At 38.9% G+C, this 125,280-nt stretch overlaps 1 protein-coding gene and 1 pseudogene across 2 annotated transcripts; one reads left to right on the forward strand and one right to left on the reverse strand.

Moving 5' to 3' along the window:
• Positions 1 to 18,256: 18,256 nt before the first annotated feature.
• Positions 18,257 to 106,160, reverse strand: Tbc1d30 (TBC1 domain family member 30). Of its 2 annotated transcripts, XM_027928524.2 has the most exons (13): positions 105,342 to 106,160; positions 101,013 to 101,177; positions 57,449 to 57,510; positions 56,161 to 56,226; positions 54,239 to 54,364; positions 52,128 to 52,313; positions 48,085 to 48,253; positions 46,084 to 46,252; positions 40,901 to 41,006; positions 33,436 to 33,548; positions 28,141 to 28,280; positions 25,315 to 25,521; positions 18,257 to 22,164 (listed from the first exon to the last, which is right to left on the reverse strand). In XM_027928524.2, exons 1-13 carry the CDS (start codon positions 105,814 to 105,816, stop codon positions 21,377 to 21,379), a joined length of 2,772 nt encoding a protein of 923 aa, XP_027784325.2. In that variant the 5' UTR covers positions 105,817 to 106,160; the 3' UTR covers positions 18,257 to 21,376. The 2 variants fall into 2 exon arrangements, with proteins under 2 accessions (XP_027784325.2, XP_027784335.2); XM_027928534.2 differs by lacking the exons at positions 101,013 to 101,177; positions 105,342 to 106,160 and adding an exon at positions 60,968 to 61,130.
• A 13,233-nt stretch (positions 106,161 to 119,393) lies between these two features.
• Positions 119,394 to 120,136, forward strand: LOC114086135 (keratinocyte-associated transmembrane protein 2 pseudogene; annotated as a pseudogene).
• The last annotated feature ends 5,144 nt before the right edge of the window (positions 120,137 to 125,280 follow it).

The following is a 125,280-nucleotide window of genomic DNA, read 5'->3' on the forward strand; positions in this document are numbered from 1 at the left end:
TGTAGACCTCTTCATAGGAGCTATTTGGTTTAGGCTTTATAATGTTTGCATTGGGTGCTGTTAATAGTGACCTTCTCCTTAAAGGTGAATTACTGGAAGCCTTTAGGAACACTATAAGTCTACCGGGTAGAAACTTACTACCTCAGATCCACACAGCTAGATGGAAAGACAATACGAACAACATAAAAAATAGGAAAAAAGTGCCCCTAACAAACCAAGATGCTCCAATAATAGAATCCACTGACAATACAGTAGAAGAAATGTCAGAGAAGGAGGTTAGAATGTACATAGTTAAACTGATCCATGACATAAAGGACGATGTAAGGAGTGAAATCAGAGATAAATTTCAAGAAGTGAAATATCACTTCAATAAAGAGATAGAGATTATGGAAAGAACTCAAGCAGAAATTCTTGAAATGAAGGAATCAATAAACCAAATTAAAAATTCAATGGAAAGTATCACCAACAGACCAGACCACTTAAGAAGACAGAACCTCAGGCAATGAAGACAAAATATATAATCTTGAAAATAAAGTTGACCACACAAAAAAGATGGTAAAAAACCATGAACAGAACATCCAAGGATTATGGGATAACATGAAAAGACCAAATTTAAGATTTATGAGGATAAATGAAGATGCGGAGATACAAACCAAAGGAATGCACAATCTTTTTAATGAAATTATATCAGAAAATTTCCCAAACCTGAAGAATGAAATGGAAAATTAAATATGAGAAGCTTGCAGGACCCCAAAAGTACAAAATTACAACAGACCCACACACCAAGTCACATTATAATGAAAATGCCTAGCATACAGAATAAAGATAGAATTTTAAAGGCCATAAGAGAAAAGCATCAGATTATATATAAGGGGAAAACAATTTGGACCTCAGCCAATTTCTCAACCCAGACCCTCAAAGCTAAGAGTTCCTGGAACAACATATACCAAGCTCTGAAAGAAAATGAATGTCAACAAGAATTATTATATCCAGCAAAATTAAGCTTCAGATTTGAAGATGAAATAAAAACCTTCCATGATTAAAACAAACAAACAAAAAAATGGTTAAAAGAATTCACAAACTGAAAGCCTGCACTACAGAACATTCTCAGCAAAATATTCCATGAGGAGAAGTGAAAACCAATAAAGGGAGGAATTACACTAAAGGAAAAGTCAACCAAAGGAAAAACCAAGTCAAGTAAAAAGCCAAAACCAAACCAAAATAATCAGGAATACAAACAATATTTCAATAATAACCCTGAATGTTAATGGCCTAAAACTCATCAATTAAAAGATATAAACTGGCAGATTGGATTAAAAGCAAAGACCCAACAATATTTTTCTTTTAAGAGACTCATCTCATGGGCAAAGACATCCACAGATTGAAGATGAAAGGATGGGAAAAAAACATCACTCATGTGGATCACATAAACAAGCAGGGGTTTCCATCCTCATATCAAATAAAATGGAATTTAAGCTAAAGTTAGTCAGAAGGGACAAATAAGGACATTTTATACTGCTTAAAGGAATTATACCTTGTTGATACAAGGTATAACAATCATAAATATTTATGCCCAAACAAAGCAGCATCTATGTACATTAAACAAATCCTTCTCAATTTCAAGAAGCAAATAGACCACAATACAATAATACGGGGTGACTTTAATGCAACTCTCTCACTTCAACATAGATCTTCCAAACAAAAAAAACTATAGAACTAAATAATACAATCAATAACTTAGATTTAATGGACATATATAGAATATTTCATCCATCAATGAGTGAATACACTTTCTTTTCAGCAGCACATAGATTCTTCTCCCAAATATACCATATATTATGCCACAAAGCAACTCTTTAGCAAATATGAAAAAATAGAGATATTACCCTGCATTCTATCAAATCATAATAGAATAAAATTAGAAATCATTGATAAAATAAAAGATAAAAACTACTCCAACACCTGCAGACTAAACAATACACTACATTCAGTAGATGGATAGCAGAAGAAATCAAGGATAAAATTAAAAAATACTCAGTTATAAATGAGAACACCAATACAACATATCAACATCTCTGGGACACTAGGATGGCAGTGCTAAAGGAAAGTTCATAGATTGAGCTCATGAATAAATCAATGAAAATCAATGAATAAATTACCTAACATTGCATCTCAAAGCCCTAGAAAAAGAACAAATCATCACCAAAAGCAGTAGAAGACAGGAAATAATTAAAATCAGAGCTGAAATCAATGACATTGAAATAAAAAAAATTCAAAAAATTGACAAAACAAAAAATTGGTTCTTTGAAAAAATAAATAAAATTGATAAATCCTTACCATGCTAATGAAGAGGAAGAGAAAACTCAAATTACTAAAATTCGTGATGAAAAAGGAAATATCACAACAGACACAACTGAAATACAGAAGAGAATTAGAAACTATTTTGAAAATTTATACTCCAATAAAATAGAAAATCTTGAAGATATCAACAAATTTCTAGAGACATATGACCTACCCAAACTTAATCAGGAGAATATACACAATTTAAACAGATCAATTTCAAGCAATGAAATAGAAGACGCCATCAAAAGCCTTCCAACCGAGAAAAGCCCAGGACCAGAAGAATTCTTAGCAGAGTTCTACGAGACCTTCAACGATCAATTACCACTAATGCTCCTCAAATTATTCTATGAAATAGAAAAGGAGGGAACCCTTCCAAACTCACTCTATGAGGCTAGCATCACCCTGATACCAAAAACAGACAAAGACACATCAAGAAAGAAAACTTCAGATCAATATCCCTGAAGAACACAGATGCAAAAAATCTCAGTAAAATTCTAGAAAATCATATACAAAAAAAATTTAAAAGACAGTGCACCACCATCAAGTGGAGTTCATCAGGAATGCAAGGTTGGTTCAACATATGGAAATCAATAAACGTAATTCATCAATAAACTTAAAGACAAGAATCATATGGACATCTTAGATCAGAAAAAGCATTTGGCAAAATACAGCACCCCTTCATGTTCAAAACACTAGAAAAACTAGGGGTGATAGGATTGTAAAACATTATAAAAGCTATCAATGCTAAACCCAAGACCAGCATCATTCTAAATGGAGAAAAATTTAAAAGATTCCCTCTAAGAACTGGGACAAGACAAGCATGCCTTCTTTCACCACTTCTATTAAATACAGTCCTGGAAACTCTAGCAAATTAAACAGATGAAAGAAATAAAAGGGATACAAATAGGAAAAGAAGAACTCAAACTATCACTATTTGCCAATGACATGATTCTATATATAGAAGATACAAAAAATCCACCAGAAAACTTCTAGAACCCATAAATGAATTCAGCAAAGTAGCAGGATATAAAATCAAAACCCATAAATTAAACAAGTCCATCAGTGATAAATCCACTGAAAGTGAAATTAGAAAAACTACCCCATCACAATAGCCTCAAAAAAAAAAAATACTTGAGCATAAATTTAACAAAAGAGGAGAAAGACCTCTACAATGAAAACCACAGAACATTAAAAAAAGAAATAGAAGACCTTGGAGGATGGAAAGATCTCACATGCTCTTGGATAGGCAGAATTAATATTCTCAAAATTGCCATAATTCCAAAAGTGCAATTTCTATTAAAATCTCAATGACATTCTTCACAGAAATAGAAAAGCAACCATGAAATTCATTTGGAAAAATAAAACGCCCAAAATAACCAAAAAGTGAAGCAGGAGGCATAACAATACCAGACCTTAAACTATATTACAGAGCCATTATAACAAAAATGGCATGGTATTGACACCAAAACAGATATGTAGACCAATTGTTCAGAATAGAAGACACAGAGACAAACCTACATAAACACGGTTATGTTATACTAGACAAAGTTGCCATAAACATTCATTGGAGAAAAGATAGCCTCTTCAACAAATGGTGCTGGGGAAACTGGAAATCCATATGTAACAAAATGAAATCAAACCTCTGTCTCTTACCCTACACAAAACTCAACTCAAAGTGGATCAAAGACTTAGGCACTAGAACAGAGACCCTGTATGTAATAGGAAAAAAAAAAAGTAGGCCCAATCTCCACCATGTTGGCTTAGGGACTGTCTTCCTTTACAAGTCTCCTAAAACATAAGAAGTAAAATCAAGAATCAATAAATGGGATGGATTCAAACTAAAAAGCTTCTCAACAAAGGAAACAATTGATAATGTGAAGAGAGAGCCTACAGAATGGGAGAAAAATCTTTACTTACACCTCAGATAGACAATAATCTCCAAATATATAAAGAACACAAAAAACTTAACACCAAAAAAACAAATAACCCAATCAATAAATGGGCTCAGGACCTGAACAGACACTTCTCAGAAGATGATATACAATCAATCAACAAATATATGAAAAAAGTGTTCAACATCTCTAGCAATTAGAGAAATGCAAATCAAAACTATTCTAAGATTTCATCTCACTCAGGTAAAATTTCATCACATCTCAGGTAAAAATGGCAATTATCAAGAATACAAGCAACAATAAATGTTGGCAAGGATGTGGGGAGAAAGGTATACGCATACATTGCTGCTGGGCTGCAAACTGGTGCAACCACTCTGGAAAGCAGTATGGAGATTCCTCAGAAAACTCAGAATGGAACCACCATTTGACCCAGCATTCAACTCCTCAGTTTATATCCAAAGGACTTAAAATCAACATACTACAGTGACACAGCTATATCAATATTCATAGCAGCTCAATTCACAATAGTTAAACTGTGAAACCATCCTAGATGCCCTTCAACAGATGAATGGAGAAAGAAAATGTGGTACATACACACAATGAAATATTACTCAGCCTTAAAGAAGAATGAAATTATGGCATTTTCAGGTAAATGAATGGAGCTGAAGTATATTATGCTAAGCAAAATAAGCCAATCCCCCAAAAAAACAAAGGCAGAATGTTTTCTCTGGTATGCATATGCTAATTCGAAATAAGAGGGGAAGGACTAGGGAAGAATAGAGGTACTTTGGATTAGGCAGAGGGAAGTGAAGAAAGGGGAGGGGGTGTGGGGTAAGGAAGAATAGTAGAATAAATCAGTCATTATTGCCCTATGTGCATGTATGACTACACAACCAGTGTAATTCCACGTCATGTACAACCAGAAGACTGAGATGTTCTACTCCATTTATGTATGATGTGTCAAAATGCATTCTATTTTCATATATAACTAATTAGAACAAATGTTTAAAAATAGAAAAAAACAACATTATTGAGAATTTTGAATAAACACAACCTACATTTTCTCTGAAAAGAAAAAAAAACTCAAATCCAAGTTAAGTTTCACTTATTTGGGGGTGTTTTCTTTGTTTGTTTTTGGTGTGGGGGTGCTTAACCACTGAGCCCTATCTCCAGCCCTTTTTTTATGTTTTATTTAGAGACAGGGTCTCACTCAGTTGCTTTAGGACCTCACTAAGTTGCTGAGGCTGGCTTTGAACTCATGATCCTCCTGCTTCAGCCTCCCAAGCCACTGGGATTATAGGCATGAATCACCACACTTGGCCTCACTTGTATTCTTCAACACAGTCAGATTCCATAAAAGTTGGTCAGGTCCTTCTCAAGTTCTCACAGAACAAACAGGCACGAGCACTCATGCTTCAGCAATCAGGATGATGTCAGCAGGTGCAAGTTCCAAATTTGCAACGGACACAACTCCCAAGGAAGCAAAAGGTAGACCACTGTCACACCCCCTTGCTAAGCCACATGTTTAACCGTGAAGTACTCAACACACACCAAGTGAGTGAATGGGTGAAAAAGGACCCAGGTTTATGGGGAAATTTTCCATTAAAAAAAAAGTATAGGATGGAAAAAAAAAAACTTTTGCTTGACACAGATCCTGAGAAAAGACTGGGAATTTAAATCTCCCTCAAACTTAAAAGTGAACAAGCATCATTATAATATGTGAAAGTTAATACAGTCTTATTGGTGGCAGCTTCCAGATAGAGGGCAATCATGTTTCTATGCTTGGCATGAATTAGACTTCACCTGGAATGTCAGGTTCAGTCCCAGGAGAGCCATAGTAAGAAACTGTTGGCAGTCCCAGTTGTGTCCAGAGGAGATCCTGATTGCTTAGCACAGGCCATGGCCCTAACGCTGTTCAATAAATAAGGACTGCAGTCCCCTGAATTGATATTGAGGAGTCTGGAAATCATGAGAAGTAACTAAGGGAAATTGAAGGGAGGCAGAAGGGAAGATTAATACAGAATGTGCTTTCAAACAGAGATAACCCACAGTAAAACGTCCCAACCACAGGAATCTCAGTACAGAGTGTTCTAGCAGGTGAATCTTCATCTATGAGGGATATTTCCAAAGAATTGCTTGCACTATATGGAAGATTAAAGTGAAGACTCTCAAGAGCTCTTCCAGCTCTGAGGTCTCAAACACAGATGTCAGGAGCTGTGGAGAGCACTCGGTGGCCAGCTCAGGACACTGCAGGGCTAGCCCATTCCTCTCCCCCATGTGTGCTCCTGTTCTCCATGCAGTTCTTCAAAGAAGATTGCTTTGGGGAGTCAGGCTGCAACTTACCTTTTGTGCACTCCACTCTGTGGAGTGTCTCGTTGTGACAGGGTGACCTGCATGGGACACCAGGTAGTGAGTATGCCCTGAACCATCCATACATGGGCTTTCCCTGACCATGCAAACATCGTGCTGCTTGTTTAAAGAAAGCCGGCTTTGAAGTCATTCCTTGAGAATTAGTGATCTTTGGTTGGGAACTTTGTACTTGAGTGCTTTTTAACCAAAATCCAAGTCCATATACTTTTAAAAATTTACCAGATGGGCATATGTGGGAAGAAACAACAATGGGACCTTTCCTGTTCCCTTCCTTAAACACCAGGAACACAAAATTTCCAGCCTATCACTAGGACTGCGGCATCTGGTGCCGTTCACGTGGGGCAACAGCGGCATCTAGTGGTGAAGTATATCAATCACACCTCTGCTCAGTTCAAGTGAGAAGGAAAAAAATAAAAGACCCAAGCTTTCTGACTCTTCTTTGTATGTCTTATCCAAACTTACGTATTGGGAAGTTGTCTGAAAATTTTTAAAGAAAATTAGTAGAACAGAGAATCATTAAAATGATATATGCAGAGCTCACTAAATACTTTAACCTAGAACATACACCTATGTATGTATTCACTCACTGATCATTCAAGGTGCAACCTGGTTTCCTTTCTTGAATGCAGGACCCACTACTGCTCTGTATTGCCTAAGCCATCATATATCATCTACAACGTTCACTTTTTATTTACTAAGTGAATGAGATCCTTAAAACACTCATGAAAGAAATTCTCCCTCCCCCACTGATTGTTAGGATTTTTCTCACTTACAGTTCTCTCTCACACTTTTTATTCAATAGCATTTTTTTAGTAACAGCTTTATCAAGTCTTTCCAAAGCTTTCATCTTAGCTTCTACAGAAGCTGCAACTTTCTCCTTGTGCTCATCCTTCATCTGTTCATGAAATAATAACTCATCAAATACTGTAGAATGAATAAGTGAAATGAAGAAATGGCTACCCAAGTAAAGCTTGCCTCCCTGTGTTCGACTTCTTCCTAAGCAGGAGCGGGGAGGGCAGGAACTTTTTAAGATCCATTTTAAAATTTCCATCTCCCATTCCATTCATACCCTTTCGCCTCTCACTTTCCTCCAGTACAATCCCCACCCAACCCAGCCCTTCACGTTCAGCACAGACATGAGTCTTCTGCTTCACTGGAGCTGTAGTTTTGTTTTTGTTTTTGTTTTTGTTTCATCCGTTTGTTTTTAAAATCCTCTCTAGTTTCAATAAAAGGACAGCTTACAGAACATCTTGGAGCTCTGGACCTCTGGATGGAGGTGACTTAGGGTCACAACTACTTACACACAAACCTTAGCGCTTTCAAATGAGCCCAGGACACACACATGTGCACACTATCACAGTTGCATTTTAGTAAAAAGCAGTAACTGGAGCAGCATCTGAAGGGCCCACAGAGTGGAATGGGAAGTCTGCGTAAGTAGCCTCCCACACAGGATGCCACCAGGGTGGTCAGGGCCCTTCCTCATCAGCCTCACCCCCTCTGGGTCCCTTCATTCTAATTCTACCACATTGCTCTAAAATGTTATCCAACCAGGGACTTGGTTCTTAATAACCATGGCCCTTCATCTCCTGGAGGGCCTTAAAAGAGGAGATACCAGTGTGGACCACAATATTTTAGGATCTAGTTGCCCAACTGGTGTCTACCACACCAGAGCCCTGCTATGGTCCCAATCCAACCTCCACTCAGATCGAGAGACCCCTTTCAGGGTCTGCGTGCAATACCTTCTCTACTGCCTGCCACTATGGCCTCATTTCATTAAATTACATTATTAAGGTGGCATGTGGGTACAGGCAGAGGAGCAGCTATCAAGGTCACTATCAGTAGGTGGCTACTGCTTTGGGAGCTGGAGCCACATTCCCCCACTTCAAGTCCACACTCGGCCACTCTCTTGCTCTAAGACATTGAGAAAGTTATGCATCCTCTCTAAGCTCCAGGCCCCTCGTCTATAACATCAAGACAGAATGCTAGCGTCCACTTCTAGCGTAGTTGTGAGAATTAGATGAGGTAATTTATATAAGGCCCTTAGCAAGTGCCCGTCAAGCAGAAGCACTCAGTAAATATCAACTTTATTTCACTATCTCAGAGAACAGCAGTTCTCAAACTTTCTAGTCTCTGAACTACATAGACTCTTAAAAATGATAAGGAGTTGAAGTTTATATGTGTTTTTTCTTTTTTTTTTTCTCTTTTCTCTTTTTTTTTTTTTTTTTTTTTTTTTTTGGTGGTGCTGGAGATTGAACCCAGGGCTTTGTGCATGCAAGGCAAGCACTCTACCAACTGAGCTATATTCCCAACCCATGTTTTATCTTTTGATAGTCACTATATTATAAATCAAATGAAAATATTTTCATTCTTGAAAAATAATAAATCCATTAACAGAAATAACTGCACTTTCCAAAATTTAAAAAAAAATGGTGAAAGAGTGGTGTCGCTTCAGGTTTTTTGAAGTGTCTTTCACGTCTGGTTTCATAGAAGAGAGCTAGTTTCTTCTACCTTCACTCTGTTGTGATATCACACATCATGTCACTTCTGGAAGATTCCTTGTACATTCATGAGGAAAAGAGAGTAGAAAAGGCGAACAACATCTTCATGTTTATGAAAATAGTTATGACCTCAGGAATCCATAAAAAGTGCGGTGTTGACACAAGGAGTCCCCAGACCACAATCAGGTGACTGGAGACGATATCAGCTGCAGGGACTTTCTGGTGTTAATCTCAACATGGTAGAATCACAAGCCCAAGTCAGCTCATTGTCAGAATCTGAGAGAATTTTTACAGACTAAGAGCCAGTGAAATTGGACGTAGAAACAGCTGTGACTCACGCCCTGATGAAATGAGGCAGGGAAACCCTTCAGCCCACCCTGGTGTGAACCCTTCGGTTCAGAAACTCAGACCTGGGCCTCATAGAAAGCCAGACCCTTACTGCTCTGTTGTGTGGATGATGCTTGGTGGTGACTACTAATTATTACTGGAATCCATCCATTTCTCTGGATCGATGTAAGCAATTTCTTTTACTATTTTGTTTTCAAGTTTTTTTTTAATTTTTTGGTAGAAAGCCAATTTGAGAAAAATAAAATGTTTGCTTGATGGAATTCCTTTTCTATGAATAATCTTTTTAGAAATCCAGTGGTTGTGACTTAAGTATTATTTGTTATTCTCATGTCATTCAAGATGTAGGGTTTTGTTTTTGTTTGGGCAAGCCTTTAAACATTTTTTATTGTTGAGCAAGAACCTCTTAAAGAGTTTTATTTATTCTTGGTTTAATGCCCTCTCAAGCTACTTACGCGTAATATATGAGGTCACGGTCAGTGTCTGCCAGTGAACTCAAAACCACATGCCAGGCAACCCAAGCAATTGTGCATTCTCCACACCGATGGCCCCTCTCCAAAGGGCTCCAGGGAGGATGCCCAGATGGTTTCCAAAGGCAAGGTGAGCTGGGGTTCTCTGGACTGACCACTTTCCTGTGATGCCTTGGCTGAAGTGCTGTTTCTTCTCTACAACGCTCTGCGCCACAGCTGCTCCCCCTCACCCACCCTCAACTAGTTCTAGAAACTTGAAGGAACTATGAGAAGAACAAACTAAGCCCAAAGTTACCAGAAAGAAGGAAATAACAAAGATTAGTGCATGGATAAACAAAACACAGGCAGGAGCCATAGGGAAAAAAATCAACAAAATTAAAAGAGATGGGGTTTTGAAACGATTAACAAAGTAGATAGATCCTTAGCTGGACTACGAAAAAGAGAGAATAAAAACTCAAATGAATAAAATCAGAAATGAAAGAGGTATCACTACTAATACCACACAAATGCAAAGGGCCATAAAGATTACTATGAACTATGACATGCTGACAGGTCAGATAGAGAAGAAATGGATCAATTCTGAGACACACAGAACATACCAAGGCTGAATCATGAATAAATAGAAAACCTGAATAGAGTAGTAATGAGTAAGAAAGTTGAATCAGCAGTACAAATTCTCCCACCAAAGAAAAGCCCAGGACCTGATGGCTTCACAGGTTAAAGTCTACCAAATATTTAAAGAAAAAACCGTAGTACCAATTCTTCTTAAATTCTTCCAAAAAATCAGAGGAAGAAATGCTTCCAAACTCACTCGATGAGACCAGCATTACCCTAGTACCAAAAGTCAGACAAGAACTTTACAAGAAAACTATAGACCAATATCCCCAATAACCATAGTTGAAAAAAATTCTCAACAAAATACTAGCAAACCAAATTCAATAGCATGTTACAATGTTCACTCAGCAGGATCAAGTGGGGATCTATCCCTGGGATACAAGGGTGTTTCAACATATGTAAATCAATAAATGTGAGACATCACGTTAACAGAATAAAAGACAAAAACCATATGATCATCTCATTAAATGTAGAGAAAGAATTTGACAAAATTCAACGTCCTTTCATGATTAAAACTTTTAAAAGTTCAGGTGTAGGGGCTGCGGTTGTAGCTCAGTGGTTAAGCACTTGCCTCGCATGCATGAGGCACTGGGTTTGATCCTCAGCACCACGTAAAAAATATATATATATTTTTTTTTTTATAAAAAAGCTTGGGTATAGAAGGAATGTAACTCAACACAATGAAAGTGTGGATGCCGAGCCTACAACTAGCAACATATTTTGACAGTAAGATCAGCAACAAGACACGATGCGTGCCTCTTCTATTCAGTATAGTGTTGTAAGTATTTACCACAACAAGAAATAAAAGGTATCCAGGGGCTGAGGTTGTGGCTCAGAGGTAGAGCACTCACCTAGCATGTGCGAGGCACCACATAAAAATAAAATAAAGATATTGTGTCCAGCTATAACTAAAAAGAAATATATATTTTTTTTTTAAAAGGCACTCAAACAGGAAATAGGAAACATCCAAACATCCAGTAAGGAAGAAGTGAAATTTGTTTACAACGACATAATGTTATATACACAGACAACTGTAAAAACTCCACCAAAAACAAGTTAAAACTAACAAATGAATAAAATTGCAGAATAAAAAATCAATACACAAAAATTAGTAGCATTTCTATATGCTAACAGTAAGCTATTGGGAAAATAAATGAAGGAAACAATATCATTTATAATCACATGAAAAAGTAAAATATTCAGGAAAGAGTTTATCTAAGGAGGTGAAGGATCTGTACATTGAAACTATATGGTATTGATGAAATAAGTTAAAGACAAATAAATAGAAAGAGGTTTTATATTCATGGATTGGAAGAATTCATATTACAAAAATGTTCATACTACAAAAAAAATGACCTACAGATTTAATGCGATCTATCAAAATTCAATGTCAATTTTCACAAAACTGGAAAAAAATGGTCTTAAAACAGAGATATCAACACTACCTGATTTCAAACTATATTACAAAGCTGTAGCAACTAAAACTACTGAGTACTAGCACAAAAATAGGCACATCTACCAATAAAACAGAATAAAGAATGAAAAGTGAATCTGTGCATTTATGGTCAATTAATTTTTGACAAAGATGCCAATAACGTACAATGGGAAAAGAATAGTCTCTTCATTAAAGAGTGTTGGGAACATCGAATAGCAGAAGAATGAAATTGAATTCTTATCTCACACCACGCACAAAAATCTACAAAACAAATTAAAGCTGGGCTCAGTAGCACACACTTGCAATCTCAGTGACTTGGGAGGCTGAGGCAGGAGGATTGGCAGTTAAAAGCCAGCCTCACCAACTTAATGAGACCCTAAGCAACTTAGTGAGACCCTGTCTTAAATTAAAAAAAAAAAAAGTTTTAAAGACTGGGGATGTGGCTCAGTGGTTGAGCACTCCTGGGTACCAAAAAAGAAGGAAAAAAAGACTTACATAAGGTGTGGAGCTCTGAGACTATCTACCAGAGGAACACATAAAGCTTGATGACATTGCTGTGGACAATGGCTTTTTGGATATGATCCCTAACACACAGGCAACAAAAGCAAAAGCAAACAAGTAGGGTTACATCAAACTGAAAAGCTTATGCACAGCAAAGAAAACCATCATCAGAGTAAGGACTGGGAAAAAAAATATTTGCAAGTCATATATTTGATAAGGGATTAATATCCAAAGTATATAAGAAACTCAGAGAACCCAATAACAAGAAAACAAATAACCCAATTAATAATATGCAAGGAAACTAAATACACATTTCTCAAGAATATAAATGGCCAACGTACATGTAAAGAGAAGTTCAGCATCACAAATCACTAGGAAAATGCAAATCAAAACCACTGAGACAGCATCTCACATCTGTTAGAATGACTATTATCAAAAAGATAAAAGTTGATGAGTGTTGGCAAGAGTGCAGAGAAAAGGGAACCCTTGCTGTTGGTGGAAACATAAATTAATGTAGTCATCATGGGGAAACTGTGTGGAGGTTTCTCAAAAAACTAAAAGTAGAACCATACCATAGGATCCAGCAATCCCACTTCTGGACATATATCCAAAGGATTTGTTATCAGTATGTCAGAGAGATGTACACTCCCATGCTTACTGCAGCTCTATTTATAATAGCAAGATACGGAACTGCTGGGAGCCATTAGCCAAGTAGGTATGACAATTTCCTTGCCAGCGTACCCCATGTTGCTTAGTGGAAGGACTCGTGGAAATAGGACATTTTGCAGTGACATTGCATGTATGTGACCTTGCCCAAGAACCAGGAGCTAAGATATTGTTTCCATGACAAAGTTGCTGAGGACATGGCTTCTATCTGAGCATGTAAATCTTTAAGGATATTTGTCACATTGCCAGAATTGTCAGGAATGTAAACACAACATTTAACTTTTAGGGTTACAGATGTCCTTTCCCTTAAGATATAGTTTAACAATTTAATGTCATCTGATCTTGCAAAATCCTTTTACTAGTATGACCTCTGTGTCTAATAGAGAAATCTTTAATTCTGTTACTTAGGGCTGGATAACCATACTAGCAAACATTAAGCCTACCTGTGTAGGTTAGAAATAAAGGCCTTAAACTAAAAACTACTCTGGCAGTTCCTTTTGATAGTTATCAGGCATTCCTGTCTGAGAATCTCTTTTGCAGCCTCCAGTTTACTTATTTTTGGAAGTTACATTTAACTATTATTATTATTATTTAAAATGCCCAGGGATAGATGCGTTTTGGCTTTGACTGTCTTTGCTAAGTGTTTAAGATGAAGCAAGTCAAACTGTTAACAGTCAGCTGAGTTTCCCTGGGAGTCCTCGGGGAACTTACAGCAGCTTCTCAGTTCCGCTAGTGCCATTTGCGCTAGGATGGGTCCAGGCCTTGCTTGACCATGTGGCTTCCCTTGGAAGCATCAGGGATGTCTCCCTTTTCTGATGACCCTCCTCTTCACAGCAAATGCACTGATTGGCTTTCTGTCCTCCACTGGTCTCATTAATCTCCCTGCTCAGGAGGTTATGTGGCCCAGAGTTGCAAAGCTCTTTGGAGAAGTCCCCTATTCCCTGGATTCAGACTGACTCAGAGGGCAAGAGCCAAATATTGGTTTTCTTAGCAACATGGGGTACGCTGGCAAGGAAATTGTCATACCTACTTGGCTAATGGCTCCCAGCACGGAACCATGCTCAGTGCCCAACACAAGAAGATGGATATGGAAAATGTGGTATATTTACACAATGGAATAGCATTTGGCCTTAAAAAAGGAAGAAAATTCTGTCATTTGTGATATGTGGATGTACGTGAAGGACATTAATGCTGAATGAAATGCGCCAGGTACAGAAAGACAAACTGCATGATTTCAATTATACAGTTATACATGATTTCAATCTATACAGTTAACTCCTGGAATAGGCTGGGAGTAGCAGAAGTGGGGAGATGTTGGTCCAAGAGTAACAAAGTTTCAGTTAGACAGGAGGAGTGAGTTTGAGATCTATTGCATGGCATGGTGGCTTTAGTTAATAATAACATATGTGCCATGGCTGGGGTTGTGGCTCAGTGGTAGAGCATTTGCCTAGCAGGTGTGAGGCACTGGTTTTGATCCTCAGTACCACATAATTAATAAATAAATAAATAAAGTTATTTAAAATAATAATAATATGTATTCCAAAATTTGTAAGATAGTAAGTTTCAAATATTCTCACCACAAAATAAGCATTCAAAGTGATGGATAGGTAGACTTGATTCAATCATTCTACATGTCATAATATTATACCCCATAAAATCATACAGTGATAATCATAATAATTTGTCAGCTTATAGTAAAAAAAATTTAAGATAGTATACTATAAAATAAAAGGCATAAACTTGAAAAGTTACTGGATCACTCCAGACCCTATGTTGTGGATCCCTAAACCCACAATGAAGCAGAGAGGACTTGGGGGGAAATCCTTGTTTATTGACAACACTTGGCAATGATTCCACTCAATTTAGGAACACTGTGAAAATATGAACGAGATGATGTGCAGATTGTTGGCTGAGAAAATTATAACTCAGGAATTATTTATATAACTATTAGATCATAATAGATCATAAGTGAAAATGTTCCTGCTCTTAGCAGAAGCACATTCTGCTCTCAAGGTCTGTCCTCATGCCCCATGTCATCTTTACTGTACCTATTTCTCTTCCTATATTTATACCCACTTTCAGGTCTTTTCCTTCCTGTTTCAAATCCGGTAAAATTTAGTATGTTTCCATGAAGAGCCCAGGAATGGAGTTTCTTTGCCCATGGGCTAGCCTATGGGTCAGTCACAAGGGCCAGGAGGACGGAGCATGCTGAGGGACTGAGCTCTGGCCCTGTGTTGCAGAGCCATCGACCTCACCAGAAGTATGTGCCCAGAGGTGGAGGAGGGCTGGCTCCCCAAGCAAAACCAGGGCATTGTTGCCAAAGGAAGGTAGAAGATTGTCAGCAGCAAAGACAGCAGATGTCCACAACCAGCAACATGAGACTGAGATTTTTCTCATGTGGACATTGAATGCCCCAGGTGTTAGATATCTTGCCCTAGGTCACACAGCTGGAAAGTAGCAGGGACTGGATTTGACCCCATTCATGTGTATGACAGGCAGAAGGAATGGGGGGTGTTTTGCAGGCCAACTACAGTCTGGAGGTGCTGTAAACAGATTGGTGAATACTCAGAGGCAAGAGGCAATGGGGGAACAGGGCATCCAGAGCGCCTCAAGGCATATGCCAAGTGCGATGGTTTGGATATTCAATTCCCCGAAGCCTGTGTACTAAAGTCTTGGTCCCCACTTGGACACGATTGGGAGTAGGTGGGAAATGCAAGAGGTGGGGCCCCATGGGAGATCTTTAAGTCCCTGGGACATAACCTCAAAAGGGATCATGGGACCCATCTTTTCTTTCCTCGCTCTCTTACACTTTCTGGCCAGCGAGGTAAGCGTGGTTTTACTCTGCCACAGTCTTCTCCCCTATGACACACTGCCTCACCAAGCACAAGAGCAACTGGGCCAGTTAATCATGGACTGAAACCTGTGAAACATGAACCAACATAAACCTTCTCTCTTTATAAGCTGATTGTTTCAGGCATTTGTTGTGATACCATGAAGCTGACTAGCACATCAGGCTGAAAAATAAAGGAAGAGCTCAGGCCCTGGTGTCACGTGGGTCCAGACTTTGCTATTTACCAGCTGATGACAGCAGAAAGGACTTAACTGGTCAGCTCACCGTCATCATCTGCCATACAGTGATCCATGCTTCATGGGACTCTTGGGCAATTAGCATACAGAAAGGAGCTGTGTGGTGCCTGGCACATCAAGCTCAGAAAAGGGTTGATACTGATGTTCTGAAATAGTAGGTCACAGAAGGCAACAAATGGGGAAGATCATGGGAAAATTATCCATGGGCTTGATTATGCTAAAGATGTTAGCTTTTATTCTTCAGAAAATGAGAATGGTGGAAGGATTTTCACTGGAGGGATGACTTCTTCAGTTATTATTTTCAAAGATCACTCTAGCAGCAATGTGAGAGCTAGCTCACATTTCTCTCTCTCTCACACACACACACACCAGGAAGAAGGAGCTTTAGAGACCAAATCAGCCAACATCTTGATCTTGAATTTCCCAACCTTAAGAACTGAGAAGGAAATGTCTGTTGTTTAAGCCACCCAGTCTAAGTGATTTTGTTACAGCAGCAGAGCTGAGACACTCAGCATCAGGAGATGGCCCACAGGGAAATGCATGGAAGCCAGTCCAACCAGTGCCCATTCAGTCCTCAGTACTGTGAGCACAGCCTGCCTTTGTGGAAGAACCACACACACACACGTCCTGAATCCAGCCACCATCCAGTGGGAACCCCCAACCCATGCATAGCTGTATCCCATTGGCTCTGGAACTCCCAATTTTGCTGACTTAAGTCAAATTCCTGGTGTTGATAATAAATTCTCATTTCAGTGGCCCACTCATTGCATGTCCATCCTGTGGAGAAACAATAATTCAGCCAACTATTTCTCCTATTCTCAGATGTTTACACTGTTTCCAAATTTCTAGTAATAAATGTACTACATCAACTGAACATTGGAACATTTGACAACAAAGTATTGATTATGTGAATTCTGGCAAGAACACATCACTGAAACTTGGTCATTTTTCTTGGGTTCAAGATACCAACTCTTAAACACTACTTCCTTCTCAAAAGATGAAATTAGAGTTCATTGACAAAATTCAACAGTTGTGGATTAAAAAAAAAACTTAACCAAAAAGATAATTTCCTAATGATGAAAAGTACCTATTAGACACTCCAGCAAAATCTTAAGGATACCCTTAAGGCACTTCAACACTGGAGTTTCTAGAAGGAAAACATTTTTAAAGGAAAGAAAAGAGGCATCTTCCAGGAAGTAAAGAGATCTATAAACTTAATATCCTTTATTTGCTTATTTTTGTTTTGTCTTGTTGTTGTTTCATGGTACTCGGGATCAAACCAGGGCCTCCTCACACATGCTAGACAAGCATTCTACCATTGAGCTACATCCCCTTCCCCAGTGCTTTTATTTATTTATTTATCTAATTATTTATTTATTTTGAGATGGGGACTTACCAAGCTTCCCAGGCTGAGCTTGAATTTGTGACCCTTCTGCCTTCACTTCCTATAAGTTCAACTTTTAAGGATGGTACTATGAAGATACATATATTTTTAAATGGACACGTTTTGGATCTCCAACATTCCCTTTCTATGAATGTAACAGGAAAACAAGTAAGGCTATGTACATAGATGCATTTATGAGGCTGCTCTCCCCAATGCCTCAACAATCAAAAAACCCGTTTGACAACAAAGTATTCATTGTGTGAATTCTGGCAAGAACACATCACTGAAAATGGTGCTGCAGAAAAGAATTTATTGGAAAAACAGCTAAAACTAGTATGTTCAACATACATTTTTTTTTGCAGATAATTGTGCACACACACGCACACACACGTACACTCACACACACTAGGATGTGTTAGAAATATCTATGCCAGAATATCGATGATTCCTTGTGCTTTGTGTCTTCTAAATCTTCTAAGAGATGTATTACTTTTCTGATTAGGAAAACTAACATACTTTAAACACTACCTCAAATGACTGCTGTAGACTGCAAAGAAAGTAGTTCAGAAACGTAAAGAGATTCTAATGGGAGACAGTAGCAGCTGCACACTTGGTCACAGCTCTCTATTCATTTAGACTCCTCAAGACCATGAAGTTCAATTGGATTCTTATTGTTCTATTTTATTAAAACAAAGGAAGAGGGTAGGTCTAAAGGATAATCTACATGTGTACATGTATATGTTCACGCACAAATACACACACACCCTGTTTAGTTACATTTGGGAACCAGCAATTCTGCCAAATTGGGAGTGGGTCATGGACACCCTGCAACCCAGTGATTGGACTGGGGGGACATAGAGCTCACTGGGCTGGTTCCCTGGTTCACGTGACCAAGTGGGAGCAGAGGAGGGAGTGACAAGAAGAGGAAAGGTCACCACAGTATTTCATGCATGCTCTCAGACAGAAAATGCAACAACCACCACACAATGAGAATTTTTATGCATATGTCTTTGTAATCAGTACAACTCTTCAGGACAAAAGAGACCAAAAAATTAAAAAAAAAAAAAAACAGGAATACAGGATTTTAAACAGTTACAGCCCATAGGTCGACATTACAAACTAGGTTTAGATCATCTGGAGGCTTTTTAAAGAGGACTGAGGTGCAGAATTGACTCCCAGAAAAGGTGCTGAGAGGGTAGACTTATCTAGAATAAAGGAACTGCTAATCATTAAGAACTTCTGGTGTTTGCATACAGTCCAATACGTGGGGAAGAGAGCAAGTCCGTACTGGTCTTGGTACATGCTGAGTGGTAGAGGCTACTGCACATTTCTTTATTTTCTAAAGTAGGCAAGACTCATAAGTTGGTGGATTCGCATCGTGATTACTTGATACCAGGCATGCACGTGTTATTGGTACAGAGTGCTTTAACAGGAAAACTGCTGGATTTAAAAAATTCTGACAAGGTCATTTTTACCTCAAAGGACTGTTACCCTTTCAGTTGCTCATTCATCCAACCAATAGTTATCCCAAACCATGTGCCAGCTTATCTGTCCTCTCTTCAGGAAGGCCAGCCCCAGAGTAGGTGAGAAGAGATCATGACAGGGCCAACACTAAGATAGCCAGTGGACAGCTCCACCTCACCACCCGTCGTCCCCAACCACGAGACAGCGATCTGACTCCTGAGAGGAAAGAACAATTCCCTGTTCAAGCTGAACAACCTTCAAGGGGAATGTGACCATTGTGAGGCATGTGGGACTGGGGGGAGGGGGAAGAGGTGGAATCATTCTTATCTGCAAAATTAACAGATGGGAGAAAATCATGCCATTTACTTAACTTTGTTAAATGCAGTGGGTCTCAATTCCTGGGGGTGGTAGGCAAAGTCAGCCCGACTCTCCGCCCACTCCCTTCCCAGGGAAACAGGCTGTGGGTGTAGCTGCTTGCTAAGAAGCTGCATGCAGATGGCACAGACTCAAGGCTCAAACTGCAATCACTTGTTAGTCATGCTTCCCATCTTCAGTTCCTTTGGGGGTAAAAATACCACAAAGGGGAAAAAAATGGCTTTTCTCATGGTATATGTCATTCTTGCATTTTCTGTTTTTAAAAGTCCACATAACCACACTCTATTTTATTATAAAAATCAGTACCTCTCCTAGTTAACAAAAAAAAAAAAAAAAAAAACCTTCTCTACAATTACAGTTTTGGCTTCAGAATTAGCAAACCAATTAGATCAAGTTCATATTCATGGCATCAACAATATTCCTGTAAGCACTGCCAAGGTCTTTCAGAGGTGAAGATAAAGATGTCAATCCATTCTTCCAATGCTGGTCAGGAGAAGGGGATTGAGGACTGATCCATTTGTTCAGCCAAAGGGCGGGGACATGAAGCATTTTAAAATGAACTACCTTTTCAGGGTAAAGAGGTCAGAGCTGGTTTTTTGAAACATCATCACAGGACTTGAACATCTAGAGAGAAGTCCTTGGAGCCTTGGAGTCAGGAGAGTGTGTGAATGGCTCCCCAGTCTTGGTTGGTTCAAGCTCTGTAGTCAGTGTATCTGTGCACAAAGAGCACTAAGCCCACCTACTGCACTGGCTAAGTTTCCACGTGGCTAAGTCACAAGAAATACCGAAGTATTTACCTCGAGTAAATTGAAGTGCTATATCACCTCTGTGTGGCTCAGAGTTCCCAACTGCATAGTGGAGACAAAAGGTGCTATCTCTGACCCACTGGGACCAGGGCAGGAGTGGAGTGGGTGAGAGAGAGCTAGAAAGCACTGGGTCCTTCTCCAGAGAAAGGCAGTGTTCAAGTAACAAAGTACTCCAATCAAAAAAAAAAAAAAAGCACAAAATTCAAGTAACAGAGTCGCAGGTGCTATGTTCTGGCTTTTGAGCAGAAGCTGTGTGCACCTGCCATGGAGAGCTGGTAGGTAAATGAGCTGCATGGCTGAGGACGCAGGAGAAGCTCCCTGCAGAGCCATCGAGTCTTCTGTACCACTGAGGACTCATGCTCTTCTGGAGAGGAGAAAATGAACCTGGGGTGGGGAAGCTGAGTGGAATTAGCAAGCAGTTCAGGGTGATTGATTAATGCATATTAACTTCTGTTCTCTGCATATGACCTTCAATTTGGTTATCAACCTAAATTTTAACAGATTAAAGGTTTTCTTCATTTTGGCAGTAGAAACAGAAAGGTTACCAATTTTTCTCCTATGCTTTAGCATAAGAATTCAAAAAACAATTTGGAGACAGGTACTGAGGGAAAATCCACACACACAAAACGTCCCCTCCACCACCCCCAATAGAGCAGGAAGAGGAAAATCAGGAAGTTTTTGCAAATGAGAAACTTATTTTCTTTTTACAGTTTTCTGTTCTAGCAAGCTGGTGTGTGCATGCTTGGGTAACACCCAGAGAACTGGAAGGTTTGGGGGTTTTTGTCCCAGGGATCCTGAAAGGCCCTCAGGACAGGACAAAAGAAGGCTTAACAGTCTAGATATAATCTTTTCTAAATAGCCCACACGGAAAAATTGGGAAAACTTCACACTTTAAAACCACAATATTAATTCTGTCATGAAAGTCCACTCCATCAGTTCTCCAGTGGAGAGAAAACATCCCTACTCCAGTTCCATCATAAAACTCTCCGTTCCCAGCTTTATGGGATGTTGTTGCTCATCTCTGAACCTCCTTATTCATCTTCACTGGCAAATGAAACCGGACGGGTGCAGCTGGAACCCTTACACAGCGCGCAGAGGCGAGTCCAGCACAGTGGCCAGGAGACATCATCGTTTTTTAGTGCCATTATTCCCGCCGCTGGATTTGCTGAAGCTCCTGCTCATCTGAGGAAAGTGCATGGTTGGGGTTCTTTCTGTTGGACCATATAATCCCAAATTCCTGGCAGTGGCTGATTTCCTCAGTGGCTTCACACTGGGGAAAGGGCTAAAGATGGGGGTTTTTGAGTGGCTGCCTTGGGGAGGTTTGCTGGTGGCTTTGATTTCTCCAGGGGCATCAGGTAGCTCTGGAACATGCAGTTGGCAGGGCGGGTGCACCTTGGGCTCAGTTTCAACAGCAGCATCCCTTTGGTTCAGTTCCAAGGCTTCTAACTTCACCTGAACCGCAGACACATCGACATCAGCGTCCCCGAACACGGGCTCTGGAGACTGTCCTTCAATTGTCCTACCGATGCCACCTTCAGAGCTGCTGCCTTCTTTTGCAGCGGGGGCTGCACACCTGGAGGAAAACTCCTCTGCTGCCCCCAGGCTGTTGGTCTTACAGCCCTCGTTCTGCTCCTCGATCAGCCCTATGGTGTCCCCACAGCCCTGGTGACTCTTGCTCCTCGGCATGTTCTTCTTGTGGACTCGGATGTGAGTTCGCCATGGAGAGTTGAGCTTTGTTTTAAGATCTTCATAGGGGACAGGAGACAGTTTGCCTCCTGCATGACCAGGGATGTGAATGACTGCATTCTTGGCAGCTCTGTTCGTCATTTTCATCTTCTTCCCTAAAAGAAGGTGGTTTATAACTGGAGAATTGTTTACCTGAGATGGGAGAATGCTGGTCACTGGTCCTTTGTCTGAAAGAAATGGTGAAAGGCTGTGTGAAAACACACTACAGAGAAACACCCCGACCTGAAGAGTGATCCCATGGAGGTCTTCCCCGCGCCCTTTCCAGAGCCATGTGACCGAGGGCAGCAGAAACTGAATTCAACCCTAGTGTCTGGGGTGCCCATTTCCCTCCTGTCAAAGAGGCAGATACTGGAGGGTGAGGATACAAAAAAAATAAATTAAAACTACAGGGACTTTGCCGAGACATCATTACTCATGACAGCCCAGACTCTCTAATGTCTTTTACAGACAGCTTTTGCTCTCAGTAACAACCTCAGAGGTCCTAGATCTGGAAAACCTGGGAAAAAACTTTTTTTAAATAATTCGACAAACATTATGACCATATGGATAATCAGTTGTCAGCTTCTGCGAGGTGGGAAGAGAATGCACAGCATAAATATGCTATTATGAAGTGAGAGAAATGCTAAGAAGGTAGCAAAACTGCAGTGGAATCACCAGCTGCCCAGGTGAAAAAGCACTGGGGGGGTTTGAGAATAAAACCTAAGGATAAAGAACCACTCCTGTGTCTTCAATGGACTTTGACAGCCAACTGCAAACTGGAAAGCACCAAGAGCTTTGTTCTCCTGGAGAGCACTGTGGATAGTGGCGGTACCTCCTCCAGAGGCTCTTATCAAGTTCCTTTTCTGATACAGTGTTAAACACAGAAGGCCCCAGGAAGGTGGTAACAGCCAGAAGTGGTATGGAGAAGGAGAAGGTCCCTCCATCTTTGGGTGGACATCCTTCCTCCTTGACATCCACGTCATCTGGCTCACTTCTCTCCACCAGTCTCTACTGTTGTCATCTACCTCCGGTCACACCTCAGTCTTTAATGAAAACTGACAACTATCTGTTCTTCATCTCATGTCCTACTTACCGCAACAGTTTTTTGTTTTTAACGTCTCTGTTTTTTTTTTTTTACTGTCTCTGTGACTGGCCCAACCATTACTTATTCTCATAGTTCCTCAACCTCTCCAATTCCATCCTAAAGCTTATTACCCAGCTCTGCCTTACATGAAAAAATATTTAACTCTAATATTCCTCTCTTTGACTCTTCTAGCTCTTAGGCCCTCAATCTAATTATACCCGGTACTGAGCCACAGAGACTTCCAGTTCCTGGATACCTCGGTCTTCTCATAATCGCTCATGTATCTTTGTCTCACTTGCACCCCACCCTGCTAGAAACCAGACTGATCTTTTGACCACTGCCTCACCGGTACCCCACAGTCCAGTGCTCCCTCTGCCTCTATCACACATCCTGGCAAAACTCCCACCCTCAATCCAAATTCCACATTCTCCTTCCTAAAAGAGAGCCCATCAAATTCATGACTTTCTATTTTGCTGGATCCTCAATGATACCAAACCATCTTTTTCTTTCCTTCTACCATTCCTTTCAATCCCAATCTTCATTACTTTCCTTAAGCTCCCCCTTACTCCCAACCCACAACTTATTCCAGCAAATAACAAATAACTCCCAATTTCTCCATGAAAGCAAAACTCTGAAAAGGCATCAACTTCCTGTCCTCCATAACCCAGGAAGCTAGAACTGCAACCACCACTTTCCACTAAGTCTCAGAAGCTGAAGTCTTTTGCCTCCAGTTGAGGTTCATCACTCCTCCTGTGTGGTTAACCATATCATTTGTCATCTCCTCTAAAGCCTTGCTACTCAGAGTGTAAGCCCCACCCAGAAGCACCCACATCACCTAGGAGCTTGTTGGAAATGCCTAATCTCAGCCCCCCTCTAACCCTACTGAAACAGGAGATCCCCAAGTGGTTGATATGCACACTAAAGTTTCAGAACCAATGCTGTAGAATTTGGCATCTGAGCAAGAATCCTCCCTGCAGAAGAACCACATAAACCATGATCTAGAGCAGGTAACAGTAAGCTTTTCCTGTAAAGAACCAGATTGTAAATACTTTAGCCAAGGTAGTGTGAAAGCAGCCTCAACATGTAAGTCAATGAGTGTACTGGTGTTCTAATAAAATTTTATTCATAAATACAGGCCATAGGCAGGATATGGCCTGTAGACCTCAGTTTGCTGACTCCCTGACTAAAGCATAAGCCACTGAATCAAATTAACATCCAACAGCAATTGTTCACCATCCCACCCAAAGATCTGTACAGTGCCCTGAAAAAGGACTGCATGATGAATCAGAACACCTCGGCTCTAGCCCTGGCCTGACCGCTCATTACAGCTATAAACCCTGGACAACTGTTAAGGCTTCCTCAGAGATTTAAGAACAAATAAGAAAACAGGTGTTCCAGTGTTATAAAAATTAAAATGATGTCATTGATAGTTTCCTTCATGATTGCTTTCGTAATGCTTCAAGCACAGCCTCTTCCTCCTGATAACTGGAAGGTGAATTCAGTTTTTGTGCCAGATCAGTCACATGCTCACAAGCCACTTAAAAACATGTCAGATTTATATTGCAGTTAATTCTGGGCAGGCATCAATTTTCATTAGGATATTCACTTACAGTAAGAAAACCCATTCCCAAATCAGCATATATTAAACAATAAAGCAGATTGCTCACTGAGATTTGGAGAAATAAAAAAAAAAAAAAAAAAGATGAAGCCTGACAATCCTTGGAAAAGAGCATTTCCTTCTGCATTATAACTGTTCCATACATTCTCCAGACACTGCTAACTCATCTGGGAGGCACAGGCTTTTCAATGGATGTTTTTTTTCCATTTCCCCTGATGACAACATCTGCTATATTACTACCTAAATGACTAGTGTATAGTTTAATTTACTAGCACACCAATGACTAAATTCTATTTTCAAATGCATGAAATTCCTAAGATTCCTCAAGTCCAAGGATTGTGTGACTTTGCAACATTCTCATCATTTGTAAAACCCCTCTCCACAAGCCCACAGAGTAAAGATGTAGTACCATCAACGACTGCCTGCTTCTCGGGGCCTAAAAAGAACCCATGGTCTTTTTCTTCTTTAGAGCCTGATAAAATAAAATTTTAAGTGAGATGCTAAATATGCTATTGTGTCTTGTCAGCTGAGTTCACAGAAACTGAGCACCAGTTAGTAATTCCGAGGCCCTCCGAAGTTTATTTGTCCGTTACACAAGTTGAGATGGAACTGAAACTGACTCAAAGAATCCATTACCTGCCCTGATGTACACCTGGTGGACCTGCTGCTGCTGCTTCTTTTTGATCCGCGAGTATTGCCGCTTCAGGGCGCTGATGTCTGTGGTCATGCGTTCCATCATCATGCTGTTGAATGCCGCGTGGTATTCACTTCGACAGGAGTTGATGGCTCCTGGACTCAGCTCTGCAATGTTATTGGATTTCAGACTCTGCTCCTCATTTGGTTCTGCGCTCAGGGAAGACACACAAAGAGCCTGTCAGTGGAGGGGAACCAGGATTAAATGGGACTTAATTACACTAAAACTCAGTATAGTATTTCAGGAAACTGTAAACCTCAAAAAAATAACTAGAAGTTGTCCAGTCCTTATTTACTTATTAGCCTAAGTCGAAATGAGCTGTGTGGGTTCATTGATTTTGTTACCACTTTGTTCATTATACAGACATAAAACAATTGCTTCCAGATAAAAGTCAATGTTATTTTCTAAAATCCCCTTAGAAAGATATACCACCAGATGTCTAAAATCATTTGCAGATTTCCATACAACTGCAAGAGGATTTATAAGGGATTGACAGCTTCTAGAGTTTAGACATTCATTAAGAGTACATTTTCCTTAGATTAAAAATACACTGTACCTGCTAGAAATGAATGTTTTGTTCATTTAGCAAACACTTCCTGTCTACTATGCATGTTACATGTAATGTGGTTTCTGCTCCTGTGACATCTACAACTTGCAGAGCTGTCCCTTAAATAAAATTGTGATTATATCCAAATTGGTTTCTAGACATGGAATCAATATTTAAAACTAGTGCTCAAGTTTCTGACTGTGTTTCTGTAGTCTGGACCTGTGGCTCAGGCAATTACTGTAGTGAGAAAACACTCACAGACTGTGCAGGAGAGAGAGAAGCAGGCTTTCCTAACACAATATGCCAAACTGACCTGGGAACCACCTAAAATAAGACTGAGAGATTTCAACTATCTTAATATCTGCTGAGAATGTCTTTCAAATAAAAGCCGAACATCTCATAGATTCCCTTCTCTTCCCAAAAGAGAAGAAAATTAGAAGGGGAACTATTAATTTGAACAAAGTCAATAATAAAGACTAATGATAAAATTTAGGAGAAAATGATAGTGTCATCCTGGAGTACAAAATTGCACAGACAGAAAAACAGAACAAAGGCCCAGACTACAGAAACATAGTCAAAAACTTCAGCACTTACATTTAAGATAGTTCCATGTCTTGAAATAAAAAGCTGAAATTCAGGTAACAAGAAAGGGGGTGGAGGACATTACCGAAATCAAGAGGAATTTTGATGGATTCAAAAAGATGAAAGACAGCACCCACCATGGACATATACTCAAAGCAGTATGAATGCAGCCATTAGGAAGGTTCAAATGCAAAACAAGCTGCGGCTTGGGGAAAATACACAAAACTGTCACACCAAAACAGCAACAGCAGCCACCACCACCACCTTCTGAACAAGAACCAAAAAATGAAAGGTAAGCCCCATGATTTCAAGAAGGCAGTACAGTGGTGCACTCCTGTAATCCCAGCAGCTAGGGAAGCAGAGTTCAAAGCCAGCCTCAGCACATTAGCAAGGCCCTAAGCAACTCACTGAGACCCTGTCTCTAAATAAAATACAAAAAAGGGATAGGGATGAGGCTCACTGGTTAAGTGCCCCTGAGTTCAATCCCAGTACAAAAAAAGAAGGCAGTACAAAGTTAGCAGATGGCACAGAGACTGCAGAGGTGCCTCTGTCTCTGTTTTCAGCATCTCTCTATCCTCTGTGAACAGGGAAAATGGACTTCCAACCAGAAGAGGTAGAATAAATATCCTAAGGAGGAGCTGCCATCAAATGGGAAAGAACTTAGTGGGAAGACCACAACTACTTCCAAAGAGCTCATTCACTGCTAATGCCCAGACCACAGGAAGTCTGTTCTGTGCAGGAAGTAAACATGACATAGCATTGGATCCAGAGCACCACATTTTAAGAGGGACATTACCAAATTATAGGACAGTAGAGGTAAATTAAGAGAATACTAAAAGGCCTGCAATCATATCGTATTACAAATGCTTGAAGGAATTCTGAACTTGAGTCTTAAAGATAAGCTTTGGGGAATATGACAGCTGTCCTAAAAGATTTGAAGAGATGTCAAGATAGAAGGGGGGCAGACTTGTTCTGTTTTGTTACAGAGGGAAGAACTATTAGAACTGGTAGATGAAGCCTGACTCTTTGCATCTAGAAATCCTGAGCTAAGGAGAAGAATCTAGCAAAACATCTTATGAAATAAAGAGTTTCTCATAATTCAAGAAATTAAAGTAGAGGTTACCATAATGTTTTGGGGTTAAAGATTTAGTCCCATAGGGGAAGAGAAGCCAGTCTATGATGAATTTCAATTAAACTCAGATGGATGTATTAAGCACCTACTATATGCCAGGCTTTGTTCTAAAGATCTAAGCACACAAAGTTGAATCCGATTAATGGGAAGCAACAGTCATCATAAAAAAAAAAAAAAAAAAAAAGAGGTATGTTCTGTATGCAAAACACAATACAGAGAGATCGCATCAAATAATAAAGTGGATTTTGGTTTTGGTTTTTGCTCTTTTGTTGTTGTTGTTTTTGTGGCACTGGGGATTGAACTCAGGCCTACCTTGCACATACTAGGCAAGTGCTCTGCCACAAAGCTACATCCCCCAGCCCTGATTTTAAGTGTTTCTAATAAATATTTTTAATGTTAATAACCAGGTTCAGGGAATTACTGAGGCACATATAGGACCCAATGATAATTCCCCTTGTTACAGTGATCAACACATGTGATGATCTAATCAACAGCCAGCCTCTTTACCTTTCATCTGCTTTTGGTACTTCTGCAGTTCAGGTGCCAGGAGCCCACTGAAAGGTCCAAGACACCCTACGGCATCAACAATCGCATCTTCATCATCTGGGTCATTCTCCTCATCACTGTCTCTCACCTTACCATGTCGTCTTGGAAAACATACAAGAAGAAAAAGAAACAGTCCAAGAAAATAGTGGTATTTTTCAAAGAAGTAATACACTCACACTGTTTAAATGACATATTTACATAATTATATGAATTACAAACAGACTTTCCTTCCATCCCTGCCAACTTCTGCCCAGTCCTTGCCCCACTTAATTTACACAGGTGATCTTTGCTACCAGTTTCTTATGTAGTCTTCATTTACCTAGGTATAAATATGCAAAGATAACTACACAGTTTAATCTTTTTCCTCTTTTTGCAAAAATATTAGCATATTATACATATTCTTGTGTATCTTGTTCTTAATCATAGAAGAAATTTTTCCATATTGACATAAAAACATATTGTACATATACAGCTTATGTTATGGAATCAAGCTGCTAATGATACCTGATTGTTTCCAATATTATACTATAGTAAACAATTCTGCAATAAATAATATTACACATACTGTGTTTTGCATGTATGAAAATAAATATATGGAATAATCCATAAGATAGAAATACTGAGGCAAAGGATATATGCATCAGTGATTTGGGCAAATACTGACAAATTGTCACAAAACATAGTAATTAACCTCTCACAAGCAAAGTATAAGTGTGTCTATTTCCTATAGCCTTATCAACAGAGGACATTATCAAGCTTTTAAACTTTTGTCAGAACTTTTTTTTTAATTTTTTTTTCCATATTTTTATTGGTGCCTTATAGCTATACATGAGGGTGGGATTTGTTGTTTCATAATAATACATGCATGCAATATAATTTGGCCATCAGCATTCCCCAGTATTTCCCCTTTCCCTCACCTGGTCTCTTTCCTCTATTCTACTGAACTCCCTTAGATTTTCATGGGATACTCTCCCCTCAACCTTTCTTTTCCTTTTTCCTCTCTAGTTTCCACATATGAGAGAAAACATGCAACACCTTGACCCTCTGAATTTGGCTTATTTTGCTTAACATAATGTTCTCACATTTCATCCATTTTTCTGCAAATGACATAATTTCATTTTTCTTTATGACTGAACAAAACTTCATTTGTATAAAACCACATTTTCTTCATCCATTCATCTATTCATGGATACTTAGGCTGTTTCCAAAGTGTGGCTACTGTGAATTATGCTGCTATAAACACAGGTATGCATGGATCACTCTAGTTTAATGACTTTAATTATTTAGGCTAAATACTGAGGGAACAGTGGTTCCATTCTTAGTCTTTTGAGGAATTTTCATACCCACTTCCGTAGTGATTGTACTAACTGACAATCCCACCAACAGTGTAAAAGTGTTCCTTACTCTCCGTATCCTCTCTAGAATTTATTATTGTTTGTATTCTTAATGGCTGCCATTCTGACTGGAGTGAAATAAAATCTCCATGTAGTTCTGATTTGCATTTCCCTAACTGCCAATAATGTTGAACTTTTTTTTCACATATTTGTTGGCCATTTGTATTTCTTATTTTTTTTTATTTTTATATATTTCTTATGAGAGTTCTTCCTTAATGCATGCATGTTATTTTTTTAAGAGAGAGAGTGAGAGAGAGAGAATTTTTTAATATTTATTTTTTAGTATTTGGCGGACACAACATCTTTGTTTGTATGTGGTGCTGAGGATCGAACCCGGGCCGCACGCATGCCAGGCGAGTGCGCTACCGCTTGAGCCACATCCCCAGCCCTGTATTTCTTATTTTTGAGAAGTATCTTTGTATAGTTCATTTGCCCATTTGTTAACTGGGTTATTTGGTTTTAGTGTTTTTTGAGTTCTTTATATATTCTAGATATTAATCCTTTGTCAGAAGAGTAGCTAAAAAAGATTTTTTTACCATCCTGTAGGTTCTCTCTTCACATTCTTAATTGTTTCCTTTGCTGTGCAAAAGCTCTTTACTTTGATGCCATCCCACTTACTAACTTTTGGCATTATTTCCTGAGCTTAGGGGTCCTATTGCTTGTGCTATATAGTTTCTGGTCTAATTCCTAGGCCTTTGATCCATTTTGAGTTGATTTTTGTGCAGGGATTTAGTCTCATTTGCTTATGGATAACCAGTTTTCACAGCACCATTTATTAAAACAGCTATCTTTTCTCCAATGTATGTTTTGGGCACCTTTGTCCAGAATCAGATGACTGTATCTGTGTATGTCTGTCTCTGTCTCTTCTATTCTGTACCTGCTTTTATGTCAGTACCATGCAATATTTGTAACCATAGCTCTATAGTATAAGTTGAAGTCAGGTATCATGATGCCTTCAGCATTGCTTTTTTGGCTTAGAATTGCTTTGGCTATTCTGAGTCTTTTATTCTTCCAAAGGAATTTTAGGATTGTTATTTCTAGTTTTGTGAAGAATGTCATTGGTATTTTGATGGGGATTGCATTGAATCTGTATATTACCTTTAGTAGTACGGACATTTTAATAATATTAATTCTGCCTATCCATGAACATGGGAAGTCTTTCCATTTTCTTGTATCTTCTTCAATTTCTTTCTTCAACATTCTATAGTTTTCATTGTAGAGATCTTTCACCTTCTGGTTTAGATTTATGCCTAGGGTTTGCTTTTTTGTTTGTTTGTTTGTTTTTGTTTGAGACTATTGTAAATGAGATTGTTTTCCTGATTTGAGTTTCTGTCAATCTGACAGATAAAAAACAATTTAAATTTCTAGTTTTACACAGCATTTCTCATAAACTTATTGATGCTTTTTGCCTATTCCTGTCATTTCATCACTTTTCAATTGGGTGGACATTTTTTAAAATTGATTTCTAAATTTTTTTTTATATTTGAGATGTCAGTCCCATTTTGTGTATAAAACTATTTTTTTAAAAATCTTTTTGAGTTAGCTAATGAAGGTTTTGTTTTATTCTGTTTTGGTTTTGAGCATAAAGAAAATTATTTTTAAAGTGCTTAAATTTTTTACTTTGTTTGAGTGAGTTAATAAGGCTTTCTCAATTCCAAAGAAGTGGAGGAATTCTTCCACATTTTCTTCTGCTAATTATTTCATATTTTTTTCCATTTAACGCTTTCATCCATATGAAATTCATTCTGATATATGATACCCAATATGATTCTACCTTGCTTTCCAGATTTACCATTTACTAAATGGCAATATCTTTTAACCACTGGGTTTTGTTTTGTTTTTTGGTTCCTTTTAGATATATATCACAGTAGAGAGTATTTTGACATATTATATGGATACAAAGTATAATTCATTCTAATTAGGATCCCATTTTTGTGGTTGTACATGATGTGGAGTTTCACTGGTGGTGTATTCATATATGTTATGTCCGATTTAGTCTACTGTGTTTCCTATTCCCACCCCCTATCTCTTCCCTTTGCTTTTTTTTTTTTTTTTTTTTTTGACCATTCATATTTCTTCTGTGAAGTGTCTGTTCAGTTCCTTTGCTGGGATTGATTGGGTTGTTTGGGGGATTTTTTGTTTTGTTTTGTTTTTTGGTGTTAAGTTTTTTAAATTTTCTATATATCCTGGAGATGAATGCTCTGAAGCACAAGTGGCAAAGATTTTTCTCCAATTCTGTAGGCTCTCTCTTCATGTTCTTGATTGTTCCCTTTGCTGAGAAGAAGCTTTTTAGTTTGATACAATTCCATTTGTTAATTCTTGATTTTATTTCTTGCACTTTAGGAGTCTTGTTAAGGAAGGCAGTTTATAAGCCAACATGACAGAAAGTTGGGCCTACATTTTCTTCTAGTAGGCACAAGGTCTCTGGTGTAATGCCTAGATCACTGATCCACTTTGGGTTTTGTGCAATGTGAGAGATAGAGGTTAAGTTTCATTCTGACTACATATGGATTTCCAGTTTTCCCAGCACCATTTGTTGAAAAGGCTATCTTATCTCCCATGAATGTTTATGGCACCTTTGTCTAGTATGAGATAACTCTACTTATATGGGTTTGTCTTTGTGTCTTCTATTCTGTACCATCAGTCTATATGTCTGTTTTGGTGCCAATACCATGTTGTTTGTGTTACTGTAGCTCTGTAATATAATTTAAGGTCTGGTATTGTGGGCCTCTTATTTTTCCAAATGAATTTCATGATTACTTTTTTTATTTCCTTGAGGAATGTCATTAAAATTTTAATAGGAATTGCATTAAATCTGTATAATGCTTTTGGCTATTTTGACAATAATAATTCTGCCTATCCAAGACCATGAGAAGTCTCTCCGTCTTCTAAGGTCTTCTTCAATTTCTTTCTTTAGTCTTTTGTAGTTTTTGTTGTAGAGGTCTTTCACCTCTTTTTGTTAGATTGATTCCCAAGTTTTTGTTTGTTTGTTTGTTTGTTTTTGAGGCTATTATTAATGGGATACTTTTCCTAATTTCTCTTTCAGCAGATTCATCATTGGTGTATAAGAATACAATTGATTTATGGATCTTAATTTTATATGCTGCTACTTTGCTTAACTTATTTATGAGTTCTAGAAGTTTTCTGGTGGAGTCTTTTTGGTCTTGCAAATACAGAAGCATGTCATAAGAAAATAGGGTTAGTTTGAACTCTTCTTTCACTATTTGTATCCCTTTAATTTCTTTCTTTTGCCTAATTGCTCTGGCTACAGTTTCAAGGACTGTGTTGAAGAGAAATTCACCATTGATTTGATAGGCCAATTTTTCATATACTAGATTCTGTATATATATTTGTTAATTTCTTGTCTTTATGGTGTTTTTCAATATTTTTATTCTAATAGCAGAATGCATTTCAATTCATTGTACACAAATGGAGCACAATTTTTTCATTTTTCTGGTTGTATACAACATAAAGTCGCACCACATGTACAGTCGTACGCATACCTAGGGTAATGATAGTCATCTCATTCCACCATCTTTTCATTTCTCTTTATGGTATTTTAAATTAGCTCAGCTGCTTGTGCACACCAGTTCCATACTCTTAATTATGAGAATTAAAATATATTTTTAAATAAGGGGCTTGCTAAATATTCCTTCAGTGTATGTTCCAAACTTCTGTGGAAAGTACAGTTTTAGAAATCTCTCTTGAATTTAAATTAAAATCTTTAGGAAAGAGCCATTCCAATTTTTAAAATTAAATTACTTAAGACCAAATTACTTCGTACATATTTCCAGGTCTTAATAAATATTAATTTATAATAACAAATCGAGATGTTAAGTCTCGCATCATGAAAACAACTTACCCAGAAACTGAAGTGGGTTTAGCTGTGGCTGGGAAGGGTGTAATGTTGTAGGTGTACTTTTCCCTCAACTCTGCCAGTTGTGGAAAAGGGAACGGTGCCATAGAATAAACAGTCTGAAAAACAAAAGTGAAAAATGTCAAGTCTGAAACAGGGGCCTGATACAGCTATTATCAAGCCCAAAAAACACTAAAGTTTCATGAGATTGAGGATGAAGAGGAAGATAACTGCTCCTCACATGCCAAGTGGGAGAGATTATACTTCAATATCCCCTTTAAAAAAATAATACTGCAGACTGAGAATCTTTATTCAAAATCCAAAATGATCCAATATCTGAAACTTTTTGACCACCAACATGATGCCACGAGTAGAAAACTCCACACCTGACCTCATTGCAACAGGTCGCAGGCAGAATGCAGGTGTGCTAAAGATATTACATAAAATTACCTTCAGGCTATGCATACAAGGTATATGTGACATAAGTGAATACCATGCCAAGACTTGGGTCCCATCCCCAAGATTTTTCAAGATGCATATGCAAATATTCCCAAATTTGAATCATTTCTGATCCCAAGCACTTTGGAGAGGACTACCCAATCTGCATTGAAAAACACAGCAGTTGAGTCCTCAAATCCACCCAGCTGCAGCTGGGCACTCCAACTGGTGAACAGGGGTGGGCAAATGGAGGCAGTCTGGCTTCCTCCTGTCATTTGATAGATGGGGTAACTCAGAGAGCTATGGCTCCTGACACCTCTGTATCAAAGAACTCATCAATGTCCTTCATATGTAGGGCTTTTTTTTTTTCAGTGCTTTGATGATTTCTGTAGACATTAATGTTAACTTTCTAGATGCAGTTAAGTCTCGTGAATGATCTTGTGATTGACCGCAAGTTTTCTCCAAAGATACCACCTTTTCAAATGTCTGTGAATGAGTTCTAGGTGAAAATTGTTAGCTGTTATTTTTAAAGGGAAAAAGAAAAAAGAAAAAAATGACTAAGGCAGAGACAATCAAAACTATGAAAAAAATAAAAAGCATAGAGAAGCATCTACACTTCACCAGAATCTCAAAACTATGTATCATAACTTCAGCAAGAGTAGTCTTACTTGCCCTCTTATTTTTATTATTTTATTCCAAACATATTACTTCAATCCTTCAGGTTCTTATTCACCAGCTGTATCATCCCCAAAGCAAAGGGGACAGTAAAATACTATGACCCCAAATGATGCCCCCTTTCTGTTCCTAAAACCTCACCAAGCTAAAGGAACAACAAGAGCAAGTCTGAGCTGGAAAGTCCAGATACATATTATCTTTCTCTTATACACACTGGGAACTAGGGCAAGTTAGTGCAGTGTTATCTGGACAAAGCTACTTTCTTGCATGTACCCCAGGACAGTTGCTCTTAGGGATACTGGTCAGACAAACAAACTAAGCAAGAAAACTAAGTAAGTGATGACGTCACTGTTCCTACAGCCTAAAAAATAAAACCCCTCTTGAGGGGGGATGGGCACCATGGAATTGAGGGCACCATGGAAAGGATGTGTGTCACTTGTCCAGCCAACCACTGCAGGACAAAACGCCGCAAAGGCGAAGGAGCACTGCTTGGCAAAGCACCGTGAGAGACGGGAGTGCTGTCAACCTGTTGCCACTGAATTCTTCTTAGGAGACTGTTCTTGGTACAGTCACTGATCTCTTGTAAGCTTTCCCCAGTAAACCATATATCTCCCATGCTGTCTCTGGGCACTTTTTTCTGGGCTGTCTGCAATCTACTGCATTGCCTGGGCACAAACTGAGCTGTGGAAAAGACACCAGCAAATGTATATTATTCGTAGTTTCATTTTCCCAGGATGCAAATCAAATATCTTATGACACTTTTTTAGGAAAATATTTTGAAAGCGGTATTTTTCATTTCAGCAGGACTGCTTCTCCGAAGGCTGATGTGTTTGCTCACAGGTAGGGAAATGAGGGCTTCAAAGGGAGTTTAGTTGTGCTGCTGTTTCACTTTGTAGTTCTGTGCACTGCTGTGACAGGTCATTCTAACAGCCTCCACATCTGACTGCCCCTAACCTTTGTGGTATCCACTTACATTTTACCATAACAACCCAAGATCCCAAACAAGTAAGTGTTGGCTAAAATTCCTTCCCTTCAATTTTTTATGCTTACTGTACAAAGCTACACTTCAGGACCACAAAAGTCATCTCTAAGTTGTCTTTTTACATATGCTACATTTTTTATTGATTATATCCAAAAGGCTGAGAAGTGGCATAAATTTACTCAGTAAACTATGTCTCTCACTTCCAAAAAAGAAACAGAAGACACCTTGTGGCTTCCATTAGCCTGAAGTGTGAGATTACATCAGTTCCCAAATTTTTGGACTTCCTTTCCCTCGTCTGAAAAGAGAAGAGTATGAAACTCAGGACCAGGGTTACCTCCAAGAGGGGGTAGAAAGGTCAGGGAGAAATATTTGAGGGTATTCACCATGTTATTAATGTCTTATATCTTAAGCTGGGTGTTGGTTATGTAGGTTTTGTTATACAATTCTTAATACATTCTGTGCGCCTAAAATAATTCATATGATTTTATTAATAATGTGGTCAGAGTGAATGCCCATGTTCTTTGAGCTCACAAAAGTATCCAACAGCTACCCCTGTAGAACTCTCCCCTCCTTGCTCATGTGACCACATCTTAGCTCCATGCACCCCTTTGAGAGGAAGAAAAAGATGAGAAATTCTCTCCTTCGCACCCTAACTTTTGACCCAGAGAACAGTACCTCCTCTTGAACCTCAATAGGAGCAGCATGTGCCCAAATATACCGACCACCATATACCAAACATGCTTCCACAGTTGGGGCAAGAGCCAACCCTCAAAGGAGAATGGGAGTGGGGAAGGGGGACGGGAGGGAAAAGAAGGAGGGGGAAATGGAGGGTCATGAACTGAAATTGATTTCCACTCATGTATGAGTTTGTTGGGAAGAACCCAGCTACTATGTATAACTGTAAAGCTCTAATAATCATCATCAACCCGCCCCCTCGTTCATGTGATCTTCTGTCCTTAACAATTGAGAAACTTGTTTTAGGCATTTAAGAAAACCATAGCAATTGGAATCAACTTTAAAAGTTGAGATTATTAAATAATAAGAAGATGATTACTAAATGCTAGGAATTTCAAAATTCCTTACAAGTGAAATGTCTCGCTGAGGACAAAAAGTAGGGTGTCCAGTTAAAGATTTGCCTGTTTTATTTTTGCCAGTTTTGTAGCTGTGTTAGAAAATTCCCTTGTCCAGCCTTGGGAAGGAAGTTTGGAAGAGAGGAAAGGCAAATTCCTTCTACCTCTACTTCTCCCATCCTGCCCAGGGTGGATGGTCTCAGCTCACTACAGCTAGACACCTGGCCAAAAAGGAAACTGGCTCCACTGGGCATTCAGGTCTCTTCCATTAAAGGCTTTCCCTTCTCTATTGTTTACTTGTAGTTAGTTCTTTAAAGAAGTAATCAGTGTTCCTGAAACAAACTTGTTTATAGTTCTTCACGTACATTCACTCACTTACTCGAAGGGCTCATTGTGTCTGAGGCAGCTCTGTCCCATGAGCCTAAGTATCCCTGGCACAACCCTGCAGCACTCAGGGTACACAAAAACCTCTAAGCTTAAACCTGGGGCAGTGGCACATGCCTATAATCCCAGCAGCTTGGAAGGCTAAAACAGGAGGATCCCAAGTTCAAAGCCAGCCTTAGCAAAAGTGAGGCACTAAGCAACTCAGTGAGACCCTGTCTCTAAATAAAATACAAAATAGGGTTGGGGGTATGGCTCAGTGGTCAAGTGTCCCTGAATTCAATCCCTGGTACAAGAAAAAAAAAAAAAGAAAGAAAAGAAAAACCCTCTAGGCTTCCAACTTATAAATTGAAGATTTTATAACAGATTCCAAATCTCTTAGAGCCAAAATATGTATAGTAATAGAATGTTAGGGTTCAAAGGAATTTAAACATAATGTAATTCAACCTCCCACCCACACAGAAGCCTCTTCTAGCACATCTCCAACAGATGGCCTCAAAGGCGCTGCCTAAACACTCCCAGTGATGGGCACACACTATTCTGCAGGACAGACGGTTTTAATTCTTGACAGAACTAATTAATCAAACATTGTCTCTCTATTGAATAAGCATCCACATCCTTGGGATTTCTACCCAATCACTGACGGAAAAAAGCGAACAGTGTGGGTCCAAGAGCACGTCTTGCCTCATGTCACGTGAGAACTGCCTTCAGATAATAGAAAATCACTCACAAACACTTTGGGGTGAGGTTTCTCAAGCACCTACAACTCTTCTGATATTAGCATCTAACCAACATTTCTCTACATTGCCCTCAAGGAATTTACCAGAGATGTGGTGGAAAGTCCTACTGAGATTCAGATAAACTGCTTCATCGGCACTCCCCCAATTTCCCTACTTAACATTATCAATTTAAAAGAAAAAATATAAAAAAGGTTGGGGATATAGCTCCGTGGTAGAGTACTTGCCTGATATGTAAGAAGCCCAGCACCATTCCCCTGCCTCCCCACCCCCCCAAAAAAAAGTGGAAACCGCTAATTAAAGGAGTGATCTTCAGGGGATAACCCAGCATATTAGTTTATGTACAATATTTAGAACAGAAAGAAACAGGAAAGCCCAAAAGAGAAGAATCCTTTCATATCTTTGCATTCAACCCACATTTTTCATCTGGAGCAATTTCAAGTTTACTGGAAGATTTAGAGTCTATTGTAGCCAGATCACAATCATTGAATTTTTTTTTAAAGTAAATTCAGGAAAGAGTGGATTAGAATGGCATTCACCATTTCCACCCCACTCCTGACCCTTGTGCACTAGGTCCTCTTTCCTCCTCAGCCCCTGTGCACACTCTTCTCAGGGCACATAGGAGCCTATATGCCTCATAAGGATAGACCACACATCTTCTCCCCATATGTATCCCCAGCATGTGGTACAGTACCTGACATTTAGAGATGCTCAATAAATATTTGGAAAAGCTAATGCAGAGCCTAGAAAATGTGGCTGGGGCATTGATTTTACAAGACTACCAAGAAATACAGATGGCTTTAGAAAGTAGAACGATGAGGCAATCAAAGCAATAAGTATGGACAATTACTTAGGCAGCCAAGTGCTGATGACTGTATTGGAACAGAAGGAAAGAGAAAGGAGGGTTGTACCTGTGAGTTTTGTTTAGCCAAGTGAACACTGATTTAAAAAGAAAAAGCAGAGCCAGGTGAAGTAGGACATGCCTGTAATCCCAATGGCTCAGGAGGCTGAGACAGGAAGATCGTGAGTTCAAAGGCAGCCTCAGCAATTTAGAAAGGTGCTACGCAACTCAGTGAGACCCTGTTTCTAGATAAAATACAAAATAGGGCTGGGGATGTGGCTCAGGGTTTGAGTGCCCCTGAGTTCAATCCCCACCAAATAAATTCCCACCAAAATAAATTCTCTGTTCTATTTTTTTTTTAAATGAAGAGAAAAAAGAAAAAGTAGAAAACTAACCACAGACTCTCAATGAGCAGCTCTCGTAAAAGGCAAAGTGCTAAGCACAGTCCATGTCCTCAAAGAAATTACAATACAATTGAGGAAATGAGAGCCATCTTGAATCAAGGCAGAAGATGAAGAAAGCTTTCAAGAGGCACAAATAAAATACCCAGGGAGACGGGAGACGATTTTGTTGAAACTGAGAGAAGTTTCATAAAGGATGACGGCCTCTGAACTGAATTTTCTGCAGGAATCTTTATGAAGGCAGAAAAGCAAGACTGTGGAGAGAAGAAGGCTAAGGAGGTGTGTTTCCAGGCATTTCTTTGAGCATAGAAAACAGTTTGACTTGATGAGAATAGGACAAGGGTCAGAGAGGGAGGAAAAAGGAACTGTGGCTGAAAAGGAAGATCAACACCAAATAGCCAAGAGTCCTGGATGTTTAGCTGAGTGATTTCTGCTGCTCTAGAGGCAGTGAGAAGCTGTGGAAGTTCCACATGAGGGAGAAGGAATAATCCTTCAGAGTCCTACTTTAGACAGATGATGGTGTCTTCTTCCTTTTTTTTTTTTTTTTTTTCTTGGTACCAGAGCTATATCTCCAGCCCTTTTTTAAAAATATTTTATTTACAGACAGGGTCTCACTGAGTGGCTTTAGGACCTCACTAAGTTGCAGAGGCTGGCTTTGAACTCGCAATCCTCCTGCCTCAGCCTCCCAAGCCACCAGGGTTGCAGGCATATGCCAGTGTACTCGTCTGATTCTGTCATTTCTGTAGCATGTACAGAGTCTCATGTTTGGAAAATGCCAGTGATGGACCTGGGACAAAGAAGAGTGTTCAGTAAAAGGCACCATCCTTCAAGAGAGAATGAGCAATGAAATAACAGGCCAGGATGTGTGAGAAGAGTTGGAATCAGAGCATAAAATTAGGGCCAGACAGAACACTTCTTCCTTTAAGACAGACAGGAAGAAATAAAAGGGATGAGAGTACACAGGGACACTGAGGTAAAAGTAAGAATGCTCAAGGGAATTGTATCAAAGGGTCAGATAAATCAGATTGCTGCCTGCCAAGAGCAAGAGAGTCTGAGGAGCTGGGGGAGCCTTGGAGTGAGCCACAAAATGAACAAAGCCCCTCACCTATCTGCCTGAAATTGTCCTGAGTCTTGGTTTTGTAGCCTGTTGAGTGATCCTGGCACCTCAAAATGACCATGGGACCCCAACATAAAGGTGAAAGTTGAAGCTGAGAAAAAGGAGAAAAATCACAGAGAAGGAAGGAAGTCCCCAGGACAACCCTGGATACAGCCTCCCGTTTGTCAGTGGCAAGAGGAAGAAATAAGAAGAAAAGAAGTGATTGAAAGCACCGGAGGAGAATGAGGACAAAACTCTGTTGCAGACTCTAATGGAAGAAAGAGCACCAACACACCAGCTCTCTTTTCTACACTTGCTGTCAATTTCAGTGACTTGGTCAATGTGATCTTGAAAGACAGCAAAACATGAAGGAAAATATGCAAACCCTTTAAGTCTTTCATGCTGAAATTTATGATTCATGTATAATAAACTGGTTTTAGAAAGTAGAACAATGAAGGTGAAATGAATCAAAATGCCAATTAGAATAATCTTCTTTTGTATCCTAATACCTGCCCCCAAATAACAATTTTACCCCACAAATATCCCTTTAAGAAGGCTAAGAATTAGATTCAGAATAAAACACTATTTTCCCCCTGATTTATTTCTATTTTGCGCCTAATGTTTCTTAAGCGGCGCAGTTTGAAGGAAAGCCCTAACAAACAGCCATCATTCATTTCTTCCTTCCTCTTGTCACATAAATTCTTATCAAATTAGACACAGACTCTTAGTCAACTGAAAAAATTAGACTGACAGCTAGCCAAATATATTTCCCATAGACTGCTGCTCTGACACCGGTAGTTACTTTAGCTCTGGGTTCCTGCACCCAGGCTGGGCCCCGCTGCCCACTCACCTGCATGAGTTCATGGCTTTGCAGAAGGTCATTCTCCAGCATCTCCTGGGTGAGGCGCCCCATGGTGCCATAGAATTCATCTGCTGTTTCACAACATTCTATCTGCCTAGATGAAGAAAGAAGGGGAAAAGGACTTATTGAGGGCACTCATGCTGTGTAATGGGTATGTGCTGTAGATACAAGATGTGCTGCCTCTCACCATCAACCAAGTTAGCAATCAACAGAAATCAAAATCCTGGGACACAATGAATATGAAATAAAGATCAAAGGTACCAAAACCAAGTTGGTCCAGTGGTCTACACCCATCATACAGGCTACTCTGGGGCTGAGGCAGGAGGATGCTTGAACCCAGGAGTTCAAGACCAGCCTGGGCAACATAGTAAAACCTCATTTAAAAAAAATAGCAATCTAGAGGTACTTGTTCTGGTATGCACTCCCAAAATCCCAGCAACACAGCCCCACTGTGGCTCTTCATGGGTTCCATTTGACACATTCTATATATCAGAAGACCCAGCACTGATCAGAAATTATAACCACAGAATTAGGTACTAAAGAACAATTATCCCCTGCAGAGACTCTGTTGATCTTAATCTACAGTGATAGCATGAATAGGTGGAAACCAAACCACAGTAGAGCTAAAAGTCAAAAAATACACAAACGTCATTTGCATATTTCATCAGTCCACAAGAACTTTCTGAGCCCTTCTCAGGGAAGAATCTATTACCTGGTAACCTGTGAGATAGGTTGGACTTTCAACTTTCTTCTAAATTGGGGGGGGGGGGGGGGGTGAGTAATCCAGGACAAAGAACACAGGGTATTTCTGTTTTATCTATTATACTGTTCTTTGTACAGTTGGACAGTTCAATTTGCTCACCAACTGGGTGATGTTCATAGAATCATCCAAAAAAAAAAAAAAATGATGATGGAAAAACCTCAGGCTTCAGGGTATTGTGTGGGTTGTTTATGATTGTATAAGTATATAAATGAAGTAAACTACTAAAATATTATTAAAAAGATACAGCGTAGGATGTGGGCATAAATGAAAAGTGGTTAAGTTTACCCTTAGGGAGTGAAGAAGAGAAAAAGTGCTTTGAAAAATGCTCTCCAAGCTGACAAAGAAGAAAAAACATTCTAAAGACACCAATGCAGGAAACAGCAGGCCTATCTGGGGAACGGCAAGTAGCTCCACAAGACCAGGGGGCAAATGAACGCACAGCCAGAGGGAGCCAGTGAACGCTGAGGCTAGAAAGCAGCAGATATATGATCACAAAGGCCTCACCTGCCAGCTGAACCACTTCAGGACAATAGTGTTGAAAGGCTTTTATTAGGGAGTGAGGGGACAGCTGTGTCCTTGGGAAGGTCAGCCTGGAGGTGGCATGGCAAATGTGGTGCATGACTGGAGACCAGAGAAGACACACCACAATGGGCAATCAACAGAAATCAGTGAGGGAGTGTGCCAAGATGGTGAGCCAGAGAAGAAAAGACACAGCAAGAGATGCTAGTGCAGATGAACTGATGGTCTACAACTTACAGATTCCAAAAGCACCCCTCGGTGAGTGAAAGGAGGGAATCCCCAGCCGCAGAAGGTGGAAGGAGATGCCCCATGGATAGCCATACGTAAGGCACATATGTTGCTCAGGCACACATCAACTAGAGATTACCTTTTATGCTGTTTATGGTTTTTCCAATGAAACATTTGTGGAGTGGATTACAGGCACTAGAGTCAGAAAGATCCAGGGGTAAGTCTCAGCCCTGCTAATCATTAGCTGTGGGATAGTCTTCTCACTTGAAATGACAGGGAGGAATAACCCTACCTACTTCCCAGCATTATTGGGAGATCTAAATGAGCTGAATTTACCTAACATAATGACAGACACTGTCAGCACTTGATGATATGTGTTGGTTGCCTTCCCTTGCATGCTAAAAAGATTTTCAATTATGATAAGCAAAGATTATACCAGACTGATTTTATATATATATATATATATATATATATATATATACACACACACACACACACACATATATATATATATATATATATATATGCCACAAACTATCCATGGGCTGTGTGTGGACAGTTGCACACAGTAGCCTCCTGAGGGGATAAGTCTGGCATTGGGAACTCCCTCTGGCACCCACACCCATGCAGGTGAACTTCCCCCTGAAGCTCTGCCAAAGATTCCACACTGCACCTGAGATGGGTGTGACCTGCCAAGATGTCAATCACCCTGCTGACTGCGAGACATCATGAAGCAAGACTCCACCCTTGCAACCTTATCCCTTCCTTTGATGTACCCGCTTAAATAAACCACCAGAGCCATTTTCTCTTTGTCTAGTTCCAGAACCCATGTAGACTAGATCTATCCAGGGCTTCGCATTCTGTAAATATATCTGAGTATTTGTGCTTTGTTCCTGACTAATCATCTGAGAATGTAAGTTTTAGGGTGGCTTAGACTCCTCTGGTGGAGGAGAGATGGCAAGAGAACCCCTCAAAGAGATGCTGGCCATCATCACCCTGATATATATATATGATCATGAAGTTCAGGATATGATATATGTATATATACACATACATATATTGCAAACACTCATGAATATTAGCCACTTATTATCAGTAGACTTGCATAATTAAAAGCACAGATTCACATTAGATTGGATAGAGAGAAATGATGGGAGGGGAGGGGAGGAGTAGGGGGAATAGGAAGGGCAGCAGAATAGAATAGACATTATGATTGCTGTATGTATATAGGTGACTCTATGACCAGTGTGATTCTGCAATCTGTACAATCAGAAAAATGAGAAATTATACCCCAATGATTCAAATGTATGAATTGCCAAGATCATTGTAATGTCATGTGTAGCTAATAAAAAAATAAAATAAAATAAAAAAGCACAGATTCAGGTCCAGGATACTTGGGTTTAAAACCAGGACCTTCCATTTACGAAAAGGGGGACTTTAGGCAATTCACTGAATCCTGTGTCTCAATTCTCACATCTATAAAATGAAGATGATGACAATATATACCTCTACAGGATGATGGTGAAGAATGACTTAGTTAATGTATGTGGAGGACTTGGAACAGTGCCTGTCCATTTCAAACACTCAATGAATACTGGCTCTTACTTGCAGCTATTGTTATTCTGTAAGAGTGACACTGCTGAGATTACCATAGGAATAAATTCCCATCCTCCAGATAATGACTAGATGGGCATAAAGCCAGGACTTCCTCTTTTCTTCCTGCCCCATTATTAAGAAGTCACAAAGGTGAATATCACTGTCCCCCGATACAATAGAGAGCTTTACTATTTTAATACTACCAACCAGTCACCTAGTAACTGGACCGTCACACCCAGAAAAACTCAAAAAGCTTATAATATATAATGTTGATCAAACACATGTGACTACAGAATGAGTTAGATACTGGGAGAAAATGAAAATCAAACAGTACACTAAATCCCACACAGATGAACTGATTGGCCTACCTGAAAAGTAAAACAAAACACCACACTAAATCCATCAGATGGATTGTTTGGCCTACCTGAAAAGCAATGTTCAATAAAACAAAGGCAAAGGAGAGAGCTATGTCATATTTTAAAATACTTGTACACAATAATGATTTTTTTAAATCCCTGAATTGATAGTTAGTGGATCTTTTTGCGGGGGGAGGGGGATACCAGGGATTGAACTCAGGGGCACTCAACCACTGAGCCACATCCACAGCACTTTCTAGTATTTTATTTAGAGACAGGGTCTCACTGAGTTGCTTAGCGCCTCACTGTTCCTAAGACTGACTTAGAACTCACCATCCTCTTGCCTCAGCCTCCTGAACTGCTGGGGTTACAGGCATGCGCTACCACGCCTAGATGGTGAAACTTTTTTTGCAAAAAAAAAAAAAAAAAAGTGCTGGATGTCTCCCAGGAAACAAGTTATCATAAATAAAAAGGCGAGTTTAAAAAAGGTTTTGAAAAAAGACACTGCCAGTGGTTTATTAGTTTTTTGACATGTTGTCCATGCCATAGGTAATGTTATGGTTTGGATATCAGATGTTCCCCAAAAGCTCCTGTGTTGAGCAAGAGGTTAAACAATTAGATTATGAGAGCAGTGACCTATGAGTCCATTCTTATTTGAATGGATGGTAACTGTTGGTAGATGGTGTGTGGCTGGAAGAAGTGAGGTCACTGGGAGCCTGTGGGGATTACATCTTGCCCCCCTGACTCTTCCTTCATTCTCTCTACTTCTTGGCCACCATGAGCAAAGCAGTTTCCCTCTACGACACCCTCCACCATGATGTTCTGTCTCATCTTGGGCCCAGAGCAATGGAGTTGGCCAACCATGAACTGAATTTCTGAAATTGTGAGTCAAAATAAATTTTTCCCTAAGTTTTTCTTGTAAGCCAGTTTGGTCACAGTGACAAAAAGCTTACTAACACATGTACCCACTCAAGTCATTCATAGCTCTGGGAAAGAAACATTGAAAACTTCTCTGCTTCTTAAGTAAACTGTTAACAGTCTCATCCTAATGTGTCTTCCATTAACCAAAGGTTACAATGTTAATGTATTAGTCATAATATATTAGAGATAAGTGAAACTACCCTATCTTTTTCAGCCCTGCTACTACTAGTAAGGAATGTAAGTAAAATTTATTTGGTAATATGTTTTGGCGGGACCAGATTTAAACACATAAGCAATTTTTCATGAAAAGAAAGGAGTTCCAGAGAGTCTACTATTGACTATGTACCAAGCACCCTATTAGAATCTTCTACAGGTTATCTTATTTAATTTTATCATAGTTCTGAATGGCAAAACAAAATAAATAATAAAGATTCATAAATAATCCAAAGTATTATATAAGCCAATAAATCCACATGCTCCTCTCCAGATCTTCCACTTTCTCTTCCATCTGAGTTTCCCTCCTTCCTCCAAAAGAATGTCCAGAGGGATGCTGAGGAGAGACTCAGCCAGGACAGGTCCACTGAGGAGGAGGGGAGAATCCTCCTCTTCCCTCTGCCCCGAGCAATCAAGGAGCAGGCAGCTGAGATTTCAGGAGCCTAAAGCAATTCAAGAAAGTTCACAACTTTCTCTTCTCCTCACACTCACTATCAATGCTTCGCATTCAAAGCACAAAAATTGCTTGAGGCTCTCAACACCACAGAATGAAGTAGATGAGGGAAATCACTTACTCTCCCAATTTTGCCCAGATGGCCAGTGACACCCTTAGGATGATCTCCGAACCTTCAAAGAAGACTGAATCCCAGATCTTTAAAACTGTGTGATTAGGGAGACACGTGGCAAAGAGAGTCAGAAACCACTGCATCGTGAAGACATTCGTAAGTGGGGGCTCGTATCCACCTGAAACAAAACAAGCATGCTTAATTCCTTCAAAATTGATGATGTGCGAGATGGGCAAACACCCTCTCTCAGTCTTCCATGTCCACTCAACTAGGTTCTATTTCTTGACTTATTCCTTCATTCTACATCCTGGTTCTTTCTTCCTTTTATTCCTTCCATGCTTCTGGAGGAACGTAGGTGTTTTTAATGAAAACCTCAATCATGTGAGCTTCACACATTCTTTATGATGCTTCAGAAATCTTAACCTAAAACCTAACTATGGCTCTACCTGTTGTAGGGTGCTGGAAATTAAGAAGAAAGTTTCCTCACCAAAAACAAAACAAAAATAAAGGATTTTAGCCTCTCAAAAGCAAAAGGCATCAGATTTTCAGAATCTTATAAAGCACACTTTTACTCAAATGTGGCCAAAAAGAATGAACTTGTTTATTATAATTTATCTGTCTGCTTCTTAAATTATGTACACAATTTTCAGCAAGCTAGCTGGAAAATCCCAAAATATTTGGAGACTAAACAACATTAAATTTAAATACATTTTGAACTAAACTATATATAGTTTGAAAGAAAGACCTGGGGTTCCATCCATTTTGAAATTCTGAATTTACTAAAAACAGTACTTCCACTTCTTGTGATATCATAAGCATATATTTTATTGAAATATAACAACTCAGACATTTAGACTGACCTTCCCTCCCAGTTACAGTCAGTATGCACAATTACTCAAGTGTAAGCAAAAAAGAGATCTGTTTTCCTGCACCCATTTTCTTCCTCCTTACCTATGAACAAACATTTGCTCAAAGATTAGAACCAGAGGTTATTCCTCATTAGCCAAGTGCCACGAAAGGGAAAACATGTAGCTCAGTAAAACATGTCTGACTGTAGGACCGGCAAAACCAGTCTATGCAGAAGCATTGTGAAACTCACGCAAGTATACAGTTACGCTGTACACCAAATTAAATGCAAATAGACTAGGAGAAAAAACTTAGAGACACCCAGCTGTCACTAAAATATCACAGTGTATTTTAATCAAAGATTAGATCCTCAAAATCCTTTAATATGCTCCAAGACTTAAATGTGTGGGTCCGACTAACCCACAAATGCATGATCTACAACAGGAACCAGCAGCCAAGTCCAGGAAACAGCAAAACAAAACATTCTTTCCCATATCAGAGCACAGACAATGGGTGTAATTGCACCAACTTCAACCAGGTACTGCTGAGGGCTATTGAGGCCAGTAGATGGCAGCAGCTCTGAGAACTGCACTTTCATAGCCTCAATGGTTCTCCAAAGCCAGCTTGTGCTAAATGGTACCTGAAGCTCAGCTTTAAAGAACTCCGACAGGTTTGGTGCCAGTGTAGAGCACTTTAGACAATAAGACACATACACCATTCTTCATCTAGAGTACAATATATCCCGTTAGTTTCTGATCTGGTACCAAGGGGATGTTAGGCTCTCAACCTGTTTTCTACCCATGACTAACTAGAGGCTTAACACATGACCCTACATCTGTATTTTCAGTTTTGTTTTTTTTCTCTGGGAATCTATTTCATTGCACCAAACTCTTACAACAGAAATACCTGGAAGGGCTGGGGTTATAGCTCTGTGGTAGAGTGCTTGCCTAGCACGTGTGAGGCACTGGGTTCGATCCTCAGCACCACATATATAAAAATAAATAAATAAAACAAAGGTATTGTGTCTATTTTAAAAAAAATTAAAAATTAAAAACAAAGAGATACCCAGAAACCTGCATTTCCATTCAATGTTAGCTCATGTATAGAGTGGAATCTCACAAGCCAAATATTTTTAAAGGTTTAATAGCAATGAAACATCACAACCTCCACTTTCTTTGTTTGCAGTTCTCTGAAGAGTATCCAGGTGCTGAGATAATTCAGGGAGTTTCATTCTCAAGAGGTCTCTGAAGACAGCCATATCCACAGATAATGCCCGGAGATTATTGACAAAATAGCTTTCAGGAAGTACCTTATCAATCAGGTAAATCATAATCTAAAGAAAAAGATAAAGAATAATACAGCTTCATAACAACCAAAATCCTAACATGTCCAAAATTAAAAGAATATAATTCAAATAGATAAAATGCAATTAGCCAAAGCAAACTCTCCTTTAAATGTGTCAGTACCAATTTTTCAAGGCTCACTTACACCTGATGTAAGGAGAAGGCAGCACAATTATCTAAATAACTTAGACCCAAATTCTGCCGCCCTCTGAAATTCCTAGATGGGCCACCAGACCCCATAAGCAGCTGTGATCACACAACTCTCAGCTTCACTGAGGAATGAGAAAGCACAGGCTTCATCAGCCACCAGCAGGAGCCTCAGCATGGAATCCTGGATGAGTAGTTTACCACGTCAATACGAAACCCAAGAGATGGGCCTATCATAAAACACCCACGCTGAGGTGGCCCTGAGATTCACTTTCCAATTACCTGGGTTATTACAGCAACTGATGTTGGTTTTTGACTACTTTCTTCTCCCAGGAGAATGCAACCAAGTTTTGTTTGAACAAATGGGACTGTTTTAAACCCACATTTCTTTCATAAGATCATCACCTGATTTCTTCAAATTACAATCTTCATTCTTGAGTTTTATACTTGTAGTATCTTTTCTAAAGTGTTAAGAACCACTAGATCTAGTAACACAAAAACAAGTTCTGGGGGCTGGGATTGTGGCTCAGTGGTAGAGCGTTCACCTAGCACATGTGAGGCCCTGGGTTCAATCCTCAGCACCATATAAAAATAAATAAAATAAAGGTAGTGTGTCCAACTACAACTAAAAAATTAATATTAAAAAAAATGCACAAGTTCTGTCCTTCAATCCCTAGTCCTTTCCCTGTCTGCTTTTATAGTCCATAAGAGACCAGATCATTCCCAGAGCACCAGAAAAACAAAATTAAGAACAAAATCATAGCTGGCTCTGTATGCAGGCGGAAAAGTGCTGTCTCACATTTTTTATCTTCAGGATACCACAAAACTCTATTTTCAAAAAAAATAAAGTGATAGATAAAAATCGATCTACCTCTGATCAATAGAGATCTCCCTATCTATCTTCCAGCCCTGCCATGGGACCATTTTCCCCTTATTCCTGGCTTATACTTTCTAATTTTCGATTATGGTTTTGTATGATTCTTGAGAAAGCCCTCTGAGGTTTTTGATCCACAAGCCTAGGGAGACTTCTTACATCAGCACAGAATGTACCAGGTAAATGTATCATTGTCTGGGAAACAGGAGCTCGGCAAGACAAGGAGTACATTCAGTCCACATGGAGGAAGAGGTCCCAGATGGGAAAGAGCAGACTCCCAGCAGGGTAGAGCACCCCAGTAGGCACCTAGCACTCCATGGATCTGGAGAAAGGGGATTTATAGGAACAGAAAGGCAAATTTAAAGGTAATGGTCTGGGGGTTATTATCCTTTTCACCTAAGGAGAAGTTATATAGTACCAAGAAAAGCACTCAAGTCATTATTAAGAAATTATGATCCCATCAAAATTATGAGAATAAGAAAAGATATTTCTTCGATTATTCTAGTAATTCTTATAATAAAATTCTCAGTATAAAGTCATCTCAAAGTCTGGTGTTAAGACAAAAGAGACAGCTCACTACCAAATTTCAAAGACCAAATCATATATCTTAAAAAAATAAATAAATAAATGAGATAAGTAATGAAAGGGCTTCAAATTTTTGACAAATATTTAGAAACAAAATAATGACTGGGCTGGAGTTCTGGCTCAATGGTAGAGCGCTTGCCTCACATGTGTGAGACACTGGGTTCAATTCTCAGTACCACATATTAATTAATACAATAAAGTCCTTTGACAACTAAAAAACATTTTAAAAATCTAATAATAATTACTAACAAAAGACAGTTCTGGAAATCAGAAAAAAAGTTGTTCACCTTTTTTAATAAACTATGAATTTCCCTAATAATTTCAACTTGCTGATGCCAAAATGGCTGCTAAAAAAACACAGACACTGATATTTTTCTTGGCATCAGAAGTGCTTCTTCATCAACCCAACTTTCCTCTGCATATTAAATATCTAATCACAAGATCTACACATTCCTAAACAATGATGATATATGTCATCTCATTCCATGGGGCTTATTTTCTTGGGGACAGAAATAAAAATATTCAGTTTCTCTGCTTTGTCCAATCCATCTTTTTATGTGAATTTTAGTTTCTCTGGTACCACTGAGTCCTTTCATGAGTTGATTGGCAATGTATACTCCTTTTCCCAAACTTCTCCAGCTCTCTGACCTGAATCACTTATTCCAACTTTTTAACAGAACAATTTCCATTTCATAGCCATACAAATTATATCTGGAAAAAATACTAACAGTGATAGAATGAGTAAATAAAATTGTTTCTTAATTTAAAATGTCTTAAATTCACACATTTAATTTGTCACTGTCCACCACCCCACTTCCCCACCCCACCTATTTGATAAACAAGTCATTTCAAAGCTATTTCCTTAAATACATGAATGGAAAAAGTGAGCAGGTCAACACACACTTAGATCATGTCCGGCTGGGTTTATAATTAAGTCCACTGTGATGTGTATAAACCTAGGAGGAACATGTGCTTATTTTTCCATATCACACTAGTCAGTGATAGAGAATGTCACTGAGGTATTCACCACAGTCAAACACAAGAGTTGGTAGGGTTGGGAAGGTGTTTTGAATACAGAGAACAAGCCTCCATCTAATATATCACAAACACTACAATCAGCAGCTGCTTAAATGTTCAAATATGAATTGGCAACCCACATTGTCCTAAGCAATTAAGGCAGTGGCCATCCCCCACATTTGCAAGGCTTCATTTATTTCTCATAAAGACTATTTCTGGTGACACATGACTCACATTCAGACCCATAAACTTACATTGTTAGTGTTTTATCTCAAGTTGTTTTCAGAATTGTGTCTAACTAATAAAGGTCCTACACACCGAAGATTAAAAGGTAATGATATAATTCACTTCCATGACCTTTCTCCAAACACCTTCCATAGATACACTCAGCCCACCTCCTCTATATCTCACCCCAAATATGAAAGAGTAAAGGAACCAAATAAGTCTATCCAACCAGAATTAAAGATAACTGGCATGGTAGGCAGTTATAAAATGAACCCCAGTAACCTCCACCTCGTGGTAGTCTTCCCCTTGAGTATGAGCTAGACCTGGTGACTGCTTCATAGGAATAGAATATGGAAAAACAATGGATGTCACTTCTGATATTTGGCTACAAATCTATACCTTGAACTTCTCTGCCTCACTTGCTTTTATTCTCTTGCTCCCTCAAGGATGCCAGGAACCAAGTGGTGGGGTATAGGGGCTTACATGGCAAGGAAATAAAAGAGGCCACCAGTCAATAGCCAGAGACCCTCAGTTCAACAGCCTGTGAGGAATTAAGTCTTGCCAACAACCACATGAACAAACTTGATGAATGCTCCCCCCACCACCCGTCAAGCCTTCAAATAAGAACATAACCACCAACAGTTTAAATGCCACAATGATATGACCTTGAGTCAGCTAAGCTGTGCCCAGATTTCTGACTCAAAGAAACCATAAGGTAATACATGCTAGCTGTCTTAAGCAGCTAATTGTTACACAAACATGATAATTAACACAATTAATATTTAAGTTGCCTTTAACATATGATGCCTTATAAGTGAGACTAGAAAATAATCACCCTCACAGTCAGCAGCTACGTGAGTCACTTGACATGGCTTTAACCTGGAGAAAATGCTAACCTAGGTCATTACCAAAGTATGGAAAACACCTTGGAAAAGGGAGAGGCGTCAGGGAAGAGAATTATAGCTCCAGTTTTCTACTCTAAGAGAATTCCAGTCCCCTCCATCAATGACACTTACTTTCAATGCATCCCCTTCATTGCCTTCCATAACTTCCAGAATTAGCGCAGCCAGGATGTTAAAGCCTTGGCAGTACCCGACATTCTTGTTCCATCGGGCATAGGCCAGCAGCACCCGCTTCAGCACAACCCTGTCCTGCTCAGCCTCTTGGCCACAGTAAGAACTGCAGCCTGTACGGTGAAGATCCTAAAAAATAAAGGGAGCAATATTATTAAAATACCTGCTAATGCTCCCTCACAAGGAAAATACCTTTTGTTATTTGTCTCACCATTAAATAGATCAAAATATCAACATGGATTTTTAGCTTTTTTTAAATGTATATGTAACTTATACACATAGGCCAAAACATGTTTTTTAAGTTTTCTCTTTCAAATGTTTTCTAATATACTGTCTGTGCAAGGGGAAGATCAGTCAGGCAAATTTTCTACTTAGAGAGTTCCCAGAATTAACATAAAAAAATAACTCAATTAACAAAAATGACATTATAATTTCACATAAATTGATAGTTTATTTTTTAAATGGGCATCAGTCACATATATACACAGATACATAAATATGTGTGTAGATATATGTATATGTGTATACATATATATTTTAAAAATTTATAAATAAATGTATATGTATATAAAATATATATATATAAAAAAACAATAGCCAGGGCTGGGGTTGTAGCTCAGTGGTAGAGCACTTGCCTAGGATATGTGAGGCACTGGGTTCGGTTCTCAGCACCACATGCAAATAAATTAATTAAATAAAAGGTCCATCAACAACTAAAAAAATATTTTTAAAAAATAGCCATTTCAACACATTTATGATAGAGGCTCACAGTCCCTCCTAAAAATTATGGTATAATATTTAGCTACCAAAACACTAAATAATATTAGGGAGTAAATCAAAATAGAAAAAAAAATCTATATTATAGAAAGAAAAATCATTCTATCCAAAACATTTTTTAAATTTGTGTAAGGACAGAAACATTTGTTCTGCATTAATATGTAATGAGAGCAATATCTACAATTTAATTACCAAGCAGAGACTCTGATTTTCGGCAGCTGAAGTCATTTTATTGACATAGCATTTGCTTCATTGGGAAAAAGAACAGATCCCCTTAATAACATGTTTATTATAAAATGTGCACTCTCTTAGTTCACAAGCTAAACAGAAAGAAAATATTTCAAATATGAAATGTTTATCTCAGTGAAACATTCTGAAATTTCAAAGAGACAGTTGAAATGTGGATAATGCAAAGGTTTTTAATATGCAATGTGAAATGCCATAATTTTTTATCATTTGTCTGAAATAGATCAAGTTAGGTTAGAAAGTTGCTCACTTCAGTTAGTACTTCCTCCTTTAAAAAATATACTCAAATATGCCAAAACATTAGCTATCTTGTAGCAGCCAAAAATTAGATGAAACAACCATCCTTTTAAAATCCCAGCTTAGTATCACACTGTAATGCACTCATAAAAAAAATCAAAAAGCATGTGCTAGAGCCTTATATAAGAGGATTATTCTGGAATCGAGTGGAATCAGCATCCTGGTGCTTTGAGCACCAGGCTCTAATCAACTGCAATAACACAGGTAGGTGAACCACAGCTGCCTCTACAGCTTGCTTGAACCTGTAACCATCCGATTTAAGGTAGACCCATCAGTCAACTCTAACTATCTCTATAAATTAACAGTTAAGAAACTATCAAAGACCCTAATAAGAGCCAAATGATTCTACTATGAAACTTTAAGTTTCTCCAATCAGTGCCTTTTATGTAAAACTCAGTTTAGCAAAGCACTAACCTATGCTAGAGGGGAAAAACTAAAAAAGGAAATTCAATCTCCTATCATGTGATGAAGATAAACAAATTGAATATGAGTGGAAGCTCATTCATTCACAAGCATTTTCTTCTTACCAGCAACATTTAAATTGATGAAAATAAGGCATAGTTGAGTTTCCCCTTTAAAAAAAAAAAAAGCTATTAACTAATAAAACAAAGACGCAGAAAATACAAAGACATTGGACCAAAGGTAGAGACCATTTGATCCTCTATCTAGGAAACATTTGGCTCTTAGAGTCTTTTTTCTACATTAGAACTACAGGCCAAGTGCAGGGGCATTACCTTGACTATCTGAATTCCCATCGAATCATCATCAGGATTACTCCTTTCATTGAAAGTGAAACGCATGGTTTTATCCCAGTCAATGGCTATACTGTGCAAATAATGATCTGCCAAGGTCAACCAAACCTAAAATATTGCATAAATAAAAAAGGTTGCTAAAGTAGAATATGTAATTTCACTTTTGTTAGAAAATAGTTACTGCATCCGACAAGAAAATGGGAACCGTTCCTAATCCAGATAAAGCTTGTACGTCAAGATCTGTAAGAACCTCATCAAAATTTTTGCTGTACTGAATTGCGACCTTTGAATCCTTTCATTTTTTTCTTTCAATAACTATTTGTAAAGTTCCTACCATGTGTCAAGTAACAATCCAAGCATTAGAAAACAAGCCATGAGTTTTTTGGAATTTTATTTCAGTTTCATTAGATTCGCTGCATTTTCTTATAAACTTGCTTTACTTGGCTCTAAGTTACTTTCATGCTTGGGCAAAACCCACTTGGCCACTCATAGTGGTGGGGCCTTTTTTTCACCATGGAGGCCTCTGCCTTTAAATCATCCCTCCCACACACATAAAACTAACAGATGGGCTCCCATAATGAAGAACTTTTTTAAAAGAGTCATTGGATATTTTTACTCCTTTGTCTTACCCAGAAAATCTGCTTCTACAAAATGCATTTCATAATGCCATTTTAAATATTTATTCTAAGGAACTTTCAATGTTCAAATTCTAGGAGTATTAAAACTAGGTTTATAAATTAATATCCTAAGAACACATTTCAGGTTTTGGTATTTTAACTTGATTTTGCAGGAATAGCATTGATTAGTATTTCCAACCAGACTCATAAGCATCAGAATCATATGTCCAAATGCACACTTGATACCTTCAAGTTAGATATCTAATAGGCATCTCAACTTTAATAGATCCCAAACCAAACAGCTAATCTCCCACCAACCCAACTCTACATACAATCATAAAGTATTGCACCCCTGATCCTCCCATCTATATAAACAGTAACTCTCTACCTTTCCAGTCAGTCAGGCCAAAATCTTAAAGTCCTCCTGGACAAACCTTTCATACATTATATTCAGCCCACTTGGATTTCATATCAGCTGAGTATTCAAAATATATATCTAGAATTTGACCCTCCTCTCCATCTCCACTGCCCCAACCTAAATCATCTGTTGCCTGAATTACTGTGAGTCTCCAACTGATCTCCCTCCTTCTGCCCTTGGCTCTCATATTCTCAAGTTAGCCACCAGATCTGTCCCTTTGAAACATAATTCAGATTATGTTACTCCCCTACTCAAACTTCCCATTCCACACTGAGCAAAAAACCCAAGTCCAGCCAGAGTGTACCACCCTTCTGTTACCTCTAAGACTCTCTCCCCTATTGCTTCTCACTTCGTCCTCTGTGCTCCACCCCACCCCTCTGCTTTGGATTGTATCAGGTGAGATGCTCTCACCTGAGGGCGTTTGCATCGGCTCTTCCCTTAGCCTGGAGTGTTCTCCCTCAGGTAGCTACATTTCTGACTTCTTCACTCCCTCAGGGCTCTACTCATGCATTACTTTGCTATTTAAAATTCTACCTCCTTACCCCTATTCTCCCACACTCTCCTTATTTCTTTCTGTGTTTTATTTTTATCCACAGCACTTGTCACCATCTGACATACTTTATATTTTATTCATTGTAAGCTCCTCAGGACAAAAACTTCAGTCTGCTGTTGTTTTCACTGCTGCATCCCTAGCACCTAGAACAGTACATGATACAGAATGGATAATCAATAACTGCTTACTGCGTGCATAAATAATGAAGCAATAAGTATCAAATTACTAAATCTAGAATATACTTTTTGACATTCCAGAGGTTTTGAAGGACAGAATGACAGCCTTTCTGTATTTTAGCCTTGCAAATCCACCTTACCTTTCTTCTCCATTCCTTTGGTATCCCTGTTGATAGTCTGGCTACAGCCTTGAGAGCATCATACCACTAGGAACAAAGAAGAGCTATCAGGGAAGTAATAATACCAACCCGGATAAGCAATTTCAACCTTTTCTCCATCTTGACATACACAGAGTATGATACAATTAGTACAGCACACTAGGATAAATAAAGCTTCTTGCAGCTGGCAGTTATGGGTCTGGGGATAAGACTGCCCCAAAACCCACACCTCTGGTACTCTAAACACATCTCTGACCCATTTTCAGTAAACAAACAATTGGGAAACTCAAAAACCAAAACATGTGCCAGGCATAGTGGTGCATGCCTGTAATCCCAGCAGGAGGCTGAGGCAGGAGGACTGTGAGTTCAAAGCCAGCCTCACCAATTTACTGAGGCCTGAGGCCCTAAGCAACTCAGCGAGACCCTGTCTATAAACAAAATACTAAAAAAGGCTGGGGATGTGGGGATGTGGCTCTGTGGTTAATCACCCCTGGGTTCAATCCCTGGTAACAAAATATATGTTGTGAGATATATATATATACATATATATATATATATATATATACACACACACACACACACACACACACATACATACACACACACACACATACATACATATACATACACGCACACACATACATATATATGTACACACACACATATATACATATACACACACAAGTGTATATATCAAAACATGTACTATGAGTTCAGAATAATAAATATTTGGTTATTAAAACTTTTTCAGGGCTGGGGTTGTGGCTCAGCAGTAGAGCACTCGCCTAGCATGTGTGAGGCACTGGGTTCGATCCTCAGCAGCACATATAAATAAAATAAAGCTAAAAAAAATTAACAATTTTACCATTTATAGAAAGTGCAAAACTGGCCAGACATGATGGCACAGGCCTGTAATCCCACTGGCTCAGAAGACTGGAGCAGGAGGATCACAACTTCAAAGCCAGCCTCAGCAACTTAGCAAGACTCTGTCCCCAAATAAAATATAAAAAAGAGCTGGGATGTGGCTCAGTGGTTAAGTGCGCCTGTGTTCAATCCCCAGTGCCCCCCAAAAAAAGAAAATGCAAAAATTGTCATGTGTAGCTTCAAAAGTTATTTTACTTGAAACCGAGGGGTAAAAAAAAAAAAAAAACTCTGACATCTTCCTATGCATATCAAAGTATATGCTAATATTCAAACTTTGAGACTATATCTCAATGTGCCTTACTGGTACCACCAAACAAGAGTATATTCAAAGCAAAAATGAAGTTACCTGCTGAAAACCATTTTGACCTAAAGATGGCTCAAGAGTGAACTTCAATTTTGTATCAACTCCTAAAAGAAAAATACGTAAATCATTGTTATTCATGGAAACTATGACAAATTATATCAAAAATCTGAATAAACCTTGATTCTACTGAATAATTATTTAAATTTTTAAAACCAGGTATTTTTACTAAATTATAGCCAATTTTGTTAAAATAAAAAGCAAATGTATTCATTATTAAAACAGGAAGATACCATATGGCAATATAGAATAGAGCTTATCACCTGGGATGGTAGTTTCCACAGCTACCTGGAATAGTGCCAAAACAAAACAAAACCTGGCGCCACAGGACTAGAGTTACACACACCTCCATTCAACCTTGGTTCTCACACTCAAACCAACTGCTTCACCTGTATCAACCTCAATTCCTTTATCTTTAAAATTAAAACAATAATGTCTATCTCTGAGGACGGTTGTGATGGCTAACTGTAAATCTCCAGGTACAGTGTAATTAATATTAATGAAAGGTAGGAAGATAATTCTCTACTTAGAGTTTGTTTTTCCAGGATGCTTGAATGGACTAAGATTATTATGATAACTTTAGTGGAATAACCAAAGCTATAAAATAATATTATGGGGCTGTGGATGTAGTTCAGTGGTAGAGCGCTTACAAGGCATGGCCAAAGCCCTGGGTTCAATCCCCAGCACCGGAGCAAAGAAGAAGAAAAAAAATATACACATATATGTCATTGCCTTTCCTTTTGATCCATTATAACAATTCTGTTTGGAGATTTTTATGTTTTTTTAAATATTTATTTTTAGTTGTAGTTGGACACAATACCTTTGTTTTATTTATTTATTTTTAAGTGGTGCTAAGGCTCGAACCTAGGGCCTCACACATGCTTAGGCAAGTGCTCTAACGCTGAGCCACAACTCCAGACCAATGGAGATTTTTATATTTTTTAAATTCTGTCTTGATAGACTTATTCATTGAAGATAAAACATTATGTGTATTAAATTACAAACTACAAACTAAACACATAATTGAACTCTAATCCCAAATAATCAACAACTTTAGATAATCTTCTTTGATAGAAATTCCAAATATATGGAACAGAAGTAAATAAATTGGAAAGGGTATAAAGGTCTTCATTCAAAATTCTGTATTAGAATTATGTATTGTTATTAAAATGAAATTACGTGTTTAAATTCTATAAAAATAAAATCATATCTTAAAATACTATAAATCCTCTTTCTACAATTTCAAAATCAAGTACATGACCTTTTAAATCACTTTTTTAAAGACTTATTGTTTGTAATGCATTCCACTGTCACGTATAAATTTAAAAAATAATAATAAAGACATTGCTTTTAAGTCCAAGAAATACCAAACATCAATAACATTCAGTTTTATAAATTACAAAAATCAAATTATATTTTTGCCTACAAGTTATTGGTTGCAGGTTAGGCATGTTGAAAATCTACACATTTTCAATGCTGAGGGGTGGTATGAATAGGAACAATCTTCAGAATTTATAAAATATAGTAAGAGTAATAACAAAGTAGATTGGTCTTTTAAAGGACAAATCTTGGAGACAAGAATCAGGAAAGAGATGTATCTGATTTTCCCAAGTCCATGACAGGATGCAGATGTTCTTCTTGGAGCCCTGGAAGAGTGCTGTGGATACACGGTATTGGGACCTAGATTTCTTTTTCTTTTTTTTTTTTTTTTTTTCTTTCTTTTTTAATATTTAGCTTTTAGTTGGACACAATATCTTTTTTTTTTTTTTATGTGGTGCTGAGGATCGAACCCAGGGCCTCGCGTGTGCTAGGTGAGAGCTCTGCCCTGAGCCACAACCCCAGCCCTGGGACCTAGATTTCTAAAGTCAAGCTACGGTAGAAATATCAATGCCTTGATATTTCTCTTCAAAGCTTTGGGGTCAAAACCACACTCTGCCTGGATAGATGATTTTCTTCTTCGGAGAAAAATTAAGTACCCAACTGATTCTCATCTCTGTAAGATGATTTAAATGAAGTCCAAGAGTGCCTCTAGCTCCAAAGGCATTTTAATAAACAAAACTGTGTTGGGAGGGTGCTGTCCAGAAGCGGGGTGCTGAAGGGAGGAGTGTATAATCATTACGTTTGTTTTACTGCAATTAAGACCAATAAGTCAGTCCCAAGCTGACTTATTCCTGCTGCCCTAAAACTGCAGGATTTCTTAACGTGTTTGACCAAATATCCTCCTCCTCTGACTTTTCTGGAGCACCTGCTGGGCGTCATACAGATTGCCTTTCCAAGCTGAAACCCAGCAGGAGTTGGTTAGCCAAAACCACAACTATTTTCCCATAATCAAAAATGAGTCAGAGAATTTAGGTGGAATTGATCATCTGCCGCCTGCATACAAAAGCTTAAATCAGGTCATTTTCACCCCCTTTTCTTCTAACTGAATAAAGGAGGAAAGAAGGTTTAAGTTTCATCTGATAATCACAGCTGTTCAGGATTCAGAAATATAAAACACTTTTAACATGGGAAGGAGTTTTTTTTCCTTTTTAAAGAGAGGTAAAAGAAGATGACGAATAAATACTACAATTTCTGCAACTAGACACTTCCGTGGGGAGGAAAACAAAGAAACCACGAGGTTCGGAAGGCAGCAATGCTTTCCATCCTTTGGGACTTAGAGCCTGGGCTGAATCCCCCACAACTGGCTGATAACAGGTCCCAGCAGTCGCTGAGGGGCGGGCAGTGGAGATGACCAACACTCTTGGAGCCCAGCCCGGGCCACTCCAGGGAAAGGTGAGCGCCAAGCACCGTTGCGAGTACAGCTGGCTCCCTTTGCACTCAGCTGGCAGCGCCAGCCTCTTAAAACGCCCGGGAGGGACGCTGGGTGGTGGAGCTGACGCCGAGTTATGCAGCCTGGAGAAGCAGGGATGTGTAAACACAGGCTGTTGGCAGAAAGGGCCTATCCTACCACGGCCAGGCGTGCTCCCAAACCTTACCTACATCAAGGATCTCCTGTCTGCTCCCCACCAAGGCTCAAATTAGAGGGTTCATACAGGCTGACCCTGGGACTCATTACAGGCACACTCAGGAAAGCATATATTCGATTTTTGCTTCGCAGTCGCAGCCTTCCCCTCCGACCTCTGGTGTCAACCCTGTGCCTTTCTACACCCCACACACCTCTTTCAAGGTCTGGCTTCCTGCGAGCCCGGAGCACAATAGGTGGCGCAGCCTCTGATCGCGGGGGCAGCCTCCCGCACCTCCCCACCTCGCGCAGGAGGCCGGCTCACAGGCCGCGGGGTGGGGGTCAGCGGGCGGGAGCAGCCCATTCTTCGCGTCTCAGGAGGCACTGCTGGTGCCCAGGCCCTGGTCCACGCACTGTGCCCTCCCAGGCCGACCGAGCTCCGCCAGCACCAAGCCACAGCGCCTGGCCTAAGCGGAGTCCAGCGGAGGCTAGGGTGCAAGCCGCACCGGCTCCAGGGCGCCACGCTACTTTCCAGCGCCCCATCTGCAGCCCCGGGTCCTCACCCGGCTCCAGGGTGCAGAGCAGCCGGGGCGCGGTCCGCGAAATGCAGCTGCGCTTCTTGAGCACATTGCTCAGGATGGTGCCCACGCCACCGCCGCCACCACTCTGTCGCTTCAGGCATCTCCCCCCGCGTCTCAGGGAGCCGGTCAGCTTGTCCTGCCGCATCCAAGAGCACCCCGGGATCCAGCACCGCGGCTGTCCTCCTCGGTCCCCGCTGCCTCGTCGGGGTAGCGGCTTCAGGCGCAGAGCTCAGTGAGTCCAAGCTGACGAGGGTGCCTAGGAGCAGCAACCAGCCCTCCAGGGATCGAGAGGACCTGAGAGCACCTTGGGAGCCGCCGAGCATCGGGAGGCGCGGGCATCTGCAGTGCGGAGCCAGCACAGCTGAAGCAGGAAAGGGCTTGGGGCGGGGAGGGAGGGGGGGCGGGAGCCAGTGAGCGGGAGAAGAAGGCGGCGCTCCCGCCCCCAATCCCAGCATCGCTGTGCGCAGGCGGGGCAGCCCCCGCCCTGGAGCCGGTAGCCCGGGCGTCAGGGAATCCGGGACCGCAAGGAGACCAAAAACAGTTTTCCGCGCTTCTCCCAGGAGAGAGGATTGGAGAGGGCTCCAAAGGGAGCCAGCCTCAGGTGCAGAACACCAGCAAGCTGCCAGTGCCCACCTCATCTAAGCAACCTTGGAACCGAAGGTCAGTCCGCCACAGGACAAATCTGGCAGCGTGGCATTGAAGCTGACAGATGGTGAAGTACAATCTTCCCCCCAAATTGCGTTAAACTCTTTCCTGGCAGCTTAGAGAGGCATGGAAAATGTGGTTTTTAAAGGAAAAAAAAAACACACTTTTTTAAATGATTATTTCTCTTAGAAAAAAAAATGGACCTTTGGAAAAGTGTTCTCATTGAAGAGCAGTTTTTAAAAGAAGTGGTTCTTCATCTCTCCAGAGCTTCATTAGTTCTGAGCTAAGATTAACCATCCTTGCTGTTAAAAAGAAAAAAGCCATTCTTAAAACAATGGAATATTTACCACAAAAATGAATGAGGAAGAAAAGGGTGGGGTATAAAGATATTTGTATTTGCTATTCTTTGGAAACAGAAACACTAGTTCAATAAACCAAAAGTGAAATTTAAAAACTGGGAGGGGGTACAGTGTGAAGATTGGAATGAAAAGCTGAGCTTTCTTTGGATTTGCCTTATGTAGTTTTTTTCAATATTTTTTTAGTTGTTGATAGACCTGTATTTTATTTATATGCAGTGCTGAGAATCGAACCCAGTGCCTCACACATGCCAGGCAAGTGTGCTACTGCCTAGTCCCAGCCCCAGCCCTGCCTTATATAGTTTTGACTGTGGAATAACATTAACAATATTAATAAAATTTATAAAGAAGACTCTAAAGTCTCAAAAATGAATGAAAGCAAATGATCCTAACTAAACAGCCATTGATAGTATAAGAATACAGAAAAAATAATTGATTTAGAACATAATATGACTTTCATTGACAGTGGTATATATTCCAAGAGCAAATAGAGCTGAAAGAAAATATTAATTTCATTCAGGAGTATCATTATTATTATGAATAATATTGGTATTTTAAACTTATATACACTATAGAATAAAGCAAACAGATAATTACATTAGTGTCAAATAGAGCCAAGATTTTTCAGTGTGACAGAAAATTTAAGTATACAACAAAGAAACCAGTTTTCTTTAAAATACTACAACAATATTTAAATTGAAATCACTGGCATGAACTCATTTTTTCCTTTTCCAAAAATAAATATATCCACTGGATCGATTTAGAAGGTCAGACAATTCAGCAGCAATGAACATCCCAGCACCTAAATACCATTCCCCACTAAAAAGAACAAAGGCTCTTTTCAAGAGTGACTGATTCCATATCTGGACCAGAAAAAAAGCAGGAGAGCCTGAAACATCTTGATGAACTCAGAAAGGAAGGAAGTGCTCCCAGATTAACAGGGTCATGTCAAAAGGACGTAAGAACCACATAAATAAGCTCTGATTGACCAAAGATGAAATTATTTGACTATCAAAAACAATGGCTATGGGCTAGAGTTGTGGCTCAGTGGTACAGTGCTTGCCTGGCATGTGTGAGGCCCTGAGTTCAATCCTTAGCACCACATATAAATAAATAAAACAAAAGCTTCATGGACAACTTAAAAAAAAAAAAAGGATTATCAAAAAAAACAAAACAATAGCTACACATGGGAGGATTAGACAAACTCTAAATAGGGCAAAGGGAAGGGAGGGGCCATGAGGGTAGGAAAGACCCTGGAATGAGATGAACATCATTACCCTAAGTACATGTATAAAGACACGAATGGTGTAACTACTTTGTGTACAACCAGAGACATGAAAAATTGTGCTCTATATGTGGACTATGAATTGAAATGCCTTCTGCTGTCATGTATAACAAATTAGAGTAAATAAATAAGTAAACTTTTAAAAAAAAACAATGGCTACAATTGACTGGAAAAAGTTGAATATTTTTAAATGCTTTCATAATGTTATTCTAAACCAGCCATAAAAAGAAGTCATTCCTGTGACTCTGGCACACTTATGTTGTAATCAGTACATTTGAGACTTGTGCAGTGCCCCCAGAATTTGAGGACATTGTCAGAAATGGTACAACTCTAAAAATGAAATGTATAAAAACAAAATCTGTTAAAACAAAGTCACGTGCAAAAGCAAAACAGGCTGATAAGGGATGTGTGAGCTATTCAATTATAGCTGCCTGACTGAAATAAAGATGCCTTGAAAAAAAAAAAAAAAGCAGCATTCTGAAAACACATCACTTTAGAAGATAAAGTCACTTTTTAGCCTGGTCATTATTAACAGTTTGCTTAGATTTCCTGACCTTTTGCACCAAGCTCAGACACAGAGATCTATCAATCATCAGCTGGGTGCTTTTGCAGTTTGGGCACACATTCATTATCTTTTATCTTTCTGTTAACATTAATAAGATATCCACTGACTATTCCAGCCTATTTCAGCTATGCTGAGAACAGAGGCCCAATCTTTGCCTTTGTCTGGCCCGTGTTTTAGAGGCACCAATATGCCCTTGGGGCTAAAGATGGTGGTGAACACCCAAAAAGAAAGGAAGAGAACTTGCAGGAACAGGAAACACTAGGAGAACAAGCTAGTCAATGCATGTACCATCTTGTCTCCCAGAACTCTCCTCTGCTCAAAACTCAGAGGGGTTTGTGTTCTAACAAGAGGCTATTCACACTCAGTGACATGCACTGGGCTGGCAAGAGAGGCAGGCTTGCTATTCAAAAGGAGGAGCAATGGTCTCTGCTCCACCACACCATCTGCAGTGGGGAGGATATACAGGCTGTATGACACAAGCCACTCAGACCATCTCCAGCTCCCTTTGGCTCTGATGCTAGTCTCACCAAACAAACTTCTAATTATCACTTGGCTTCTCATATTGACGGATGCAGAGGAGAGAATGTACTTATCAGCTAACTGCAGTCACTACCCTTGAGTATGCTCAATGCTCAGTAAACTGAAGTAGTCAAATTTCAGAACTGCCAGAGTCAAAGTCTAGACCCTGGACTGACATATCAGCCTGATATGTCATGGCTGATGAAAAGACCTCTTTCTGAAATTCTTCTTCAGTTACTGTTCTTCCTGATGTTGACAGGAGCTTGTTTACTTTCAAAACGAACATTTTGTTTCCATCTTCTTTAGATTTATTACAAGGAAAAACTGACTCTGATCATTAGAAAAAGCTTTCCTGAAAACTTCCTACTTTAAAACTATATAGAATTTGAATCAGAAAATAAAATTCTACTATTATGGCAATAAGCAGCAAAGGAATTTAACAATATTATTTTGTTTACATTGGAGAGGAGAGCCAGGACTGCCAATTTTTGTAGCAAACAGATAATTAACCAAGAACTAAAATACAATACTCGAAAAGCAGCCATGGCACAAACCTAGTATTATATTTATTATGTGACTCACAGTTTCTTATTTCATGTCTGGGATATTGTTTTCCAAAAAGCAAAAGATGTCATCTGAAGTCAGCTTACAAAGGAAACAAGCTGGCATGGATGTGCCTGAGGCTTTCAGCTGCCAGGTCAACTCACCATCCCTCTTTACTCATCAAATGATCTTTACTAATCAAATAATAACAGTGAATTCATGCATGGGCAAATCATACCTTGGCACAGTCCAGAGCAGTTACGATTTAAGCTGGATTTGGGGAAAGGAAGGCCCAGTGTAAACTTTACACCAGATGAGAAACTATTCTTTGTATTGCTAAAGAAAATAAAGACATTGAGGAAAATGCCCAGTATGTCTCAGAGCCCAGTTCTCCTGGGACATCCTCAGAGATTCATTCTCCCAGGCTGAAACAGGGAATTATGAACCACTCAGCACTTCCTGCATCATCAAGCCTACGTGCTGGGAATGAGGCTTCCTTAAGAGCAAACTAGAGACAGGGGAAGAAGATTGAAAGAAAAGAACGCCCAACATAAGGAATAAATGCTATGTCTCAAAGGGCTTCTAGAGGGAATAAAGTCTGAGACTTTTCTGATTTCCTATTGCTACTATTTTTTTTTAACAGTAAAGCCTTAAAATAAAAAAGGCCTACGTGCTTATCTTCAGGGACTGAACAGAACTAGTGGTGGCAATTAGTAAGAGAAAAAGCCCTGGAAGCCTGCTGTGAGGAAAAAGAAAAACCACAGGGAGCCAGCCTGCTCTGGGGAAGCTGGCCTGGAGTTCATGTGCATGCTGCTGAGTTCCCTGGCAGCTGTTCATAAGCACAGAGTCTTTGAGGGTCAGAAGTTATCCTACTAGATCATCAGATCTAATGCTGTCTCCCTTGGGCATGAGATCGGCCCATTTTGCACTCACGCTAACTAATAAAGTAGGAGCCTGATGGCATAAAAGCTGCTATTCCCTTCTCCCCACAAAGTTTTAGGATGTATCAATAACTCCTGAGTAGTAAAAGTAACATATATCTCCTAGTACCTGCTGTAGTTTGGATTTTTGAATGCACCCATGTGATAAAGGCTTGGTCCCCAGTGTGGCACTATTGGGAAAGGTGCAACTTTTAAGAGATTGGGCCTACCACAAGTTTTTAGGTCACTGAGGGTATACCATTGAAGGGACAATGGGACACCCTGTCTCTTCCTCTTCACTCCCTGGCTCCTGATGGGGTGAGTGGTTTTGCTCCATCCACCACAGGCTCTTGCCATGATATGCAGCCTTACCACAGAGCCAAAGCAACAGCCAACTAGATCATGGACTAGAACCTCCAAAACTGAAAGCCAAAATAAATCTTTTCTAAGTTAATTATCTTTGGTATTTTTTAATAGTATCAAAAAGCTGACTAATATAGCGTCCGTGGTCAGTTCCAAAAGAAGTGAACATTCTCCTCAGACCTATGACAAAGTAAGACCTTAATTCAACTCATTATTCACAACAAAGACTATACACTATAAAGACCAGGGTGATGAGCATCAGAATAATTTTCCCCTCATAAAAGAGACACAGAGGGAGGGCAGTAAGTGGAAATTGAGGGGGGAAAATCTTTACAATTACCTGACACCATATTATGTACGTGGAACATTTCATTTTCTTTTTATATGATTTGTTCCTTTTAGTCATAAAAGCAACTTCTCTATTTAAATACAGGCATCCTTTAAGACAGTCAGGTGTGGCTTTTGTATTTTGTTAAATTCACAGAAAATGTTCTGTCAAACAAAGAACAGAAAAGCTTTGAAACTCCAACAACAAATCACACACCGCCTGGTTCTGCTCCCTCCCAGTATTCCTGTTTATGCTTTCTCAAGACCATATATTTTAACAAGATACTTTCAAAAACAAAACCACCTTCAGCATTCCCCTTAAGCACACTCAAATATTTTGGAAAAGCAAAGAAAAAGAAACCAGTTACATTTACAGAACATAAATTTTTAAATTAATTTATCTAATCATTTAATTCACAGGTGAGGTAGAAATTCCATTTCAGAGTGCTATGAGAGAAATATACTTAACACCTCTGAAGCCAGATCCATGTACTCTCAGACATAAAACTAATCAAAGATTTAAGAAAGCATCCTATTATTTTTCTTGGCCAATTATTTTCTGTGAAGTACTTTTTCTTGCCTCATGATTACTGAGAACAATTAAATACTAAGGCTGAGTATCTTAATCTGAAATCCTTAAGAGTGGAAGTGATGTGGACTTTAGATTTTTCAGATTTGGAATATTTACATCTGTAATGAGGTATGTTGGGAATAGGAGCCAAGTCCAAATATAAAATTCATTTGTGTTGAGAATACACCTTATACACAAAGCTAAAGGAAGTTTTATATGATAATTTTGGCATGCCTTAGTTTTGCCTGTGACCTATAACATGAGGTCATGTGGAATTATCACTTGTGACAGTGGCATATGGTTGCCCCAAATGTTTTGGATTTTGGAGCATTTCAGATTCTGGATTTTCAAATTAATCATGGTCAACCTATATTTGAGCTAGGTTTATACTGACCATAAATAGACATCTTTGTATTTCTTTCATTCATTCATTCATTCATAAAATAAACACTTATTAATCAACCATTGTGGCTAAGGCTCTGTGTAGGGACACATGAAAAATACAAGTGTAAACAGGCATGTTCTATCCCCAAGAGTTTACAGTTCCATGAGTGAGTAGCAATAAGGATAGCATGAAGGAATCCTTTAAAATACTATGTAAAGGCGGGAGCAGTGGCACACTCCTGTAATCCCAGTGGCTCTGGGGGCTGAGACAGGAAGATCTCGAGTTCGAAAACTTCAGCAAAAGCGAGGTGCTAAGCAACTCAGTGAGACCCTGTCTCTAAATAAAATACAAAATACGCTGAGGATGTGGCTCAGTGGTTGAGTGCCCCTGAGTTCAATCCCCAGAAGCACCCCGCATACACACACACACACACAAAAAAAAAAAAAAAAAAAAAACTTGAAAAGAGATCATTATTTCTACCTCTTAAGATGTGTATGTTCACATTGCTGGTGGGACTGCAAATTGGTGTAGCCAGTATGGAAAGTAATATAGAGATTCCTTGGAAAACTGGGAACGGAACCACCATTTGACCCAGCTATCCCACTCCTCAGTCTATACCCAAAGGACTTAAAAACAGCATTCTACAGGGACACAGCCACATCAATGTCTATAGCAGCACAATTCACAATAGCTAAACTGTGGAACTAACCTAAATGCCTATCAGTTGATGAATAGATAAAGAAAATGTGCTATATATAAAAGAGAATAAAATCATGACACCTGCAGGTAGATGGATGGAATTGAAGAATATATAGTATTGAGATAAATCATATTATTGCTAAGTGAAGTTAGCCAATCCCAAAATAACAAATGCCAAATGTTTTCTCTGATATAAGAATGCTGATTCTTAATTGGGTTGGAGGGAGAGCATAGGAGGATTAGACAATCTCTAGATAGAGCAAAGGGGCGGGAGAGGAAGGCAGTTGAAGGGAGGGGAGATGAGGGTAGGAAAGATGGTGGAATGAGATGGACATTGTTACCCTAAGTACATGTATGAAGACACAAATGATGTGACTCTAATTTGTGTACAACCAGAGATATGAAAAATTGTTCTCTATATGTATAATATGAATTGTAATGCATTCTGCTGTCATATATAACAAGTTAGAATAAAAAATACATAAAATACATGTTCAAATAGGGAAAGAAAATTTTTTTAAAAAGATTTGTATGTTCAAATGTTTTCCCAGAGCTTTGTTTCACTGAGCTATTATATATCATCTGAAAACATCTGAGGACAAAGCTCATTTGCTCTTCTTATTTTTGCACTCAATGATAAATCAGGAGTGAAACTGGGAGACTTAGACTCATTCCTTCAGAATATATAACCAGTGTTTAATCTGCTCATGATGAACTGTTGAGCTTGGACTTCCCAGCACTTTACACCAAGCCATTCTATGATTCCTTTGTCCCAGGGGAGGGATATGCAAGGAGAAGTTTCTCACACCAATCAGTGATGATTTATTTGGCTTAAAAATACATCCCTAGATAAAAAGGCTGATGCCTCTGAAAGTAATATACTTAAATTTGATAAGAGAGGAGTATCAGGAAGAGGAGAGAGATTGGCATCAATGATAGCATTGGCTTGGCAGGCCTGGAAGCCTTAGGTCTGCAAGTTGAGTCCACTCAGAAGAGATGGTGCAAATGTGTGGACTAATGTGGGAATGTGTGCAGGCACACGGTCACGGCACCTGCCAGCACCCTCCAGGAGGCAACGTGGCATGTCAGAAGAGTGCCCACATGGCAGACCAAGGTAGTGTCCCAACATCATTTCTTTACTGGCTCTATGTCTTTAGCCAAGTAACCTAATTTATGGGTTTCAATTTTCCCATCTTTAGAATGAACAATATTTGAGTTGTTGTGAGAATGAATTGCAAAATGAAAGTCAATAGTATAGCCCTGCACAAAGCAGGCCCCAAATACACTTAAACCTGGCTGTCCTTCTTTAATGGGTGTGCATTGTAACTGGAAAGGTCAGCAGCTAGCATGGCACTGTCAGCAGATCACCCAGAGGCCCGCTGAGGCAGGATCCAAGCCCTGCCCCCAGGGCAAGTCTAATTGGCCCAAAGCCCTACCGATAATGCCAGATCTCATCTTTTACTGTCTTAGCCGGTGCCCTCACTCTCTTGGTAGGAATCCTGAAATCAGCTTTGTTTTTGTTTTGTTGTTGCTGCTTTTTATGGTACTGAGGATTATGCCGAGGAGCCCTTTACCATGAGCCACATATCCCCAGTCCTTTTCAAAAATTTTTTTTTATTTTGAGACAGGGTCTCACTAAGTTGCTTAGGGCCTCACTAAATTTCTGAGAATGGCCTCTAACTTGCAATCCTCCTGCCTCAGCCTCCTGAGGCACTAGGATTATAGGTATATGGCCCCAACCCAGTTGGGATTAGCTCTATGTTTGCTCTAAAGGGCTAGCTTAGAACTGCTAAATGGGAGTTGTGAAGAGGCAGATGTCAGCACAATGTCAGAATGCTCTAACTGTACAGGAAACCCATGGCCTCAAGGAGATCTAATTGTCCTCTCCTGTGGAGTTCTTAGGCCCAGCAGGCAGAGGTGCTATGAAAGGACATTTAAAATGAGGGGAGGATGGACCATTCAGATCAGCAAAACAGCTTTCAACCCTAGGATTCTCTATGGTCAAATGAACAGATATGCAGAAAGTCCATTACTCTATTAGAATTCCTCAATCCAAAATAAACATTGGGCAGCTGCATGCTTAAAGAATACAGTTTGGGTGGTTATATTTTCAGGTAAACTGAAATTTAACTCAAAACATCCTTTCAGTATCATTCCTCATCATAAAATATAGATAAAAATTTATAAAATATTCTACCTACTTGACTTATTAAGAGTATTCCAAACTAATTGAATTTTTATGTTTGTTAGAAATTTACATTATCTCTAAGCCATTATTCTCATTGTAGAAGAGTCCAGGACAGGCATTAGAAGTTCAAGCAATTAAAGTGAGTCCAAGTCATTTTCTAAAATATAAAAGGTTTTTTTTTTAATGTGCATGACTGCTGGGTGCAGTGACACATGCTTGTAATCCCAGTGGCTCGGGAGGTTGAAGCAGGAGGATTGCAGGTTCAAAGCTAGGCTCAGCAACTTAGTAAAGCCCTAAGCAACTTAGCGAGACCTTGTCTCAAAACAAAAATGGCTAGGGGACGTGGCTCAGTGGCTAAGCACCCCAGATTCAATCCCTAATACACGTACACACAAAAAAAAGTGCATGACTATGTATGATGTATGAAACTAGAAGCTTTAAATTCGTTATTAATTGATCTTATTTTTTTAGACATTGATGGACCTTTTATTTTGTTCATTTATTTATTTGCAGTGCTGAGAATCAACCTGGTGCCTCACACATGCTAGGTAAGTGCTCTACCACTGAGCCACAACCCCAGCTCCTGATTTTCTTATTTCTGAATGATTACATTTGTTGTGTCTGTACCATAACATCAATTTAAACTTAGAAGTAGAAGTCACGATTCCTAGCAGAACTTCATTTTGAACCTGCCTCCATATATATAATTTTTCTGTTACTACTTCATCTAGAAATTCCAAAAAGCAGTTTAGAACTTTATTTCTTCAAATGAAGCTTGTTTTCAAGGAAGTTCAGAGAATCAGGAAGAAAAAATATTAGCCAAAAAGCTATAATAAACAGGATAACTCCCACAAATAAAGCCTAGACATGTTTAAGGCGAATTTGCATTGTCATTCAAAAGTCAATATGAAAACTTTAACTTAAAAGAAACATTTAATAAAAATGATATGTGTGTTTTGTTTCTATATTCTAAATATAAAGGCTAGCATAACAATCAGCTATGGTTAAATCACAGGGCAGTGAATGTAAGAAATTTTAAATCACACCAGGAACTACATAAAAAGGAATGTTGTTCTCCTGAGTTTCACAGGTGGCAGATACTTGGGGGTGAGACAGATTTATGGTATCAGTCAATATAGGCCACAGTGTTTCAAAGGGCTGCATATCTGGTGATCTATATTCATGTTTGTCTTTGCTGTTATAAAAATACAAGAATCTACCAGAGTAACCTGGGAAATGGTCATATTTATGTTCTCAACTTTGAAAGTCAACCTACAGTTTGGTTAATAGAGAAAAAATTCCTAAGGAAGCAGTAGCTCTTAGTAAATATACTTTCTACATTCTCCTCCTCTTCTAGAATCAGTACCAGTATGGCTACTGTGCTCATGTACTTAGTATAGCAGTGCTGGCACCTTTAATTACCACTGTCTTTAGTCCCCACTTACAGCAGAGTATCACTTAACGGTATGTCATTCTGGCCTAAGGCCAGCATCATCAGATATGCCAACACCTAGGGAGGGAATAGATTATGTCATTTAAAATATTACTTCTGGGGGGGCTGGGGTTGTGGCTCAGCAGTAGAATGCTCGCCTCACATGTGCAAGACCCTGGGTTCGATCCTCAGCACCACATACAAAAATAAACAAGTGAAATAAAGGTGTTGTGTCCAACTACAAAAATTTTTTAAAAATTACTTCTGAGTCTCTAAATTTTAAACCTTCCTGACACTTGAAAACTAACTACAGGTTGAGTATCCCTTATTCAAAATGGCAGGGGCTAAGAGTGTTTTGAACTGGGGAATTATTTTTTTCTAGATTTTGAAATATTTGCTTATATATAACAAGATATCTTGGGGGTAGAGTCCAAGTCTTAACATGAAGTTCACTTGTGTTTTGTATATACCTTATACAAATAGCCTTTTTATAGGCAATTATAATATTTTCAATAAATTTGTACCTGAAACAAAGTTTTATGGTGTGAAATTTTCCACTTGTGGTGCCATCATGCCAGTACTCAAAAAGTTTTAGACCAGAGATGCTCAACCCATACTACAGTATATTTTAGGGAAATGCAAAATAATTTTCTTCCATAGAGACTGATCCATAATACAAACTCAGGAAATGTTTTTTTAACTGTATCTATGGCACACAAAGAATATCAGACTCGGATCCTGCTGCTCTATTTTAAAATGGTACCTGCCACAACACCTGAATTCCATATGTTACACTTCCCACCACCACACCTGACTCACCCATGCCCTTGAATTATTTATCATATATATATATTACTTTTTCCTCTTAGTAAACCACAAACTTCTTTTAGTACAAGGACTAATTATTTTATTCATGGTTGCACCTGACCCCCACCCCTGCCTGCAGCTAGCATGAGGCTCTGGTAACATAGATGTTAAAAAGAAATAAAATCATAAATTCACACTTGGTACTTAGATGTTAAAAAGAAATAAAATCATAAATTCATCAAGTTAAGAAGAATGTCATGTTTTCCTACCCATTAAAAAGCCTTCTTATTCAACTATAAGAAAAATAAGCAGATGTGTTTACGAACAGTTATTTTGACTAACATTTGTGCAATGTACAAAAAATAATCCACAAACACTATTCTTAGTCTCCCTGACAAATTTCCAAAATATGCAATGCTCAGATATCACACACTGGCTCTAGACATCAGGTAAAAATGCTCCTGTAATTATAGATTTAAGGGCAGTCAGTTTAGGATAGTAGCTAAAAGCAGAGATTCTAAAACCAGTTGCCTGAGTTTGAAACCTGGCTCCACCATTCAGTAGTGATGTAAACCTGGGTATCTCAATTACCTCAGCTTCCTCATTCACAAAATGGGGCAATAAAGTACCTACTCCTTAAGGGTTACTCAAAGAAGCAAATGATAGAGGTAAAGCATTTACCATAGCACCTGGCATACAGTAAGCTCTCTATTTAAATATTTTCTCTACCATTAATATAGTAGTGTAAAAGCACATAAGAGTATTTTAAGACATTTTAATTTATATGAGAATATTGTCATAGATTACCAACAATGCCAACGAGGTCACTTGAGCTTCTTTGCTCTTTAATTATGTTAGCATCCAACGTGATCTACAGATTTAGTACAAAACCACTTGAGGAAGTCCATTAAAAAGAACACTCATATTTAAACTGAAAAATTGGTGACATTTTTCATTATCTTGATTTTTTTAAACTTGTTACTTTAGGAGAATTTGCTACAATGCATATAAGTCAATTCTTTCCTGCTCCTCAAAAAAATTAATAAAGCCCCAGTATTAACTAGCCAGTGGCCATTGGCTTTGTAAGATAACTGCAAGCAGGAAACCAATCCTGCATAGCAGAGTTTAAGACAGCAATATTCTTGTCAATCTTTCTATTCCTCCAATATTGTAGTTTTTCAAATAATGTTTGCAATATTTTGAATTTGATTCAACCATTTTATTTTTTGGAGTTCATCAAATACAGCCCATCATTTATTGTAAAGTTTTGGTCTTTGAATACATTTTCATTATTTGCAGCATAAATAAGTTTTATGGTATATTCTATATTCCTACATGTATTAATAGCAATTTCTCAAGTTAGGGGTTGCAAATATATCTTAGAAGGAGAAATACCTTGTCAAAAATTTGTGTTTATAAGTTTATCAACTTACCAGGACTATATTTCCTAATAGGGATACACAAAAAACAAGGATGGGATGAGTATAACTATAACCCATAATAACAGTTATGCCGAGCACAGTGGTGCATGCCTGTACTCCCTGGCTCTGGAGGCTGAGGCAGGAGAATCACAAGTTCAAAGGAAAAGTGAAATACTAAGCCACTCAGTGAAACTCTGTCTCTAAGTAAAAAACAAAATAGGGCTGGGGATGTGGCTCAGTGGGTCAAGTGCCCCTGAGTTCAATCCCTGGTACCAAAAATAAATAACGGTAATTACCGTGTAATGTAGTGTGGTTCAGGTACTGGTTGAGATACTTTAATTATCCTATCTTATTTAATGCAACAAAGTAGATATTATTTCCCAAGCAATGGGGAATAAAAGGAGCAGTATGCATATATTACTGTGGTAATTTTTTTTACTAGGCATAGACAAAAATGACTACAGGAAAAGACAGTCATACAAATACAAGTAGTTAATTCTGGATAGTTGGAATGTGGAAACTGGTTGTATTTTTCCTTGCACTCTTCTGATTTTCTTTTTTTTTTATTCTAGGAAATAATTTTAAAAGGAAGTTTTGATAAACGAATGAACAAATAAACTAAGAGGTTAAATAACTTTCCTAAGATCATAAGACTAATAAGTGAAGTTGGGATTTGAATTCAGGTGGATATCACTCTAAAGCCACTCTCTCTCCACTAAGTCAATTAAATATAATCAGATTTTTTTTTAATCTGAGCAGGTTCAAAACATTTGGAAGTTCTGAAAATATGTTTGTTCATAGCCCTGTGGATACCAATTAACGAGACACCCCTCATTTCTGCAGATGTTCATTATATCATTTACCAACTAATACAAATAAGGTACTGGTAGAAATAACAAGTGGCTTCAACATGGTTAGCCTCATGTTGCCAGTCAAACAAAATATCCCATAATACCTGAGCAAATTAGTGAAGGTCTTGGTAAGGATTACAAAAAACTAGCTGTCCCTTCTATGGCACCCTGGCAGAGTATGCAGACATAAATCAGGGCACACACCAGGCTTAGTGGACACTCAGTGAGCTCCTTTCCACATCAACCCACCCTAAAACTTATCCAGGAGAAAGTCTGGGCCATCTTAAAGTTTCCTGAGAAACTGCAGAAATGACTTGTCTCTAAAAATAATTTGCCAAATATGCAAAAGGAAACAGGAAGCTGGATCATTAGCTGAGAAAGCAACAAACCAAAGACCCTCTCCATAGAGAGAAGATGGGAAATGATACAGTCTCTGAGTATAATCAGTCCTGAATAATTTTTGTGCCACTGTAGTGTTCCCTCTTGTGCAGGGGAGCAGCTGTCGTAATCACTGTGTCTCAGAATTAAGACAGCTATTGAGATGATTCAAACCAAATTGCCCTGAGTCTTTTCAAGAGTGTTTAAAAATTCTATCACCATATTATACTCACTTAAAAAAAAAATCGTATGAACCATTTAGGATACTAAAGCTTTGACACAGTGAGTCAACACTTCAAATGTTCCCTTGCTATTTGTCCAACGCTTGCATTAAAAATCTGGTATCAGGGCTACAGTGCTAGCGCTTGCCTAGCACATATGAGGCACTGGGTTCAATCCTCAGCACCACATAAAAATAAATAAATAAAATAAAGGTATAAAAATATAATAACATTATTTTTAAAATCTGATGTAATCAAAAAATTAAAATTAAAAAGTTGTGTACAATTTGAAAATGAGCTTTAGTAAAGAGAAAAGTTTGGAACACCTCCACCATCCTGCCTGATCTCACCCAGATGAGCTGGAACTGCACAGAGGGATGCTATACACCCCATGTTTACGTATGGCTTACTCCTCCTCCACGGAGGGGAAATTAGGTCGAGCCAAGGATGTTGATTTACCTTCTAGGCTCTGAAGCTCTCTGACTTCTAAACACTATAGATGATTGAGCTATAAAATAGATTAGCAGGGCCTAAAGATTACCAGGGAATTCCCAAAGGAGAACAATATTGTCGATATTATCCTTGATTCAGTTCAGGGTTAACCACTGACTTTTTTTTTTTCATGCTATACTTCCCTCCTTCTTATCCTGAAACCTTCAGTAAATTGTGTCACATGCCTCATGTTGGGGGTACTCTGGAGAATGGTAGAGGAGAGAGAGGTCTGGAGTCAAATGGAAGAATGTGGAGAAAGTTGGAGCCACAGGAACAGAGAACACAAGAAGGAAGAAGTAGGATGGCCCGCCTCAGAACACAGGTGAAACAGATCCCTCGCCACAAATCCACCAAAACAGGCTGTTGGAAGTGGGGACTGTATTTTGCTGTTGTTTGTCTCTAGTATAAGAAGTCACTTTTCATTTCTTCAAGGCCTTGAGATGGAGGGATATGGAAGGAGAGGGTACAGAGACAGCAGTATGGGTGAAGGGTGAGGGCGGAGGCTTCATGCTGAACAGAGTACAGGAAGGTTGCTGTCAGATGATCCTCCTTCGCATGATAGGAATAGCTGGAAAAGTGGAGGATAAATTTCTGATGACCAGAAAGAAGAGGAGAAAGTGATGGAGATGAAGGAAGGGAACATATTCTACCAAGAATCCCAAACCCTATGAGGCTTAGGAACAAGTTGTTAGACTGGATCTGTAGCATTATTGATCCAAAGCCACTAACAAGGGGGAGGGCATGAGTCACAATTCAGAGGGAAGGAAGATAAAAAAATAAAAAAAAAAAAACCTAGTTAAAGAGAGAGAGAGAGAGAGATTGAGAATTTTTTAATATTTATTTTTTAGTTTTCGGCAGACAAAACATCTTTGTTTGTATGTGGTGCTGAGGATCGAACCCGGGCCGCACGCATGCCAGGCAAGCGCCCTACCGCTTGAGCCACATCCCCAGCCCAAGATAAACAGTTTTAAGTAAGAAAAACAAATCACAAGTTAAAATCTGGGGAAAATGGAACATGCCAGAAATGGATGGAGAAAAATGCTTCATGGCTGGGTTTGTGGCTCAGTGGTAGAGCATTTACCTAGCACATGTGAGGCACTAGGTTCCATTCTTAGCACCACGTGAAAATAAATAAAATAAAGGCACTGTGTCCATCTACAACTAAAATAATAATAATAATAATACTTCCAGATGGAGACTATGAAGAATTCAAGGGGTTAAGGGTGTATTTGTATAGCATTGGATGAATAGCACAAGGGTAGACTTGCCATATTGTAAAAATCAGAGTCACACCCATGTTCACAGAAGCATTATTCACAATAGCCAAAAGGTAGAAGCAAACCAATTTCCATAGACAGGGGAATGAACAAAATGTTGAATATACATTAATGAAATATTATTCCACCTTCAGAAAGAATTCAGCCTTAAAAATCCATGTTGTAGGATATTGTATTATGCTATAAAATGAATGAATCTTGAGGATATTTTATGAAAGAAAATAAGCCCATCACAAAAGAGCAAATACTGAATGGTGGTTGCCAGGGGCTGGAGAGATGGAGGCAGGGATGGGAAGTTACTGTTGAATGGGTAGACAGTTTCAGTTTTGCAAGATGAAGAGTTCTGGAGATGAATGGTGGTAGTGATTGCATAACATGATTATACTTAATGCCACTGAATCGCACACTTAAAATGCTTGTGATGATAAATCTTCTATTATGTATATTTACCACAATTAAAAATGAGATATCTTTTTTTTTTAAGTCAGAGGAAAAAGCAAATCAGCAATTGGTCGTGGGAAATTTTGAATGTCTCTCTTACAGCAGTATCTTCCAAGACACAGTTCATCTTGCAGCAGACATTTCTGAGCAACTTCCCTATACGCAAGCAACATGCTAGACTGTGAGTAAGACCAGTGAGGCACAATCCAATGAGGATGTGGACAAGAACAAAGTATAGCAACGTCATGTGGCCAGGGTGACCCTGAAAGTAGTAAGCACCCATTGCAGACTGTGTGGTCAAAAGCACTTTGCAGAACAGATGACATGTCAGCTGCATCCTCAAAATAGAAGTTACCATATAGAGGTAGTAAAGGAAAAAATAACAGGCAGAGGAAGTAGCATGAGGCACGAGAGAATGTGGTGAATTTTAAATACAGCACATAATTCATTCTGCTTGGAGCAGAGTGGGAAGGAGTGATCTAAAGAAGAGAGGAAGGTGGAGAGTCACTTCCAGGCAGCAACAATGAAAACTAGTTTTCTGGACGGTGATAAGCCAGATGGGAAAAGGATGCTTTAACTTTGATCCATGATTAATTTTGTAGAAAGAACACCATGAATGGCATATTAGGGAAAGAACAGGATATGAAGTTGAGGAAAAATCTAAGACCAATTACCCATGCAGCTAACAGCATCTTTTTAAAAAAACTTTTTTGGTAGAATACACATATGATCTTAACCAATTTTATACATACAGTTCAATCCTGTTAAGTCCATTCCCACTGTTGTGCAATCATGCCTTCTCATCTTGCAAAACTGAAGCTCTACACCCATTCCTCTCTCTTTCCCAGCCCCTGGCAACCACTGTTCTACTTTCTGCTTCTGGGAACTTCTCGTAAGTGGAAACATACAGTACTTACTTATTTCACTTAGTGTAATGTCCCCAAGGTTCATCTATTATGAAGCACATATCAGAATTTCCTTCCTCTTGTTATAGCTGAATGGCACTCCATTATGTACATGTATGGTTTTGCTTCTCCATTCATCTATCCACAGGCACTTGGGTTGCTTCCACCTTTTGGCTACTGTAAATAGAACTGCTATGAACGCGGGTGTATAAATACTCAGTGAGACCTGACTTTCAATACTTTTGGGTACACACATAAGTGGAATTGCTGGAGCACAGGTAACCCGATTTTAATTTGTTGAACCACAGATGATTTTCCATAGCAGTGGCACCATTTCACACTCCCATCCACAACACACAAGGGGTTTTTTTTTTTCCCCACATTCTCATTAACACCCTTTATTCAAACGCAGCCATCCTAACAGGTGTGAGGTAGTTGTAGACATCTTATTCAACTTTCTGAATCTTCAATTTCTACATCTGCAAAATGAGCAAGTTGGGTTGCATGATTCCTAAGGATCTCAAATTTCATTATTCTATGAATTGAGAGGAGAATTAGAGTCATTTACTGGGGAAACTGGGTTGGATCATTTCATCCTTCTGAGGCTTATATTTCCCATCTATACTCACCATCCTGACACAGACTCTGGATATGGTTTCAAGTAAAACACAAATTGAAAGTACAAGGAGCATTAACTGAATACAAAGTTAAAGAAAGCCACGAATGAAGAGGACATGGGTGTCACTAAGCACTGAAATGGCCAATACAGTGGAGTGACTTTTACATTTCACTGACCTTTACAGAGGCAAGATTGATCCTTAGCAACAACTACAACAGAGACAACTATTTGTTGCTTGCCTTTCACTCTTCTACAGGGATAAATTTTAACTAAAAAAAAAAAAAAAAAATTAATGGTCAGTGTTAGTGAGCTTTTCATTGCTGTGACCAAGATACCCAACAAAAACAACTTAGAAGAGGAAAAGTTTATTTTGGGGCTCACGGGTTCAGAGGTTCATTCCATGGTTGGTCAATCCCATTTCTCTGGGCCCAAGGTGAGGCAGAACATCATGGCAGAAGGGTGTGATGGAGGAAAGCAGCTCAACTCATGGCATCCAGAATTCCAGAATGCAGAAAGAAAGTAAGGAACCAGAAACAAAATATAAACCCCAGGGGTATGCCCCCTACTTCCACCAGTCACACCCCAAACCTACAGTTACCACCCAGTGCAGTAGTCCTTTCAAATTATTAATCCATCAAATGGACTAATCTGCTGATTAGGTTACAGCTCTCATAATTTGATCATTTCACCTCTGAACATTGCTACATTGTCTCCTTGGTTGGGGTGTACACCTCATATTCAAACCAAAACAGGCTGGGATGGCAGGCAGAAATGGTCATTCTCCCAGGAAATCAGTTACATTTTTCTAATGTAAGATTGATCTTCCCCACTTTCAAATATAGAGACTTTGGAAGAGGAAAAGTATCTTCTCAATGAGACACCCTGAAGAGGAGTCACCAGTAAATCCCTGGGGGAAATACTATTTTATATACAGGTGAATACCAACAAACAGGATGATTTACAGGGAAAAAAGAAAAAGAAAAAAGGATCATCAAAAACAGGAACAGAGCCAGAGCCAGGATGGCATGCACCTATCGGCCCAGCTACTTAGGAGGTTGAGACAGGAGGTTGCTTCTGCCCAGGAGTTTGAGGTTTGAGACCAATCTGGCCAAAATAGTCAGACCCTGCCTCAAATAAAAAGAAGGAAGGAAGGAGAACAAAAACAGGATCGGGACTTCTGATCTCACAGCCCAACAACATTCACAAATTTAGCTCCTCCTCTAAAAGGGATGACAGTTATTATCACATCTTTCCAAGAATAACAACAGAAATCTATTCATATGGAAACAAGTCAGACTGTTTAGCTCCCTAAAAGTCCTTGTCTTTCTGTCGGAGCGCTGGAGCCTTGTGGGCCTTGATGTGAAATCAGACATGAGAAGCTCTTTAATGTTCACTAAGAATCATAACCAACCAAACTCTTAAAGTCCACAAACCTCCCCACATTACAGGGCCTAGAGTTTGAATCCCTTATACATTTTGTGAGCGATCTAAGGAGAATTAGGACCAAAAAAACAAAAAAAAATGATAAGACAGAAACACCAATGCGGGCTAGGAGAAACCTGCCCCAACTGTATAAAGAAAACAACTAAATAAATTATGCACCCCTTTCCTATCATGTTTTAATTACACAACTGATTCTAGAATCTGTTTGATCTGATAAATCAGAAAACTGGTGGGGAGGGGAGAAGGAGACAGCCTGCCCTCTACTGGCCACCCTGGGTAGTGGCAGCAAGGTGTGAGAAGGACATCCTTGCCATCCTTTGAACTTGAAACCAACACACCCAACTACAGCAACTTTCATACTTGACCAAAACCTTATAGGAGAGATCTCAGGCCAAATGGCACACTTTGGTGCCTTAATGGCATGTCCTACAACATTCCTTTCTGTGAATGGTGTTGGGAATGCCATATTGGATGGAGCAAAAAAGCTCTAATAGACTAATAGGATGTGACACACAATTGTTAAAAATTATTCTTTTCCAATATGCAATATCAAAGTACATTTCTAAGCCAGGAGTGGTAACGCACGCCTGTAATCCCAGTGACTCCAGAGGCTGAGGCAGGATGATTGCAAATTCAGGGCCAGCCTCAGCAACTTAGCCAGGCCCTAAGGAACTTAGTGACACCCTGTCTCAAAATAAAAATAAAAAAGAGCTGGGATATGACTCACCACCCCTCGGTTCAATCCCTAGTGTATGTGTGTGTGTGGGTGTGTGGATGTGTGTGTAGGTGTATAAACAATCCCTAGTGTATATGTGTGTGTGTGTAGGTGTATAAACACCTACACACACACACACACACACACATATATTTCTATACAGAGTCCACTACAAACGTCAACTTGTTCATGCCATCACCAGAAAAAAAAATGTCATTATGTTATCATTCAATGGCATATAACCCATTAAAAGTAAAAATCATGGCAAAAATACCCAGAGGCTCAGAAAAACCCTCCTGCAGTTTGCAGGGGATCCAGAGTTAGATGCACATCTACCATTGAGTATGCAAAGTTTGCAAGGCTATAAGGAGATATTCTACAAAGACAATATATCTGGAATTGGCCTGTCTTTAATATTATTCTTATGTGCCTGGGACATACATTTTCTAAGTCTTTTAAGAATTTTTTTTTTTATTTTTTATTCTTTTTTTCTGTAGTAAGGATTGAACCCAGGGACACTTAACCACTGGGCCACATCTCCAGTCCTTTTTATTTTTTGAGACAGAGTCTCACTAAGTTGCTTAGGGCCTCACTAAATTGCTGAGATTGGCCTTGAACTTTCGATTCTCCTGACTTAGCCTCCCAAGTCACTGAGATTACAGGTATGCACCACCATGCCCAGATTTTAGGGTTTATTTCTACCTGAAATGCTATAACCTCATTTTCCCCATGCTTATGTAAAGATTATACTGATGTTATCATCAATAAATGTTTCCTGGATAATAGCCATACCTCAAATTGCATCTAGTCTATCTAGGAAAGTAGTTCATACATACTAGTGTCCTATGTTCCCTAGAAAGTTACACTAGATTAATTCTAGGGGGTTTCCTTTAGTTCCAAAATTCTAAGATAATTCCACAAAATTCTTACATGTTTACAAACTAGGATGTTCCAGTCTCAGCAGAGCCCTGGTGCTCCTTCCTAATCAAGCCCTTAGCCATTTATGAAAGTGGTGATTCCAAATATACACTGTTGATCTTAAGCTCTGTACCTACCTTGGCCTCTTACTTCCATGACCAAGTCACTTGCTTCACGTGTGCTTTCACATGCATACACACACACACACACACACACACACAGCATCTCTGATACAACATCTTCATTTATCCACCCACCCAACTAACCATCCACCTCCCACACATTCAATGAGCCCATCTGTAATGCTAAGCTTTGTAATAAATGCTAAGGATGAATGGCCTATTCTCTTTCCTAGAAGATCTATGTCTAATGCAGGGAGGAAGTAGAAGATGCATAAACTATTACTGGAGCTCTAATAGAAGAAAGTATAGCAAATGATAGACTCTAGAAGAAGAAAGTAATCAGTTCTAACCACCAAGGGGCAGATGGGAATCTAAACCAGGAAGCCTAATTTTCATCCCATCTCATTCCCAATGAACTTCAACATGACTACAATACCCTTGCTAGATAAGTCAAATGTAATGCAGCCTCTTTCCCAGTCACTTGAATGAAGCAAAAAGCCCACTATCATTGCTTTAAAAAGGCAAAAAAAAAAAAAGTCCTGTTCCCTTTCAGTCTTTGTCCTGTTTGACTTGTCTGTATAACTGTGTGTGTGTACACATGCATGTGTTCTTGAGAACTGTTCTAGAGAAGTTAAACCTGCATCTCCTTTAAACTCTACCTCTGGCCTCTGGCCTCACTCTTGACACTGCACTCTCTATTGGCTTTTTTACCTCCAGGGTTCTGTCTTCCACATTTTCCCCTAGCAGTCCCAGTGGTCTCTCCTGAGGGATCTCAGCTGCCCATATATACTGGTGCCTCCCACCACCCAGATCCTCCTCTTCCTACAATCCAATTGAATCAATTGGATTGAATCCTATTGAATCACCATCCTAAGTAGCCTGGTGCCTTTCCTCCATACCCATTACTCCCTTCCCCATCTACTCTATTGTTCTAGTGCACTGGCCTCCTCCTGATAGTCCACGTGTCCACTCACCCTCTCCAGCCTGTCCTCACTACCACCAAAATGACCTCTGAAACATGAAAATCCAATCCTGAGCTCTTATTGCTGCTACAGGCAGAATCTCAACTCTTTTCAATTTCTGCCACTTCCCTCTACCCTCCAGTTTTATACCCAGCAAGAGTAGATTACTAAGAGTAGAACCAACACCTGATGCTCACTCTGCCTTTGGGCTGCTTTCTCTGACTCGAATGATCCCTCCCTGTGCACATGACACATTTCCATCCTTCTTTTCAGTCCCCCTCAACATTCCCTCATGCCTCACAGACTTTGGTGTTTCCACCTTTGCTTCTCTGGCTTTTCATACACACAGGGCCTCCATCCATACAGAATATGGATCCCCTAAACATATTTACACGCCCCATTCCAAACTGAATCACATAAAGGAGAAGCAACTCCCTTGCATGTTATGGGAGAAAAGTAAGCGGTCCTTTCCCAAAGATCTAAAAATCATAAAATCCCTAATTACATGTTATTTGACATCTCCACTTTAAATAATCCCACCTGACCAATTTTATTTTAATGTGAGAAGCCCCAGTAACCTTCATAAATGACTTTTTAAAAGGCAAGTAGACAAATACTGATGGAAAACACAGCCTGAAAACCTCCCCAATAATTACAGTAAAGAATGTATCCAGGCAATGCCTTAAACATTGTATACACTTTAACTCAATTCTCACGATGACCCCAAGAAGTGAGTATCATCATCACCCCCTTTCATGAGAAACTGAAATACAGAGGGATAAGAAACTTGCATGAGATTGTACAGCTAGTCAGTGGCAGAGCTGGCTTCAAGCCCAGGTGAGATGGTTCCGGAGTCCCTTGTTCCTGACCAATGCAGCCTTCTTGTGTCCCATCAATTCTCCAAGGGCACACCCCCGGAAGCCCAGACTCCTCTCCCTGACTTCTCCCTTATTTCTCCATTCCTGCTCTTAGAGAAGGGACCTAATGCCAGCCTGGCAGATGTGGAAAATGGTCTATTGCCCAAAAAGTGGTCCCAAAGAAAGAGGACTGAATAGAAAAGAGGAACCATAAACACAAGAGCATTTTGGACTTTGATTCCATCTTTCTGCAGCTCGTCCACAGAACAACTCTCTTTGATAATTCAACAAACTTCTCACTTTTTTTTTTTCTCCTCAGTAGGAAGACCTTCAGGTAATCTAATGCTAAGTAGTTCTTGACTCTTGAGAATATAAAAATCATTTTTGACTTGCCTGAAATTCCCTTGCACCTCCTCCTAAGCATTTTTCCACAAATTTTATAAAAGTATATAGTTTTATCTTGAAACATTTAATGACTCATTGGCATTTCAGGCTCAAATAGTGTGTAGTTAAGACCCCTGTTTGTTAGCCAATCATATTGGAAATGTAGATCTGAAATATTTGAGTGTCAACACATACTTTGTGAAAAATGGGAGTTGTCCAAAAAAATCAATTTTAGGGCTGGGGGACATAGCTCAGTTGGTAGAGTGCTTGCTTCGCATGCCCAAGGCCCTAGGTTCAATCCCCATCACCACAAAAGAAAAAAAAAATCAATTTAAATTTTTACTGGACCACCATTACACCAAAAATCTTATTGCAAAATTTAGGTTTGCTTCCCTGCATCTTCATTTTTTCTGAAAGGTCACTAGAGATATAGCATATTTCACCTCAGCATCTAGCAGGTACCCAGTGTAGAACTTCTTTGAATTTATAACTAAGTACAGATATACATTTAACAATTCAAAGTACTTTCAATTCTGTCTTCAAAACATTCCTGAGATAAGTAGGACCAATATTATAGTCCATTTTTCAGGTAAACAGAGGCATGGAAAAATGGAATAGTAGTTGAATGTGTAGATAAGATTTTCGTGTTTGGTTTTAGAAGAAAGATAAATCGGCATGTTTTTATGCTGATCCAATGAACCAGTAGAGATGGAAAAACAGATAAAAGGTGAGAGAAAAGAAGCACAGAGATTCCTTAAATAGAAAAGAGAAGATGGATCTAATGTACCCAAGGGCTCTGAGCAATTCATCTTGAGTAACAGCAGGAACACTATCCACACAAAGGTAGGAACATGAGGCATTCATTTTGATTGCTTATATTTTTTCTGCTGAAATACAAAGTGAAATCATCAGTTATGAGGAGCAGGAATGGAATATAAAAAGGAAGAAGGGGAGTTTGAATGGGCTAGGGAAATACAATAGGATTTCTGGAAGCACCCTGGGTATCCATGATGAGGTTGGCAGTCTTGCATCAGAAGACAGCATCGTTGGCATACGATGTTTCTCCAGCCAGTCAGCTGTGTTGGTGCACACAGAATGAAGAGAGATTTGAATTTAATCAGGGCTGGAGTTTTGTCAGGGGTGAGTGACAAATATAGAGTGGGACAAATGAGTTAAGTTTTTATGCACATGAATCATGATAAAGACAACCATAAACTCTAAGCAAAGTTACCAGGGAACCAAGCAATGGCTTTTCATTGCTGATTACACATTAAGTCCAATGTGCTGTACAAGATGATAGAATAGGCGTAGAAGCCATCATCCCTATCTTCAGGGAGCTGTCAATATTAGGGAATAGCTCACTAATTCCCAAACTTTTCTGCACACTAGAATAGCCCAGGGAGTTTTAAAATCACCATGTTCAGATCATACTCCATGCCAACTAGATCTGAATATCTGGGAGTGGGAACCAGGCATTAGAATTTTTTAAAGATCCTCAAGTAACTCCAATAGGCAGCAAAGTTTAGGAACACTGGAACAGTCTATTTCTTTGCGAAGGAGAATGGTATTTGGAGATGTAAGTAAAATTGCTAAAATTAAGCATTCTGTGTCACATAGATTGTTATATTTTGCTATTGATTTACTATCTAGCATAGGAAAATTTCAGTTAATTGCTTTAGAAAATAAGAGTCCATTCTTTGGGGAAAAAAGATTTAAGCTAATCTTGCATTCATACTTAGGATAAAAGACACTTCAAACTGTGAGATATTTATCTTGCTATGTTTCTCATTACTATATTCCCAACACATGTACTCTCATGTCTGGTAAATTGTAAAATAATTTGTTGAATGAATAATGGTTTTGAAGCATATATCCTGAAAACACAGTTTAATGGAAGTACTTCCTTTTAAATATAAAATATGATAAAATATTCCACTTTTAGAAGTATTTTCATATAACTAAATGCAAAAATAATCACAGTACATGTTTATATATACATATATACACATATTTTATATATATACACACATTATATACATATATACACGCATTATATATACACACGCATTATATATATACACACACATTATATATACTCACACATTATAAATACACATATTTTATATATATACACATTTATATATACACATTATATATACACACACATATATATACACATACACACATTTTATATATATTTGTGTGTGTGTGTGTGTGTGTAAAGGTACTTCTAAAAAGGATTATTTCTTTCATATGAAGTCTATCCTAGTCTGTATTATTTTTTGGTTTATGGATTGTCTTTTCCTGCTGGGTGAGACACTATAAAGAACATAAACTTTGATACTGTTGTAAAAGCTTTAGGGAAAGAGAGTGCCCCCTGCTGGCTATAACTGAGCAAGGACACCAAGTCAGCGAGTCCTGGCTGAGTCCACCAACTAGCCTAGTGAGTTGCACCAACAGCCCTATTTACACACCTCACTGTGCTCAACCAAGGCTCTGTGGGGTGAACCAAAATTACTTTTTAAGTCCGTTCTACTTCTAACCTATCATGATGAGATTCATAAATATTCTTTTTTTCTAAAAATCAGTTCCCTTTTTAATGAGGTCAAAGAAATATCTACTCTTTGTTTCAAAACCTCAGGAATCTCTCAGGACTTAGAGGTTCAAAAGCAATTATGGCATTCTCAAATGTCACACAAATCTTCAGTATATATAATAAGTTAATTATAACAAAATGGAAAAAGAACTTAGCTATAAAACACTAAATAGTTGTTTTATTTTTTTAACTATTGCTAAAATATATTGTAAAAAAATTTAGTCAATTTTTTTCACCTAGTCATATTCTTATTAACTTATTTCAGGGTAGACCAAGCTGATAATTATGTGTTAAAAACATACCTAAGGTCTAGAGATGTAGCTCAGAGGCAGAGTACTTGCTTTAGCACACAAAAGGCTCTAGGTTTGATCACCAGAACACAAAACAGATTTCTAATTTAAAAAAAACTTATAATTGTTATCAGTATTAACAAGCTTGTGATAGAATTCACAGTTCTGCAGTCAAGTTCCAAACTGAGACAAATCTACTTTGATCTAAGTTCTGACTTATTTTTATCTATCAAAACAAATGAGCTTATAAAAACAGAAATTATACACATCTGGTTAGGACAGCAGAAGCAAGAGGGAGTGCATATAACTTTTGACTCCAGCAAAACCACACTAAAAATACAGTAAAAAGAGTTTTTTTAATTTTTTTTTAATCACAACCTGCAGGGACTAGAGGGAAAGGGAGCAGAGAGAACAGCAATGGATTTTTTTTCCCTACATATCTGACAGGTTTGAGGTTGGGTTTTTAAACTATTTCCAACTCTACCACTCTTAAAAGCAGTGTTTGGGTAAGAGACGTAGCTCAGTGGTATGGCACTGGCCAAGCATGCCTGAAGTCCTGGGCTTAATCTCTAGTATGCAAAAAAAAAAAAAAAAAAAACAAGGATCAATGAACTTTCTTTTTTTTTTTTCTTTTTTTTTTTTAATATTTATTTTTTAGTTTTTGGCGGACACAACATCTTTGTTTGTATGTGGTGCTGAGGATCGAACCCGGGCCGCATGCACGCCAGGCGAGCGCACTACCGTTTGAGCCACATCCCCAGCCCTCAATGAACTTTCTTGAAAGAGATCTTTTCACATATCCTCAATTTTTTTTTTTCCCAAGGAGAAATGTTTAGAAGCAGGATGGTTAAATCAGAGGATAAAGCAAAGCTGTAATTCAACCAGGTGAGCCCTCAACCAAAGCACTTTTTTTTCTTTTCTGTTTTTTGTCTGTTTGTTTATTTTGATACTGGAAATTGAACTCAGGGGCGCTTAACCACTGAGCCATATTCCCAGCCCTTTTTTATGTTTTATTTAGAGACAGGGTCTCACAGTTGCTTAAGGCCTTACTAAGTTGCTGAGGCTGGCTTTGAACTAGCAATCCTCCTGCCTCAGCCTCCTGAGCTGCTGGGATAGCAATGGATTTTTGAAGCCAGAAAAGCATACAGATAAGCAGAAATAGACTCAGCAGATCCTAGAGAACCACATCCCAAACTCACTGAAGAAAGCTGAGATCCAACCTAAGTTATGACACATGTTCCACAAAGACTCAATGACTGGCAGCCAGTTCTCCAGGAAATTTGATAAGAAGAATGGGGAGAAAGCTGTGGAGTAGTTGGATTCCCACTTCCTTTCTTCTACTTTCAAGGCAAGGCACCCACTCCTCTTCTACCACTGCAAAAGTTTCATTTCTGTATGGGTTTAAGGAGAGTCCTTGGATAAGCAGCTGAGGACGAGTACTCTGATACCATGAGCTAGATATTTTGGATTTCCTCCATGGATTCTGGTTCATAACTCCCACAGTCCTTATTATTTCCTAATGACTAGAACAATAAAGTTAAAGTACTTTGTCCCTGATTTCTTTGGGGGGTGGGGATTGAACACAGGGGCACTCAATCACTGAGCCACATCCCCAGCCCTATTTTGTATTTTATTTAGAGACAGGGTCTCACCGAGTTGCTTAGATCTCACTTTTGCTGAGGCTGGCTTTGAACTGGCAATCTTCCTGCCTCAACCTCCCAAGCAACTGGGATGATAGGCATGCACCGCCACGCCTGGCTTGTCCCTGGTCTCTAAAGCAGCTTCAGAACATCTTCGGAGTGATAAAGGTCAAAGAAAATCTTTTGCTATAGTGTTGAGGGACTTTGGGCCTCAGAAGCAGCTTCAGAAAGCAAAAATCTTTCTCTCTGACCTCCTGATCTTCTACCTGCGCCTTTTTGTCCCCAAGGCAGCCATAAAAACTGAAAATATTGTCTTCTCCCACGTTACTGTTTTGGAGCTGGCAATAAAAAAAAAAATTCTCTGACTTACCTTGTGTGACAGTAGATCATAAGACCCCCACTTGGAAAGGGGTCCTGCCCAGCTCCTGGGAGAAACACATGCTACACAGAGCCAAGAATCAGGCCTTGCTGGGTCTCCCCACTCAGTTATTGGCATTTGGTCATACCCCTTTTGTCCCACTGTATTTCTACATGGTTGTTCATGCTTATATATGCAACGGAGTCTCCACTAAAAAAAAGACCGAGAGCCTCAGGATAGTTGAACATATGCAGGTTCCTGGAGGCTGGCGTGTCTGCAGAGAACAGGAGCTCTGTGCCCCTCTCCACGGCTTGCCCTCTGCATCTCTTTATCTGTATCCTTCATAATATCCTTTATAATAAATTAGCAAAGAAAAGTGCCTCCCTTGGTTCTATGAGCTGTTCTACTAAATTAATTAAACACAAGGAGGGGTCTGTTGGAACCCCAATTGTAGCCAATTTGTCAACAGCACATGTAAAACAACCTGGGACTTGTGACTGGCATCTGAAAGCAGGAAGCAGTCTTGTGGACTGAGCTCTCAATCTGTTGGACCTGATACTACCTACTTGGAGACAGTGTCAAAACTGAATTGAATTAGAGGACATCCAGGTGTTGACCACTGCAGACTGACTGACTGCTTGTTGGTGGGAAGAAATCCCTGCACCTTTTGGGGTCACAGAAGTGATCTGTGTTGTGAGCATACAGTAGGAGAAACTAAGCTTGTTTTTCTCCTCTGTGTATGCAGTTCCTTACCTAAAACAGGGGACTTACTGACCATAGGCCTGCTGAATGCTAAATGCAGAGACTTACAGCTCTCTTCACTCCACTCAGTTCCCAGAATACCAGCAGCCACACTTTTGCCCACCATCCAGGAGGTCAGAACACTCTTTCTTCTCTGGGAAATCTGACCAGCCCCAGAAGGCGGGCCTGAAATACTCAACTAGGGGGTTCCATCCAGATATCCTTCAGTGGAACTCAAAGTCAATAATCCCTGCCAGGGAGCCCAGAGTTCAAGTCAGCTTTTTAGACTCCCACACTTCATATGAACACACAGCCAGGGATGACCAGACCTCTGAGAAAAGCTTCTAAATAAAATAGCAGTTTTGAAAGTTTCTTTCCTCCTTTATATTTTAGCTCCTCCAAAATGTTCTGTTCTTCTCTATTTTAGTCTCTATCACTATGCTTAGAATGATAATATATTGTACCTATGAAATAAGAATATGGTGCCACATTTTTTAAAAATTCAAATAACAATCCCCCCCCAAAAAAAAGTTTTCAATACAGGACTGAAAAATAAAGTTGAGGTAATAAGTTGACACAGTGAAGAAAAAAAGATGAAAAATAAGAACATTACAGAACTAATCCAGATGTGGTGACCACCAAATAGCAGAATCCCAGAAGGAGGAAAAAGAATAGAAGAAATGGTTCACAGAAAACTACCTGATTGAAAGAACCTGTCTAGGCTAGTGAAAATGACCTATATGAGTGCAAGTAGACCTATACCAACCAACAGGACTATGAACTCTGAGAACAAGAGAAGACTCCACAAGCTTTCAAGGGAAAAGTAAGCAGTCAAGTACAGTGGGTCAGGAATCGGAAAGGCTTCCAGCTTCCCAAGATCAACACTGGAAGTGAGAAGGCAATAAAGCAAGCCTAGAACCATCCATCAAAATGCAGCTATAATAAAGCCATTTTCATTCATGCATGGCCCCAAAAAATTTATGTCACATGGAATACAGGAAACGAGATCTGACACGGGGGTGAGGGTAGGGAGCTTCCACTGAAAGAGTGAGGGGGGAGCCCAGATGAAAGCTGTGTGCAGGACAGTGCAAACCAGTACAGCCTGGAGCAGTGTGGCTCAGGGGACAGTTGTGTGGAAGGGAGTCAACACAAGATGTTTCCTGCCATTGGATCATCTTCTAACTCACAGGCAGAATGCCCAGGGGAGCTGGTCCAATTCTCACCTGTACATGTTTATTTTACAATGTGCTAATGAAACCTGCTTTTCCCTCCATTCCCACAGAAGTACTTTGACCTGCTTCTAAGAGCAGGAGGAAGTGAGGCTGTGGTGAGCTTCGAATCAAAAATAAAAAGCAAGTCACACCCCAGCCCAGCTGATTATTCAGCAGCTGGTCCACATGACAGCCTGACAGATGTCACAGGACTTGTTTATAACCTTGCCATCTGACTTCCCCAGAAAGGACTCCTGTGAATTCTCAGGGGAAGTCAAGCCTAGACAGGGGCCCCAGCTTTACCTTCTGGAAGCTTTTATCTAAGACAGCAAGAACATTACCCTCTACACAACTAGACTTGGGCTTGCTACTCAATTTTTCAGAACCAAATGTTGCTTGGGAACATACAAAACAAGTGAGGAAAGTATAAAGAAAGCAAGGAAATGGTTAACACAAACGTGGGGGAGAGATTTCACCCAGGGAACAGCACGTAGGGGCTGACTCTTCATTGTGCGATAATATCCGTTACTCAAGCTTGATAAGTAAATATCACCATACACAGGCCTCTTTATTCTTCTTCTTTTTACTTTTTTTTTAAAACCAGGAATTTATCCCAGAAGTGCCCAATCACTGAGCCACATCCCCAGTTTTGTTTTCAGACAAGGTCTCACTAAGTTGCTGAAGCCATTTTGAACTTGAGATCCTCCTGCCTCAGCCTCCCGAGTTGCTGGGAGTACAGGCGAGCATGTGTGCCACCATGCCCAGCTATTTATTCTTTTTTCTTAAGTTTTTTTTTTTTTTAAATGGATGGACACTATCCCTTTATTTTGTTTATTTTTATGTAGTACTAAGGATTGAACCTAATGCCTCACATATACTGGGCAAGCACTCTGCCACTAAGCTACAATCCCAACACACGCCTATTTATTCTTTAAAATAAAATGCAGGGGCTGGGGTTGTGGCTTAGTGGTAGAGCGCCCGCCTACTGCATGCGAGGCGCTGGGTTTGATCCTCAGCACCACATAAAAATAAATAAATAAAATAAAGGTATTGTGTCCAACTACAACTAAAAAAAATAGTTTAAAAAATGCATATATTAGGGCTGGGGTTGTGGCTCAGTGGCACAGCACTTGCCTCACACATGTGAGGCACTGGGTTCAGTCCTTAAAAAAAATTTTAATGCATATATTAAATAATTTTCCTTATGATGATACATTCTATAATAAAAGATATTTTAAAGGAACAAAAAAAAATCTGTGTGTGTGTGTGCGCGTGCGCGCGCATGCTGGGAACTGAACACAGGACTTCATACACCTTCATACACTGAGCTACACCTCTAGCCCTCTTAATATTCTTAAGGGGGGGGTTGTGGCTCAGTGGTACAGTGCTCACCTATCTTGTGTGAGGCACTGGGTTCAATTCTCAGCACCACAAAAAAATAAAGGTCCATTGACAACTAAAAAAATGTTTTTAAAAATATTCTTGGGGCTGGGGATATGGCTTAAGTAGTAGCGTGCTCGCCTGGCATACATGAGGCACTGGGTTCAATCCTCAGCACCACATAAAAATAAAGATATTATGTCCACCTAAAGCTAAAAAATAAATATTTAAAAAATATATTCTTAAAAATCTTATGCCTACAAAGGTGAAAAGTTATATGAAATGGAAAATTCTACATAGTTTACCAAAGCTAATATAAGAAGAAATAGAAAATATAAATCACTCTATAATTATTTTAAAAGTTGCATTCATAGTTACAAATCTTTCTATAAAGAAAATTTCAGGTCCAAATGTGTTTACCAGTGAATTCAATCAAATATTTGTGAAAGAGATAATACCAGTCTTACACAATCTCTTCCAGAGAATATAAAGGCAAACTAACTTTTTCTTTCTCTCAAAATCTGATAAGAACATTACAAGAATGAGAATTATAAGTCAGTCTCATTCATGAACATACATAGATGCAAACATTATAACCAAAGAATTAGCAAACCAAACCCACCCAATTTATATATAAAGAATACATCAGGACCAGGTTAGGATTTTTCCAGAAATGAAAGATTTCTTTAACATTCAACAGAATTCATAAAATTCAACATGTCATTTCAATACAGTAGATAAAATGTGATGAAATTCAGCATCTTAGCAAATTGGACAAAATGATGTCCTTAATTTAATAAAAGAGTTATACAGAAAACTTTCACAAGCATTGTACTAATTGGTGAAATGAAAAGAAAGCTTTCCTTCTGAGGTTTAACACAAGGAGAAAATGTCTACCATATTATCATTATTGCTATTTGATATTCTACTGAAAGCCCCAGGCAGCGCACAAGGCAAAAAAAAAAAAAAAAAAAACGAAACGAGGGTCTGGGGTTGTAGCTCAGTGGTGGAGCACTTGCTTAGCACATGTGAGGCACTGGGTTTGATCCTCAGCACCACCTAAAAATAAGTAAATAAAATGAAGGTTTAAAAACCACAGTAGTCTCATAAGATAAAAATACAAATTAATTTACAGAAATATTATTGGAATCAACAAAAGAAAAAGACTACCAGATACCACCAAGTCAGTATACAGAAAACTATATTTGTACAAACCAGCAAAAGTAAAAAAGTGAATTTTTTAAGACTACAATTTAAAATAGTGTCAAGAAACATCAACTACTTAAGAATAAATTTAAAGACATATCTTTATAGACACTAGAAACAGAAAACTATAGAATACTAATAAAATAAAGTTTAAAATACTGTTGGAGGGATGTGTCATATTTATGGATTGAAAGATCCAACATTGTAAAGATGACAATTTTCCCCGAAGAGTCAAGAATAACCAAAACAGTCTTGAAGATGAACAAGGTGTAAAGACATATGTTTTCAGATATTAAGGCTATTATAAAATACAATATTGAAAATAAGTGTTTTATTGGCTCAGGGAAAAACAATTAAAAAAAAAAAAAAAGCAAAACAAGAACCCACAAGCAGATCCGTGCACATACAGAAACCTTTTTTTACACAAAAATGACATCACAGAGTCATGTTAAAAGATGTTATCTTCAATACACAAGGCTGGGTCCCTTAAATATCCAAATGGACACATATGAAATTGGACTCCTATGTCACATCACAGAAATAAAATTTACCAGTTCTAGGGGCAGTTAGATCTCTATTTGAAAACAAAATAGGAAAGCTTCTAAGCTGGGGGTGCAGGCTAGTGGTCAAGCACCTGCTTGGCATGCTTAAGGCTCTGGGTTCAATTCCCAGCACTGCAAAACATAAAATTAAATTAAAATAAAATAAAATAAAGCTTCTAGAGTTTGGGGTAAAATAAATAAATAAATAAATACAGATTTCTTAAACTTCATGAAAAATCCACCAGCTGTAAATGCAGGACTGGCTATACAATTTGTAAAGCCACTTGTTCAAAAAATTGAGAGTTTCAAGACAGCAACAGCAAAGCTTTAAACCAAGTACAAGTCAGTGCTGATGATGGGACTCCATGGAGTGCACATGGAATCTGCCCGTAAACAGCTAAGACTCATAAATGGAACAATACAGAAATTAAGAACTACTGCTCACTAAATGACACAGAGTGAAAAGGCAGGCCAAAAGAAGCTGGACAAGATATTTTCAACATATATTTGACAAAAACTCATATTCAGAATATATAAAGAACTCCAACAAATCCATAAAATTTTAAAAAAGCAGAAAATTCTAGAGAGAAACAGGCACCTCACAAAAAAAGGGTATTCAAATAGTCAATAAACCACATTAGTAATCAGAAAAAAGAAAATTACACAGTCACCGCACATGCAATAAAATAGTTAAAATCCAAAAGACCATTAATAGCAAACCACTCCAAATCCACATGCTCCTCTTTTTTTCTTCTATAGCACTTATCACTTTCTTATATACATAAACAAGGAGTTATTCATTGATTCCTAGTGAGCATGGGTCCAGGAAGGTTGAGGAAAGCGAATTATGAGACTTTCTGGACCTGTGGAAAAAGAAATCTGTTCTTCCAGGTAGGGCTGCTGAACTGGAGCAGCTGCCGGCCGTGCTGGCCTTGTGTAGCACCCAGGCAAGCACAGCTAAGAGATGAAGTCATGTCCTCCAAGATTCTGTTTGAACAGCTAGACCTGATTTAACAACACCCAAAAGCACATCCCTGGACTTATACTTAAGTATGCCAATCAATTTCCTTTTTTAACTTAAATCAATTTGAGTTGTTATTTCTGTACGCATGACTGAAAGAAAATTCTTCAGTATTTCAATGCTACACTGAAACGAAATGGTTGACTGAAAAACAGTGCATTAGCCATTAAAAATTATGTTTATGAATAATTTATACCAATAGCATCAGTTTATGATGTGTTACATGGAAAAGGTAGGACATAGAAATGTTATGTACTATCATGACTTTGGGAAAAGTGCATATTAAAAAAAAAACCCACTTGAATAAATATTCTAAAATATGAAGGGACTGTCTTTAGAAAATGATCTCTTTCCTCTTCTTTTTATATTTCTGTATATTTGAAAGTCTCCACAAGTATATTAAATTTAACACTTTTATTAAGATGTAATTCATTTACCATAAAATTAATCCTTTTTGACAATACATATATTGGTGATATTCACAAAGTAACCATCAACACTATCTAATTCCAGAAAAATTTCGTCACCCCAATGAGAAATCTAGCTGGGTTGTTAAGCTTACAGGTGTAAGCTTAACAACTCAAGGGGCTAAAGTAGGAGGATTCCAAGTTCCAGGCCAGCCTCAGCAAATTAGCAACTTAGGGAGGCTCTAAGCAATTTAGCAAGACCCTGTTTCAGAATAAAAAATAAAAATGGAAGGGGCTGTAGCTCAGTGGTAAAGCAACCCAGGGTTAAATCGCCAGTACCAAAAAGAAAAAGAAAAAAAAAAATCTATAACATTAGCAGTCACTCTCCATTCCACTCTGTTCCACCCTTTCCAACCCCTAGTAACCACTAATCTACTTTGTCTTACAGACTTGCCTACTCTGGTCATTTCAAATAGAATGTACAATATGTGGATTTATATGTCTGGCTTCTTTCACTTAGATTAAAAAAATGTTTTTAAGGTTTATCCATGTTGTGACATACATTAGTACTTTCTTTATATGGCTTAGAAATATTCCATTGAATAGATATTACCACATTTTACTTACTCATTATCCACTGATAGACATTTGGGTTATTTCCACTTTGGGCTCTTATGAATAATAATAATATAACATTTGTGTGCAAGTTTTTGTGGGAACATGTTTCTTCAATTCTCTTCAGTAGATATGTAGGAATAGATTTTTGGTTGAGTATATGAATTTTATAATTTAAAAATACACACACAGAAAACTGATTTTTAGTGGAAAATGTTGACTTTCTGTGCCATCAAACTCGGGGCTGCACAAATACCATTTCCTTCTACAAAGGACAAATTATTATATCAGAGAAGACAGGCAGAAGAAAAGCAAAACAAAGATGGCCCTACCTGACAAGGCATGAGCCTCTGCCAGGCATTTATAATAGATAGTGAAATTTAGGATGCCAGCAAAGATGCATTAATACAATGGGGTTGTAAACTGTGTAAAATTCCTGTATTTATTGGCAAAGCTAGAACAAAGACAATATTTCTATGTATTTTCACATTTTTTTCATGTTTTCTCTTCCCACGATTTTCAAGAGCCAGCTACATTTTATTTTTTGATTTAAAATACCATTTCACAAACTCAACCAGCATAAATTAAACATTTATTACACCAAGGCAGAAAATTGTAAAACAGTGCAATGCTAATAATTAATATGATCTCCATCTACTTTCAGGAAAAACAGGTTAAGCTAACCACATAAAAATCTTAACATCAAAATTGTTCAGTATAATCCATTTAAACAAGTAAAGATAAAGTACTTATTTCATATGCAAACTATGCTGAAGCAACACATTCTAACAAACCTGAACTCTTTATTGTGTCCTTTGCAAGTTACAAATTTCTTATAGTTCAGCAACATTCCAATAATATTATAGAGTTGATAGAGTTGTCTATCTAATTGCTAAGAAAAAACTAGAAAATTCTATATCACAGTTCATGGTTAGAAAGTGTGGACTTGTGAGACTTTTTTTTTCCTTTTTCTTTCTTTCCACATTACTTTTTTTTAATATTTATTTTTTAGTTGTAGTTGGACACAATACACTTATTTTATTTATCTGTATGTGGTGCTGAGGATTGAACCCAGGGCCTTGCACAAGCACTCTACCGCTGAGCCACAACCTCAGCCCCTTTCCACATTACTTTTGAGACTTTACCTTCAAATTCTTTCTCACTCCCTTATTAGCTATGTGACCTTAGGCAAATTACTTAAACTTTCTGAATCTCAGTGTCCTAATAAAATGTGCATAAAGATACATGCTTTTAGCTGGGTGCGGTAGCCCAGGCCTGTAATCCCCACAGCTCCAGAGGCTGAGACGGGAAGATCATGAGTTAAACGCCAGTCTCAACTCAGTGAGGCCCTGTCTCTAAATAAAATATAAAAAAGGGATGGGGATGTGGCTCAGTGGTTAAGTGCCCCTGTGTTCAATCCCTGGCACAAAAAGAAACAAACAAACAAGAAAAAAAACATGCTTTTGGAGTCTCAATAAGAAAAAAAAAAAAAAAGCAATAATTTGGCACAAAGCATGTATTCAATAAATAACAGCTGCTGTTGTTCTTTTAAATCTTATTTTAAATATTAAGTTGTTTATGCCAATAATTTTCCTTAGATGAATATAGGGGGAGAAATGTGCTCTTCTATAAGACAAATATTGATGTTGCTTTTTTTTTATGTCCACCCCAGTTTTAAAACAAAGAGATGCTAACTACCACGAGGCGTGGCATAAGAAACCATAAAGTCTAAGCAGTTATATCATTTGTGTTAGAAATAAAAATGATCTAGTCATTTTGATCATGATGCACATTTACTCCTGATTCTTGTTTCAAAATTATTATGTTCTCTTTGATGTATTAATGAGAAATAACCCATTATGTAGCATTCTATGGTAGGGGGAAAAATCACTTTTGCAAAGATTTATAAGCATCAAATCCATATGCAGGCAGAAATGGAAATTACCTGGACTTTTGCATGTTGAATACATATAAGTTAACATAACATGTTCTATCTGAATTCATCACTGTCAACCACTACAAAATGAAAGTTCAGTTATTCGATGTATGGTGAAATCTCAGCTTTTTAGAACTCTAGTTAAATGTATTTATTATTAATTGATGTTCAGGGAAGAGGTAAAATGTGCAACTACTGGAATTAAGCATTTAGTCACAAAACATCTAACCTCTGGAGTTCTAAAATTGATAAATAACCATTTAGTCAAAATTTTAACTGGCTACATCATAGTGCAGTACCATACTATGACAATAATTTTAATGTAGTTATTGGTTAATAAAAAACACTGTTCTAGGGCTGGGGATGTGGCTCAAGCGGTAGCGCGCCCGCCTGGCATGCGTGCGGCCGGGGTTCAATCCTCAGCACCACATACAAACAAAGATGTTGTGTCCGCCGAAAACTAGAAAATAAATATTGAAGAATTCTCTCCCTCTCTCTCTCACACACTCTCTTTATTTAAAAAAAAAAAAAAAAAAAAAAACACTGTTCTATTTAATAGTCATATTACCAAGGTGAGAAGTAAGCTTTCAAGGAAGGCAGCCAGATAACTCCATATTCTCTGAAACGCAAAACTCTGGCTGAAATTGAAGAGACAAACTCTAAAATACATAGGAAGGATGCATTCACAGATTCACAAATTAGGTTGGATACTTGTGGGCACATTTGCCATAAAAAGACATAACTGCCAGTCCTTCTATCAATCAAGTAATTTAAATTCCACATGATTATTAGTCCCTAGTAACTACCAATACAGTCCACCCATTCATGACCTTGTCTAATGTTCCTCTCTGTGTGCTGACACCTGATCCATCTTTTCTTAGACTTTACTACACACTAAAACTCCGTGTATTGCTAGGCACAGTGGCTCATTCTTATAATTGGGAGGCTGAGGAGGATTATTGAAAGTTCAAGGTCAGTCTGGGTAACTTCATGGGATCACATTTCAAAGTTAATTTAAAAAAATAAGGTCTGGGTATATAGCTTAGTGGTAGAACACTTGCCTAGCATGTGCGAAGTTTTGGGGTCAATCCTTAGAGGGAGGAGGAATGCAGGGGGGACATCCATACATTTACCCTTTTATGCCTTTAACTTCTGGTACAAACAATAGGTACACAAACACACAATTGAAAGGAGAAAGTCAATATCACAGTATCTTATAACAAAAGGGAAAAATAATTTTTACTTGACACTTTTGAATCGATCAGAATCCATGAAAAACTACCATATACTTATAACATGCCAATTTGTTATAGGTTGATACAGATGCATGCACACATGCACATAACCTCCCCCACCACCACACACATGCCCTTCTTCCTGCTCTAGCCATTTCATTAAAATGCCTGACTCAGAGAAAGCCCTGTTCAGTTCCAATCTTGTCGATCACATTCCCACTTAGTATAGTCCATAGCGGCATCATTATGATAACCAAGTGGCATTCTGTTTAACACACATTAAGTGAAACCTTTATAGTTTGGGGGACAATAAGCAGCAATATAATCAAAAGACAAACAAGAAAACACAGGATTTTCTTTTAGTGATAAATATGACAATGGTATTTAAGCCATTAATTTTTTTATCTGAAACTAATCAAGCCCTAAAAATTGCTTCATTAAAAAAAAAACATTAATTTAGAATATTTTTTAAATCTCTAGGATGTGCTATTTTGCATATAAAATGTGATAGAATAAACAAGCAAGAAAAGGCAATTTTCACATGCACCTGAAAAATCGCCACAGGCATTTTATCAAAACACACTATCAGTGCCTATATTTACCATACCTGAACATACTGTTCTGCCATGCTGCATGTTAACAAAAAAATGCAAAACAAAAACAGGGACATGTTAGCAGAGTAAAATGTAAAATTATCGAATGGAATATTATAAAATTAATTCACAAGCTTTCATATCTAGTATTACTATGGATCAGATAATTCAACTATTTTTAACTCAATTAACATGCCATGAAGCTATAAGTCATAAGGGGATTACCCAAGAGACCGGTTTCATTTGTTAAAATGCTTTGTTCTTTTCAGATTTCAGAGCAAGTTGTAAGATCCTGTTACAAGAGTTTCCTTGTTTAGGTCAATTGTCTAATTCACTTATTGGAGCAATACAGAGATGAAGAGAACAAGGACATGGCTTTTAGTTTATGTCTACTTGAAAAACAAAGATTTTTGTCATTATTTAGCATCCAGTAAAAATAACCATTGTCAAAGTGAAGCACTACCTCAAGTCTGGAATAATAAAACTAAGGTAACATTAGGCATGAAGTATTCATTTGAACTGAAAAAAACAACAAAAAAAAAAGCTGAGTTATTCATGGTTCTTGGTTCCAGAGTATGAACACCCCTGCAGAATTTTTCAAAATATTCAAAAACACAATGCTTATTGCCCCTCTCCAGTACTTACTTCTCTTCTGAGACACAGCCTGCAGGCAGGCAGTCACAATATCACAGTTCTTCTGTAGTTTATGCAAAAGCCTATCTTTCTGCTTCAGCTGCCGAAGTAACTTGGCCGACTGAATGCCAATTCTGTACTTGAGCTCCTGAAGGATCGTCTTCAATTCATTATGGTCTATAAAGAAAGAAAAATAGAAAGAACAATAAATACCTTGAGAGGAATATAAATTTCAATGTGATACTGGTCAACAGATAAATATCTAGAACATTCATTTAAGCCAACCAATTCTAGGTTCTTCCCAATATTACATACATGCATTCATCTAAGACGTTCCTCAAAAAAGCCACTTATTCATCTCCTGTTCTATTCATGAGGTAAATGCTGTGAATTTAACCCTTGAGGCTACTGTAGCATATAAGCAATGATTCTTGTTTTTATCATTCCTCGTTCTGGTTGCTTCTGAAATCTGGCATGTACTTTTCTTATTTCTTTCTCTTTTGGGGAGAAGGGGTACTAGGCGTTGAACCCAAGGGTGCTTAACTATTGAGTCAAATCCCCAGCCCTTTTTAAATTTTATTTAGAGACAGGGTCTCATTAAGTTGCTTGCTTAGGGCCGGGCATGGTGGCACAGGCCTGTAATCCCATTGGCTCAGGAGGCTGAGACAGGAGGATCTCGAGTTCACAGTCAGCCTCATCAACAGTAAGGTGCTAAGCAACTCAGTAAGACCCTGTCTCTAAATAAAATACAAAATAGCGCTAGGGTTGAGGATGTGGCTCAGTGGTTGAGTGTCCCTGAGTTCAATCACTGGCACCCCCCGCCCCCCAAAAAAGAAACATATTAAGTTGCTTAGGGCCTGGCTAAGTTGCTAAGGCTGGCTTTGAACCTGAAAACCTCCTGCCTCAGCCTCCCAAGCTACTGCACCCAGTTGGTATGTACATTTTTTTGTATTATTAAAGTACTCAGGTGGTAAGCCTGTAAGATAAGTTAATCATTAATGTAAAAAACTAAAAAAGATTCTTAATAGCTGATTAAAATTTTCTTTTAAACTATTTATCCTTGTAAATTATCATCCTTCTAAATGATTTTCCCACATTTTGCAATGTAGAGGAATGTAGTAATACTGACTTTGTGTTACACAATCTTCAAACAGCCTATCAGGTATAATATTATAATATAATATTTCATTTTTAGAGACTTGGTAAGTTTTCATATATAATAGAAAATATATTTCCTTTTAACAGATAAATTAGTATACATCTTTTTTTTTTTTTTTGTACCAGGGATTGAACTCACTCAGACACACTCAACCACTGAGTCACATCCCCAGCCCTATTTTGTATTTTATTTATTTTTTTAATTTTTATTAGTTATTGATGGAACTTTATGAATTTATTTGTTTATATGTGGTGCTGAGAATCAAACCCAGTGCCTCACACAAGTACTCTACCACTGAGCCACACCCCTTGCCCTATTTTGTATTTTATTTAGAGATAGGGTCTCACTGAGTTGCTTAGCCCCTCGCTTTTTGCTGAAGCTGGCTTTGAACCCGCCATCCTCCTGCCTCAGCCTTCCAAAGTCTCCATTCTTAAAACTAACATTCACAAAAGCATGAGATAATGGGAAAACCCTATCTCATTCCCAGTAACTCCTAGGTATCTATGGCTCTGTCATTCTCTGAATTATATACACTGTTTATGAGAAGAATTTTCAGAGTTCAGTGTGGAAATGTCTTCTCCAATAATATCAGCCAGTATCAAAACATCCCAGGGACAGAAGTGGGTCTACATTTTTGAATGCCCTACACCAGCCACTGCCCCTTTCACAGTATTAAGTAACTGAGGAAAAACTGAGAAAATTGTCACCTGTGATCAAATTCCTCTCTAAGGAATTCTAGTGTATATGACAACAAAAATAATCTCTAGCATTCATTGAGCACTTTATGCATATTAACTTATGAAATTCTCACCACAGCCCTCTGACCCATTATTATTATCATCCTTATTTACAAAAAAATGAAAGATTAAACAGCTTGCCAAAGGTCACACAGCTAGTAAGGAACACTGGTGGGATATCAACCCAGGAGTCTAACTCCAAAGTTCATCCCTTTGACCATGGGAATACTGACAGTCCAGATTTCCTGAGAAACCATTTTGGTACCTCACCTAAAGAAAGAGCCACATGTTAAATATCAAAATAGGTGCTACATTCTCTTATTGAATGTAGAGTAGTTTATTCCTAATCCTTTTTATTTTTTATTTTTAGACAGTTTTATTTTTTTATTTTGGCTAAGTTGCTTAGGACCTTGCTAAATTGCTAAGGCTGGCCTCAAACTTGTGATCCTCCTGCCTTAGCCTCCTGAGTCACTGGGATTACAGGCATGTGCTGCTTACTACTTGACCCTTAAAGAAAAATCACATGACTTAATAATTAGCATTATTTAAGCAAACAGCTGTATCCATCACCTGATTCTTAATCTAACATTCTAATGATGTTTATAGACCCTAACAATTGCTAATAAATAAGTCAGGATGGCGCCTGGCATTTTGCCAGAGGGAGTGGTTTGTAAAGTAACCCCAGCAAGCCATTAAGTGTGGAGATTCCTTATTGGTTGACTGCTGTATCTAGTTTATGTTAATTAAGATAAGCTGTGTGGAATGTATATATACCCCTCCTGTCCTACAATAAACGGCTCCCACTCCTGCTGTATCAATGTACACAAGTTGCTCGTCACACCCCCCCCCCCCACACACACACACACCCGTTATTTTGCTGCAGCCGGACTGCGGCAAACAATGAATGTGTACCATTATAAAATGGTCATCTTTGTCATCCTAATACAGCTGACTACAAGAGAAAAAAAGGATTAGCAGGGTACTAGGTACATAATAAGACTGAAACTGGGGCAAAACAGACTCTTATAGGTCTTGTGAATAATTAGTAGAGAGGTCATTCATCTGAAGTTGACTTGCAAAGCTGTACCACTTACCTCTCTTTAACTTTAGCTTGCCAATTTTCTTCTTCCAAAAGGAAATTACTAATCACCAAAACTCTCATAGTAATTAAAAGTAAGTCTTGTAAAAAGAGAAAGACAAATCATAATTCTTCAAAATTGATTGTGTTGAAATCTGAAAAGTTATTGCCCTACAGAACTTTTGGAATCAACACACACTCTAAGAACAGCCAAATAACTGTATAAAATGAAATGGCCTAACTCCGGCCAGAGGCCAACATGGGGGAGGAAGGTGGAAGTCATTTGTAACAATCAGCTGGGAAAAAACATCTTCACTAGGAAGCCAAAAGAGGAAGCTGAAAGCTGTTCACATAGATTTGAGAAAGCAGCCAGCTTTATTATTTATTTGTTTGTTTTTCCTGGAACCAGCTAGACTGATTTTTGTAACGAGAAGATAGGAGACCATCACATAGTACTCTTGCATCCCTCCCCTGCTCATTTAGTACAAGGACATTACTTCCAAGAAATGTTATAGTGGCTTAGCTTCTGTTTTTCACATCTCACTAAATTTTGTAAATTGAGATCTTATTATATCTCTGAAAAAGGACAACTGTAATAACTTCGTGCTTGAGAGGCAAGCTTTTATGAACAGTTGGGGGGGGGGGGGAGGCTCAACAGGACACGAGCCTCAGAGTTTGATAACAAAAGAAACACCAAATTAGCCTTTCCTCCCATGAAGCCAAGGCCATTTTGTGGGATCAGCCTCTCCATGCCAACGGAAGGTACCAGGAGTTATTCTGCAATGAAGCCAATGCTCTAGGACTCTCCACTAATCCGCCACGGTGAACCGGTGAACAGAACAAAACACCTAGCGAGCAGCTCGGAACCTTGCGTTCTGGTGGAAATGGAATTCGCACGCTCTGCTTTTGAAACCACATTATCGAATTATTCTGCCTCACTAGTTAAACACTAAATAGTGTGGCTAGAGAAAGCGGACTTAAAAAAAAAAAAAAAAATCCCTAGGCGTCATCTCTATTCTCCCAGCGTCCTCTAGGCAACTTCAGGTATACGTAGCAGAAACTCCAACCCAGTCCTGACAGCTGTTCAGTAGAAATTAGGATTCTGGCTGCCTCTTCCCTTGGGCCTCCACAAACACTTGGGGGAAAGTGGGAGGAGAGACCCCGACCATTCCAACAACTGATACTCTAAGGGACACCTGGAGAGAGGATGGGAGAAGGGGCATAAGAGCTTAGCGCAGTCATGAATGTGTGACCATGTAGGCACCAGAGTCAGTTCGAGGAGACACCCAGAACTTAATAGCGGATCTCTCGGCCTCTCGGTTCAGGTGCTCGCAGGTGAGCGCAGGAGTCCCGCTCCCCCGACTCACCTTTCTGCCGCAGGTACTGCATCTGGAGCCGCTGGCTCGGCCGCTCCTGCAGCTCCTGCAGCACGCGAGAGTCGCCGGCGCCGCGCACGCCCAGGAACACGTCGGAGCCCGAGGCCTCGGTGGAGCTGTCCAGGCTGTCACGGCGCCGCGGGCGGCCCCCCGGACCGCGGCTCCCGGCGGCCACCTCCTCCTCCTCCGTGCAGCTGTACAGCTCGGTGAGCAGGCCGCTCACCAGGGACGCAGTGCGGCTCGTGCGGCCGCGGGGCTGTTGGCCCGGCTCGGGCTCGGGCTCCTCCTCGCCTTCCCATGAGCCGCGGGAGCCGGGCGGCCGCTCCGCCGACCCTTGCGGGGGTACAGTCCGGGCCACTCCAGGAACCGCTTCCTCCACCGCGTGCTCTAGCCTCGCCTCGCCGCCGCCGCGGAACTCCCGCTCGGGGCGCTCCGTCCGACCCCCGCCGGCGGGAAGGACCTCCATGGCCCCCGGCGCTCCGCAGCCCCGCGCTGGCCGCCGGTCCCGCCTCGCGGCGCCGGCCAGTTCCGGGAGGAGGTGGACCTCGTCCCCGCCTGGGGTGCCCTGGGCCTGGCGCAGTGCCAGCGGGCTCCGGATTCCGGAGGCAGCCAGACCTTCCCTCCCGGGGCCCGCCCGGAATCCGCTGAGCTGGGCTGTGGTGTCCGGCGAAGGGGGACCTCCACGCCGCCGGGTTACCTGGGGACACCTGCCACCGGTGAGGCACCACTTCTCAGAGAGCGCTCTCTGATGAGTGTCTAGGAGCAGGATGTGGCCAGAGCCGGAGCAGGATGAAGCCGTCAGCCCGAAGGGGGATGGGCTCTCTGGCCGCTGCCACCTTCACTTTTAAGCACGTGATTTAACTCAAAATGAGGGCAACTCTTGCATCTTATTGAGCTACCAGTTTGATATAATGCCCGGGAGGGTTTTAAGCGCCAGTCAATAGGCCGAGGTCAGAAACAACTTCTTCCCATACGCGGGCACAATGCCCAGCCCTTCTCACCTTCCCTCGCCATCTGGGAGCCTTTGAAGGCGTTCTAGTTTAGTTTTTGACAAAAACTTTTCCAAAACTCTGAACACCTGGCATATACTTGGGATTTAATAACGCTGAGAACTTTTTTCTTTCGGTGAAAAACAAAGTACTGATTAACATCAACTAATTCCCTGACACGACATAATACAGAATGAGGATTTAATAAATAGTCATGAGATGATCAAACTAATAAGTTGACGGCACCAGTTTTAACAGTAAAATTATGCTTCTGAAAGATGTCTTTACACTAGAGCTCAGTAGAAGATAATTGAGGTGCCCCTCCACCTTAGATATTTTTATGAATTTAATAATCATCAACATTTTTAGCACTTTTTTGCACTCCAGGCACTGTTCTTTATGATTTACATGAATTATCCCACTTAATCCTCACTTCAATACTATAAAGCAGGTAAGCACTACTTTAACCTCACTTTTCAGATGAGGGAACTGAGGGAAAGAGGCTAAATAACTTGCCCATTCACAAAGAATGACAAAGAATGAAGCTTGAAGTGCCTGGCTTTCATTATGGAAGAATATCTGTTAGTATAATGCTGTTTAAATAGTTGGGCATCCTTCTAACAGAGGGAACAACACATAGCATGAACAATAGTGCTTTCTGTGTGTTCAGCACACTTCTTATATTTAAAGGCATTTTCATAAGAGAGGCTGACCCTATAAGTAGAAACCTGGTTGTCATCACTTGACACCACCAGGACAACAAATAGAACCCTTTTTGAAACTGGTCTTGATATAAAGAAAAGTGAAGCTTTGTGCCTTTTCCCCTTAGATATCTAGAATTTAAAATTATACTGGAAATATTTTTATGGTTTTTGCAACACATTAACTTCTGCTAGCATTTATGTTAAATATATGAAATGGAGGGTGTGTATTTAATATATTGCTGTTGTTTTGTGTTTGAATTTCTTTTTTTTTCTCTATTGTCCCTGGCATTGAATAAGTATTAAGAGCCCTCTTCATAGGCCAAACTTTGCAACAAGCAGGACTTTCATAGAAGCAAATGCTGAAATTAGATCTCTCTTCATTGACTTCCCAGCCCTTTCTATCTCCTTCCACTAAGAAGAGATGTGTTGTAACTACTGGTCTTCATTATTCTTATTATTATTTAAGGTTTTTCTACCAGGAACTATAAAGAAACTCAAAGTGAGCAGAGAATGAAAAAAAGAGGCTAAGAAAACAGTAGTCATTAACATTCAGATTTCTAAATTAATCAAAACTTCAAAATTATTAACCATTTCCCATCATTTCCAAATTACTAGTAAAGAGGAAATTGGCAAACTAAAAACTAAGAAGGCAAGCAGGGTCAAGGTCACTGTACTTACCCACAGATATCTATATAACTCTTTTCTTACCTGGGTCAGGTGTCTGCTTAAATATCCTCAGGGGGTACCTCCCTGACCACCTAGACTGCAGCTCCCCATCCCCCAGCATTCCCAATTTCCCTTCTTTGTTCTCTTTTTCCACAGTACTCATCATGCTCCTTCATACCACATAATTCATGGATTTTTAAATCTGTCTTCTTCCACAAAAATATAGGCTTATGAGAGCAGGAATTTTTGTCAATTTTGTTTATTGATATATGCCCACCACTTAGAGCAGTCCCTGGCAGGTGATTAATAAATATTTTCTGAATTAATTGAGTGAATAAAATAAAAACTAGAAAAATACCAGCCAATTACCTACCTTCCAAAGAAAAGCGAGTTACATTAAAGAGAATCCTGTACAGGTGTGGGCAAAGGGCAGTCCCCTTTCCATGGCACATTATTGCTGCCAGGTGACTGGGAATTCCCCAAATAAGAACTTTGAAGTGCTAAGGCTTACTCTTGGATATAAGGAAACCATTGATCTAATGGAACATAACTGTCAAAACTAATTGTTAATTCTAAGACTAATAGCTAAAATGAAATGTACTAAGTTAATTATGCTGCTGATAATAATTAGTATTTTAATTTGGAAATTTAGTTTTAATGTTTAATTGTTCTAATAAGTTTATATCAGATACAACTGGGATACAAATTCCAATACTGCACTATAAGGAACTAAAAAGCACCTATCCCTGAGTTCAATTTGCTAGAATGCAATTTATGAAAATCTCATGTACAATCTATGTATTATGACCATTTATTTCCAAACCTGTAACAAGGGTCTCACCATATCCTTCAGATATCCATTATTTGAAACCACCTTTACAAAACTCTCACCATTTTTACAATTTTTTTAGCATGTGCAAATACCCATTAAAGTCTGAATTGCTATGAGGAATGTTATGATTATTTCTGGGATGGGCAGTTTCTAATACCCAGCAGTTAACCTTTTACTCTAATCTTTCAAGGATTACTCATTCCCTGAGTCAGAAGAAAAATACAAGAGCTTATTGCTGCATTTTGGTTCATCCTCATGGGAACTCAATTTTGCTCTTTAATTTTTTTGTTTATAATTAACTTATATGCTTGGAATACAATGCAGTCTGTATTTTCAATTCAGAACTATACATGAGGAATATGCTTATATTTTTCAATCCAAAAGGATGGAATGAGAGGTTTTAAAAAAAAATGGTTTTTAATACTTTTAAAAGCCATCCATCTGGGCTGGGGATATAGCTTAGTTGGTAGAGTGCTTGCCTTGCATGCACAGGGACTCTGGGTTCAATCCCCAGCACCACGTAGACACACAAAAAAAATTGGCAAATCTTACTGTATTAATTGTACCTCAATAAAACTGACATAAAAATTGTTTTTTTAAAAAGCATCAAACCTTACACAGGCCTTAGTAAAGCATATTAATAAGTAGCAGATAATCAATAAATAAGAGATGTTGATGTTGAATAGTATTTAAATCAGAAAATTTGACACTGATAGGAATTTTGAATATCTAATTTGACTACCACTTTATTTATTATTACTACACTGGATATTAAAGTAACAGAATATATCCTTTCCTTTACAGTGTGATTGCTCAATGCATATCAGCTGAAAATTTAATCTCTTGATACCTGTATTAAAGTAACATTTTTTTGAAGAGGAAGTGACGTGCCTATCATGACAGCACTCGAATAGCCATTGACAATGTCTGTCTAATACCCATTAGCCAGGCTATTTTGTCTAAGTTGTTGTTTAGTACCTCTTCCACAGTGAATGCTTTCCATTGGGCATAAACATATGATACGAAGAACCTCACACTTTGTGCCTATTCCATATGCCTATCCATGTGTCACTACCCCAAACCTCCTTATTTCCATTCTTCTGATCCTTTTCCTTCCAGGATTATGATCAGCCAGCCAAGGCCAAGCAGCACTGCCAATGAGCCCATATATAAATTCTAACTTAAGACCATTTCTCCTTCCATACCTACCAGATGATCAGGTACACCACCCAGAGCTCTGCCCATTAGGATGGTTTTCTTACCCCTGTCCTTAAGACCAATGCTGAGTAAAGCTGTGATGCAGCCACCAACCATTTCCACCTCCATTCATATCCCAAGTTCTTCAATCCATAAACCAAGCTTTGTTTTTTTTCCTTCCCCTTCATCTGGTCATTCTGGTCCCTGGGGGTGAGGTAAGATAGGAGCACCGGCATAACCATAATGAGTGACACGGGTATCTGAAATTCTATGTATTCATGCATTCGTTTGTGTCCTCTGATACTGCAGGGTCCTGTATTGTTTCCTTTTGGGAAGGCTTATGGCTGGTCTTGACCAACTCCATGACTTGGTGGATCCAAAAGAACCCAACTCATAAGTATTTCAGGAAGTATAGTCATTTGATACCTCATAGATTAAAGTTCCTAGTACACCAGGAGCTGTTTTTCAAATGATGTGTAATTCCTGCTATAGATTCCATATGCCTATCCATGTGATAGATAGCATGACCTTTCTCTAAAACCTTGCAATTTTCTCAGGGGAGCATGACCTTTCTCTAAAACCTTGCAATTTTCTCAGGGGTTTTCTCTACCTTGCATCTCTTCCCACTACTGGCACATGCCAGAGTGCATAGCCCAAACAGAAAAGCAATTTGCACCACAGCTTAGGCTGCTGCCAGGACAGGCTTCATGGGCATGTCAACTCTCAAAAGGTCCCAGTGCTCGTCTTAATTGTCACATTCTTAAAATTATTAATAATTTTTATCTTCTAACTTGTGTGTGTGTGTGTTTTTAATCAAATAGGATAAGGCATGTGCATGATCAGAAGAGATAAACCAAGCCAGCAGACAGAGGAGGCAGTGCCATGCACCAAGCAGTTGCCACAAGCATATTCCTCAGGGCAGTTAGGAGCCAGGAGGGAACCAGCCCCAGGTAATGGTAGAGACAGTAGAGAGCATTGGAGAGGCAGCAGTGCTGGTGGAGTGGTGATAATGGTAGGAGAGAAAAAGGACTCTGTGTAAAGAACTTGCTGTGGGAGTCTAACTTGCCTGTTTCCTGAGTTCCGTCTCTGCAACATTTGCACTAATCTTAAGTCCTAGGCCTAAGAGCTGGGACAGGAACTTCCAAAGGTTAAGCAGCCCATGTCAGTAAATTATTACAAAATAAAGGCCCACACGGAAATTGTAATATAGCATATCAGTGAGCTATTGGAATTCTTCAAAGTGTTCAGAGTCAAGTTTTGATAACTTTGCAACATGGTAAATCATATACCCACAGGCTTAGAAATAGAAAAATGGTTTCATTTGCCAAGAATGTTATTTTCATACAAAATTTTGGATTAACCAATTATTAATGAAAAGAATTTTTAAATTTATTTTTCCCTATAATTGCAGATACTCTGATGAAGTACATGAATGGGCACTTTGGAATATATAAAAGCTTAAAGCCTTCTACGTCTTTTTTTTTTTTTGGTACCAGGTATTGAACCCAGAGGGGTTTAACCATTTAGCCATATCCCCAGTCCACCACCGCCACCTTTTTTTTTAAGGCCGGGTCTTGTTAAGTTGCTTAGGGCCTAATTAAGTTGCTGGTCATTCTGGTCCCTGGGGGTGAGGTAAGATGGGAGCACTGGCATAACCATAATGAGTGACACAGGTGACTGAAGTTCTATGTATTCATGCATATTTGTGATCCTCTGCCTCAGCCTCCCAAGGCACTGGGATTACAGGAATGCACCACCAAGCCCAGCTTTTAGTGGCACTTGTGTCCTGCTCTTTTGGGCCTGGATTTTGGATTTCACACTGGATACACAGATTATGTAGCCAAATCTGCTTGTTACCAAAATGCTTTTCTGCTTCCATCCCCACTCAAAGCTGACAGCCCTCATGTCTTTTGCCATGTGGGCTGAAATCATAATCTTAGTTGTATGATGTTTTGCATGCAGAATTCAAAGGGTTCTACCAGGCACTGTGCTTCCTCTTTTGAAGTAAGAAATGTAAGATATGGCTATCTATTTTCACTTTGAAGGCAGTGTCCTAGCAATATCCCTAAAAACCTTTAGGAAAGTGCCAGGAACTTATTTTTTCATAGGCTTCATCTCCCACCATCTCCAGCATGCTAGTCACTTCTTGTTCATCCTGCCTGGTCAGCATAATGTCATCAATGTAGTGGAAGGACAAATGTCAGCAGGATACCCAGTCTAGATCTGTTTGAACTGTATTATGCACACAGTCACCTTTTGTTACATATAGGGCATTTAATATAACCTTGAGGCAAAACTATAAGTGTCTTTTGTTATCTGTTCTATATGAACATATATTGATTCTAAATCTCTTTCCTGGTTGGGAAACACATTCATCAAATATGTGGCTGCTTACAATTTACCTGTGACTATATTTATCTCCTGTAGCAAACACACATCTGTCTAACAAGGCCACTGCAATCATGACTAATACTTGGATGAGCTGGTGGTAAACTCTAATTATTCTCTATAATCCCTTTCTGCTGAGGCCAGACTAGCTACTTAAATGGAGATGTTTTAGTCTGTTTTTTCATTGCTGTGACCAAAGGACCTGATAAGAACAATTAGAGGAGAAGTTTATTTGGGGGCTCAGGATCGACTCCATTCCCAGGGCTCAAGGTGAGGCAGAACATCATGGCAGAAGTATGTGGCAAAGGAAAGCAGCTGGGAACATGGCACCAGAAAGCAGAGAGCTCCTTTTACCATGGACAAAATATAAATCCCAAGGGTCTGCCCCAAGTCACCCATCTCCTCCAGCCACACCCCACTTGCCTACAGTTACCACCCAGTTAATCCCTATCAGGGAATTAATGAACCAATTAGGTTAAGATTCTTATAACCCAATCATTTCACCTCAAAACACTCATGCACTGTCTCACACATGACCTTTTGGGGGACACCTAATATCTAAACCATAACATTCTACCCCATAGCCCCTACAAGCTCATTACCATCTCACAATGCAAAATACATTTAGTCCATTTACAAGAGTCCCCATAGTCTTACAAGTTCCAGAATTACCCAAAGTCCAAGTTCAAAGTCTCCTCTGAAACTCAAGGCAAACTCTCAGCCTGAGCCCAAGTAAAAATCAAAAGCAAGTTACATATATTCAATATATAAAGGTATAAAGTAAACATTTTCATTACAAAAGGAAGAAATGGGGCATAGAAAGAAAGGATGAGACCAAAACAAGACTGAAATCCAGCTGGGCTAACAAGTCCTGTAGTTCATGTCCAGAATCTGGAGCACATGGCATCTAGACAGTCTCTCCAAAGGGCTGTGTAGCTCTGCTCCTATGGTTTTGCTGGTTACAGATCACATGGCCTTTCCTTTGGCTTGTCTCTGATTAATTCTTGCAGCTTTCCTAGGCAGACATTCTTAGGTACTGACATTTCTTAATCTCAAGTTTCTCCACTGCAGCTTCAGCTCCCTCCTCACATCTCTACTCATCGCCCTAAGCCCTATGGGGGCAGCCTGCAGGGACTCTGACTCTGCTGCAATTTGCCTGGCTCCCCAGGCCTTCCTTTGAAATCTCGGTGGAAGCCTTCAAGACTCCCTAACTCCTCTCCTCTCCATTGAACTGCCTCTCTCTCTGAAATCCTGCAGAACCAGTACCACATGGTTGATATCAAGGTCTGCCACCATCTTGAGTAGAAGCCAAGCCTCCAGAACATAGCTGCAACAACCTCCAAGTGTCTGGGTGGCTGAACATGGTGAAACAACTTCCTAGGCCCCCCTGTGCAGGCAGAGTGATGCACTGGTCTCTTCTCCAGGGAATTTTTACTTTTATACTCTTGAGCCTGATATGGGTTTGGTCTCATCAATTCCTGAGATGCCCTCAAGCCTTCTTTCCTATTGTCTCTAGACAGTCTTCAGTATCTCTTTAGTGGCTGTAATGTCCTTAACAACTACACATTCCTTAGCCCCAGTTTAACAAAGTTTTCCAGCCAAATTGCAAGTTTGTCAAATCTTGCAGCTCTGCTTTCTGCTCCTGATTATCAAAATAAACTCTGCTAAAAGTAGACAGCCTGATCCATGTCACTGTCCGAACAATATGCTTAGAAATTTCTTTTGCCAGATTAAGAAGTCCATCACCTTTTAATTTAGCCTCACAGAAAGTCCTGGGACATGGGTGAAATATAGACAGCTTCTTAGCAAGAACATAATATGAATGGCCTCTAGTCCAATTTCCGATAGAGTCCTCCATTCTCTCTGAAGCCTCGTGAGTCCAGTTTTTACTACTTACAGTCCTACTGGCATTCTGATCTGAGCTCCCACCAGAATTGCCCATTAAGTTCCTCCTGAAACTGGAGTTTTGAGATGAAACTAGATTCCCCACTTCTTCTAGCACATGGGGTTTGTGTGGGCAGCAGGCCTTACCAATTTCCTTCTGGGATTTTGTGTCACAAATCTGAAGGACAATAACAGAAAGGAAAAGTGAATAGAGTAGGATTTATTTAAGTGAGAAGAGACATAACTCCCATGGTGTAGGAGGGAATCTGATAGTGTTATAGGGCTGGAGTCTTCCAGGAAACTGAGGCAGCATGAAGACTCCCCTTCATACACTGATTCTCGCAAATGTAAGGAAAGAAGTGAATGAAAGAAATGGAGAGGAGAGGCAGTTCAACAGTAACACAGGTTTATTCAGGACAAACCTGTGGAGGGGGGCCCAATGGAGACTAAAACCTGTCTTCTGCTTATAGACTGGGATAGATCTAGAGGGATGAGGAAGGCAGGGAATTAAGCCATTGCTAGGGGGTTGATAGGGAAGGTCCCTGTGGTGTCACCTTAATAAGGAAATAGGTGTTTTTAGGATTTAAATCCCAGATTTAATGATTTCTTATGATGATGGAATGTCAGGGGTTTAGGTCAGGAAGAGTCAGAATGATCTTGAGGTGACTCTTGTTCTAAGATGGAAGATATTTCAAAATGGTGTTGCCTAGGTCAAGTTCTACCTAACATCAATCAAGTCAGAAAGATTTTGGACATGTCACTCAGAGTAAAAGGCATGAGTTTATTGAAAAGATGGGAAAAGGGAAAAGGGGACACTCCTAAGGGAGAGAGTGGGTCATCTCAGGAGAGGGACAACTTGCCTCTTCTGCATTCCAGTTTATTGGGGCTCCCTGAGAAGTTTCCAAAGAGTCCCAGCCAGTTCTACCTCTTGACTTTTGAATGACAATAGGATGGCTTCATACTTTCAAGTCCCCACTGCTATGACAAGTCTAAGTCACCTTGGCCCATGTTGACCAGTTCTAATTAGATTCTGAACCATACATTCTTACAGAAATTATGGTTTGGAGGAATTATTCTTATCTCCCTGAGTTCTGGGATCTGGTCTATGAAAAGGGTCACAAAGGTCTCCCCTTCAGGGTAAACTTGGATCCCTCTTATCATTTGTTTTGGAATGTGACATAGCCTGTCCACTTAAGCCAGGCAGGACTGCAAGTAAACTTTACACTTCTTGGAAAAGAAAGCATGTGAGGGTCAGCATGGTGGGTCCATTTTATAGAATTATTCTCTTAACCTCATGTTCCCACCACTCATATGTGTCTGGCCTCTATTATTCTTAACAACAACCTAAAACTTTCCAGCTTGCATCTCTAAACTTTTCAAAATTCCTCCCACAAATTGCAAAAAGCTCCAAAATCTTCTGAAATGCATGGTGAGGTTAGTCACAGCAACAACCCCACTTCTTGGTACCAATTTCTGTTTTAGTCAGCTTTTTCATTGCCATGATCAAAAGACCTGACAAGAACAATTAGAGGAGGAAAGGTTTATTTGAGGGCTCATGATATCAGAGTCTCAGTCCACAGATGGCTGGCTCCATTCCTCAGGGCTCAAGGTAAAGCAGAATATAATGGTGAGATAATGTGGCAAATAAAAGCAGGTCAGGACTTGGCCACCAAGAAGGAGGTGGGGGGGGGGGAAGATCGCTCTCCCCTTTCCTGGACAAAATAAAAAACCCTAATGACATCCCCATTAACCCACCTCCTCCAGTCACACTCTACCTGCCTACAGTTACCACCCAGTTAATCCCTATCAGAGGATTAATGCACTAATTAGGTGAAGGTTCCCATTACCCAATCATTTCACCTCTAAACTCTCATGCATTCTCTCACACATGACCTTTTGGGGGACACATAATATCTAAACCATAACAGGTTTATTTTTTAATATTTTATTTGCCAATTTGGTCAATCTTTCCAAAGAATCAATGTTTGTTTCCTTTGACTTCCTCTGTTTCCTGGTCTTTATTTCATGAATTTCTGTTCTAATCTCTTTATTTCTTTTCTTCTGCTTGCCTTAGGTTTACTCTTCTTTTTCTAGTATCGTAAGGCAGCAGCTTAAATTATTGATGTGAAATCATCTTCTTTTTTAATTACAGGTACTTACAGCTATAAATTATTTTTTAAACTGTTAGCTGTATCCCATAGTTTCAGGATGTTATATGTTCACATTTGTTCATCTCAAAGTATTTTCTTTTTTTTTAAATATATATATATATATATATTGGTTGTAGTTGGACACAGTACCTTGATTTCACTTATTTATTTTTACGTGGTGCTTAGGATCGAACCCAGGGTCTCACACGTTCAAGGCAAGCACTCTACCCCTGAGCCACAACCCCAGCCCTCGAAATATTTTCTAATTTCTCTTTTGATTTCTTCTTTAACCTATTGGTCATTGAGGAATGCACTATTTTCAAATAACTTTCTCCAAATTTCCTTGTTATTGATTTCTAATTTTATTTTATACTTGTCAGAGAATGTATTTCCTATGATTTCTTTCCCTTTAAATTTATTAAGGCTTGTTTTATGGCTTAGCAAATGGTCTATTCTGCAGGACATCTGAAGGGCACTTGAGAAAAGCATGTATTCTGCTGTTGTTAGATAGAAATACCAACTAGGTCTTTCTTTCTTTGCTTTGCTCATGCTTAGTACATTCTTTACTACTGAGCTATCCTGCCTGCCCTCAGTTCCTAGGTTTACTTGTTTTATAATGTTGTTCACATCTTCTAGTTCCTTGATCTTCTACCTAGTTATTCCACCTACTATTGAAAGGAATGCTGAAGTTTCCAACTATTATGTTATATTCTTCATTTTTCCCTTCACTTTCATTAGTTTCTCCTTCATGAATTTTAATGCTATATTGTTAGATACATAAATGTTTACAATTATTATGTTTTCCTGATGGATAGACCCTTTTACCATATAAAATGTCCAGATTTACCTCTATTAACATTTTTTGTTTTTAAAGTCAGTTTTGTCTGATATTAGTGTGGCCATTCCACTTTTCTTGTTTGCTAAGTACATATATTGTTCCATCCTTGTATTTTCAAACTACTGTACTTTTTAATCTAAAATTGTGTCTTCTATAGACAGCATATAGTTAGTTCTAGTTTTTTGTCTATTCTTACAATCTCTGCCTTTTATTGGATTGTGTAATCCATTCACATTTTAAGTTACTATTGATTTAGTTGATTCATTTGCCATTTAAAATTTTTTCTGTCTCATGTTTTTTCCTCTATTATTCCTTACTATTTTTTTTTGCACTAAGTACTTTCTGATATTTTAACTTTTTAAAAAAAATTTTAGTTCTGTCCTTAGAGATTGCCCTACTCTTACCATATCCAACTTCTCAGAAACAGATTTATACTAACTTAATTTCAATGAGATATAAAAACATTTTTCATATATGCTCTCTTTTCCCAATACTTTTACTGTATTGTTTTATATATATATATATATATATATATACACACACACACACACACACAAATGTTATATTGCTAATATTTCATTCAATTTCATATATTCTAAATCAACTAACAGAAAAGAAAGTATATATGTATAGCTTGTGTTATAGTAACCTCTTTACTATTTCTGACTTTTATAACCTTTTCCTATGGATTTCAGTTACCATCTGCACTCATTTTCTGACACCAAAGCAGCTTTGATCCCATGAATCTATTTTGCTTTTGTTGGCAAATATATTACATTTCTATATATTGCAGGCCCCCAAAATATGACTCATAACCATGAAAAATTTTGTTTTGTTGAATTTAAGAATGCTTTTAAAATTAAAAGAACAAGAAATAGCATTTATCATTTTATATTTGCATAAATTACCTTTTAATGCTTTTTTTTTTCCTGTTTGAGGCCACTTACTTTTAGCCAAAGGAACTTCTTTTCATATATCTTCCAAAACACCCCTGTTAGCCACAAATTCGTTGTTTTTATTTATCTGAGCATTTTTTTGGTTCACCTTCATTTTTTAAAAGATAATTTTATTGGATATAGCATTCTTGATTACCAGGGTGTTTTTGTTTTTGTTTTCAGACATTGAGTATATTATTCCTCCATTATGGCTTCCATTATTTCTAATGGAAAGTAATCTGCTGATTTTATTAGAGTTCCCCTGTGAGTACTAGTTATATTTCTCTTTCTGTTTTAAGATTTTTCTCCTCTTTCAACATTTTTCACCATGATGCATCCACCTGCAGATCTCTTGAACATTAATTTCTGTTTTCTTACTACCGAACTGCCAAGAACCTACAGTATAATACCTACAGTATAATGTTGAATAGCAAATGTTGAGAAAAAATCTCCTTGCTTCTGGCCTCAGAAGATAGCATTTAGTCTTTCATTATGAATTTGAATGTTAGCTGCAAGTTTTTCATAAGATATATTTCTAAATGCTTATTCTGCATGGAGTTTCTTGGATTCCTTAGGTCTGAGTTTTCTCCAAATTTAGCCATTTTAAGCTATTATTTCTTTTAAAAAATTATTTATTCCTTGCAGAACTCCAATTATGAGTGGTAGGCTACATGATTTTTTTTCATAAGTCACAGATGCTCTGCTCATTTTTATTTTCACCTTTTTTCCCTCTTTGCTTTATTTTTGTACTTTCTAGTGCTGTGTCTTTAAGTTGACTTAGCTCCTCACCACATTCACTCATGTGGTCTTTCTCCTATTAATTCATAGTTATTTTTTCCAAATATTGTGCTATTCTGTTCCACTAAAAAAATTCTTCTGCTTCTCATTAGGTTCATATTTTCTTTTAAACCCTTGAACATGGTTATAATGGTGTTTTAGCATTTTGATTTTCTAACTTCATCATCTCTAATATTTTTGTTTCTATTGACAAATTTTCTCCTGGTTATGAGTGACATAGTCCTGTTTGGGGATCTCTATTGTGTATTTTTAAAATCAAATACAGGGCAATGTAAGTTTCATATTATTGAATATCTAGATTGTGTAGTTTTCCCTACATTGGGAAGAGTATTGGGCTTTGTTCTGGAAGCCAAGTTACTTGCAGATTGGCTTTACCTTTTGAAGGCTATGTTTGAACTTTGTTATTTGAAGTATGGAGTACTTTTTGATAAGGAGAGTTCAGCTTTTTTACTAAGACATGACATTTCCAGGTGCTTTACTATATGTACCTGATCATCAAGGAGGACCTTCCAGTCTCTGCCAGCTTGGATATCCAGTATCTCCAAACTCTCTGAAAATTATCTCTTTTATATCACCTTGGTCATTCTTTGCCTTGCCTTATGGTGTATCACTCTTTGATTACACATCTCAAGTATTCAGCAGTTTCAAGAGACATCTAGGTTATGTCTGCTGCCCCCCCCCTCCCCGATAAAGGGGCCACACAAGCAAAGCTCCTGACCTTGCTGGGCATCCAGGCTCAGGAAGGCTGGAGTTCCTGTGGCCATGTCCACTGATGTATCACAAACAGATCCACCAGGCCAAACTGTAGGCAACACAGATGTTTCTGCTTCAAATGAGAATGCTTTAACACATGAAAACCCAGCCATACCTTCTATTTCCCAAATCAGTACTACTCACCTTTCCCCAAATAGAGAACAACAGAGGAGCATCTCTAATATGCCTTCCTCCCCTACCATTAAAAGAAGCAGCTGCTAACAATGAAGGTCCAAGTATAGAGGAGGAGGATCTTCTCACTGGAGTAGTTCTCCATCCACAGCCAAAGACACTTTGGATAATGGAGATTACAGAGAACCAGCCTATGACTGGCCACCAGTCCCAGTGACAATGAGTCCAATAAGGCTTTGGAAGAAAACAGAGGTTACCTGGAAATAAAAGTCAGTGGGATCTTTTAAGACTGAATCCTCAACTATAGGAAGAGGAAGACAGTCATTTCTTTTTTCATCTTATTTTTGCTTTTAAAAAAATTGCTGATGGTTACATTACACATCACAATAAAAGGAAGATTCTCCTCCTAGTTCAAGGCAGGAAATGGTATGATGGCCTTTTTTCCAAAACAGTGCAGTATCATTGCCTACCCTAGAAGGCCATGTCTTCTCTGAAGATTACTAATGATTATATTTGTTGAAGCAATTAATTTGCATTTGCTCATTATGTAATTTTATTTGACTTTTTGATATTGTATGGATGTTTGCCATAAGCAGTTTGCACTTAAATGAGAAGTAGACTTCTCTTTTGCCTCGGTGTTTTGAAAATCAAGTGTCATAGAATCTATAATCTTTATATACACTTTCAAAGTTTAATTCAATCAGATGTCCAAAAGACTAAGTTAAGCATTACCTTGTATTTATACTGTTGTTTGTTTTGGTTTGGTTGGTTTTGGGGTTTTTTTGGTTGTTGTTGTTATTGTTATTATTACTATGGATTGAACCCAGGGTGCTTAACCATCGAGCCACATCCCCAGTTTTTTGTTATTGTTGTTTTTGAGACAGGGTCTTGCTAAGTTGCTGAGGCTAGCCTCGAACTTGCAATCCTCCTGCCTCAGCCTGCCAAGACACTGGGATTACAGGTGTGCGCTACCATGCCCAACTACTGGTGGTTTTTATTATTTTCCATTTATTGTACTTCTGGAAGTAAGGGTTTCTTTTTTTTTTTAAGTAATGCTACGTTTTTTGGGTGGGGGGAGACACCAGGAATTAAATTTGGGGGCTCTCGACCACTGAGCCACATCTCCAATCCTATATTTGTATTTTATTTAGAGACAGGGTCTCACTGAGTTGCTTAGTTCCTCGCTTTTGCTGAGACTGGCTTTGAACTCTGTGATCCTCCTGCCTCAGTGTCCCAAGCCACTGGGATTACAGGCAGGTGCCATCGCACCCGGCTAATGCTACTTAATTTTTTTTTAAATAATATCTTTATTTTATTTAATTCATTTTATGTGGTGCTGGGAATTGAACCCAGTGTCTCATGCATGCTAGGAAAGCACTTTACCACTGAGCCACAACCCCAGCCCCTAATGCTACTTTTAAAAGATCCCAAACTCGTAGATAAATTCTAGCATATCTAGTTCTGTTGACTTAGATTCACTTTCTGCCAACCAAATACAATTTTTTTTTTAAGAGAGAGAATTTTAGTATTTATTTTTTTTTTTTTTAGTTTTTCGGCGGACACATCTTTGTTTGTATGTGGTCCTGAGGATCGAACCCGGGCCGCACGCATGCCAGGCGAGCGCGCTACCGCTTGAGCCACATCCCCAGCCCCCAAATACAAATTTTTAAACAAACATTACTTTTTTGGTCCTAAATTGTAATGTACAAGGATGTATGTGATAATGCTTTGCATTTAAGTAACTTTTTCTTCCTCTTTAAAAACTGCTTCAGATGTTTTTAGGCAACTAAAACACAATTTAACAATATTGCTCAGTCTGACTACAATTTTAAGTAATATATTAAATGTGTCAAGGAATTCTGGCATAAGAGACTGCAATTCCGTGAACATTGATAAAATGTTATGTAGAATCTAATTTAATTACTTAATTAAATTATAGGTAGAGCGCTTGCCTAGCACATGTGAGGCCCTAGGTTGGATCCTCAGCAACACATAAAAATAAAGAGAATAAAGGTATTGTGAAAAAAAATTCTTTAAAAAAATTATAGGTAGAAACTGGAAAATATTAAAACACATAAAGAATTACTTTTAGTTAGTAATTTGGAAGTTTCCTCCAAGACTTCAAGCAATGAGTAGAGACAAAACTTTTATCAGGCCAGGTTCAGTGGCCCATGCCTATAATTCCAGCTACTAAGAAAACTGAAGCAGGAGAACAGCATGTTTTAAGTCAACCTGGGCAATTTGGTGAGACCCATCTTAAAATTAAAAGGGGTTAGGGATGTAGCTCAGTGTCAGAGTACACCTGGGTTCAAACCCCAGTACAGCCAAAAAAAAAAAAAAAGTGTGTGTGTGTGTGTGTACACATATCAGATTTGTTCACTTTCTTATTGTATAGTAAGTTTGAACAAATCTTAGGGGCCATTATCACTTAAATAATATTGTATATAGGTCTTTCAAATTAAAATTATACCTGAATGAAGTTATTGGGACGCTATATGTGTACAACAATCTTTTCCTCTCTGGGACTTGTTTTTTTAATAGCAACTGGAACTTACTATATTTCATTTTAGTCTTTTTATCAAAGAATCGATCAAGGCTGGGGATGTGGTTCAAGCGGTAGTGCGTTCACCTGGCATGCGTGCGGCCCAGGTTCAATCCTCAGCACCACATACAAAGATGTTGTGTCCGCCAAAAACTAAAATAAATTAAAAAAAAAAAAAAAGAATCGATCAGTATGTAAATATTTTATTTGAACACACTTTACTTACAAGTGTCACTACAGCTTCTTAGAAAACATAATCCTACTGTACATTAAACAAAGTACAGGTGAACCAGTGGCCATATATTTTGTATGGAGATAAAAACAGCAGCACCGTCTATCCTCCTCTCTGCTCTCAGGTTGGACAATTGACTGTCCTAACAGGGAAGGGAAGCACAATGGAAATATACCTGTTTTACTGCAATAATTTTTTTCATATCTGAAAGGGAATTGTTTAATACTCTGAATAATGATTTTTAAAAATATATGGCAGGGTGTGGATGTAACTCAGAGATACAGCATTTCCCTAGCATGGGCAAGGCTCTGGGTTTGATCCCCAGCACTGGAAAAAATAAAAAGGCAAACACACACACACACAACACACACAACACACACACACACACATGCAGATTTAATGAGCTTTTAGCCTACATAGCGTCAACTTCTTTGAAACTCTTCCCTCCAGCTTCCATCTGCCTCAGCCTCCCTCCACCTTGATCTTGCTCCCCTCAACATTATCAGCAAAATAACTTTGTTTTTCCTGGATCCTCTTTCCTGATTCTGGTTCAGAATGTGCCACCGGGCCAAACACTGGGGCAATTGTTTCCTTTCACAAGGATCACAGTCCTGCACTCATGGTTATCCTTTGTGTAAAAACATATTTTGTCCTGTTTTCTATTCTTTTGTTTTTGTGGTACATGATTGAACCTAGGGCCTCCTGCAAACTAGAAAAGCATCTATAATTTAGCTACACCCTCAGCACACTGCCCTGTTTTCTGGTTGTTTATATGAAGAGGTTTAGTCTGGCATTATTATTCTGTCATGGTCAGAAGTAGAGATTATGAGTTCCTTAAAAGTTTAACTAAGCGCTGGGGTTGTGGTTCAGTGGTAGAGGGCTTGCCTGGAATATGAGGCCCTGTGTTCTATCTTCAGCACTGCATATACATAAATAAAATAAAAGATCCATTGACAACTACAAAAAAAAATTTTAAAAAAGTTTAAGTGAGAGAGATGTACACTTCAGAAGTTAAATGAAAAGTAGTGTCATTCACATAATGCAAATTTCATGAGATTTTAAAAAACTGATGGTTGGATTTTATCCATTTTTGCTCAAGCTCTTAAGAAAAAATGTCAAAATGAAAAGACTTACCAAATTGATTTATGAAAAATTGAAATGAGAAAATACATTTAAAAAGTGTTATCAAATATATAACCAAATTTCAACTAATATTATATATTCGATATTGGATATGACAAACACTGATCAGTTGCAATTATTGTACACTGCTCTTCTCATAGGAAACCCTAACACCCAGGCACAGTGGAACATTCCTGTAATCCCACCGCTTCAGGAGCCTGAGGCAGGAGGATCACAAGTTCAAAGCCAGCCTCAGCAATTTAGTGAGGCTCTAAGCAACTTAGAGAGACCCTGTCTTAAAAATATATATAAACTACTGGAGATGTGGTTCAATGGTTAAATGGCTGTGGGTTTAATCCTCAGTATGGGAGTGGGGATGTGGGTAGAGTGGGGATATGGGTGGGATGGGGGTAGGGAGGCAAACCAAGAGTGATTTTTAACTTCTTTGCCAACTAAAAACATTGAGACTTTTTTTTATATAAAACAAGAGAGCTATTTTCACCTATAGCTGAACAACATTTACAATCAGTCATATGTCAACACAACTATGAAACTATGATGATTAGGATAAAGGGCTGCAATTTACTATTATTATTATTATTTTGCCAGTGATTGAACCCAAGGTCACTTATTTTTTTTTATTTATTTTTTTTTAGAGAGAGAGAGACAAGAGACACAGAGAGAGAATTTTAATATTTAATTTTTAGTTCTCAGCAGACACAACATCTTTGTTTGCATGTGGTGCTGAGGATCGAACCTGGGCCACACGCATGCCAGGCGAGCGTGCTACTGCTTGAGCCACATCCCCAGCCCTCGCTTAACTATTAAGCCAGTCTTTTTTGAGACAAGGTCTTGCTAGTTTGCTGAGGATAGCTTTGAAATTGCAACACTCTTGCCTAACACTCTCAAGTCACCAGGTTTACAGTCCTGTGTGCCACAGGGCCTGGCAGTATGCTCTTTAAAACCAATTTTGGAGAATAGAAACCACATACAGCTCATTACCTTAATTTTGTTAGAGAACTCCCCCCAACCCCCCACATCTGAAGTCATTAACTACTTCATTGTTTTATAACAATTTTATGCTTTATTTTCAGGTTCAACTACTACATGAAGTATTTGAAAAGTATATATCAACTTGGACTTTGTCTAAGTATAATTAAATTGTCTTTCCATTACAAAGTTGTTAAAGCTTTACAACTTAGGTTCAACAAAAATTTAGGAACTCAAAAATATATTACTGACAACTCAAAAGAGAAACCCAAACACAAATGAAATGTAAAACTTTATTTGAATAGTTGATAAAATTTAAAAGACATTTTGGAAAATTATACATTCCTGATGTGGATGTATAATAAAAACTTTCTTTTGTCATCTTTAAATTTATTTTATTAAAGCACTGAAATAAAATTGGGATAAAAAGTAATGGAATATCTAACCAAACTGATTAAGATGAGTGATAAAATCAAGAACAATTATTCTGATATGGACAAGTGAACAGTAACAAAAATGTTTCCAATAAAAAAAATCAGAGGAAGAGAGTAATCATTGCATAACATATGCATATATAAAAAACATGTCGTACACTTTAAACATATATACTTTGTCAAATCTCAATACAGGTGGAAAAAAAGGGTTTACAATCTAACCCCGAACCAAAAACAATTTTATATTTTGGGCATCCATTTAGAGGGATCAGTTTCATTTTGGGGGGCAAGAAAGTTTTCCTTCAAGTCTTAAAATCTGAATTCATTGGGGCATTTACCAGTTA

The sequence above is a fragment of the Marmota flaviventris genome, chromosome 3 (genome assembly GCF_047511675.1).
Source record: "Marmota flaviventris isolate mMarFla1 chromosome 3, mMarFla1.hap1, whole genome shotgun sequence".
NCBI lineage: Eukaryota > Metazoa > Chordata > Mammalia > Rodentia > Sciuridae > Marmota > Marmota flaviventris.

What these genes read in the sequence shown, in the direction of transcription:
- Tbc1d30 (XM_027928524.2), bottom strand. Translation starts at nt 105,816, where the DNA reads ATGGAGGTCCTTCCCGCCGGCGGGGGTCGGACGGAGCGCCCCGAGCGG. An exon ending in CAAAGGAATGGAGAAGAAAG is followed by an intron (nt 54,365 to 56,160) that starts GTAAGGTGGATT and finishes GCAATATTTTAG; the next exon opens with GTTTGGTTGACCTTGGCAGA. An exon ending in AAAGCCATGAACTCATGCAG is followed by an intron (nt 33,549 to 40,900) that starts GTGAGTGGGCAG and finishes TTTGTTTTTCAG; the next exon opens with ACTGTTTATTCTATGGCACC.